Source organism: Callospermophilus lateralis, unplaced genomic scaffold (genome assembly GCF_048772815.1).
Source record: "Callospermophilus lateralis isolate mCalLat2 unplaced genomic scaffold, mCalLat2.hap1 Scaffold_2226, whole genome shotgun sequence".
In the NCBI taxonomy this organism is placed as follows: domain Eukaryota; kingdom Metazoa; phylum Chordata; class Mammalia; order Rodentia; family Sciuridae; genus Callospermophilus; species Callospermophilus lateralis.
Genome location: NW_027513150.1, coordinates 108,348 through 252,526, shown reverse-complemented (window position 1 = coordinate 252,526; position 144,179 = coordinate 108,348). Strand labels below are relative to the sequence as shown.

At 34.9% G+C, this 144,179-nt stretch overlaps 2 protein-coding genes across 2 annotated transcripts; both read left to right on the top strand.

Annotated features, from left to right (window-relative positions):
- Positions 1-30,344: 30,344 nt before the first annotated feature.
- On the top strand, positions 30,345-49,321 carry LOC143389359 (A-kinase anchor protein 13-like; the record flags this gene model as incomplete). Its single annotated transcript, XM_077108231.1, has 6 exons — positions 30,345-30,453; positions 32,483-32,630; positions 34,965-34,971; positions 41,772-41,970; positions 45,501-48,519; positions 49,104-49,321. Coding segments are annotated over 6 exons (3,700 nt in total), but the record flags the coding sequence as incomplete, so codon positions are not given.
- Positions 49,196-121,557, top strand: LOC143389356 (A-kinase anchor protein 9-like). Its single transcript, XM_077108230.1, has 28 exons — positions 49,196-49,496; positions 52,078-52,211; positions 70,979-71,224; positions 71,746-71,790; positions 75,902-76,099; positions 80,511-82,871; positions 90,207-90,417; positions 92,124-92,286; positions 102,313-102,412; positions 103,415-103,507; positions 104,262-104,618; positions 106,291-106,494; positions 107,531-107,671; positions 108,810-108,932; positions 109,031-109,139; positions 110,159-110,214; positions 110,303-110,393; positions 110,565-110,703; positions 115,248-115,349; positions 116,148-116,208; positions 116,323-116,358; positions 116,435-116,502; positions 116,613-116,713; positions 116,897-117,034; positions 117,809-117,877; positions 117,981-118,057; positions 119,665-119,827; positions 120,842-121,557. The coding sequence occupies exons 1-28, from the start codon at positions 49,418-49,420 to the stop codon at positions 121,153-121,155; spliced, it is 5,979 nt and encodes a 1,992-aa protein (XP_076964345.1). The 5' UTR covers positions 49,196-49,417; the 3' UTR covers positions 121,156-121,557.
- The last annotated feature ends 22,622 nt before the right edge of the window (positions 121,558-144,179 follow it).

The following is a 144,179-nucleotide window of genomic DNA, read 5'->3' as shown; positions in this document are numbered from 1 at the left end:
TCTGTTCATTATGTATTTAATTATTTTTAACCATTGCTGTTTACAGTAGTTATTTTTTTCCAACATGAGTCATTCATATAATTCTTATGCTTAGTTGATTTTGTTAATTTTAACATATAAAGAAAAATACATGATCTTAGAAAATATTTTATGTATTTATTTCCTGATTACTTGGGAATGATATATGTTCATCAGTTAGTTTTCGTGTGAATTGAATGCCTTAGATTTTTCTAGAGCATCTTTGTTGATTCACATATCATATATTCTCCCTTTCAAAAGTATAATTAATTGGTTTTTTATATACAGGTAGAGAATCCCTTGTCTGAAATACTTGGGACCAGAAGTGTTTCATGTTTTGAATTTTTTCTGATTTTGAAATATCTGTGTATATATAATGAGCTATCTTAGGATCGAAGTCTAAACATGAAATCTATTTGTTTTATGTACATATTCGACACACAGCCCCAAATTAATTTTAAATAATTTTGTGTGACATTTTCAGGTGTGGAGTTTTCTACTGTGGCATCATATTGGTGCTCAAAAAGTTTTGTGTTTTGGAAAAGCATTTTGGATTTTATTAGATTAGGGATGCTCAGTCTACATTTCAGTTTGTGCCATTATGATAATTATGTAACTTTAGGACATTTTTATCATCCCTAAAGAAATGTCATACTCATTAGCAGTTCACTTCCCACTCCTCCCAGTGCTTGGCAACCACTTATTTACTTATCTTTATAGATTTATCTATTCTACAAACTTCATGTAGTTGGAGTCAAGTATATGTGACCTTTTGTGACTGTCTTTTTGACAGCATGCTTTCAAGTTTTAACTATTTTAGAGCTTGTGTTGATATTTTTTATTGATGAATAATCTGATGTGTATCTATCTATACCACATTTTGTTTATCCATTCTAGTTATTGTTCATTCAAGTCCTTTCCACTTTTTATTGTTATGAATAATGTTGTTGTATAGGAATACGTTTTTATTTTTCTTGGTTATACACACTAAGAGTAAAATTGTTTAGTTATATGATAACTCTGTTTAGTATATTGAGAAATTGCCAAACTGTTTTCCATGGTGGCTATTGTATTTTACATTCTCATCAGCAGTGCATGAGACTTTCCATTTCTATCTTTGCCAATGTTTTTATTGTCTGACTTTTGGATTGTAGCCCTGTTGGTGGGTGTGGAGTGATATCTTATTGTAGTTTTGATTTGCATTACCCAAATGGCTAATGATTTTGATCACTTTTTTCATGTGCTTGCTGGTCATTTATATATCTTTAAAGAAATATCTATTCAGATTCCTTGCCCATTTAAAAATTGGATTGTCTTTTATTATTGAGTTGTAAGGATTCTTTGTATAGTCTGGGCACAAGTTCCTTATCTGGTTTGTGATTTGCAAAATGTGCTGTTCTATGGGCTGAATTTTATTTTCTTAGTGATGTTCTTTGAAGTTCAAAAAGTTTCCATTTTGGCTAGGGCTGTAGCTCAGTGGTAGAGCACCGGCCTTGCACATGTGAGGCACTGGGTTCGATCCTCAGCACCACATAAATAAATATATTGTGTCCATCTAGAACTAAAAAAAACAATTTAAAAAAATTTTCATTTTGATAATGCCCAGATTATTTTTTTATTTATCACTTATACTTTTGGTATCCTATCTAAGAGTTCTTTGCAGAAACCAAGTTCACAGAGATTGACTCCTGTGTCTTCATCTACGAATTTTATAGTCTGCATCTTAATTCCCAGAAACTGAATGTATTTACCTTACGCTGTAAAAGGATCTTCTAATTGATTAAATTATGGATCTTAAGATGGAAGATTATCCTGATGATTCATTGTAATCATTGGGATTCTTATAAGTAAAAGAGGGTGTGAAGAGAATTGGGGTCAGTTTCAGAGATTTGAAGATGTCACACTGCTGAATTTGAAGGTGAAGAAAGGAACCATGAGCCCAGGAATTACAGCCTCTAGAAACTGGAAAAAGCAGATAACACTTTTTCTCTCTAGAAACTTCAGAAGGAACATAGCCCTGCTAATAGTCCAGTAAAAGTCATTTTAGCCATCTGACTTTCAGAATTGTACAATATCTATGTGAGTTCTTTAAAGCTACTGAGTTGGTGGTGTGGTGTTTTTTGTAACAGTAACAGAAAACTATTCTGTAGTAGTTTGGGGAAAATTATTGGTGGTAGTATGAAGGATAATTGGGAAGAAGAGGGTAGAGGCAGAAAGATCAGTTAGAAGCCTCCTGATCTTTTCTTCTTGGAGTCTACTAGAACTATAGAGTTAATAAAAACCTTCGATATTATCTGCTTCAGCCCCATTCCATCTTAGAGATGAGGAGATGAGGTCTGAATGTGTTGTGATAAAAGGCATAGCTCTATGGTGGTAAAATTGTGATTTGAGTCTGTGTTTTCTAAAATTAGTCATAGAAACCAATGTAAACCTTGTTAAGTTTATACAAATTTTATTCTGCTAGGGAAGCAAGGTTCAGCCTTGCTTCGTATATAATTATGTGTTGAAGTGAACTGAACAGACTTTACTGAAGAATCGCTTAAACTTCAGGTTTCAAATACATTTATTATTAGTAATAAGTAGGGTAGTTTGTTATCCTTCTTTTAAAAAGGGAAGTGACAGTGTATTGTATTCTCAATTAACTGAGTCAAATCATAGTGATTTATGCTGTTTTGGTGAAGAAAAATACTAGTTATAGGTGAGTTTGTTGAACTGGAGGTACAGTTCTCTGCACCTGTAAAACCAGACAATGATTATGTTGAAGTTTTTCTTTTAGTTCATATTTGGGATCAACTAGGGATGAGCATCATTGGTAGGAGAGAGAAAACTGCTACTAAATATGAAAAACACATAATCCTGAGAACTTATTTCTACAAGTTAAGAAAAAAATAGGCTGGATTCCAAATAAATATTTTAATAAGTCTTTAAATAAAGATGCATCCGGAATAAGTTGCAGTTGTAAGAAAGTTTCTATACTGTGCAGGTGGAAGTATGTACTGTTGAATTTAAATGAAATTCCTTTAATGACTTTTTTTTTAGTGAAATGTTCACAGTGGGATGGCTTAGAACTTTTTTTCTGGGGTGGGGGAATGTACTAGGAATTGAACCCAGGGACACTTAACCACTGAGTCATATCCCCAGCCCTTTTAAAAACTATTTTATTAGATACAGGGTCTCACTGAGTTGCTAAGTGCCTCATTAAGTTGCTGGGACTGGCTTTGAACTTGCAAACTCGCATGTGTGCCACCATGCCTGGCTGGCTTAGAACTTTTGACAACCAGGAGTGCAAACATGACTATGCCTTTGTTTCTTGTCTTATCAGTTCTTATTCTTTTGAGTACAGCCTTTGTGTTAGGCAGTGTATAGTTACATTACTAGGTCAGGTATTTCTAACAGCCTCCACAGAAATATTGATTATTGCCAGGTGGATTTATAAAGTTCCATTGGGTGGTGGTGGTAAAACCTCTGAAAAGCTTAGTAATATCCCTTTTTTGTGTGATGGTGTCCATAGGTTAATGAGTTGAAAATGGAAAGACAGTGGCAGATGAAAGAAATATTTTTAAAAAAGGACTGAACACTTCATTAGAAATGGGGAGTGAAAGAGAAGACAGATTGAATGACAGTTGACAGAAAATTTTGAATGAGTGACAGCTGATGCCATTATCAGGCATAGGGAGGCAGTGATGAACTTGTTCTTTAAACAAAGAACACATGAGTGTCCTTGATAGCAAGAGATTTGGGCTTGGAATTGTGGGGCAAGAATGTTGGGTTTAAAGTAGGGATAGTACACATCATCTCTAAAAATTGGTACTTCTTACTGTGAGAATAAATAAGCTCTTTAAGATAAAAGAGTAGATGGAATTATAATTAGTGGAGAATGGGAAAGAAGGAAAAGTTAAGTCAGGAGAAGAGGAATTCCAGAAACTTTAGTTGCGTTTGAGCCTTTAATATTTTATTCCTAAGAGTCAATTAATCTCACTCACGTGTAAGGATTAGATGTGAATTTTGGGCTGGAGCTGGGGAATTCTGACATTCAGATGTCCTCTTTATACCAAGTCCTGTTCTTGATGGATGGATTTACCCATGAACAAAACATACAGTCCCTTCTCTTATGGTACTTGCATTACAGTGTGCAGGGGCAGATGACTTAGAAAACCTAACAGGAATAAAAGGTCTATGAAAATAAATAAAACCAGAGGATGTGATGGTGGCTAGAACTATTTTGTTTTAGGTGGATGGTGAGGGGAGGCTTCTGAGGGGAGGGACATGCCGTATAAGGTGAAACCTGAGTGACTGGGAGGAGCTATCATTGTGAAAAAGTTGGCATTATTCTGCCTCAAGGGAATAAAATGCAAAAGCTCTAAAGTGAGTACCAACTTGATGTGTTTGAAGGACAGAAAGAATAGTGACTGGGTCTTAGTGAGGACAAAGGCGGGCTGGGCCTGTTTTCTCCTCCAGAATGAAGTTGGAGACTTAGGAGATAAGGGAAAAGTTATATCTTATAGAATTTCACAGATGGTTGACTCTCCCTTGGGTCCTCCTTTCCTTACATTTGGTGTATGCTTCAAAAGCTTTAATGGCCCTAGCGGCTTGTGGTTAAGTCAGACCTCTTAGAGATATTATTTATCCTAATGTGTATCTGCTGGGCTGCCTGGATTCTTGAGGAACAATAGTTTTAGATCTTTTTAGTAATTTTTAAGCTCCATGTTTCAGATATAAGTAGACATCGTTTAATTGAGAAATATCTTTTAGTGGAGATGGCTTTCACTTACCTGAGTTTGATTAAAAAAAAAAGTTGGCTTTGTTTTTATATTCTTCCTTTGCTAAAAGTATATTTTTGGGGAGGAAAACTCCGCCATATTTTTATAATTTTCTATTGGTCCATTTCACTAATTTGCTCTTGGTTTTCCCTGAATACTTTACCTAATGGTATGTAAACTTCTTTTGCATCTCTATAATCTTTCAGGAGATAACCTGTAATAAGAAGAGCTCATATTTGAATAGTATCTAATAGTTTAAAAAGCTCATTTTCATACTTTATGTCATTTGGGTTTCACAGTAAAGTTGTGAAGGTAGAGGAAGCTGTGTTGTCTTTTGAGGAAACATAAGCTCAAGATGGCTCAGTTAATAAATGACAAGGGGGGCGGGTCTAACCAAAATTGGACCTCTCAAATCTATTTGCCAAACTGTCTCACTGTAAGTTCACAGCAGTTCCATAAAAAATGAAAATGTTAATATCATTTTAGACTTTTTTCTTGTAAGTACCTCAGATTTAATCTTCCATGTTACCTGTTTTTAAAAATCTTAAAAACTTACTTGAAATAAGTTTAGGCTTACAGATAAATGGTAAGAAGAACATAATTTTATCTCTAATCATCCCAGTAACATTTATTGATATTTGCTTATCATTATCTATATTATGTATTTTTATGTTTTTGAGTCATTTGAAAGTTGAATACATTATACACCATTCCCTGTGTTTCAACTTTTATTTTCTAAGAACTAGGGCCTCTTTCACAATCCGTACAGTTAACAAAAACTGGAATTGTAATACTGATGTCATACTCTTGTGGCAGCCTATCTCTGAATTTCTTTATCCCAGTAATATCCTTTATAAAACATCTTTTACATCCAACCCAATCCAGAATTTAATCCAGAATTACACATTGTATTTATATCTCTATAGTTTCTTAATCAGTAACAATTCCTCTCTTTAGACTCTTAATCCATAATAATTTCTGTTTTTCTTTGTCTTTCATGATATAGACACTTGTGAAGAATATAAGCAAGTTATTCTGTAGGAGTTTGGGTTTGCGTGATTTTTTTCCCCTGGTTTTGGCAAAAGTACTGCATAAATTATGTCCTCATTGGTGTATAACCTGAGGACACTTAACATTCTTTTTAAAAATACCTTTATTTTACTCATTTTTATGAGGTTCTAAGGGTTGAATCTAGTGCCTCATGTGCTAGGCAAGTGCTTGACCACTGACCTACAACCCCTGCTCCAACACTTAACATATTCTTGTCTAATTATTGGAGATGTTGACTTTGGTCAATTGGTTGAGTACATAAATTTATCTGTTTGAGAGGAATTGGATATTTTAAGGAGATGGTGTGAGTGCTCATTTTGCCCCTCTAATGTTTTCTCTAGTTTGGAAGCACCTTTTACATATTGGATTATCCTAAAATGGGACACTCTGGTTCTCTGTAAGTTATGTCTTTGAAAATATGTAAAAGGGCTAACTTCAGCAGAGAGCTCATAATGAGTAATGAATTGCTTGAGATTTGAGCAAAACATTGTCTCTACCTTTGTAGCTATACATGCTTTATAAACAAATGTAATTCCCATCTGAACTATCACAACTGTATTTAATATGGATGTAGTGAGCATTCAGTAAGCATTGATATGGTGAGTGAATGAAAAGCAGGATAGATAAAGCTAATATTTTAGTCAATTCACTTTTGGTTAGAACAGTTCCCTTTCAAATTGCTCACTTGTTCTTGGCTTTTATTTATTAATTTACCCTGTGTATGCCCAGAATTTCAGTGATGTCACCGTTGTGATTGAAGATGTTGCTAACAAGGAAAAGTGATTGAAGATGTTGCTAATAAGGAAACACTTAGTTGAAAAACATGCTAGGAACTGTGCCTGTATCTTGACTCCTGAGTCATTATTAACATTAGTCCTTATGGGACTTGGGATCTGAACTACTTGTTTGCAGTAAACCATGTGACTGCTAATATATTTTATGAACAGTATATATATCCTTTGGCTCTAAAATGTTAGGATAGTGTTTTCCCCAAGGAGAGAAGGGATGAGGAGTGCTGTCTGATAAAAGAAAAATTCAGGTACATGAAGGAAAGGTTGGTAGTTAGAAAACAAACTAAATAGGACCTGCCACTACTCCCACACACTAAGCATTTCCGGACCTAGTAACCACACTAGCAGCAGTAAATATATCCTCCCCTAGACTAACAGCTGAAAAGGAAGGAAGATTTTTAGACTTCCAAAGGAGGAGGAAAGGGATTTGATGTCTCTTATGATAGGTTAAAGGTACAAGGAGACAGTAGTTCTCAAGAATTAGAGAAGATTTGGATGAATCCCATACTTTCGATACTAGTGAGTCACTTCTGTCCTACCACCACTTTGCACCCAAGTGAATGTCCTACAGTCAACTCTACAAGTGGGAATGGACTTTCTGAGAGAGGTCAGCCTGGGTGAAAAATTTGATGAGTCATAGGTGTCACTTTGTTTTGGAGATGGGTGAGCCTAATTTTCTGGAAGATTGGGGAAAGTGAGCAACAAGGAAATTGAAGGATTGGTTTATAGTTCCAAAGGGGCTAGGATTATAAGATTAGGTGGCAGAACTTGCGGATAATTAGTCTGCCCAATGTGCAGGAGGTAGGCCAAGACAACTAAAGAATTGGTCTGAATTTAAGATTCAGACTATATGCACAGAGTAGTTACAGTGAAAGTTATGGAATAAATGGCCCAAGAGGAAAAAATGTAGCATGGTGAAGAAGGGAGTAATGTTTGAAAAGAGAGCTCCTTGTTGTACTGGACAGGTAAGGATTAGAATGTCTTTGTAAGCTGTAGACAGACACATAGAGTAGTTTGTGATTATTATTTGAAATTACTCTTAAGTGGGAGAAATAGAATAAAATATGTATTGTAATTTTTGACTTAGGGAAGTCAGTAATAGTTATAAAATATATGATTGGATATTTCATATTTATACTTAGAGCTTCCTCAAGAGGATGGTGAATTGTTAGCTCTGGACCAGTGAGAATCATGTCAAGATCATGGAACAGGAAGGCATTTCTCATATAAAATACAACTTCTGCACAGGTTCTTTGATCCCTTTTCTGTATTAGAATAATATTCTTTACTGGTTTTCAAAGTGTTGCAGTGGTCTACAGATACCTTGTGGTTAACGTCACATGCAACTTGGAGCACTCTAGAGGAGATTACTGGGCCTAACACTGACCCTAATGGTTTATATTAGACATCTATGATCCCCTAACCAAAATGACTGTAAGAACACATTGAAAGAGGAAACATTTGGGGTGCGTTTCTCAGATTCTTCAATTAGAAACTTGCTTTTTTATGTCTATAAAGAATATTTTTTCTACATTAACTTATATCTATGCCTCCCTCAGGAAAACCAAAGGCATTTTCCCCCTGCAAAGTCATGTTTAAAAAGTACTTTAATTTGATAAGACATGCAGATGCAAGATATAAATTTTGTTCTGAGACATGTTCCAATGTAATATATGGGCTAATAGTCATTACCTGCCATATGTTTGGGATAAAACCCATGTTTATTAGATTTTCAAGGGGAAGAGCCATTTCAATTTCAAAACAAATTTCCAGAACCTCAACAGAGCTGGCTTATTATGTTCCTCTTCCTTTCTTCTTTTTTCTCTTAGTACTGAATATTTTGCATGTTACAGCTTTTGGAAGGAGGCAAAAATTTCCTGACAATAGAGGAACATCGTAAGAAAAAAATTCTGGCACTAGATACCTTTCGTTATTTAAAAAGCACAAAACAAAACCATTTCTAATGAATGATTTTAACTGTAGCTGTTAGAATATGGATCAGTCTTTATGGTGTTATTGTTCTCTGTTTTCTAAGGGAATGAAAAAGTATAATAAGATACTTGTATTTCCTGGGAACCTATTTTTGGCAATGTACTATAGCCAGCAACTTAATACACATTGCTTGTTTTAATCTAACAGCAAACAAAGGGCTTGGTTAATATTTCCACTTTACATCCAGAGAAATGAAGATTGAGAGGGTGCCACTAGCAGCTGCAGTGGTGGTAGGATTCAGATGTTGTGAATGGCTAAAAATCCCATTTAAAAAGGAAAATCAGAAAGGCATATCTCTTACACTTGCATTTAGATCTTGGAAAACAGTTTTGTTTTTTTTATTTCTTGATACCACACTGGATTCTTGTCCACTCTGGACTTAAGGTTTCCAGCCTCAGGTAAGACTTAGACTTTGTGTGGTAGATTAATGTGGTCTGCTCATGCTAATTAAAGCAAACCTCAGAACTCAGATGATACTAGAAGATAAGTGTGCCAGTGCAGATATTTGCTCAGAGGGAGGAGGCTGTAAAACTTTAATCAGTTAAAGAAAAAAAATGTTCCTCAGTAAGTACAGTTTGCATTAGTTAGTGTTTTAAAAGAACTGTAGAACTTAGGTTGCCTGAGCTTAATGTTCTCAGTTTCCTGATTGTAGAGAAGAGGACCAGTTTAGTCATCTCACAGTTTTATCATTGTTCTTGGGAAATGTATTATTTCTGTAGCTGTAGTTGAAATAATCTGTGATTCGCATTTGGCTGTTTATTTGCATTGTGGGACTACAAAGTGCATTATCAGCCTTCTGATCTCTTAAATGGATTACCAACCTGGGTTAACAATACATTTCTCATGGGTCTACTCCAATATTTTGTGGACTGGTGGCCCTGTCCAGCCAAATTTAAGACCTGTATTTAAACAACAACACTTTGTCACTAGTGCCAGCAGAAATAAGGAAGTCAAGTGTTCCTCAATCTGGCTTTTGATAGTTTCACAGAGCAAGAATTGCAGAAGGAATTTTGTTGGATGTCTTAATCAGTTTCGGAAACTTGCTTTCAAGTTAATGTGCTTTACATTTGTAAATAGTATTTTCTTTTCTTTTTGATACAGGGGATTGAACCCAAGGGCTATTAACCAGAGTCACAACCCTAATGCCTTTTTATGTTTCATTTTGAGAGGGTCTTGCTAAGTTACATAGGGCCTCACCACATTACTGAGGCTGGCTCTAAACTAGTGATTCCTTTGCTTTAGCCTCCTGAGCCACTGGGATTATAAGGTTTGTGCCATCATGTCCAGCTGTAAGTAGTATTTTCTTACTTTTCCTTGGCACTTGCAGAACAGACAAAGTATGTAGGTCAGAGACTTTTCAGAGCATGTTTACAGCATAATTTTTATAATAATTTGATGTTTTCTAAGCTTTTTAGTGAAAAAAAAGACTTGCTGTTTAATGAAGATTGAAATGTAATGTTCTGTACCTTTAGTTTATTCAGAACAAGTCTTTATTAAGTACCAATTAGGTGAATTAGAGAAAATTGAAGAAATTAAGAAGATACTAAAGAAAAATATTCTTTCATTGAGGAGGCAGGGGCTCTGATGAGTAGTTAATGACAGTGCCAGCAATACTTGTTCAAGTGCTACACAAACTATGCAGGTAGTGAAGCTCATAGAAGGCAGAGGAATGATATATTGACAGAAATGATTGGGAAGCCTTTGGGAAGGATGGTGCTCTGCCAGCCTAGCCAGATAGGCTGTAGAGAGATGGAAGAGCAGAGCCATAAAAGGAAACACAGTCTTTTGAGTTAGATGTAGACATAGTGTTATAGGGTTGCTTAGGGACCTGGCTTGACTGGAGGATACCTGGTGATGTGATTATGTTGAGCTGCTACATTCAATATGGTGGTCACTAGCTACACATGGCTGTTTAATTAAAATGAAGTAAAATTAAAAATTCAGTCCCTTAATTGCAAAGGGCTCAGTTGCCACATGTGGCTCTGTTATGTGCATCTTGAGGGCAGGGACTTTCTTATGGTTTAGATGTGAGTCCCCTGCTCCCAATCTCTTTGTGAGTCAATGCAAAAATTTTAGAGGTGAAATGATTGGGTTATGAGAGGATTCATCTAATCAGTGCATTAATCTCCTGGTAGGGATTAATTTGGTGATAATTATAGTAGTTAGGGTGTGGCTGGAGGAGATGGGTCCCTGGAGGCATGCCTTTGGGTTGAGCAGAGGTCTGTCTCACTTCCTGGTATGACGTCCTGAGCTGCTTTCCTCTATTATACCCTTCTGCCATAATGTTCTGCCTCACCTCAAACCCAGAGAAATAGAGCCAGCTGTCTATGGAATGAGACCTCTGAAACCATGAGTCCCAAAATAAATTTTTTCTCCTTTAAAACTGTTCTTGTCAGGTCTTTTGGTCATAGCAATGAAAAAATTGATTAAAACAGACTTCAGGTTTTAATTATTTTTATTGCTTTTTTTTCATTTAAGTTTGTATCACAGTACCTTGTAGGTACTTAACTATTTTTAATTAAGCAGTCCCAATTAGAACTAAATTTCATCTTCAGTAAGTGGTTTGCCCCATGTGTGGATGCTTATAAATTTCTGATTAGCCAAAGATGAGGTCTTTCTTTGTTTGTGGGCTTATGACCCCCAAAGGGAAGACTTTTTTGGCTCATCACTCCAGAAATGAAAGGACAGTACGTTGTGACCAGAAACCAGCGACAGAGTGCCACTTTGCTTTGACATCTGCTCTGACGTTTTAGGAGACTCTGCTAGTGAAACAGACTGACATTCCATTAAGAAATTTGAATTTTAGTCAAAATAGTCTAATTCTTTTGTATTATGTGTGGGTTATTTACTTGGAATTCTCTGTGTGTGCTTCTTATGATACTAATCTTGTTTTACTGGTTTGATAAATCTATAAATTAGAAATTAGTTTCTTATTTTACTCAAAGGGAAATTGAAATGGTGAGACTTAATAGTTTAACGTTCTAGTATGCTTATTATAAGGTTAAAGATTTTCTTTGCCCTCTTTGAAATTTTGCTCTACCATATAAGATCAGCCTGTTAGCTTAGACTCGTGAAGTTATACTTCAGAAGTATGTTACCGAAGTTATACTTTGGAAGTCCAAAATTAGCTCCATTCATATAGAATGTGGAGAATGCATTTACCTCATCAGGGGCATAGAAATTAATATTTTCTGAAAGGTGTACAAATTTACTTATTGATGAGTGGGCTGGTGATGCACATTTTTAGTACTTTTTCTCATTTGTACACATTTCTGCTCCAGAGATTATTGTTTCCTTTGTATCCTTTTATGTGAGAACATAACTTAGGGTACTTACCCTTAAGTATAAAAGGTATCCACTTAATACTCTCAGAATTTTGTTTGTTTGTTTACTCTTTTAAGCTGTAGGCTCTTGTGCATCCTTGGAGCCCATCACAAAACTCTGGATTAACAGCTGACCCCATGTGATGTACAAAGCATCTGGCAGCTAGGGTGGCATTTTCAGCTCTCTTTGTTTTGTCCACAGAAGGAAATGTGAGTTTTATCTTACTGCTCAGGCGATGGTACATTCCTTTTTTGGTTCATAAGACCCACCAATCTGGTTGTAGGCTTATTTCCTACCATTTCTGTCATCATCTTGAATTTGTTAAAGACAATCTCCAACTACTGTTAGGAACACAGAATTGAGATCAATCTCAACTTACTGTTAGGAACACAGAATCCTTAGTCACCTCTGGCATTCGTAATTTCTACTTTGAGTAGAACTTACTAGGTTTTGCTGACTGCCTAGTTTGTTCTATTCTGTATGGTTAAGGATCCCAGGCAGCGTTATATTAAGAACCTATTACCACAGATATTTTTATAGCAAATGTCTTTTCTCCACAAATCCCCATTTTCTAGATCTCTGTGAAATATAATTTATTTTTGCCACATCTGGTATATTGATATGTTGTCCATGTCTTAATAAATCTCAGAATTAAAAATGGTTTCTTTCCTTGACTATAGGAAAAAAATGGGTATTTTGAGAAATGATATTCTGAGATTTCAGCCCCAGTTCTTATGTTGAGTATTGATTATGGTTGTATTGATTTTTCAGTTGCCATAATGTATGTATGTGCCTGTGTATGTAATAGAAGGTGGCAGAAATATATTTTGTATTAAAATGATAATCATAAGTGTCTCCATATATTTAATACATGATAATACTTATCCACTATGCCATATGTTCTTCCATGTTCTCATTTAATCATACTCACAACCTCATGACATAACTTTTTCCTATATTTTCAAGATGGACAATTTTAGAGAACTTACATCATCTGCTGAGGTCTTGCAACCTACTAAGAGACAGAGCTAGAATTTAAACCAGAAGCCTAGGTTCCTAATGATGTAGTGCTATTATGTGTCTTTTTTTTTTTTAAATAAGAGGAAAGATTTATTTTGGCTTATGGTTTCAGAGATTTCAGTCTCTGATCAGCTCTATTTCTTTGGGCCTGTGGCGAGGCAGAGTATCATGGAAGAATAGTGTTGTAGAGGAAATCGGCTCAGCTCAAGGAAGTCAGAATTAGGGAAAGAAATAGAGTGTGTGTGTGCCTAAGCACTGTCTTATTCTTAACCCTGATGGTGTGAGAAGGAAGTGGGCTATTGCTCAGGATTTGTAAAATAAGGACTTTGATGGTATTATTTAGGCAGAACAAGGTGTTGAAAAGTGGAATCAGTTGGGAGGAAGAGCAACCATTTAGGCCAGATGCTAGACCTTTGTGATAACTGGCACATGGATTGTACTGCTGTAGGATCACTGGTTCTCAAACTGGAGCATGCATTGGAATCATGTGGAGGGTTATTAAAACACAGTTTGTTGGGCTGCACCCCCAGAATTTATGATTTACTATGTTTAAGGCAGAGCTAAGAATTTATATTTCTAGTAAGTTCCCAGGAGACACTACTGGTTCGGGACCACAGTTAGAGAAATCATGCAGAGAAAAGTGCAAGGACCTAGGCTTTAAATTTCTGCAGTACTACTAAAACCAGTTGTAGGAGCCTTGATTTTTCATCTGAAAAGTTTTAACAGAGTAGTACCCATACTGCAGGGTTTTTGTGAGGATTAAACTGGATGTTAAAAAGAAGAACAATGCTCATCTTTATTATATACTTACTACGTATCAGGTACTTTGGGCAGTGCTTCACAGGTATCATTCGGTTTTCAGCAGTTACTCACACATAAAGATCCTAGTACATTGCAGTTGCTCGGTTAATATTCCTGTCCTTAAGAAAGCCTGGAAATGTATAATGTACCTTATATAGATTTTCACAAAGCTTAAAAAATTTCAACTTTCAAAGGGAAACTTCAAAAAACTTCATTATTTATTTAAAACATTTTTTCTTATCATCTTAGATAAAAAAATTGTTATTATCTGAAATGATAGAATTGCCTTCTTTACTACCTTTTTTAAGTACTATGTATTGCTTAATGCCCATATTGTTATAAAGTAGAAAGAGTAACCAGTTTTAAGAAAACACTATACATTTTCTTTTTTTTAATATTTATTTTTTAGAAGTAGTTGGACATAATACCTTTATTTTGTTTATTATGTGGTGCTGAGGATTGAACCCAGGGCCTCTCACATGCTAGATGAGCGCTCTACCGCTGAGCCATAATCCCAGCCCCTATACATTTTCTTTTAAAACTAATGTGATAAGTTATTTACTGTTCCTGTATTCTCTTTTGAGTATAGGGTATAGTTTTTTTTTTCAGAAGAATTTCATAAAGCCAGTTTGCCATCCATTTAAAAATTCTTTTACCCATAATTAAGTAAAACCGAAATATATTAAAATTTGTCATTCCTTATTTGGCTGTATTTGAAAAATGGTACATTTTATTAAAAGAGATTATAAAGAGAGGTATAAAGAAGGAGCTTCTGAAATATAGGTTAATCGAGGATGGAAGGGAATATACTGTATACTAGGTACTCGCCATACCTTGTTACAATGCTAATACTTTATATAGGTGTTAGGGGATTAAATGCTGTGTAAAACAAACATTTTATTGTTTTGTTAGTTTTTAATTTACTTATTTTTGCAGTAGTACTTGTTAAATCAAGGGCCTCATGCTAGGCAAGCTCTCTACCACTGAGCCAGACCCCATCTCTGTGTAAAACATTTAAAACAGTGTTGGCACATTGTAACCATGTGATGAGTAAGTCATTTTGTTTTATGCATTTCAAATATGACTGTCTGTAATAGATAAAATTTTTACCCTCATAGAATTTATAGTCTAGCAGGTTCCCAAAAGAATTTGAAGTACTTGCTTAAAAATTCAGATTCATGTTATTTCAAAGCCTGTGGTTTTCTTCCAGTATTACACCAATCCCACCAAGCAATGCCTCCTTGTTCTGTATTTGTAATTCCTTCCATAATTTTGATGTAGTTGGCTGTTTCCCACTTTCCAACATTGAGTGTCTTTTTTTCCCATACTAATAATAGTATGTTGTATCCTAATGTAGAAATGATATCTGAAGAGAGGTGATTATATATGGCCTGCTTGGTTCCTACTTAAGCATTTTCCATTTCCCAAATCTGATAGGCTCAAAGAATTGGAGGAACCTTGATCTACATGCAGTGGGTCAGGCATAGTATATGTTAAGTCAGGTAAGTAGACTTTTCACCTGAGGAAAGAACCCAGATTTCTACTCAAGATAGAGAGAATTGTGTTGTTTCATGCTTTGCTATCTTGTTCTAACAGGTAGGGGGAAGCATGGCCAACCAATGAGACAAGTAATAAAAGTGAGGCTTAAATATATGTCCTTGCTGGGTGCAGTGGTGCTGACCTGTAATTCCAGTAGCTTGAGAGGGTGAGGCAGGAAGATTGCAAGTTTGAGGCCAGCCTGGGTAACTTACCAAGACTCTATCTCAAAATAAAAAGGGTTGGAAATATAGTTTGGTGGTAAAGCACTGGCAGCAGCATTCAATCCCCAGTATGTGGATTGAAACCTACCTCTCTAAAATCCCCCAAAACAAAAATGTATGACCTTGAACTGTCAGCTGCTTGGTATGATTGTAGCACAGGGTTTGGGTTTTATGAGGGAGATGAAGCTGGAGAGGTAAGGAGGGACTAGGCTAGATTATGGAATATCCTTGTACACTACAAATAGAAGGAGCAGGCTTAGGAGTTAGGATTTTATCCTCTTGACCACCCAAGAGTTTCAGGGGAGTGACTTGATAAAGGTTTTGGAGACTCTTCTGTGCTTTGTAGCACATACATTTTATACCAAATATCCTAGAAGCTGCAGCCCACCCAACTTTATTGATGATTTTAGAGGAAAACCAAGAGAACCAAGAATGATACATAATCAAGGAAGCTGGGAAGTAACTATGAGAGATGGGTGAGAACAGATGTCAGAGCGATATAGTGTGTAATGACAGAATATGTCTCCTTTTCAGTCAGTGAACAAATATCAGAGAATAAGCTTCTAACATCTGCTTTCTGGGAGGGGAGACAAGGAAGAAGGTAGGAATGGGGAGCCAAGAGAGGTTAATGTTATCTAATAATTTCCAGCCTTTCACTAAAAATTTTAGCAAAAATTAATAAAAATCCTATGTTGTCTGCATTTCAACCAAATATCTGGTCCTGTCACAAAAGGTTGAGTGTCTCTTTTTTAATGCTGACTTAATTATTCTAACAGTTCCAGGGAGTTGTGAAACTGTGGTGAGGGGGAGAGACTGGAATTTTTTTTTTAAAGCCACCAGGAAAACCAGCATTCTCCAAAGCTAATTTAGCTTTGCTAAACTGAGGCAGAGTTGTATATTGAAACTAAAAGACCTTACATATTCTATACGCTTAGAACTTTAAACAAATCTCTTCTTTTAAAGAAGCATTTTTAATTGAGGGACCATACATTACATGATTTTTAAACTTTTTGAATTTGCTTTCTTTTCCATCTGAAAAAGTTGTTCCTTGTTAGGGAGAAAATTTTCTTACTAAATAGAGACTTCAACAGAAATCTGTTGAGCGCCATCTGCTGGCTTTGTCATAATGGACCAAATATATGCTTCCTGGAAATGTTAGAATTTGCCTATATATTAGTGTTGCAAAGTTATGATCCTGGAAGTATATGAATTGTGTTTTTAATTATTTTCATTTAAAATAATACCATTATGTGTTAGTACTGAGCAGAGGGATGCTCTGGGCTTTTATTTTCAATCCTGTATATATATTATATTTTATAGGGATTTCATTGGCCAGTATCTTTTACTGGCAAAAGATTAGCTTGTTTGAAATAAAAAGTAACTTTAAACATCAAGTAAATTTGTTTAATATTGTCTAACAGTGAAATCAACCTAAGTCTGTATCTGGAATGACTTTAGTTTGTGGTAAAAGTCAGTAAGTTTCCAAGTCAATTCCTATTTATGCAGCATGAGGTACTTTGAGACATTTTCTAAGAAAAGCTGTGTAAAAGGGCTTTGCCTGCCAGTTTAGAGTGGGCAGGGAGTGTATCTGAATATATATATAATATATATATATATATTTTAATCTCTAAGAGATGGGTAAAGCCCATAGGTTAAATAAAAGGGTTGATTCTATTATGTTCTCTTCTTGTCTGTAGTCCTTTTGACTCTTAGTTATGTTTTAAGTGACCTTTTTTGTTTCTTTTGTACCAGGGATTGAACTCAGAGGCACTAACCACTGAGCAATATCCCCAGCCCTGTTTTGTATTTTATTTAGAGACAGGATCTTACTGAGTTACTAAGTGCTTTGCTAAATTGCTGAGGCTGGCTTTGAACTGACGATCCTCCTCCCTCAGCCTGCTGAGCCACTGGGATTACAGATGCACTGCTTAAGTGACCTTTTAAAGGACTGAGCTACAAATTTGTTACACTTAGCATTAGATTATACATCTTTTGATTTTTCGTCCAGTCATCTTATCTAAGATTCATTGAAGAGAGAGAAGCAGATTGTTTACAGAAAGACTGTAGTTAGTAATTCATTCAGCCAGAGTTTATTGAGTCTTAAAACAACCAGACACTCTTAGGCACTGATATAGCACTGAATGAAACAAATATGGTCGCTGCCCTCAGGAAGTTTACAGAATAGAAAGAGCTGGGTGAGTTCATATATGCTCATGTATGTATAATATATTAAATACATTTATACACATGAATAAATCTGTGTGCCAGATAGTAAAAGATGCTATGGGAAAAAGTAAAGCTTAGCAAGATAAAAGTTAAGAGTTCTTACTTCATTTGGTATAATCAAGGAAGACCTCATTGATAAGGAGATATTTGAAAAATAGTGAAGATTAATGTTAAATAAACAACAGTCGTTTATTTTATTTGATCTTCACCAACTATGTATAGAAGTTCACAGGACAGATAATGTTAATCCTTTCGTGGCTCCCCTTGATCTAGAGCATCAAGGCAGAAGTCCTTATTCTGGTCCTGTCTTTTGCTTATGTGTTCCCTTTGGTCAAACCATGGCACATAACTCCTCGAATATGCTGTATTTATTTGCTTCTATGCCTTTTCATAATTTTTTTCCACCTCCTTTGCGTAACTGATCCTTTATTTCCCTAGTCAGCTTCTATATGGTTTTTTTTTTGAAATTCACCTTAAGTTTTATCCTCTCTGGGTAACCTTTTTAATCTTACCCTGGCTGATTTTATTTTGTCTTGTTCTTTCTTTTGTTATGCCATAGCACTTTAAAAATTATATATATATATATATATTTTATATTCTTTTAGTTATACATGGACACGATATCTTTATTTTATTTATTTATTTTTTGTGGTGCTGAGAATCAAACCCAAGGTCTCACACATGTGAGGCGAGCGCTCTACCGCTGAGCCACAACCCCACCCCTTAATATTTATTTTTTAGTTATAGGTGGGCTCAATATATTTTTATGTGGTGCTGAGGATCGAACTCAGTGCCTCAAACATGGTAGGTGAGTGCTTTACCTTTGAGCCACAACCTCAGCCCTGCCATAGCACTTTTGAAATGCTGTTGTTTGTAGCATTTCTTATGTGACTGTACCTGTGAATTTGCACGAGTTTCTCTTACTTGAATCTTGGGTCTTAATCTGTTTTTTTTTTTTGTTGATGTCTTTTGTGGGTTAGGCTAGTGTGTGAATCTCTGGAATATACCTGCAAATTTATTTTTCTTTTGGTCTGTGTTTCTTTCAAGGAAGAAGGATTAGAGTTTTTATCTGATCCAAGCAATACAGTATATTGAAACTTTGGGCTGGGAGTGTAGCTTAGTTGCACAGCATTTTCCTAGCATTCATAAGGCCCCAAGATCAATCCCCAGTAATGTCCCCTGTCCTCCCCTCAGATAAGTTTATTATTAGGACAGAGGCTTGTACACTACAACTTGTGAGCCACTGGCCCACTGCCTATTTTTGGAAATAAGGTTTTATTGTAACATAGCTATACTTATTTCTCTATGTATGTCTACGGCTGGCTTTTGGACTATGAAAAGCAGAATAGAGTGATTGCAACAGTGATCACATATTTGACAGAAACTAAAATATTTACCATTTGTGTCTTTACAGATGAAATTTGCCAGCTGCTGTATTAAATACATGGTGGAGACCTTGCTCTCACTTTTTTTTTTTTTTTGGTAGCCTTTGTGTAGGTAAAACAATACAGTATGTCTTAGTGAGTCCTTAGGATTAAAAAGTAAACATGTGATGCCATATGACACACAAAACAACTATTTACTCCTTCCTTGGGCCCAGAAACTACAGTGAAGGCAGGACAAGTCACCTAACTTCTGACTTTCCCTTTACCCTAGCACAAAGGACCTGGTATTCTTCTGGTGAATCGGTTTGGATTTCACCAAAGCCTATTGACAGGTGATGGTCTTGTGGCCAAGAATGCAAGCTCTGGAAACAGGTGTCATCAGCCTGCTTCCTCTAGAACTCGGGTCCCCCAAACAGCAGCAAGTTGGAACAGGGTGTGGTAGTAGTCTACTTCCATTCACTGAGAGTTTCAGACTCCTTATATTTTTGGGGTATAAATGGGCATTTGCTATCAGAGAGACTTTGAGTATACATCTAAGACTTGTCCAGGAGGAAATGGCAGGAGAATAAGTGGTCAGGGAACCTGGGATTGGGACTTAGTTAACCTGGAGGTGGAGGCACTTCCTTTATTAGTCTGTAGGGTTTTGCTTTGTCCAGTTGGTATCTTATTATCTTTAGAAATGGATTATATCATAACTCCAAGCATTTCAAGCAGGAACAAGCTGGGAGAAATAGAGATTGATCCTTTCTGTTCATCAGACACTTGATGAAGACTTAGGTAAGGGTTGGAGAGGTGATTTTCCAAGCCTTCTAAGAGAGATGGTGGCACTGCATCACCTCTCAATTCTGTCTACTTTTTGTGTTTTGTCTGAACCACTTTGGCTAGCTTCCTCAATCATCTTCCTGTTTCTGTGATTTCCCTACTGTGGTCAATTCCGTACAGAGGAGTTTTTAAAAAATGTCACTCTTTTTTCCCTCCAACCCACCAGTGTTTTAGCATCACACTTAAAACACACACACACACACACACACACACACACCCCAGTGGTTTAACATCACACTAAAAATCCACACTTGATCCTCACACCCCATATCAGTTATTCACATTATTTACTTGCTCCTGCTGACCTACCTTCTTTGTTATTCCTTGAACATGCTGAATCTGTACTTGCCTTCCCTTGAACACTTTTTTCCTCAAGCTCAAATATGATTCCCTGAGAGGAGTCTTTTATTGAAAATTACCATCTGCCGTAGCTGCTTTCTTTTTTATCAGTCATTTAATTCTTTAGTAAGGTATTGAGGTAAGCATGCTTGCTGTTCTGCCTTATGGCACAGAGAACTTAAATAAGTTGAACAAAAAAATGATGTGTCATACTGTGATTCAAGCCCAGGCAGGCTTGTATCAGAGCCTATCTTTTTAACACCATGGTATGTTAACAAGTTATAAACCAAATTTTAAAAGGTAGAAAACACATTGACTTAAGGTGCTATTACTGGACTGCTCCAAGCACAACTGTGGCAGCATTGTTACCCATAAACTGAGGTACTTTGTTCTTGCCTAGGGTCTTCTCTTACAGCAAGGCCTCCACTCTTACAAGTGGTGAACTCTCTTATATTGGTCTGCGATCGTATCCCTTTGTCTTTCCTATGGAAATTCTCCCCCTTCCCCTCCCTGTCTTCTGCTGGTCTGTTCTTAGCAGTGTTCTGGTTAAAAGCACTGATTCCTAGTGTTTGCCAATTTCATCTGTGCAAATACTCCCAGATGATTGATTTCAAGGCTGGCAGTCTCGTGTTACTAAAGATTGAATTGGCAAGAGATGTTTGCTTGGGAAGACATGTGTAGTAGCACACCATTATACAGAATTTCTATCAGAGTTTCTATCACAAACTTCAACACAGATAAAAGGAAGAAATAGATTAAAAAGTGATGATTTTTACTATTTGTGAAATTTTGTTCTTAATATAATTAACTTAATTGTAAACTTATATATTTAAATTTTATTAATGGCTGTGTTTAACAGTTGGCTTGTAGAATTCCTGAAAGTTTAACAGCTTTCATGCACCTATACATGTCAGCTCCATATACCACTATAGGCATCTTTTTGCTGACTAGGCCTACCTTCAAAACCTGATGACTGGCACTGTTTTACTATCCAAGATGACAGTGCTAGCCCTTCTTTTACCATTCTCCCACAACACTTCCTTTCCTATTCTCCTGACCTTATTTATCATATTTCCTGTTTCAAATCCCCATCTCTTCCCCTCCATTGTTTTCTTAAGAAGTTAATTTCCCCAATTATAGGTAGTATCCTGGGGAATAGAGTCATCCAGCAAGATCTTATGTGGAGAGGAAATCTTTAATCAAGAAAAGGAAGATATTTTGTTAGAATTGCTGGTTAGAAATCTAAGTGAAAAAAATTAAACTTAATAATCACATAAAGGTAATTACAGTGCTATTAATGCAGTAGATATACTATATAAATGAATTTAGGATGGGGTAACTGAGACCAGTGATTACCATTTGGAATAATTTTTATAATCCTTTTATAAAAAGCTATTTGTTATTGATTTTAGTTATACATAACATTGAATCCATTTTGATAATTCTTATACAAGCATGGAATATATCTTATTTTAATTAGATATAATTAATTAGATATAATCAGTCTTTTGGATGTACATGATTTTAAGAGTCACTGAGGTATATTCATATATGAACATAGGAAAGTTTTCTCAGATTCATTCTACCCCCCTTCCTTTCACTCCCCTTTAATCCAGTGAACTTCTATTCTCTCTCCTCCCTTTATTGTGGGTTAGCTTCTGCATATCAGAGAAAACAGTGGGATGTTCAGACCTTTGGTTTTGGGGGATTGGCATACTTCACTTAGCATGATTGTGTTCAGCCACATCCATTTATCAGCAAATATAATAAAGTCATTCTTCTTTATGGCTGAGTAACATTCCAGTGTGTGTGTGTGTGTGTGTGTGTGTGTGTGTATGTATGAGAGAGAGAGAGAGAGAGAGAATATGAAAAAGGTGTAGGGCTTCTACAATGAAAACCACAGAATAATAAAAGAATTAAAAGAAGACCATACAAGATGGCAACATCTCCCATGTTCTTGGATTGGCAGAATTAATATTGACAAAATGCCCTGTACAGATTTAATGTAATTCCTATTAAAATTTCAATGACATCTTTCACAAAAATAGAAAAGGCAATTATACAATTCATTTGGAAAAATAAGAGGTCCAGAATAACCAAGGCAGTCTTTAGTGAGAAAGTGAAGCAGGAGGCATCACAATACTACAGAGTTACACTAACAAAAATGGCATGGTATTGGCATAAAAACAGGCAGGAAGACCAATGGAACAGAAGAAAAAGACACAGAGTCAAACCCATATAAATACAGTTATCTCAAATAGACAAAGGCAACATATGTTGGAGAAAAGATAGCCTCTTCAACAAATGGTGCTGGGAAAACTGGAAATACATATGTAGTAGAATGAAACTGAACCCTATCTCTCACCTTGCACAAAACTCAATTCAAAGTAGATCAAACACCTAGGCATTAGACCAGAAACTCTACAACTACTAGAAGAAAACATAGGCCCAAGACTCCAACATGTCAGTGTCAGTTTGTGAATTCTTTAATAGACTCCTAACAAACAAAAAATAAAATTAAAAATCAATAAATGGGATGGCATCAAAAATAAACAGCCTCTTCACAGCAAAGGAAAGAATCAAGAGCATGAACAGAGAGCCTACAGAATGAGAAAAAAAAAATCTCTGCCATCTGTACCTTAGCTAGGGTGTTAATTTCTTTTTTTTATTTCTTTTTATTTTTATTTTATTTTTTATTTATTTATTTATTTTTATTGGTTGTTCGAAACCCTACAAAGCTCTTGACATATCATATTTCATACATTAGCTTCAAGTGAGTTATGAACTCCCTTTTTTACCCCAAGTACAGATTGCAGAATCACATGCAGAATCACATCCACATTTTTACATAATACCATAACAGTAACTGTTGTATTCTGCTACCTTTCCTATCCTCTACTATCCCCCCTCCCCTCCCCTCCCATCTTCTCTCTCTACCCCTTCTACTGTAATTCATTTCTCACCTTGTTTATTTTCCCATTCCACTTACAACCTCTTATATGTAATATATATGAACATAAAGGGATGCTGTACTTTGTCGAATGCTTTTTCTGCGTCTATTGAGATGATCATATGGTTCTTATCTTTAAGTTTATTGATGTGGTGAATAACATTTATTGATTTCTGTATATTGAACCATCCTTGCATCCCAGGGATGAATCCTACTTGATCATGGTGCACAATTTTTTTGATGTGCCTTTGTATCCGATTCGCCAGAATTTTATTGAGGATTTTTGCATCTAGGTTCACCAGGGATATTGGTCTGTAGTTTTCTTTCTTTGAGGTGTCTTTGTCTGGTTTCGGAATCAACGTGATGTTGGCCTCATAGAATGAATTTGGAAGAGCTCCCTCTTTTTCTATTTCCTGAAATAACTTGAAAAGTATTGGTATTAATTCTTCTTTAAAAGTTTTGTAAAACTCTGCTGTATACCCATCCGGTCCTGGGCTTTTCTTGGTGGGTAGTCTCTTGATTGCTTCTTCAATTTCAACCATTGATATTGGTCTGTTCAAATTGTGTGTATCCTCCTGACTCAGTCTGGGCAAATCATATGTCTTAAGAAATTTATCGATGTCTTCACTATCTTCTATTTTATTGGAATATAGGTTTTCAAAATAATTTCTAATTGTCTTCTGTATTTCTGTAGCATCTGTTGTGATATTGCCTTTTTCATCCCATATGTTAGTAATTTGAGTTCTCTCTCTTCTCTTTGTTAGCATGGCTAAGGGTCTGTCAATCTTGTTTATTTTTTCGAAGAACCAACTTCTAGTTTTGTTGATTTTTTTCAATAGTTTCTTTTGTTTCAATTTCTTGCCTTCTGCTGCATTTGCTGTTGTTTTGTTCTTCCTTTTCTAGGGCTTTGAGATGAAGTGTGAGCTCATTTATTTGTTGGTTTTTCTTTTTTTTTGAGGAATGACCTCCAGGCGATGAATTTCCCTCTTAAAACTGCTTTCATTGTGTCCCATAGATTCCGATAAGTTGTGTCTGTATTTTCATTTATCTCTAAGAATTTTTTGATTTCCTCCTTTATGTCTTCTGTGACCCCTTGATCATTCAGTAACATTGTTCATTTTCCATGTGATATAGGATTTTCCCATCCTTCTTTTATCATTGATTTCCAGTTTCATTCCATTATGATCAGATAAAATGCCTGGTATTATCTCCACCCCTTTATATTTACTGAGGTTTGCCCTATGGCATAATATATGGTCTATTTTTGAGAAGGATCCATGTGCTGCTGAGAAAAAAGTATATCCACTTGATGATGGTTGATATATTCTATATATGTCAGTTAAGTCTAGGTTATTGATTGTGTTATTTAGATCTATAGTTTCTTTATTCAACTTTTGTTTGGAGGATCTGTCCAATGGTGAGAGAGGTGTATTGAAGTCACCCATAATTATTGTGTTGTGGTCTATTTGATTCTTGAACTTGAGGAGAATTTGTTTTATGAATGTCGCAGCACCATTATTTGGTGCATAAATATTGATAATTGTTATGTCTTGTTGGTGAATGGTTCCTTTTAACAGTATATAATGCCCTTCCTTATCCCTTTGGATTAACTTAGTCTTGAAGTCGATTTTGTTGAATATGAGGATGGCCACACCTGCTTGTTTGCCAGGACTGTGTGTGTGGTATATTTTTTCCCCAACCTTTCACCTTCAGCCTGTGTATGTCTTCTCCAGTCAGATGTGTCTCCTGGAGGCAGCATATTGTTGGATTTGTTTTTTTAATCCATGTTACCAGTCTATGTCGCTTTATTGGAGAGTTTAAACCATTAATGTTTAGAGTTACTATTGCTATATGGTTTGTACTTCCATCCATGTTTGATTATTTGTCTCTCTCTCTTTTTTTTTTAAATTTAGTTTATTTCTCCATGATTAGCTTTCCCCCCTCCGTCAGTCTTTACTGGGGCACTTCCCACTTTTGGCTTTGGTTATTGTTTCTCATTTCTTCCTCATGTAGTGTTTTGCTCAAGATGCTTTGCAATGCTGGTTTTCTGGCTGCAAATTCTTTTAACTTTTGTTTATCATGAAAGATTTTTATTTCGTTGTCGTACCTGAAGCTTAATTTTGCTGGATACAGAATTCTTGGTTGGCATTCATTGTCTTTCAGTGTTTGAAATACGTTGTTCCAGGATCTTCTCGCTTTCAGTGTCTTTGATGAAAAATCCGCTGTTAACCTTATTGGTTTACCCCTAAATGTAATCTGCCTCCTTTCTCTTGTAGCTTTTAATATTTTCTCTTTGTTCTGTATATTGGATATCTTCATAACAATGTGTCTTGGCATTGGTCTACTTTGATTTTGTATGCTTGGTGTTCTGTATGCATCTACAATTTGTATATCTGTTCCTTTTTTATTTCTGGAAAGTTTTCTGTAATTATTTCATGTAGTAGATTACACATTCCCTTGGTTTGAATCTCTTTGCCTTCCTCTATCCCGATGACTCTTAAATTTGGTTTTTTAATGTTATCACATATCCCTTGGATGCTTCTCTCGTGATTTTTAACCAGCCTATCAGAGTTGGCTAGACTCTTTTCAAGATGATATATTTTGTCATCATTATCTGATGTTCTGGCTTCTACTTGCTCCACTTTATTAGTGATGCTCTCGTTTGAGTTTCTAATTTGGCTTATAAGTTCCTTCATTTCTAAGATTATTGTCTGATTCTTTTTTATAATCTCTATCTCCTGATAAAGATGCTTAACTTCTTCTTTTATCTGTTTTTGTAATTCGTTCTCAATGTGTTCTTTCGCTGCTTGAATCTGCTGTCTCATATCCTCTTTAAGGTTCCATTCCATCTGTCTAAGTTATTCCTTGAGTTCTTTGTATGACCATTTTTCTGATGAATCTATATCCTCCTGGATATTTAGGCCTTCCTGCATTGTTTGTACTCCTTTCCTTCCTTGCTTTTTCATATTGCTTCTTGTTCTGTTTGACTACTGAGTTGCTGATTACTCCTATAAATTTATTTGCTGCTTGGGAGGAAAGGTACTATAGGGGGAGGGAATAAGTCACCAAAGAGAATGAGAGTAAGCAGGCAGAATTCAAGGAAGGGGGAATATGAGAATTGAAAAGAAATGCAAAGACAGAAGAAAAGAAGAGAGAGAGAAAGGAAACAGAAAATTAAAAAGAATTAAAAAGAAATCATAATCGCAATAATAAAAATGAAAATTAGTATTAAAAAATAAAATAAAATGAATTAAAAAAAATTGGGGGAAAACAACAACAACAACAAAAACAAAACAAAACCAATAAAAAAAAAAGAAAAAATTTTTAATACATGCAGTCTTAGAGTTCGATTCACTGTTCTTCCAGTAGGTGGAGCTGTGCCCACCGGGCCACGCTTGTTCACAGCGCCCAGCAGGCGGGGGGGGAGGGGGTGGTCGTTTGCAGCGCCAAACCGCCTCTGCGCTAGGCTGGCTGGGGCCCAAGCAGGCTGTGGCCGTTTGTAAATACGCTGCAAAGTGTGGGCAGCGGGAGTTCGGCGTTGGCCATGAGTTCGGCGTTGGCCGGCGGGATCCTCGCTGCTGAGATTCACTGGCTGAGATTCACTCGTCTGGGACAAAGTGACCCCTCTAATAGACTTACTAATTCCCGGCAGGTCTCCTTTCAGCGGAATTTTGCTAGAAGTCCCTCAGGAGGCCGCATGCAGGTGAATTAATGGGCCTCTCTGCTCCCGTTACTGCGGAGGCATTGAAAGTGCTGCCTCCTTGCCGGCAGCCATGTTGGGTCCCCCTGGGGTGTTAATTTCTAAACAAACTATTCATAAAAAACTTAACACCAAAAACAGCAACTACAACAAAACACAAAACTACCCATCAATAAATCGGCAAGGAAACTAAAAAGACACTTCCAAAAAGAATATGAACAGTCAACAAATGTATCATAAAAGTGTTCAACATTTCTAGCAGGTGTTGAATTAGAGAACTGCAAATTAAAGCAATGCTGAAATTATCAAGAATATAAGCAAAAATAAACATTGGCGAGGAAGTTGGGAAAAGGGTACACTCACTCAGACATTGCTGGTGGGACAGAAATTGGTGCAACCATTGTGGTAAACAGTATAGAGATTCCTCAAAACACAGAATGGAATCATCTTTTGATCCAGATATCCCACTCCTCAGTATATATCCAAAGAATTTAAAATCAGCATTCTATAGTGATGCAGCCACATCAATGTTTATGTATAGAAGTACAATTCACAATAGCTAAACTATGGGGCCAACCTAGGTGCCCTTCAATAGATGAATGGATGAAGAAAATCTCTCTCTCTGACATTTCCTCTGCTGTGCTGTTAATGGAGACTGTTCTTGAAGCATTTTGGGTTGTTTGGGATTGTTTGTTCCCTTTTTTATATTTTTTTTGTGTGTCTACCCATTTATCAGTATGAATCTGAAGTGGCAGAGTTTTCTACCCCATGAATTTACAGTGTCTCTCTAGGTTTTCAGTACCTCACAGATTAGGGGAAGGAAAATAATGTCAACAACCTATGCAAACAACATACAGCATTAAACTAAATACTTAGTTTCTACTGTGACTTCTACAATGCTAATTAGCACAAGAAACAAATAGTATGGTTAGCAGTTGCCACCAGGAAGAACAGCAAGTTATGTATTATGTGTGGCATAAAAACCAAAGAAGTGACTATGACTATGACTTCCGTAGCATTAATAATTGCTACATCATTAGTGATGGGGGCAGGCATTATATGAACCAATTAGTGCTAAAAGATGTTAAGAATAGAGTTCAGTGCGAGGGAAGAATTTTAGGTAGGTATAAAAGAATTTGAAGTTTCAAAAGGTGAACAGGGAAAATGCAAAAGAGATATAGGATGTGATGGTTATGAGGGAGGAGGAGAGAAAATAGAAGTAAAACCTTAAAGGAAAAGTGAAAGAGCATGATCAAATTTGGCTATTTGCAAGAGCAGTAGAAACAAGGGAAATAGACAAGTGAAAAATAATACAAAATGAAACCAAAATATACTAATCAAAACCCCTAACCCTCAAAAGACAGAGCAAGGAAAATGGCTACCTTCAAGAAATGATAGATAGGAGAAAAAAGAAACATATATAAATGCCTATGAACCATTCAGCATACATACCAGAGAGAGAGAGAGAGAGAGAGAGAGAGATTGATTCTTGGTGAAATAATAAGGAATTGTTTTCATTGTGTGGTCAAAGTCCTCTCTGAGAATATATGGTCACTATCTGTGTCAAAATGACTTTTTTTTCCATTTCTTCTTGAGGTATGTACTGAGCACAAGAGTAGTGGCATGGGCTGTCAAGTCCTTTCTTTTTTGTGTTGCTCACCACGTTGCCAGTTGGAGTTCATAAATTCTCAGCTTCCCTTCTGGGCAGTATGAGGTAGAGTGGGATGGGAAGTACTGTCAGCTTCATCCCAGGGTGGAGTCGCTGCAAGGTTTTGTGAGAGGAGTTTCTATAGATGTTGTTTCCGAAGATGTTGTTTAGGTTCTAGTCAGGCCCCAGGATCTTCACTGAGTGGTGACTGGCCTGGAGATACTAAATCATGGTGCCTCCAGGGCCCAGCAGCTGCCAATCTGTGCTGAGAGACTAAACCCAAGAGTCTCCCCAAGATTCTACTTGTGAGGGGGCAGCTGCTTCTCAAGGATCCAGCCTTTCCTGGCTTCCCAGGCTTAGTCCTGGAGTACAGTCACATCCTTTACACCCACCCCACCCCAGCTGGTCCTCGAGCCAGCCAGACTTCAGAGGTGGGAATCTATACCAATCTATTGTGTAGTCAGCCTCTGGATCAGTCAGACAGTGTTTTTAATCTCAGATTTCTCCACACCTAGATAAGCTGTGGCACTGCCTGAAATGCTACTTCCTCTAGTCCCCCTCCCTTGCTTTGCCCATGGTGGGTTGACTCTGGCAACTGGCAACGGTGGGGTTTGTTCTTCTTTATTTTATTGTATCCAACCTTCTGAATCCCCAAGCTGCTCTGAGTGTCTGGTATCAAATCCCAGTGAACTCCCTCTTTAAACCACCTCATTGAGAGGCTACATATCTGCTTCTTTGGTCTCACACCGTGGAGCAGCTTGGAAAGCAAACCTCCTTTACTCTGCCATCTTCCCTCCTCTCTGAGCAGTGGTTCTTAAACTTGAACTGCCTAAAAAGCAGTTTTTATAGCCAACAGAATGATCAGTTTGGTGACATGTTGAATCCCAATGCATTTATATTTGGGAAATCACCTGCACTTACAAAATAATGCACAGTATAGGGTATTTTTTCCATTAGTTCTTGCATCATCTATCAGGAAAACTAACAAGAAAAATTGTCATACTCCAAGATACATTTCTCATCAATGAAGAAATATGGAAAATATCTTTGTAGGAGCCATGCTCTTTGTTTCTTGAGTTTAGTGTATTGGAAAATTGGTGACATAGATGGGCTCTCTTTCTGTGGTTGGGTAAAACTAAAATTGTAATTGAGACTTTCTTGAAAATTGCCCTTGTTAATAATAACTTCATCTCTTGTACTTTGTTACATAACAGACTTGTTAACTCTGCAACCAGACTGATTTGGTCTGTTTATTCTATAGGTTGGTCCTTTCCTTGACGTAGCAGAGTAATTCATCAGGACATTCCTCAAGGAGGATAGAGGTTAAGCAGCCACTTTGACAGAAAATCTTATTGAGATGTTTTACGTTTTTATATTTTGTCACCATTCTACTTGCTTAATCTTTCCAGGTCATCTCAAGTAATGCTAGGTACCTGGTACTACTTGCTGAAGTGTAACAGGGTCATGTAGTTGAAATGGGAAGTTTGCCTTTTGATCTCAGTGACTATATCAGAATGCAGAGAATTCTCCTTCAAGGAAAACTTCCAAGTGCCTTTGGAATTTAAATTTCAAGTGGCCTCAAAGTGAATGAAGCTTCTTTGTTTCTTTCTTCTTAATATGTTGGGCATGAGGTTTTAAAGGTATGAAGACAATTTAAAACTTGTTTACTTTGTCTTAGGAGAGAAAGAAAGGTTGATATCAAAAGCTTTGTTAAAAGAATTTTTCACTGCCTGTGTTAGCTGTCTCTTCTATTATCAGAAAAAGGCAGGTCCCAGACATCACCAGTAAGGTCACAGAAAGTCTCTCAGAAAGATGTGAAAAGGAAATCCTCCAATTAGAAAAGGAATATAAAGTCTTAGAATTCAAGGTGAGAAATCTAAGTTAAAAAAAATTACAATTAGAAATTTAAGTAATCCCTCCCCTTTAAAGATCCAGTTGGTTAAATACACTCAATTGCTGTGGCCCATTATAGTGCGAAAGTAGCCATGTGCAAATGAATAAGCACTTAATAAATAAAATTTAATAAAATAGGCATATAAACAAAACTATGAACACTGAAATTCAAATTTATATAATTTTTATATTAAAGGTTTCATTTGATTTTTGTTTTTTGTGGACCATTTAAAATGTGAAAACCTTCCTTGTGAGCCCTACAAAAACAAGTGGGAGGCAATATATGGCCCATGGATCATTTTTTTCCAACTTGTGTGGAAAAGGAATGAAACTTTTGAACTTTGGTTTGCATTTTTTCAGGATATAATGATATTTCAATGCCTTGAGAAATTGATTCTTCTTTTGTGCTGTAAACATTTTAATTTGTTGTGTCATGCAAATGATATTAAACATTTTACAAGCTTGAGCTTTTCACAACTGTTTCCAAGAGGAGAACTTACATGTAAGAGAGTATAATTCTGTCAACTGATCTAAGTTAGTGATAATTCTGTTTTACTATACTCCTTGTATTAGGATACTTTGGGAACTCTTTAGTAATCATGTCAACTAAATTTGAGGCATCATAAGTTACAGCTTATTTATGATTGTGGTTTATTCTGACTTCTTACATGTTGTGTTTTTACAAATTTGAACTCTTAAGAGATCCCAGTACTTTGGGAAATAGTTTGAACTCTGTTTTCTGAATTGACCTACAGGAGCACATCTATTAATAGACTGGGTCCTATGTTTGACTTTATAGATTTTTCTGAGGCTTAATGAGATCTGACCACAGGGTGGCATGTTTCTCTTACAAACTTCATTGTTAAAATGGGAAGGAAAGGGGTTTTAATTAATGAAAAGTCTTTCCTCTAATTTTGGTGTTTAAATGACCGGGTTTTCTCTAAATTGTTTTTTCCCCCTGTAGTTCATTATGTAGATTTGCATAATATTAAATTACAGTGCCTTAAACCTTGATGCTTTAAAATCTCCTTACCTTGTGGTTACAACACAAATTATGTAATGTTTATAATTGAGAGAATAGTGATTAGAACTGTTTTTTATAGAATATATTGGATTTAGCCATTGACCCCAGGTTTAAAAATCAGTCTATAAAAACTGCTAAAAGAATATAACGAAAGTATCTTGCCTTTTAGTTGTGAAGGCATGGGCATAAGTTATTGGCATAAGATTTTTATCTGATTACAGAGTCTTCATGGAGGGATGAATGAAAAAGAGCTTGGATGCCAGATGGTCAGGAGACACAAAATAGTTAGAAAAGTGACCTTTTATTCTGTTAGATTAATCTAAGGTGAGAGCTGAATCTCTTCCAAAAGTTTTCATACATGAGCTATAAGGAGAGAAGGATCATCTCTGTGTAGTTTTTAAGGGAAGTGAGTTTAGTGGAGCTAATTAAAGTCTTTGTAGGTGGGACTTCAGTGCAGATTTACCTGGAGTCTAGGCACATGCTCTTTGTATGCTGGTATTTCCAGTTGGGTTCATTATTCGTTGGAGAATGTGTGGACCTGGTGATGATTCTTGAGGTGTAGAGTTTAGAGAATTATTGCTGAAACTAGAAAATGGGCCAAAAGTATTCTGTGAGGGTATAACTATTTAATATACCACTCCATCTTCTTTGTCTAATTTTTTTAAATCTCATTTCGAACCTACATACCAAGTAAATACACTGCTAATAATTTACATGTTTATCTAATCACCTCCACCAAAATGTAAGCTCAAAGAAGTTAGAGATCTTATTTTCAGGCTCATTTTGTATTCCAATGCCTAAATATTGCCTGGCAGGTAAGTGCTTAGTATGTGTTTGTTGTTATAACCTACCAGAATTGGGGTATAGTTTCACAGTTGAGATGATATATGTAATTTTCCTTAACTACAATATTTTATGAAGATAGGCTTCCAAGAGGAGCTTTGCTAACGCAAATTTGCTATATCTTTTCCTTTCCTAGGGTGATTGTGTTGTTACAGTACTGCTTGCTGAAGAGGACAAAGTTGAAGATGATGTAGTTTTTTACCTGGTATTTTCGGGTTCTACCCTCCATCACTGTACAAGTACCCAGAAGGTCAGTTCTGATACTTTGGAGACCATTGCTCCTGGTAAGTATTTGGAATCTTTTTTAGCCTTTACTAGTTCTTGAATATTTTTGTTCTATGTTCTTTACTATAGAGTAATATTAAGAGTGAACCAGAGTGATTCAGATTTTTAAATACATAGGTGCTCTATTTTGTTAATTTGTTTGTTCCAAAGAAGTGTGAACCTAATTAGAAATAAATGAAATAAAAGTGTTACTTTTGAAAAATAAAAATCAGGATCAGCAAAAATATTAATTTATTGTAATGTTGAAATTTTGGAAATACTAAAACGTGGTAGAAGATATGAATTCTCATGGGCATACAGATTTTATTCTGAATTTCATGGTGGTAAAACTAAAAAATAAAACACAAGCAGTTATGCATTTCTCATATCTAGGATGAAAAAACCTGCAAAACTTTTTATGAAGCCAAATTTGCCCCAAATTCATAAGTTATGGTTCATTGTGGAATGAAAGCTTAATCACTATTGTATTTTTAAATTTAATAGAATTAAAAGATGTTTACTTAATAAAAATTTTTATGAAGTTATGAGGACAATGCTACTTCTAACAGAAAGGGGTGATCCGGTAATGCTTATCTCTTGGCCTATTCTAGCCTTTGAAGATATATTGATTTGTATTTGGAGATGAGCTTCTATCCTCAGTTGACCTTGCTTTAAAGTTAACAATAAACCAGTTTTCATCAGAATTCAGAAGAGTGTATAGTTAGAGGGAACCTCTAAAAATACCAACAGCTTAACTATTACCATCTAGAGAATGATTAGACTGTCAATCTTTTTTATGAGTTCCACTTTGTTGGTGTAGGTGTTGTAAGGTTAATTTGTTTGTGAAGCACTTTGAATATCTGTTTTTTGCCAGTATTGGATCAGGTTACCCATTTTCATTCCAGTGACATTTCATATAAATTATCTTTATGTCTGATACCTACCAAATTCTGAAAATTATGCCACAATTAAGAACTAAGATTATGACTACTGAAAGTTTTATTTACCTTCTTGCATTGCAAAAGTTATTTTGAAAAATATGGGATATAAGATTTGAGACAGGAAGATTTCTCCCAAACTGTTAGGGATAAGAAATAAAAAAATAGTGGTCAGCATAGATACTGATTCCCCGCCCCCCAGGAGTATTAGGTATTTTTTATAATTTAGACTGCCAGTCATCTTGTTTGCTGCGATGTGCATTATATTGGAAAAGGTATATCTGGAACTTGAGGTCTGCTGTCTAGCAGGTACCATTCATTATCATTGCTAAAAATGTATTATATGTTGGTGATAGGGAGAAACTGGGTAGAATCAGTCTGTGACTGGGCTCTTAGAAAGGAATGGAGGTAATTTTTATTAACTAATTATTTCTGAATTAGAAAAACTTTAAAGTTAAAGGTGTGTGTCTTTGTATGTATATATGTATACGTATGTACCTAGAAAGGAGCATCTTAATTAGATAGTAGAATAATATGAGTAGTTAGGGAAGGGCAAGTAGGACAGGGATACAATCCTGGGTTTTAGCCATGATAATAATAAACTTCAGCAGAGTCCAGTACTTTGATGGAGAGGGATGTGCTTGGAATCTTCCTTAGAAGGATCCTTAAATTAGGAAGGTAGCAGGCGATTACTTTTCTTGGAAACATAAACCAACTGAACTTACAATGACAGCTGGGGTTCTAAATTTATTCTAGATCCTTGTAACATTTTTTCCAGGATAACTTTCTGAACTTTAGTTTCCATTTCTTCCCTTGACTTTGGTTCTGATACCTCTTTATATGTCTCAGTACCCCCCTTTCCAAACCACACTCCTTTTGAGTGTCCATTTGTACCTGCTGACTGTGGGTGCCCTGCACTGCCATCCCAAGCCAATCAAAATTACTATTGTGTACTCTCCTCTGCAGAATAGAGTTTTTGTCTGAATCAACAGAAATTATTCCTGACCCATTCACTTCTTCAGGCCTGTAGTAATGCCATCTCTTTCATTTTCTACTTATCAGCATTCTTCTTATCCCCTTCCCACATTCTCTATCATGCTTGCCAGCCATGCCCCCCATTCCCCTGAATATTCTGCTACCTACCCACATTCAGTCAGGTAGCTTAATCACAACAGATGTGAAGAAAAGATTAGAGTCCTTGAAGACTCTACTTGTGGAAGGCCAGGGAACATCTAAGTAACTCTTTAGCATGTGAGCCTCTGCTGATTAATATTTGATATTTGATTTGTAAGGATATCAGCGAGACCCCTAGTTGGTGCACTAGAAGCCAACTATTTAAGCAAAGGAGATTGCCAACTGGATCTTTCTGCTCTAGTCATCATGTATATGTTTTCTGTTTTCTTTTTTGTTTTTTAGTTCTCTGGTATGTTTTACTGAAGTGTTTACTGTTAGTGTTTTGAAATGTTTTACTTTCTAAAACCCAGTGATTGATTGACCTTCAAAAGACAGCTACTTCTTGATGTTCATCTGTAAACTTTTATCAAATATTGTCTGAAAATAGGTTGAAATACTAGACATTCTAAGTTTTCTTCTAAAACAAAACTTCGAATCCAGATATTACAATTGTATCCCCAATGTATGTTTTCTAACTTTTTTATGTTTTCTAATAAGAACTTTCCATTTGAATAGAGACTGTAGAGAAGTGGTAAAGGTTTTTTTTTTTGTAATTCTTAATTTTTTTTTTATAGTTGTAGATGGACAGAATGTCTTCATTTTGTTTATTTTTATGTGGTGCTAATGATCAAGCCCAGTGCCTCAAACATGCTAGGCAGACACTCTGCCACTGAGCTACAGCCCCAACCCCAGTAAAAGCATTTTTAAAGTAACCCTTTCTTGCTTGCCTACCATAGATGGCTCTAGATGTGATTCAGTCCCTGCCCCCCGCTAAAAAAGTATGGTAAAAGTAGTAACATATTTAGGGACAGGTGAGTAGAGACATGAACTTCCTACTTTTTTTGCATTTGAATTGTTTGAATTGAAGCATACTACTTATATAATATATAGTGATTTTTAATAAATTTTGAACACTGAAAAGAATACTCTTTTTTTGAAAATAAATGCTTCATTGCATTAATTAACACTAGTCACAGACCGAATTTTATAATAAAATATTATATCCAAAATACTTGTGAGATGGCTGGTTCAAGAATATAATTTGCTATGAAATACAGCTTAAAATGGAAAAACATTTCTAATAATAAAAGACGTTAATTTTGTAATTAAAGAAAACATAAAACACCCGTTATTGTCTCTGAATAGTAAACGGATCCAACCTTAAATCACACTTTATTTAATTAATGATTTTCCTCTCGAGATGAAGCTAAGGTAGTTTTTTTTAAGCCAGTATAGGATTGGTAAATAGTGTAAAGAAATCTGAGTATCCTTAGAAGGTAATTCTTAGGGGGAATTAGAGTACTATTTTATTATATTCACTTTTATCCATGAAACTGAATTTAGACAAAGCATTGATTTCAAATGCAAAATGGAGCAGGATTTTTAGTTGATTCTCCACACTGTTTTGTCAAACATGCTGGTATAGACTGTTTTATAAAATGAAATCTTTTTTCACCTTGTCAATTACTTTTAGAATTCACAGCAAGCATTCTTGTTTGACAGAAAAACTTCAAACCTTCGTTGACCCCAAAATTAGACTCAGCACTTCCATATTTTTCTTTCTCTTTCAAAAGGGAAGGTACTATACAAAGAAATTTGTCATGAAAAGGAAAAACAAAACATTTATCACAATCAGAAGTCTTCTGGATTTAATGAAAAATTGCAGCCTAGATCTCAACAACTGGACCTATAGTTAGTTATAGCATGATGTGTCTTTTATTTCATGTGAACCAAGATTCTTTTTCTAGCAGCGGATGTGCAGAGATAACCAAATTAGATAACATATTTAAAAATAAGTTGTAAGTTTTTAATTGGCCCAATCAGAGAATTCTGATTTCTTCTCCACTATCAAAGCAATCATTTATTTTTTACTGGACATTTTATAAGAGTCTCCCTATTCTGAACTACTACTGTAAGGCTACTAGACAGCTCTGAGTTTATATTTTAAAATACTTAAATTGTTATCTTTAAGTTTGTCAATACATGTAGTGCTTGTACTGCAAAAACAACAACAAACAAACCTGAGAACTACTCAGGAAAGATATGTTTTCTACTGTCCTAGTTATAATGTTATGAAGAAGTTATACATTTTATCACTTTGGAACTGTGAACATGGAACTGGAATATTGGGGCATGCATTACAACAGGATTGATATCCCCCAGGGAGTATAAATTGAATCTTGGGGCTACAAAAATATAATCTTACTCTTTACATATAAAATAAAGATATGTGTATATACAAATATGTGTATATCAATGGTATTAAAATTTCATGAGGTGTGAAGTAGAGAAAAATGTCTAAAAAGGCTACTTGGAGGGATAATAATGAAAAAAAAATGGTTGAGAAGTCTGCCTTAGAGGTATGTAGGATGGAATATAGAAGATCACATTTTTACCATTAATTAGCTCCTTCCTTTTCCAAAATGCACATGATGCAATTCCTTCCCATGCTTGCTTCCCCCAGCCCCCCACTCCCTGCTCAAATACTCCTGTGCATACAGAGATGTTTTGAAAATATACCAAATTTGTACATCTGCAAATAGAACACCAAAAACTAGCAGTGGGTACATACTTTTTCATGCAATCCCAGTTTCTGAAAGAGTGTGGCTCTGAAGAATAAACATTTTCTTTAACTCTGTTATATCTACTTGAAAGATAGAAAAGACTAGATTTTTAAATACTTTGATGCCAAACTGAGTAGTAAAGACATTATTTTATATTTTCCACCTCTGACTACTAATTTCTTAGAAGATGACATCTGTGTGAGACTGGGCTTGTCTGGCCGAGCAAACACTTTCAGGGTTCTTCTTTGGATAACTGGTAAAACAAAGTCCCAATTGTTTCATTCTGAAAAGAGACGGCCCGGATGGGATATGTTCCACTTTTAGCTTAATAGGAAATGAAGTAATTCTTGGGCCGTGCTTTAGTTTTGTGTATCTGTAGCAGTGTTTTGTTTCCATGGATGCAGATGCTCCTTATAGTGATAAGAAGCCTGCAGGAAAGCTCTCTCCTGAACACACACCTCTGACTTAGGAATTTAGAAAAGAAGTGGATTAAATTTTTCTAAGAGGACCTTTGCTTTACATTGCTGCTCCTCACCTACGTGCTTCTTGTATTTTTGTTTATTTTTCTCCTTTCCTTTATTTTTTCAGTTTTACTGTTGTGCCAAAGGCATCAATTGGCTCCAAAGCTTTGTTGGGCCACGGTGATTGAGAAGCTCTTCTTAAAGTTTTAGGGATCCGTTTTTCTTGAGTTACCCGAACAGGAACATTTTAATAGCTAATAGTAACACCAGTTTTAGATGCCTGCTTTATATCCAGTGCTTTGTGCATGGCTGCTTTTCATATTTGTAACAATCCTTGGGTTGGTGGTATTCTCATTTTAGGTATAAAGGAACAGGCTTCAGGGTTGAACAGCTTTCTCATGATAACCAAACCAGTTTGGGGTTCAAACCTAATATTGTTTGACTCTTCAGTCAATAATCAGTATTCTTCAGGATCCCTTTCAGTTCACTCATCTGGGAACAGGTCTCTTCTACCTCAGAAATCTGTGAACAGGCTTGATAGTAGGATAAATTTAGAAAGGATTTTAAAAGATGAAAATATTAGGTGGTCTGGGGATTGAATGTGTGTGTGTGCTTAGTAGTACATGTATGCTCATCTCTTACTGCTGTTTTGGCAGAATTTGTTAGCAGGTGGTCCATCAAATTTAAATTATGATCATTAATGTTTGGGTCTTTAACAATTTATCTTTCTTCGTCATCTCTCTTAATTCCTTTAGGGCTACTTCCTTCATGAGTTCAATAAAAATTTCCAAACTTTCTTTAAAAAAAAAGTACTGTGTTTTTTTTTCCTTATTAACAGGAAATCGAGTGGAAGGAAAAACACCATGGAACTAGCAAAAATCTTGCTACTCTTCTTTAGTGTTTTTATAAAAGAAGTTAAATTGTATTTATTATATCAAATTAGATATGAGTTTTCCTTTGGATGTCTTTATAGTGTAGCTGTAGAGATTGTTAATACCCTGTATTCATCATGTAAAAAGGCAGCCATAAGACTAATAGTCACCAATAAATAGTCATGCCTCTAGAGCTAATTTACAGTAGTAAAAAGTTTTATGTATGCTTATGTAGTGACTTTAGTTTTCTTAGGTTTACATTATAAAACTTTTAATGTAAAAAATTCTGATTTCTTTCCCTATATGCTTTATCCAAAAGTTTATACAAATTAAAAACTAATCTTTAGATCCTCTTGAGCCTAATAGAAAATATCAGTATGAGACAGTAGCCCGTCAACCTTGTGTAACATTAGGTTGAGAAAGTTTGTTCTTGATCAGTAGTAATTCTTCCAGTTACTCTTCAATGAAGAGTTATCCATCAAACCCTCAGTTCTCTACTCTTCTGTTAACCCACAGTGGTTTTTTTTTTTTTAAATAAGCCTTTAATAGACCAAACAAACTTCAGATTTATGGCATGTTTAACTTACAGTGATTTAAGTTCTCCTTCAGATTGTTAAGTTCATCTGACAGGAAAATATTAGGCTAACAATTGGATGACATCTGTTTCATGGTCTTTTAGTGGCCTAAAAGACCATGAAACAACTCAGCTTAATTGAGTTTACAGAGAAATTGTCTCTTTCTCATTTGGTGTAGCTGATTTATTTATTTATTTATTTATTTATTTATTTATTTATTTATTTATTTATTTTTGAGCCATTCCATTGAACTTTTAAGGATCTAACTTATAGGTAGGTACTTTTTATTAGAGGTCATTTTACCCGAAGTAGAGTAGCTTGACAAATTCATAAATATATAAAATACATAAATAAATACATAAAACATTCAGCACAGTATATGCCAGTCTTATTTTAAGCAACTATTAGGTACCCTGTTTTGGGAGATGGGAGAACTAGGCGCAGGGGTGCTTTACCACTGTGGTACATTCGCAGCCCTTTCTTATGTTTTATTTAGAGACAGGGTCTCCTATGTTGCATAGGACTCTGCTAAATTGCTGAGGCTGGCTATGAACTCTCACTCTTCTTCTGCCTCAGCCTCCAGATCTGCTGGAATTACAGGCATGTGCCACTGCACCTGGTTTAGGCAGTCATTCTAAAGTATGGAAATTGCAGTAGTGTTCTTTGCAATAGCCTTCATTGTTACCCTGAAGGGCATGCTTTTATACTTTTTAAAAAGGCATTTCACTCCACCACACTTAAAATTTCACTTGTTCTCAAGTTGAGTTATTAATGACAGGTATGATTTATGAGGTAAAATAGTTTCTGGAGAGACAATTGAATTACTTGTGTCTCTGTCTTGAATTTTTAATTTCTTTCATTTCAAAACATGACATTGATGTCAAATATAACCTTTCTTTTCCCCCATAATCTCTTAAGATACTTTACCAGTGTGTACTGTTTGCTTAGGTGAAATATGAGGAACCTCAAAACACCAGTGTTATAAGAAAAGAAAAAATAAAGAACATTTCAGATAAGGAGGGAAGGATTAATAGCATAATCTTATTGTTGTACCTAATATTTGAGCTACTAGGTATCTACTCAAAATGATGTTTGAGAACTGTTTTCAGTATTTTTAAAGCTTTAAGAAGAAACAGGATTTTCTGATAAATACAGAAAACAAGATGAACAAGGAAGGAAGGCATACTAGGAACTATTTTTAAATGGATGAAAGCAGGAGGAGTAATAGGCAACATCATTTTTTTATTTCTCCATGCCAAATAGTAAAGTCATAGTTCTTTGTATTCTAATTCTTGAAAATCCCTTTGTGTGCATTATGTAATGAAGGCCCAAAGAAATTAAGAGACTTGTATAACATCCTGTAGCTAGGAAATAACAACCCTGAAGTTTGAATACAGAAATCTCCAACTCTGTCATTACACCTTATATCAAACTAACAAAAATGTACAGTGACACCAAGGATCAGAACTTTAGAAATTTTTATACTTCTGTTGAACATCGAAAAGGCTGCTTAACACTTGAAATGTGTGCCAAAATACTGTAATTGGGAATATGAGGTTGTATGGTGTACCATTGTCTGCTTTCATTGCTGGTTTATCTTGTGCCCTGAAATTCCTTCTTCTGCTGTGAAAAACACAATGGACATTTTGGTTTGTATTTCATGCAAGCCTTATGAGTGTGTCTTATAGAAGCAAGGGTAGAATTAGAGGTACTGTTGCCCTTACAAAACAAATTCACTTGCCTTGATCCAAACAACTGACTTTTAATAGTGGAACTATATAGAGACTTCATGCTTTGAGGCCCGTGCCAGAAATGCTTTGTTATATGCCTGTACCCTTGTCAATTTTATTTGTATATATGTTTGTAATGAAATGAATTCAGCACAGTTGTTTGTTTATTGTTGTTTATTTTTAGTGGTGCTGTGAATTGAACCCAGGGCCTTATACATACTAGGCAAGCAATCTACCAATGAGCTACACCCCAGCCCTGTTTCTTCTTTAAATTAAAAATAAATTAATGATTCAAAACAGAATCTTATAATTATATTAATAAGGATAGTATAAGGCATTTCATAGTTTTCTCTGTGGAATTGACTTCAAGAAGTTTGAGGGTGTTTCCTCCACTCATTACAAACGTTAAAGTACCATTAAAGGGGTTGTAGCAACTGGGTATTTCTTCCCACATAATCTGTAATTAGTGTAAGGTATAATCTATTAAAGAGCAATTTTTAATAAATCTTGCTACTATTGGAAACCAGGCTAAAGCCATCTTTCTTAACACATTCTTATTATTTGGTTGTTAGCATAATATTAACTATTTTAATATCCTAAACTTCTCTTAAAGAATATCTTTAGGGAGGAATCCTGTGGTTTCCATTTGCCCAATTTGTAACCTCTTATGAGGAGGAAAGAGAAATTTGTTATATTCCTGTATTATTGGGGAGCTATATAAACCAAAATTTTGCTATAGAGCCTTCCTTAATAACAGTCAGGTTAGAAATATGATGTGATATTTGCCAGGTTAAACCTACACCTGGGAGATTGTGTTTATATATTAACCAGAGTTTACTTGCTTGCAGGGAGAATGCTAGAGAGCCAGACTACTGGAGCAGTTTATCCTATGAAATCCCTTATGGAGACTGTTCTGTGAGGCATCATCGAGAATTGGACATCTATACATTGACCTCTGAGTCTGAATCACATCATGAACCTCCGTTTCCTGGAGACACTTGCTCTGGACATATTTTTAAACTTATGAACATCCAACAGCAACTGATGGTAAGGAAGGTTTTCATTTGCAGGTTTATGTATGCTCCTGTGTGTGTCCCTGCCTATCCCAGTGAAGCTTGCTGTTAAAACATAAAATGCCTCCACCAAAGCCATGAAACCTGTAAAGCAACGTTTTTGGCATTAGATGATATCACTTAAGATACAGAATTAGCATTAGGGTTGTAGCAGTAAGGGACTGAGTGTTTTAAATTGACTTTTGCCAGATTTATAAGCACACATTGTAGATGTAGAAGTAAACAACAACTAGAACTAAATTTTCCTGGCATAAAAGGAAATTTGTCTGTGTTTGGTTTAATTTTATAGAACTAAATGAGGGAAAACAGTTTCTGAGATTGTCGCTAAAGAACAGGAACCCAGTTTGCTCATCAGTGAAGCCTTTTCCCAGCTGTTTTAGTGAGTAATTGCAGTATTGCTATATTTAAATTGATAGTTACATGGTTAAAAAGATCACTAAAAAAATGTTAAATTTTATAATCCATTCAGTCCTTCAAGATAAAGTTGTTACCAGACATAAAAACATTACAGACTCCCTGGTAGCATTTATTATGTGTAGTATAGACGTCATATGGGTACATTTCTCTTGACCACAACATTTGAAAGGCTAAGTTTAATTTTCCATGTTGTTTATTTTAGAGCTGATTGGATTTTGATACAGTTTGTTAATAATTTCATTTAAGGTCATTTAGGTTCAGTTCAATGGCAGAAGCTTCTTTGAGAGCAGACATGATTTCTGAGACCAGCAGGCTAAAAGATTCCATAGTAGGGTTGTATAATGTGCCTGCCTCTGTCTTTTTGAATTGTTTGTTCCAAAGCACTAATTTTATTTTCCTTTGAAGAGACTACTAGAAAATCAGTTTTTTCCCCCTTAGAACTCTTCTTACTAGGTGAATGATTGTCCACTTGAAAATAGCAATTAATAGATGTCAAAGCTACCAGAAAGGTATGGTTGGCAGAAAATATGAGCAGTTAAAATTGTGGAGAATGCATGTATTAGGAGCTTCCAAAATTCTTCAGGTAACATTACTTATTTCTGCAGATCTCTATTTTGTAATGTTTATTAAATGTTGTGACCTGCTTTCATAGTTTTTAGGAGACTGTTGCTTTCAGTCTGAATGGTATCAAGTTAATTTTGAATACTCTTAAATGTAGCCTGCAAGCTTTTAGTGAAAATCCTTTTTTTTTCTTTTGTGGTGTTTTCTAATAGAGATACTTTAATGAGGATGACACATTTTACTCTTTTATATGTAAATTTTTACAGTAGACTCAGGAATTAGGAAGAGTCTCATGATATAGTGTGCAGCATATTTACTGAATGACTAGATGATTGAGAGGACATATGACAGTAGGTATGCATGAGATCATTGTAGTTGTTCAAATAATAACAAATGATAACAAATCACATATTTTAAAGTTATTTTAATGTATCATGCAAATAGTATTCCTATAACAATTGCTGAAGTCAGGATATAAATTTACTAAAGACTCCTGTGTAATTTTTTCCCCTCCATTTTTCCAAAGACTGGTCTGTATACACATGGGAGTTTTACATAATTATAACAGATTAAGGTATATAATTTTTCCCCACATTGTATTATAAATGTTATTTTCTGCTTATACTGTGGTCTTCATAGTTAACATTTATATAATTGTGTAGTATTCATTCCATCAGGGTGATGAACCATGATTATCTTAACCATTCCTTTGTGGGTTCTACTGCTTACATTAAAAAATACTTTAAAGTTGCAAAAAATAGTTTTGAGATTACTTGTAATATCTCAAGTCCTAGTACCCTCTGAGAGTAATTAAGTTAGACATTAGTGCTGTATGTTCTCATATAAGTCAGTATTGACATCAAAATGTCAAAGAATACCTACCATGCCACTTTTTTGTTTTCTTAATTCTCCTGGAATTTGAACCCAGGGCCCCATGCATGCTAGGCAGTCGTTCTTCCCCTGAGCTGTATCCTCAGTCATGTCACTGCTCTTGACATTATGAAACAATATGTAAAAAAGTTAAACTAGATTGGTTGGGCTTCTTTGGGAGATTAAAGGATTCTTTGTAACTCATCAGTGAGTGTTTAGGATACATAGGCATCTGATTGCATCTTGTGGTTAAAAACAGTTTATGAAACTGGTTAGGATTTATTTATACTTGAATATATGAGACAGGATTAAAGTAGACACTTCCCCTTTAATGAATATATTAAAAAGCATCTTTTGAAGGTGCTCACAGTGCTTTTTAAAACTCTTTTATTTGTTCTAATTAGTTATATATAACAGTAGAATGCATTTTGACACATTGTACACAAATGGAGCACAAATTCTCATTCCTCTGGCTATACATGTACTGATACAGAGTCACGTCAGTAGTATAGTCCAGTAGTATAGTCATGCGTGTATATAGGGTAATAATGTTGTCTCTTTCCACCATCTGTCCCACCCTCATACCCCTCCCTTTTCCTCCCTCACTCCCCTCTGCCCAATCCAAAGTTCCCTCATTTTTTTCTTATCCCCTCCCACCAATTGTGGATCAGTATCTGCTTATGAGAGAAAACATTTGCCCTTTGCTTTTTTTTGGGTTTGGCTTATTTCACTTAGCATGATATTCTCCAGCTCCATCTATTTACCTGCAAATGCTATAATTTCATTCTTCTTTAAGGCTGTGTAATATTCCATATCACATATTCTTTATCCATTCATCCCATGAAGGGCATCTATGTTGGTTCCATAGCTTAGCTATTGTGAATTGAGCTGCTACATTGATGTGGCTGTGTCACTGCAGTATGCTAATTTAAAGTTCTTTGATTATATGCCAACGAATGGGATAACTGGGTCAAATGGTGGTTTCATTCCAAGTTTTCTGAGGCATCTCCATACTGCTTTCTATAGTGGTGCACCAATTTGCAGTCCCACCAGCAATATATGAGTGTACCTTTCCCCCCATATCCTCATTAACACTTACTGTTGATTGTATTCTTAATAATTTCCATTCTGACTGGAGTGAGATGAAATCTTAGAGTAGTTTTGGTTTGCATTTCTCTAATTGCTAGAGATGGTGAACATTTTTCCATGTTTGTTGGTAGATTGTATTTCTTCTTGGCTCACAGTGCTTTTTTAAAACAAGATTTTTGAGCCTTAGTTTTAATCTACTTTCTAGCATATTTTTCTATATAGAAAAGAATCAGTGAGTATTTCCTAAGTCATTTTTTACACACCAGTGGAGAGAGGAAAATAATAGCAGAAATGAGAGATAATTAGGGCTGGGGTTGTGGCTCAGCGATAGAGCACTCGCCTGGCACGTGGGAGGCCCTGGGTTCGATCCTCAGCACAACATAAAAAAAATAAAGATATTAAAAAAAGAGAGATAATTAATTTGTATTTGCTTAGATCACCATATCATGTGACCTTGGAAGGGCCAAGAGGGCAGTGAGTTATGTTTAGTAGAGTTGGGCTTATAAGTATCAGTGACATCTTCTCTCGAACAGCTTTTTTAAAAAGTTATCTTTGATTTCCTCCTAGAAAACAAACCTCAAGCAGATGGACAATCTTATGCCCTTAATGATGACAGCACAGGATCCTTCCAGTGTGCCCAGTGTCCCAGAGACAGATGGCCAGTTCCTTCTCAGTCCACCTGTATCCTCCAATAGCCAGCAGCTTTCTCCTCCTCCTAAAGAGACTGTGAGCACTGTATGCTGCCAGGGGAGCCCTGTTGGACCGATTGAGAATTCCTGTGATTTTTCAAGTGTAGTTGAGGGAGAGAAGACAGACCAATCTTACAGTAAAAAAAATAAAGGCGTGGCGAGAAAAGGGGAAGAGGTGGAGCCGGCACCTATTATGGACTCTGGAACTGTGTCCAATCAAGACAGCTACATTCAGAGCATGCCTGACTGTAGAGTAAAGGGCACAGCTGGCCTGCTATCCTGTGGAAACCAAAATGAAGAAACTGGAACAAAGTCTTGTAGAATGGGCACAGACGAGGAGTCTTTGAGCTTTGGAGGCAGTGTGCTGCAGGGTGATGTGGTCACAGAGTTAGGCACAGCCCAGCATTTCTCAGGGGGTGAACTAGCAGACAGTTCAACAACAGAAAGCAGCGCCTCACAAGGTGCAGGGGAAGTGGAACATAGCCTCATGAACATAGCTCCTGCCACCCAGAATAATATGCCTCAAGCAGTAGAAAGTATACAGGAAAGATTTGAGAAGTCGAATATCAACACAACTGGAGCCACTGACGTACCAGTCATAAGTGAGCCTGTGGATAAAATCAGTGTTCCAAACTGTGTCTTTGCCACAAGTGCCCCGAGTAGTGACAGACCTGAGTCTTCATTTGGATTTAGTCTTGGAGAAACCCCCATTGAAAAAACAGCAGAAACTGAAACTTCTGGAAATTGTGAGGAAAGTGCTGATGCTCTAGATCAGAATTCTCTGATAATCCCAACTGCCACAAATAACAAGATTTTAGATGAATTAGAGCCGAGCACTTCCTTAGAAGACAGATGTGAAGCAGTGTTACCTTTGGATTTAATCTTTTCTGAGATAGAAAAAGATGTAATGCCAAACCAGGGATCAGAAATGAATTCATCTCATACTCAAAGCCAAAACAGAAAACTACTGGCTTATTGTGCCACTGGAGATGATAAACTCTGCTCTGACTCGGAAGGTCAACAGAACACAGTGACTTCTAGTGGTGAATTGATTGCAAAACATTGCAGTGACTTGGTTAGACCTGAAAACACCATGAAAGGGCAACCCAAAACACAAGACCCATCCACTGCCGTCTGCCTTGAAGACCAACAAGTAAATACAATCACTTCAGAATGTGTAGATTTGTGTCCTCTCAAAGTTTTGAATAAAAAAGGTCAGGGAAAAGATTCAAAACTAGATACGCTTTTAACAAATGTTCTTGAGGTAGTTTCACCTCTGTATCCAATTGTGCCTAAAACTGAGAAAGAACTGGTTCCAGACCAGGCGGTGCCATCTGACAGCACTTTCTCTCTGGCAGCCAGTCCAGGCAGTGAATCAGTAACCAAAGATGACGCACTTTCTCTTGTCCCCTCCCAGAAAGAAAAGGGAACAGCAACTCCTGAACCACACAGGGCTTCAGCTTGTAGAGATGGCCTGGCTGGAGGAGATTTGAATGATCCTGATGAACAGTTGCCAGTAGACAGGGCAGTAGGCCTGTTCTTGCCGTCTGCTGCTGTGGAGCTTCAGCTAAGCATGGGGAATACCAGCCCTGGAAGACATGATGGGGAGCTTGAAGGTCCTGGCCCCTCATCAGCTCCTGAAGTTCTGACCAACTCTTCTCTACTGAGTGTGGGTAAGGCCACTTTGACTTCTGATTCAGTTTTTATTGAAGAAGGCAAAAATCTGGTGGTTCCAGAAAGCTCTATAGTGCAGAGACAAGATGACAAGGACAAAGCAGTGCCTTGTTCCTCCATTAAGGGAGACAAGCTTTCTTCAGGAACATTTCAGGAAGAGCAGAGAACACTACCTCCCAGACAAGAGACTCCAGAATTCTGTGAAAAACCTACGTTGGTGGCCTGTGCTGAGGACAAAGCACTTCTGCCCAGCAGTTCACTGGGCACACCCTCTGCTTGTCTTAAGACAGAAACTAAACATAACAAGGAAGTGGCCCTACATGTCTCCCTGGTGACTGAAGGTGGGGCTGCACAGAGCCTGGTGCCACCAGGAGCAAATCTGGCTACAGACTCAAGGCAGGAAGCCTTGAGTGCAGAACAGAACAGCTCACCTCTGTTGTCTGGTTTTCTGCCAGATGAATCTGAGGCTCTTGACTGCACTCCACCTTTTGCTCTGGATGTGGGAGTTGATAATACTGAATCCCAGGGAAAAACCAGTGTTCATGAGTTGAGTGGAAATGTGATGGTGGATGTTGCAATGGTTAATGCTCTCCGAGGTACTGCTGGGCCCAGAAGAAAGGACAGATCACCCAACATGCAAAACATCCCAATTTCAGAAGTTTTATTGAGCCAGGAGAAGAATGTGATCCAGAGTTTGCCAGGAGATTTACCAAACAAAGGTATGACTGGACTACAGGGAACTACAAACCTGGGAATGGTACCTCCTGATTGGAAGACAGGGAAGCAGGAGAGACCAGACCATGGCTATTCTATGGGTGACTCCAAAGAGTCACAAATGGATGATGGAGCACTGCAGCTTATTGCTAAGGAGCTCCCCACACAGACAGGGCTCTCAGATCTCGATGACAAGGCTCCTACTGGCATGAGAGAAGTCACACAAATCTTGGCTCCAGGCAGGGAAAGGAGTGATGGCATGGTCTCTGTTGAAGCTGCACATGTCCCTGAGGGAGCAGACTTGCTAGAGGCAACTGCCTGCCTTATAGTGGAAGCTGTCATTGAAGGAGTCAAAGCCTCAGGAGTGCTGATTCCTGAGGGGGAAATCAGTCAGTTATCACCATCTGGTCCTGATCTGGGCCCTAGGACAGAACAGCTGACTGGGAACCCTGCAGGATGTTTTGCTGGAAGGGAGGAGCCAGAGATTGGTCAGCCCGAGCTGGCAACAGGTAAGCAAAGCAAAATACAAAATTAATATTTCAAGAAGCAGATTTCCTTAGAGTCTCTTGGACATGCTGTTTGAAGGTCTTTCTTGCTCATTGAGTAGATTGCCAAGTGAATAGACACCACCATCAAGAGACACATGTCGTCTTGGGGTTGGACAGATTTTGCTTCCTGTATTATAGACTCACAGCTTGATTACTTAAGCCTGTAAGTGCTCTGTCACACTGGAGCAGTTGCAACTTTCCAAACTGGAAGATGGTGCCTAGATCACAAGTACTGTAAAAAGATGAAGGAATTTAGCAGATGTTTTTATTCACACGGCCTAGTTCTTTTCTTTGGAACCATAGAAAACAGTGCTATAAAGGATGTGTTTTATTTACAAGCCTGAAACTCTTCCTCTTTATCATTCTGTCTGTATTCTGAGAAAATTTAGAGTCAGGGTATTTTTATGAACAGCTGTAAATAAGTATCATTTTAAACCCAGCACCCAAAATGGTGGTATGAGGTCAGTGGTTTGACTGAGGAGACTCCCCCCTTTTCCTGCCTGAGGAGCAAAACTCCAGTTCCATTGCTTATTACTTCTGAGCAGAGTCTGAGAATTCAGGACCCTGTACAGCGCAGAGGATAGGATGCAGGATTTCCGCCCAAGCCAGTCGGCTGAGCTTCTGTCACCAGGCAGACCTTGTGTCTGCTTATCTTGGTGAAGCAGCTGCACCGAGCAGATTGCTCATACAGCAGCCTATTCCATCTATGGGTAACCACGTCCAGAGACAGCAAAGAGAAACCACTGTTGCTCAGTGGAAATAAACTATCTGATTAAAACTTCTTATTGGGGGTTGAGACTGAAGCTGAAACTGGAATCTGTCTTGGTCTTGACTTCTGAAGTCTTTAAAGGTCAGTTGGATGCACATTCTTATACTACCATCTGCTACCATCGATAGACAGAAGACCTATCTCCATGCCTGCCCCTATGCTTTTGTAGGTAAGAGATAGCTTGTTTATCCTTATTATTTGATTGTTTTTGTTCTGTTTTTTCCCCTTTTTCAATTTTGACAAGCTTTTATAGTATAGTTCGTGTTAGGAGTATGGGGTGTGGTGTGGTGAGAAACGGAGCAACAAAAACAGTTGCTTAAGAAGAAGTGCAATTTAAACACAATTGTTAATTTCCCTGGTAAAGAACTTTTAGCCATTTTGCACCCTCCACCCTGTCCCAGCTGGGGGATTTAAGTAATCAGAAGTAGAATTTTTGGTGACTAAAGGTTTTTAGATTTATTAATGCTTTAAATTATTAGTGATAGAAATTTGTTGATTGCTGTCTCAGAATTTAAATGAGAAGGTCTCTACTGTTTTAAATAAGGCACAACAAGAAGTCTATTTTGGGGCTCCTGGCAGGTTGGCATTTCAGAAGAATGGGAGTGGCTGTAAGTTGATGCCTGGCTGTGTTCATTTAATTTGGGTGCTGTGTCCTTGGCCACATGGGTGGAATTATTTCTTCTTCTGACTCCATGGTCAGAATTTAACCTGAACAACTTTGTACTATGTAGGGTTTGTGTCTGTAGTGCTCTACGAGAAAAGGTGAAAATGGAGAATTTCAAACTTTAATAGTACATAAGTGTAGTGAATACACTAGGAAGTGTTTTAAGATTGTAAACTCTTTAAGAAGGAAGAAAGCACAAATCAAAATTTAATAAATAAATAAAAGGAAATTAAAAAGGAAAGAAAATAGGAAATTTCAACAGTGTATGTGGTCTTGGGGTTGGTGTATTTTATGTATGTGAATTATTTGTCCTGTTTCCAAAAGGTGAATTATTTGTCCTGTTTCCAAAAGGTGTCTTCATAGGTTTACTGTTCTCATGATCTCAAACTACAGGGAAAAGTATCCAGTGATAAAGAAATCAGTGACTTCTTCAGAAACTAGGGCTGGGAAAAGTCCCTGGTCACAATACCCTAATAAAAATCACCTGAGTCTGATCTCAGAGCCAAAGGGTATTTCCTAGGAAATTTTCATTTCACTTGTAAATTTAACTATGTAGTTTTACCAGAGAGGAAACATAGGTTTAGCTGCCGATTTGGAAAGAGCCAGATAGGATAAAGGGGATGTGATCTCTCACCCATCAAAAGCATTGATTGCAGTGCTTAGGAAGTTGGTGATGCATGACTGAACCATGCCAGTCCCACAGAGTTACCAATACCCCTCACATCTCTGTAATCACTGTTTACCATTGGAACTGGTTGCTATGTGCCAAGATACATATTTTCTGTTTTGGGGTATAGGAAAGTAAGGTTGTGCCAAGAATACCATCCCCAGATGAATAAAAAAAAATCAACACCTATTCCTCCAATTACTCTCACTTAGAAATATTTTGATAAAGGGGTATTTCTAAAGGCATTGCTCAGTGAGATTTTTTTTTAACTTTATAGTTTATAAAACTTAGATTTTGATACTCTGGGCAAAGAAACTTCTTAATCCATTTTTAAGTTGGTAGTAAGATTATATAATTATAAAGGCAAGGACAGAAAAAAGGAGATTTATAAATGTTGATTTATAGGAATCTAACCTTCCCAAATCAAAAGAGAACTTTGGACATGTTGCATGTACTTCTAGAATAAAATCCTAATTAGTATAATTTATTCTTTGGCAAAAGAAACAAGCTTTGTGTTTTTTGGTATTTGTAGGGAGCATTTTTATTTGTCAGAGTAGTGGTATCATGAGATCAATGAAGACCACAGCACATTTTTCACGTGAAAATGAGATGACAGTTCTGTTTGCATTTAGAATACTGAGACAAATTTGTTCAGTCATTTTTCCCTTTATACAAGTGTCAGAAGCCCAGATTTACCTCCAGCATCATTTTTATCACTTCCTTCCTGTATTTGTTTGGCCAAGTAACAAAAGCATCACTGTTCAGTCTGTTGGTGTGACCAGCAAGAAGACAACTACATAATACTAGAGAAAACATGTATAAAGGTTTTTTCTTAATAAAATGAATTGCTGGTCTTTAAAATAAAGAGTTAAAATTAAAAGTAATTTTCTGGATTAGTTCAGTTTTAGTTATTACAGTGATAGGGTGGATCGGGAGTGTGTGTAGTACAGGTTTAGAATAAGTCAGACTTGTTCCAGAGGGTTTGTCTCATTCTCAGTACAAATCCCTCTGACTATTTTAAAAAATATATTTTTGGTATGGTCAGAATGAACTATTTATAGCTGTTAATCTGTTCCCTTACTGTTTATGAATTGACTTTTCCACATGGAAGTCAGCACCATACTCACAGATTTGTCATGAAAAGTCAGGGGTGAAATGGACATTCAGTAGACACTGAACCAGCTCTTGCCTTAGCTCCAAACCCATACAAAGGCTAGAGAAAACCACACAACCATGTGATAAGAGTAGCTCACTCAGCATGGGGTCAGAGTGACACCAGCTCCTGACAGCAAAAGAATACTTTTCCATTTAAGGCAAAACAAACAAAACATGAAACCTGGAGCTTGTTGTGTAAATAGTAAGTCCCAAGAATGAATTTTTTCAAATGCACTCACTTTGTAACCCTCCTTTTCTCTTCAGAAATGCCAGACAGGAAAGCTGAAGATGAAGTGGATTTTCTAAGTAAGAACAGAGCTAGTTCAGTGTCTGAAGAGGTGGCTGTAGGGAATGGAGCTACCACACCTAGGATGAAACAAGGCCCAAAGACCCAGGTGGTAAGTGGCATCAGTAAGTGTATAAGCACAGCATATGTTTATTAGTTTGGTCTTCTGTGTCTGATTTATGGCTGTGGTTTTTGTTTGGGGCATAGGGGCACAACAGTATCCCTGCCCCCTTTTTCTCTAATTCTGATATAGAAATGTGGTTGTTGTTGCAGCTAAGCTTTCATAAAAACTGTGTACCACACAACAAAGGTTGAGATGGGCCTGCCTACATGAATATCTTGGAGAGTACAGTGAAATACATTTCCTCCATGAACACAAGACTAACTTTTGTCATAACGCTTAAAGTGGTCAGACAATAAGAATTACCACAAAAGGGGAATCTGTAAACCTGTCTTAAACCTGACTCCTCTTTTAGTAGCAGCAAAAGTGAGGGTTTTGTTTTTTAGCTGTCTAAAATATGAAGTGTTATCATTTTTAGCAAAGAAAAAGTGTAGTTTTTTTTTTCCATAACACTTTTATTGAGAAACCATAAAAACCCACCCAGTCAAATAAAGGGCATATTCAAATAAACTGCACAGTTAAGTAGCTTTTAATATAGACTTATGCAGCTGCCACCACTAATGTTCTAACTTGACAATATTATCCTCACTCCATAAAGAAAGTCCATGCCTGTTAGCAGTCCACCCTTGCTGCTCTTCCCTCCCATCATCTTCTGGCAGTCACTTACCCACTTTCTGTTTCTACAGATATACCCATTCTGGAACTTCATATAAAAGAATTACCCAATATGTGGTCTTTTGTGACTTACTTTGTTCATTCAGTGTGGTATTCTCAAGGTTCATCCATGTTGCAGCATCAATCATTATTTCAGTTCTTTTTAATTGTCAGTCTGTTGTATGAATTACCACATTTTATTGTGTATTTGAATTGTTTCCACTTTCTGGCTATTAGAAATGTCACTGTGAATATTTTTAGTACAAATTTATGTGGACATATGTTTTCATGTACCTAATCGTGGAATTGCTAGGTCATATAGTGATTCTATACGTAATATTCATTAGATTTTTAAAAACACTTTTCCTTCAAAATCTTGAGATAATTTTTCTCTGGTTTAAGGCTACTAACTTTTAAAATGAGATCTTAAATTTGTTAGGGGAAAATAGTACTCTTTACTTTTAAGATTCCATGCCGGTCAAAGAAAAACCTATAGAAAGTTGTAAACCAAGTTATTGGGCTAAATTATACTGCCCCTTGGAAAGTTAGTATTCCTCTGCTAGACTTAACAGTGCGCTGTTTTTGCTCTTCAGGGAGCTAACTTGAGTTTTGTTTCTTTAAAGTTACCCCAGTAAGTAAACAGAACTGTACTATCCAAACTTTCATTTGTATAACCTGATAAATAAGCCTAATTTTATTGGAGTACAGTGATAGGAGGGTGCTGACTGTTCTAAATGGCCCCTAATTGTTCCAGATAATATTCATGACTAATGCCTGGGTGGCTACTTGTATAGCAGGCATTTTTCAGATAAATGTTGCTTTTGCTCCCGGGAAAAAAAAGAACACACCCAGCATGGGTACATATGTCTTTTGTTACTGAAACCCCTCAGAATGGGAAGGAACAAACTCACATCCTCAAATTCAAATGCCTCTGTTTCTTAGTTCTCCATCCTGATGTAGTGGTTAGTGTCATCTAGCGCCATCTGATGCTTGGCTATAAAGCCACTGCTCTCAGATGAGGGACAGCTCTTTCCTAAGTGTGTATTGTCTACTTTAAAGAAGAAACTTTATGATTTAAAACTGATAACTTTTAAAACAAAGGAACTTTTAAAAAGTTCTTAAGACATTCTTCTTCTTTTAAAGTCCTTTCTCTCCCAGTCCCTTTCCTCTTTTGGTTTTTCCTCTAGTTTAGAAGATGAGAGAGAATTCCTCTGGTAGGTTAGCATGCTACATTAGAGATAAAAGAGTAGACCCTAGGAGAGTCATCTGACTAGTTCAAAGTCAGACCCAGCTGGAAGGAGAATTTGGGGTTTGATTTCTAACCTAGAATTTACATAACAAGGCACATTTCCTCCCTAACTCTTTACCCTGGGCTCTGTCATTGTTGGACACATGTTAAGGAGCCTTGGAATCCTCTTATTTGTTTCTTGCTAAGAGATCTTTCTTTCCCTTATGCTTTGTGTCTGCTTCCACTTGGTGTAGCTGGAGAAAGCAAATGCCAATAGGATTTTCAAGTCTAAATGCTGCAGTTTTTTTGTTCCATCAGCATTGTTACAGTAATGTGAAATCTGCCTCACTCCCTGTCATTGCCTCACTCCCTGTCACTCTGCCAAACTTTCCCTATTAGCTATGAATTGAAGGATAAAGTTTGGATACAAACTTTAATTTTTCCATTGTCTTATTTTCTCTCTTTTCTGATGAAACTCTTATATTTATTATGTAGTTTTCACTGAGTCAGAAAAGAGCAGAGGTCTGTAGTCCTTCTTTGTTAAGGGCAGAAAGTAAATAGGACATTCAGTCGACATCATCACTAGTCACCATTGCTTTTACAAAAGGAGCCATCACAGTATATAAATGAATGAGCCTGACTATGCTTCAGTAAAACCTTATTTGTGGATGCTGCAGTGAGACTCTGTTCTTACAATGTTTAAATGTCATGGAAGAGTTTTCTTCTGAATTTTTTTCCAGTCACTTAAAATGTCGAATCTACTTAGTTTTTTTTTTTTTAAATGGACAGGCAGTGGGCCACTTAATTGCAGTAGTAGCATGTGAGTTCCTGACCCACAAAATACTTGTATATACATGGATGAAAAAGAAAGCAAGCAGATTTCTTCTATTCCTGTTCTTTTTAAAAAATATTTTTGTGGTGAAACTTCTAGTTACTAAGCTGTAAGTTTGGAGCGAGGGTTCCAGTTCTGTCTTTTCTCAACCAGCTTTTTGACATAAAGTCTGTAGAGCTTAATTTCCTTTTCTCTGTTCATCTTCTTAGCCTTACTCTTCTAGAATCTGTTTACATTTGCAAAAGTTAATTGAGCTTATGATTGTAGTTGAGGGTGGAGTGTCCTTTGTTTAATATTATTTAGTTCAGTATGTCTGGCACATGCCTAGTCTATGTGTTAGCCAGTTATTGCTTCATCTACTTATTCTGTCTCAAATGTAAAACAGAACACATACATGTATCTTATGCTTTGTTATTGTCTTGAAAAACTAGAACAGTGATGAATTTGTTGCAGTTTTCTAGTAAATGTAAATAATTCATTATATTCTTATGAGGGAGGATCTTCCCATTTTGTAACCTGCTTTTAACATAATTAATTGTAAAAACAATGGGAATCTCTGTCCAGAGTGGAACTACCAAGGATTTAAAGAAGCAAGCTACTGTTTTCTCTGGTCTAGCTGATTTCTATCATAACTATTAATTAATTTCTTATTCCTTCCTTAACCTATTTGACATGTGTTGTAAGCCCTTACTTTAGAATATAAATGCTTTAAAAATCATAGTTTGTAAAGGAATTAGATATCAAGATTTATGTTTGCTTATATTCTCAAACAACATACATGAAGGGTTAAGTGCTGCTGATTTCTTGATAATTTCAACTGATATTTCTTTACTGAATTGAAAATTATTCACAATCTAGGAGGCAGAGTCATTAATTTGTACCTAGTAAGGTTCTTTTCCATTGATCGTTTTATCATTTTATGATTATGGTTTAATGTTAAGTATTGCCAGAGTTTTAATAGTAATTACAATTTAGTATTCAACATTATTCCCTTTTACATATTTTAGTGGTTTCAGACTACCTTTTGATGTCTTGTTTTCCTCTCAATGACTGAATATCATTTATCAAGTGCTTAGAACAGACTGGCACACAGAAAGTACAGATGCTGCTTAGTTTTGTAACCTCAGATTCCAGTATCCTATTCCAGTATCCAGTATCCTATTGACTGATTTAAATTACCACTGAAATATGATAGCTTTTTGAACGTATGTTATAAAAGCCTAAGGAATAGCATCACATAATAATTTAAGTTGGTACACCGGGATATTATTTTATTTCTGAGATCCTTGAAATTTGAAGATACCTAAAAGATTATCTCTGTCTAGCACCTTTGCTTTATTGAAGAAGAAATGTATTTATGATTAAATGCCTTGCCATTTTCCACAACTAATTGACTTTCAGCTGGACTGTAACCCAACTTCTGTGCTAGTAATATTTCCATTAACTGTATCCTGAGAAGTCATCCTGAGAGTGTACTCTCAGGAAATTCACTTCACTTGGTTTAGGATAGGATTTTGCTTTTTAAACAAGTATCCCTGAATGATGCCTATATATACTGAAATTTGAAATTCATTTTGTTATACTTCCATGCCTTCACTAATAGTGAAGAGAATTTCTTTGGCCATTTAGGATCTAAACTGATTCATTTTAAAATACGTCTTGTGTTTTTATTTACTTTTTGTAGCTACAACTAAATACCACCAAGATGGTATTCATCCTAAGTGCTTGCTTACATGTCAAAATCAATAAGATATTCTCAACCTGGATATTATTTCCTAAAGAAAGACAGGAAGAGGTGTAGAAGTATGTGTTGAATGAGAAGCAGTAGATGATATTGAATTCCTGAGTCCATAAATAAAACTTCTGGGACCATTTACCTTGAGAGTATGTTCCACTGTGGCTAGCAAGGAATTTCAGATTACTATTTTCCTGCCCTAGACCTGTAAACTAACATCTCCATGTGGTGCAAGATGTTACCAAGTTCATTAAAAAGGAAGTTTTTAACCCTCACTCTCATCTCTTTAGGCCCAGGACATGGGGGAGTGAATAAAGCCTTTTGCATTCCTTCCCAAACAAAAGCTCCCGGCCTCAGAGGTGCCTAGTGAAAGCTTCACTTTCCCTTTCATAATCAGACTAGGGGCGCAGGCTGTGGGCCTGAGCTCCCAGCACGGGAAGGAGGACGGGCCCTTGGCGCTACCAGCTCTGGAGCGGGTGTGTGGCGGACTCCACGGCTCCGCCCTGCGCCCCGCTCTGCCCGGGAGCGCTGGCTCGCGCCAGGCCCTTCTGCGCCCTCCCGTGGCCGGGGGCGGGGGCGGCGCGCGGCCGGCTTCCCGAGCTCTGCGGGTGCGCCCGGGAGTGCCTGCGTGGGGGTCTCCGCCCCCTCCTCCGCAGGCGGCTGGGGGCTGCATGGTGGGGCCCGTGGCTCCAAGGGGCGGCGCTGGGCAGGCTGCACTTGGCGCCAGGCTAGGGCCATCCCCACCCCCACAGCAGTGCCGGCGGGGCGGGGCCTGGGCGCACCTGCCAGGCAACATGGAGTTGCCAGGCAGCGCGCGCTGTGAGGTGTCTTGACTCCCGCCTCATTCTGTGTTTACCTGGAGACGAAGATGGCGGTAGCGACCGCTGTACTCGTGTGGACGAGGATGATTCGCCAGTGATTGCAGCGTCTGACTGGTTTTGTTAGGGTGGGGAGGCAGCTCCCGGCTGGGCCCTGCGGCCTGGGTCGCGGAGCTAGCCGTCCCACCTCGATCTGAACCGATTTTTCCTTTCTACCCCTGACCCCCTCCGTGTTCTTTCCCTGCCTACCCCGCAGAAGCCATGGAGGACGAAGAAAGAAGGAGAAAGATAGAAGCTGGTAAAGCGAAGGTAGGAGAGCCGGGGACCGCTGGGCCAGAGGTGGGAGGCGGTGGCTGGGAAAGGGTGGGAGGAGGCCTGGGGAACGAGTTTGCGGCAGCTGAGTGCGCTGCCCTTGGAAGGAGGTACTGCAGGGTCTGGGTTTCCTCCCCTCCCTCCTGTCCCTTTTCCTAGGACGTGTAAAGCCACCGTGTAAAGACTTCAATGGTGACTGAATGGTGTGGCTCTTTTCTCACGACTGCCCCAATAAAACACCTCTCTTTCTCTTTTCTTTAAACCGTATTGATAATTAGGTGGTAATTAATAGCCTTTAAACCTTCAGCCCTTCACTTTTAAAGGGAGTTTTATGGGTGGTGCAGGCATTGTGTTTTCCAGGGCAGGGATTTAGAGCTTTCCTTTTATTCAGTGGGGAATTTGTGCGCTGATCATCAGCTTGTCTTCTTTAGGTGGCACGCTGGCACTCGAGGACGTGTGTGAGATTGGCCTGTGACAGCTGCCTCAGCAGTGGCCTGAGTGTGCCACAAGTGACAGCTGTGAACTTGGCTTTAGGGACATTTTTAAAAGCGTGTCTTTGTAGGTTCCTGTTTGGAGGTCTTTGTCATGACAGTTGGTTTTGTATCCTGTGGATTGGACGTTCTGAAGACGGAAAGATTCCACAGAACAAAGCTTTAGAATTCCTGCTTTAAATAATTTGTTTTACGTGTGTGTGTGTGTGTGTGTGTGTGTGTAGTGAAGTTCTGATTTTATGTGTGTGTGCGTGTGTATATGTATGGAAATTGTAACGCAAACATTTGAAAATTGTATTATGCATAGATATCCTTCTTGGGGCATCATGAAAAATTTAACGTAGACAAACTATAAATTGAATAGAATTTTTTTAAAATACATATTTGAGCAGCTCTTTAGGCTTGCCTGAAAGGCCCCCTTCCTCCCTACAATGAGTTACTTTTTATAGGTGATATTCTTTTTAGAGCTAATGGATAACAATCATACTTGAAACACAATTAACTATTTTTCCTCTCTTCCTTTCTTTCTTCATTCTTCCACATAAACAAAGGAAACCAGGTCAATAATTTCAGTAATCAATGAAAGAAAGGCCTTACTGCAGAGATGCAGTAGTAGATGTTCATCAGAAGTGTGTTAAAGGAATGTGTAGGTTAACCAGCTTTGCATTTCTAAAATATAATTGACTTTTTTATAATCTCCCCCTTTTAATGTTAAGACTTAAATGCTTGTATGTAAACAGGTAGATTTTGTTTTTTACTCTAGTATATATAAATGAAGGAACATTGGCATTTTTAGAAGCCCAAAATTGCTTACAGTTGTGCAACCCAAGGGACTAAGCAAACACTCTGCATCTAAGGAATTGAAAGTAATTTTGTGTACCTTTTCAAAAGCATGGAAGTTCTGGTTAGATATCTTATTTGTTATCTAAGAATGTTTACTGCCTTCTGCCAAATGTATCTTTCTTAAATGTATGTAAAGCAGTTCTACTAAACATAGTTAACTTTGAACAGTCACATTTCATAATAATTAAATTGCTTGCTCAAAGTAGATTTGGCAAAGTAGAATTTTGATTTCTTTATGTATATGTTTCTTTATCTGTCTACCTATGGGGTAAAAATTTTTTAAGTTAGTTTTTATTGTAGTTTATTTTCCCCTAGAAATGAACCCAGTTTCCAGTAAGAGATCCTTGCGGCCTTTAAGGCAACATATGTTTGCTGTAACATTAGCTATCTGGTATAAAATACTTTACTGAGGTCATGATTCCTCCGCCATGTAAGTGCAATGGAATATTATACAATCATTAAAAGAATTAAGGCTGAGAGGGACATGGTAAATAGAGTGAAAACAAAATTATCAGAAATAGTTTAGATGTTGCTGTGGTATACACCTGTAATCCCAGCTACTCAGGAGGCTGAGGCAAGATCCTGTCTGAGGGGAAAAAAAAGAGGGGAGCTTACATTATAGCTCAAAGGTAGAGCACTACTGCCCTTTATCTCCACTACTGCAAGAACAAAACTAAACAAAGTATGTACATTATTTCATTTGTATAAACATGTGCTTTTAGAATGGGATTGAAAAACTATTATAAATATAGTTATTCTTGGGCTAGGATATAGCTCAATGGTAGAGCAAAAGTTCCTAGGTTTAGTCCCCAACACCAAACAAAATTTATAAAGCAGTTCTACTAAACATAGTTGACTTTGAACAGACACATAATCAGCAAACTTAGATCAAGAGGTGGAAATAGAGAAATGGCAACAGTCTCTGCTTTCCAAAGTAGGAGAGACAGATGCTCCTGGGTAATAAGTACAGTGAGAGGTTGGATTTTGGATCTTACCCCCCCCACAACATTTTGTTAAAATAGTTAAAATGCTACTGACTCATTTTCTAGAATATTTTATAAGGAAAACTCTCAATATCAATTAAATGCAACCTAGCATAGTGCTTTTCAAATAGCAGGTATTCAATAAGTGTTTGCTTCTCTCCAGCTGTGCATGCTGGCAAGATGAGCTGGTCAAAAGAGCTGGCTGCAATGTTAAAGTAAGGAAACAGCTAAGAATCATGCAACCCATGGACACCAGTTTCTCAGGTGGAGGGTGGGCCTGCTCTGCCACCTCAAGGGTCCTCTTCCACGCTGGAAGGCAAGAGGGCAAGAGAGCAAGTGCACTTGGAACCCATCTGTTTATTAGGGAAAAGACATTTGATAGAATGTTCCACCCCAATAAGGCAGGGGATAGTGTTTCAGCAGGGGTTGCCCAATCCTGTTGGGTACTGCTCAAGCCCAGAGCTGAGGCTCTTCCTTGATGAGTGGGGGTAAAGGCCACTTGCTTGGTATAACACATGGCTTGGCGTATGTTGCCAGTCCAATATCCCCTTTACTCAAGGCTTTTGGAGGGGCTTAGCTCATGCACAGGGCAGTCCCTGACATTTTTTAGTTGTAAATGGACACAGTACCTTTATTTTATTTATTTATTTTATGTGGTGCTGAGGATTGAAACCAGAGCTGCACATGTTGCTAGACAAGTGCTCCACCATTGAGCCACAACCCCAACCCCTACAGTATAGAAGTGTACTTTGTAAAGTATTTTATATTAACCCAAATCTGCAGTAATAGGAGAATGAGTTATTTTATGTAGACATTAAAATAATTCTACAAACACTTTTCAAGTTGGGAAAATGCCCACAGAAAATGTCAGGTTAAAAAAAAAAGGTACGTGTAAGTATTTATATATGAAGACATCTGAAAAAACATGCACCAAGATGTCAGTTGTGGTTATCTCTGGGTAGTGGGTTATAGGTATTTTAATTTTTTTATACTTTATTTTACAAATTCTCTACAACATTATTCTTTTATGATCAGGCACAATGTTCAGGTATCATTTTTTTTTCTTTTTTCTTTTTTTATTTGGTGGGGTTCTTTTTTTTTTTTTTTTTTTTTTTTTGTCTTTTTTGGAACTGGGGGTCGAACCCAGGGCTTTGCAAATGCAAGGCAGACGCTTTGCCACTGAGCTGCATCCCAGCCCCAGGTATCATTTTTAAGAAAAAGATATTACATGCAGTATGATAAACAGGTTAATGTTGTATGACTCTCATACCGAACAAGAATATGAAATGCAAAATAACTAGGTCTCCTACATTAGGAGGACTTTGTCATGGCAGTTGGTTTTGTATCCTGTGGATTGGACGTTCTGAAGACAGAAAGATTCCACAGAACAAAGCTTTAGAATTTCTGCTTTAAATAATTTGTTTTACGTGTGTGTGTGTGTGTGTAGTGAAGTTCTGATTTTATGTGTGTGTGCGTGTGTATATGTATGGAAATTGTAACTGTAATTCTTTCTCCAGTACCACTTGTATTATGTAGTCAGAATTCTATATTATTGGACATTTATGGATCGCCTTTTTGTTTTTGTCATTCTTATCCATTTTCCTTGCTGTCAGTTTTTTGTTTTTTCCTATGAACTTGCTTGTCCAGCTTTGTATTTTCTCATTTGCCTTTTTCCCTAACTTGCTGCTTTAGATTTGTTGTAACAAAAGAACCCAGAAACTGAGGTTAATGGAATGATTTGTAAGAATGAAGGGCTAATGGAACTTAGTAGAAAGGATTTCGCAGCAATTCAGTTTTTCTGATGCTAGGTAGTTCTTTGGTTTGCTGTTGGGTCCTCAACTATCTCCTCAGTATTGATGTTGCAAGAAGCCCAATACTTGGAGATGTTAACTACATTATTAAATATTTTCAGAGCTGGGCTTGACCTCATTTACAAGTTCCTGACAGAGATGGTCCCACATAGGCTATCCTTATAGTGAATCAACCAAACTATTTCAACTCCATTTTAAATGACTTCATTTTTTCCAAGTAAAATTATTTATGATTATATAAATAAAGTAGTTAATTATTAGTGAACAAAATTAAAGGACAGTTGTGTATTTAGAATGAAATTAGTCCTATAAATCACTTTTGCTATATTTTTAAAAAGTTCTTCAAATGTATTAGAATTCAGCAAAACCAAAGTATTATACTTCTATAGCATTTTATATAATTGTCATTATTTATTGAATAATTAAAATTTTTACTACATTCAGTAACTTGGAATTATATGAGTTTTGTTGTTGTTGTTGTTGTTTAACAAGCATTTTTAGGTTGTAGAGTAATGCCAGTGTTGTGTACAATGTTCTGTGTAAGCTCTCTTATTAGGTGATTGATAGGATTTTTCAATTACTGTGCTGCTCTGATAGGCAAGCTAGTTATGGTATAAAATTGTTCCTTGCATTTTCAGATATTCTGTTCCACAGTGAAGAAAGCTATTCTCCCTCTCTGATTTCTTTTAAACTTTCTATGACTATTAAACATTTAATTTAGGCTGCTGATGATTGAAATGTGAATTAATTTCTTCTAATATGACAAATAGAAAAAAGTTCTGGTAAATTGTGAAACATTAGTGATAAGGGACATTATTTTTATTTCTTAGTAAGATTTTTATAAAATTAAAATTAGGCATTCTATTTAATTGGTTAGCATCCGTTTAATTGGGAGCCAGGCATGGTGATGCATGCCTGTAATCCAGTGATTCAGGAGACTGCGGAAGGAAGATCACAAGTTCTAGGCCAATCTCAGCAATTTAGTGAGACCCTAGGCCAGGTAGTGAGACCCTGTCTCAAAATAATAAATAAAAAGGGCCACGTGCAGTGGTGTTTACATGTTTGGCTGTTTTCACTTAGTGTAATGTTTTGAGGTTCAGCCATGGTGTAGCATGTGTCCATGCCTCATTCCCTTTTATGACTGAATAATATTCCAGTGTGTGTATATACAGCAATGTGTTCACACTTTAATTCATTGATCGGCATTTAGATTGTTTCTATGTATTGTCTATTGTGAATAGTGCTGCTTTGAACATTTGTATACAATCATTTGAATACCTGTTTTCATTTCTCTTGGGCATATATTTAGGATTAAGAATTCTGGGTCCTATAGTAATTCCATTTAACATTTTGAAGAATCTCCAAATTGCTTACCATAGTGGCTTTACCATTTTACTGTACCATTTCATTTTACATACCCACTGATAATGCATGATAATTCTAGTTTCTCTGTATCTCAACAAATTTGTTGTCTTTTTTAAAAATCATAGCCATTCTAGTGTGCAAAAAGGGATTTCCCACTGTGGTTTTAATTCTTGTTTTCTTGATGACTAATGACACTGAGTGTCTTTTTTGTATGCTTTTTGGCCATTTGTAGATCTTCAGACTATTCAAGTCCTTTACCTATCTTGTAATTTGGTTGTTAGGAATTTGTTTTACATATTATATATATATATATATATATATATATATATATATATATATATATGCATCAAGCAAGACAGCATGTATGATCATGTACAAGAGAGGAGGAGACAGCAATACACATTTCCAGTGGGATATCTTCCATCTTGTTTTTTTTTTTTTTTTTTTTTTTTAAAGCTTGTTTGGCTCACCAAAATTTAAACTGGAACTTCCTTTGAATAAGCTGTTGGTGAGTTGATTACAGCGTGATGGTGAAGTTTGAGTTTTTTTGTGGTGCAGTGAGTCATTCCATTCTTTGACCAGCTGGTCAAATGGGCACCTGTTGGCCTTTTGGCTTGATCATTACCAATACATATCAGTTTTGGGGGAAAAATGACTTAGTCTTCCATAACAAAAAGCCGTGTCATTTTTCTGTGTGAACACAATAGACATGTGTATGTATTCTACCTAGTAGAAAAGATTTTTATTGTCATATTGACTTCCCTTTTACTTTTTGTGGTAGTTTTCACCAAAATAGAACTTAGGATATTTAATGCCCATTTAGGTACACCTCCTAAAGCTTGGTTAATTTGTTCATGGGTTTTACACTGTTCAAAAGTGCTAAACGTTAAGACTGTTCATAAATTTAGCATTGTTCCAGGGGTAGTTTTTCCTAGGTTGTTTATTTAAATCTATATTCTTTTGTTCTATGTAAAATTCCTTTATCTTACACGAACAATGTAATGCTTGTTTGCAGTTGCTTTCCTCTTTCGGGTTACTGTTTGCTCTGATTTTTATGTAATCTAAATTTTTTTTGTGTAATTATAAGATTTTTTTGTGTGTGTTGATGTGTTTCCCCTTTTAGAGATCATTTTTTAGAGCCTCAAGTTATTTTGATGATTTAGAACTACTCTATATATTATACAAAGTCCTATTTAAAAATTTGACTTTATAAATTGTATTGATTGATTAGATTTTCTGACTTAGAGATTTCTGAAAAACTAACAAGATCTACAGTTTCTTTCTCTAGCCACTCCCTAGCCCCTCAGCAACCCTGGGATTGAGCCCAGAGGCTCATGCATGCTAGGTCTTCTATTTCTTGATATTGCATATACTATAAAATTCCTTGTTGTTTTCTAAGGATTGTTCATTGTGGGGGCTCAGTAATTAGGTTTTATTTATTCCTCAGAGGTCTCAGTTTTATTCAAGTCGGTCTTTCTTTACTAGTTGTTTTCCCCAGGGAAGATAGAAAAAGGAACCAATTATAAATAAAATACTAGTTCAAGAATCAAATTTAATGTGTGAAAAGTGTGTGAGGGAGATGTGGTGGTTGTTGCCATAGGTGTGGTCAATGATCTCAGTTAACTTCCCGCATCATTGATATTTTATTGAGTGCATGTGTATATGTTGATTCCTTGAAAGTTGAATAAATTAGTAGGTGCTCTGAAGATCAAGGTATTAGAAAAGTTGTAAAAACTGCATTAACAAATGTGCACTAGGAGGACATTTTATTTTCTACTAATAGATAAATATTTTTGGTGTGAAATCTTTTATATTTGTCAAACTAATGTTTACTTTTGACTTGCATAAATTCCTTTTTAGTGAACTACATGTCTGAGTATTTCTAATGACTTTCATTTTTCTGCTTCAAACAACCAATACCAATTTTTAAAATAAAGTTTGACAGAAAAAGTTTAATTTGAGATTTATTTTTGTATATGATATTTATTTTTTTGTAAATTAAAAGGATGAAATAATATTTTATATAGGCCTCAAGATTTTAATTTTATGAAAGAAGAGTCTATACTTATTTTTTTTCCTAGGATATGAACTTAAATTGTTTTAATGTTTTAGTTTTCTCTGTCTCACACACCATCATATTTTCTATGCACAGTAGTATTTATTTCGGGATGCATCTTGGTTGAAAAATCCTTTGAACATTATGGGATTATTTTTTTATACTCATAGCCAAATCCCAAACCTAATTTTTTTTTTAAATTCAAAATCTGCTTCATTCTATTCCTATCTCACACCCTAAAAAAATCAGGCCTAACTCTCCTTTAAAGCACTGAGGTGTGGAACAGTTTGACTTCCTTGGGGGAAGTTGTACAAGAGCTTGGTATTATTGGAGTATAAAGGTATAAGCAAGATAGGGCAAGAGATGAAGCTAAAGAAGGTAGGTCTGGGCTCTATCCTGAGGGTCTTGAATTTCATGTTAAGGAGATTTTTATCCTGAAAGTTGTGGGATATGTTGATGGGTTTTAAGACAATGAGTAATATGGTTACATATACATTCATTCATTTAAATTTTTGCATTTAAAAAATTATTTTGAACTGATACTTAAAAAGATTGAGTTTCAGATTGATCCATTTTGCAGCTGTATCGAGGATAGACTTGACGGTAAAACTATTTAGAGGCTGTTGAACTACATTTGAGACAGTGAAATAGTGAAAGTGTGGGGATAATCAAGAAATATAGAGAGGATAAAATCAGAATGTGATTGGTTGGTAAAAGAGAGAACATGGATAGAAGGTTGGTGTTATCACTAAGAGAAAAAGAAGAACAGTCTCAGTTGTTGACTTCAGGCAAGATTGGGAAATCAGTTTGGGATATTTTGTATTAGAAGTTCCTTATGAGACATCTGAGTGGAATTTTTCAAAAATTTTGTGGAGAAAAGTATAACCTATAGTGGCTAACTCAGATTGTAACTCAGTAACTCATCTGTAAATGTTGGTACTGGGGTTGATGTGAAGATTTAGCCTTTTAGTATAAAATACTTTAGAATTTTGTCAGGCTGTAAAAAGTCTTAAAGAATAATTAGCCATTCTTAAAATCATTGTCATGTTGGAATTTAGAAGATTAAAGCTATATAGCAGAAAACTAGAGTAGAGAAATATGCTGGGATCAGATAATGAGGGGCTGTATGTATCACTTAAAAGTAGTATGAATTTTAACCTAAATATAGCAGAAAACTTTTTTTTTTAAGTGTGATATATCTTAACCTCTGAAAGGGTTCTTTCCAAATAATTTATTATTTTTAGGTAGGTATGTGTTACTGTTGTACAAATGAAGCAATAAAACTATCATTTCTTTTAAATGAAGTATTGATTTGATTAAGATTGCTGAATATAAACAGTCTAATTATGGTAGGACTTCTTTGTTTCAAAACAAAAACTAAGATTAGTTAAGATGAGGTAAGAGAGGGTTGTTGTAAAAATGCAGAGATTTCAGAGGAAGGACAGAGAAGTGTAGTAGGGCCTCAGAGAATCTGAAAAGCCATGGGAAATTGATGCCATTCTTTCCACCATTTCTTATCTCATTTCCAATCTCATTTCCATAGTTTTGTATATTAACTTCCTTTATTTACACATCAGTTTGTGTATGAACAAAAATTATAGGATGAATTTTCAAACCTATGCTATATAGTGGAATGGTTTCCCATTAAATACATTTTTTAAAATTTTTTTAAAAGGCAAAAAAAAACCTAATATATAAACAGTGGAAGCAAATCTCATAAAATAAACCACTATCCGGTGGTTCCCAAATTTTGCTGTACACTTGAAGCTCCTGGTAAGCTTTTTAAAAGTTCTTTTTACTGTTCAGAACACACCCCATGCCAAAATCAGAAAGTTTCACTATTTTAAAAAGATTTTCAAAGAGCAGAAAAGTTTAAAACCCATTGATAGAGCCACTTTGCATGATTTTGCAATACTTGAGTGATTATATATTATCATTTCTTATAAGCCAGGTACTTTACTTGGTGTGCTTCTATAAGGATTATTTAATGCCAGAAGGAAAACTGGCTGTATTGGATATAGAGAAAAGTGTCTTGGGCTGCAATTTATCTTGTAGGATGATCATGTGTACTGTAATTTAGAGGTCATTTTAGTGGTGTGGCTGTAATTACATGAGGATCAAATTATGCACTAATTTTAGAATCCTTCATACAAGATATCTCTTCTCTATAACCTTTCTGGACAGCTCTGCTACTTCCTTGTTCCCTACTTTCAAGAGAAGAATCTAATTGATTCACTCCTCTTATCAAAAGAGGGTGAAAACAGATGTCATGGATGGTAGAAGTTGTAAGTACTGGCCAGTTCCCTCAGAAGGAAGTTCTACATACTTTAAAAGTACTTCAGTGTTTCACCTACAGAAGAATGCATGGTAAATATATATATATAATATTAAAACAAGTGAAAAAAAGACCTCTACACCTATCACTTAGATTAAAAACATTCATGTACCAATGCATTAAAATCTTTATCTAATTCCACCCCTAGCACCTGAGCTAACTATAGTTCTGAATTTATCATCACCTTGCTTTTTATACCACATATGTGTACATAAACTATACTTAGTTTTCTGTTTTTGAACTTAGTGGTGTCATTATGTGAAGTCTTCAGTGATTTTCCTTTTGTTCAATATCATTAGAGCATTTTCACTCCTGTGATAGTATTCCCTTATAGAAATTTATCTCAGTGTCCATTCTCATCAGTGAGCATTTAGGTCATTTCCAGTTTTGTTACTGTTACAAATACTTCTACTGTGTTAGGTTTTGTCTGCAAGTGCCAAGGGTTTAGAGTTGGATAGAAATCATGAATCCTGTGTTCCCTTAGTCCTTGAGTACTAGAGAGTGTCTTTGAAAATGAGGTAGAAAGAGGGAGTGAAATCAAAAGCAACCTGGTGAGGCTGGGGTTGTAGCTCATTAGTACAGCAGTTGGCTAGCAGGTATGAGGCACTGGGTTTATAAAAATAACTTAATAAAATGGGAATTGTTTATCTACAACTAAAAAATAAAAAAAATGAAAATAGCAAAACTTGTATTTGTTAATATTATCTACATGGTTTCATTATTTAAATCATCAAACAGACATCCCTGGGAACTATTGATGAACACTGGATACCCATTGACCATTAACATGGATCACTGAACTGAACAGAGGTAGCAGTTCCTTTATTTTTTTTCTATTTTTTTTAGTTGTAGATGAACATAATATCTTTATTTATTTCCTGTGGTGCTGAGGATTAAACCCAGTGCCTCACAACGTGCAAGGCAAGTGCTCTACCACTGAGCCAACCCCAGCCCAGTTCTTGTAATTTTGAGTTGATATTTCCTGCCAAAACTATATGCTTACCAGAAGGAATCACTTATAACCTAGACTTAAAAATTAATAAATAATAAAATAACCTGCATGACAGTGACAGTAGGTGGTATCTGATACCACCTACCTCTGCTTCATTTCACTGTCATGCAGGTTATTTTATTATTCTTTTGGATGTGATTTTTAGTAGGTATATAGTTTTATTATTCTTTTAGAAAATAGTTATTATTGGTGGTGGAATGGCAGTGGCGGGAGAAGACAGCCTGAGACATAAGCATACAAAGACTGAGTACACTATCCCAAGCAGCAATTGTAAATGATATTCTTGCTAGACATTTTCTATCAAGCATCTGAAATGAAACTCTCACATTGATTTGGATTGCTCTAGAGCCAGGAGTACTGGATTCAGTTGACTTCAGGCTAAAAAGAAAACACTCTTGGTTTTCATCATAAACATAGGAACCAATGTGATAGTAAAATGAAATGAGACTCCAATATGAAACTGTAGCCACTGCTTTAGCATTTATCACTTTGTTCCTCACTCTGTCTTGGTATTCTAGTGCTAATATCATTGTATTGATTCATGGAAGAAACTAAAAAGATTGTTTCATGACCTAAGTTTTTTGTTGTATATGTTTATATGTGCATATTAGATACAGAGATCTCTCTCTGCATGCATATATACTTACATGCATCTATATGTATAAAATAAGCAGATGTAAATGGAAAACATAGGCACCATAAAAAATAGTTATAGTAACATATGGAGCCATGATAATATTATCAGTGAATATTCCTTAAAGATATGTAGGGGTAGAAGGCAGTAAAGATCTTTCAAAGAAGAAAAAAATTACCTGTAGTCTCATAATCTACAAGTAATTATTTTTAATAATTTGTTTTAATTTTTAATAGTTTGTTTATATGCACAAATATATTTAAAAACTCCACTTGATTCATTTTATGCAGTTTTGTGCTCTTATTTTACCCAGCTTTATACTGAGAACATTTTCCCACATTAGAATTTTTTGAAAATATTTTTTGACAGCTGCATAACATTACATTGCATTAAGTAATTATAGCCATGTGTAGCCATGGACCTGAATATATCATCTTAGGGTTTTTTTTTTGTTTGTTTGTTTGTTTTTGATTAAAGAAACTATGTAGGAGTTCTGAAGTTCTGAGAAATAATGCCTATAATTAATGCCTAGAGGTGAGACTTGCCTTATCTTTTAAAAAATGAAGTGTAATTTTCCTTTCATGAAAAGAAATAGATATGCTACAATACTACTTTATACTTGCTATTATATCACAAAGTCTTTAATAGCAAATGCTTGCATTGGCATTTTTAATATAAGTTCACCATAATTAGTTCTAGTGTTACCTGGTATATAATGTGTACTTCTGATTTTAGGTGGTAAGAAAATATTTTAGGGCTTAAAAAACTTTGGATAGTATAGTAAGAAAGTTTTTACCTTTTTCAGTTTTCTTTCTACTTATGATAATGAAAATCTGTTTGATGCTTGTCTCTCTTTAACAGTCTTTTACTTTGTCCATTTTTTTTCATAGCCTTCAGCAACCTCTTACTAAAATTTCAATAATAGATTTATCATTTCTTTTATTTTCAACTTATCTCTTAAAAGAAATAACAAGTGATATTAACTTTCAATTAATGCCAGAGATTACATCTCCTTTTAAAATAAATTTAAAGAAAATACACTGTTTAAAATATGTTAAGTAAATGATAATGTATCGTTGACTAGGGTTTGGTACAAATTCTGATGATGACAGACAAATGATAAAAGGTAGAAAACACTGCTGTTTAAAATTTTAAGTTACTTGTAAGTTTTTCCCACTATAAATATGGTTGCAGTGAGCATTTGTATAGCTAATAGGCTAATTATCTTTTTTGTATAAAAGATAATTTTAGACAATATCTTTTGTATAAAGTAGTAGAACAGAACAAGTATGTTTGGAGCTCCTTGTTTTTGTGTGTATTTTCATATAATCTTAAATCTAGAGATTATACTGTGAATCCTCTATTCCCCTATTCTAGTTATAGAATAGTTATTCCCCTAACTCAGCTAATTTCCTCTTCTTTAGACTTGACATGTTCATTTCTTACCCCTCAATATTTAATAAGTTCATTCACAAAGTACCTAGTTTTACAATCTTTACAACCTGAATATTCAATCCAATAGTTATTCTGAAACTGTGAAGTCATCTATATTATTATCATCGTTTTACTTTGGTGATAGTTTAATTTTTTAAAGAAAGTGATCCCAAAGAAAAATTATCATTGATGTTAATGATACTTTTTTCCTGTAGCTTGCCCAGTTTCGACAAAGAAGAGCTCGATTGGATGGACAAAACCCTCATAAGAAGCCAAAAAAGAAGAAAACCTCAAGCAGTAAAAATGATGTTCATGGCTTGAATATTGATCAATCAAAGAGTGAGGAGATGTTCATAAATAGTTCTCAGGGTGTTGGATCAGCCGCAATGCCTGAATCCACAATAATGAGAACTCTAAACAATGAAGAAATGCTTAAGCATGAGCAGGTCTTTTGTGTTGATGTAAGTATTCATCCAGATTTTAAAACATTCTACCTCTAACTAGAAAGTAGTGGCAGTGAAAAGTCATTAACATCCACCTGAGGGAAGCTTGACAAAGTCATTGACTTTTTAGCATCAAGAACTGATGATTCTTTTAAAGAACTTGAACTTTTCTGATGGCATGTTAAGGATTTACTTTTATTTAAAAGAGTTACATCAATTAGAGGAATGGTGTCTTTGATGCTTTTGGCTTACAGATGACATCTACTATATATGTAAAAGTTCTTGGTACTTTTGTATTTATAACAATGCCTTGTGATAAATTTTATATGCATTATTATAAGTCATTATAATTCATAATGAAATGAAATTTTTAAAGATTTGGATAATTTTTACTCGTTTTTTAATAGTATTTTTGTGAATTTTCTATCATTGTTACTAACAGCAATGTCTTAGTAAAGCAGATTTTATTTTTTTGTAAAGTATGATATTTAGCAGGGGAAAAATGTCATAATTGTAATCATGTTTTACTTTTGTTGTAGACAGAAAGTGAGATTTCAACCACAGCAGATGATTGCACTTCGGAGGTAAGACTAACATATCCCAATTAAAAATGTCATAAATAAAATTGATATTTTTTTGAAATTATTGATTGTTTGTGCTTTATTTCTTATAAATTTATATGCTTCTGTATATATTTAATATAATTTAAGGTAACATAATATAATATAAATAGATTGAAAAACTGAAAATTATATTTTACTGCTGTATCTTTTTCCAGTGGTTAGCTAAAGTCTTAACTGTTTGAATTGCTTAATCCTTAATTATATAGCAGCCCTAATTTGGTTTTTAGGAAAGTGAGTCTGAATTTCTAGGATCCATGACCATTTTAAGATAGCCATTTAGCACAGTAAAAATTTTATAATTTGTATGATTTTTATAGTAATGCTTTTTACAAATGTTTGAATACTAGTGTGTGTGTGTGTGTGTGTGTGTATATACACACACACACATACATTTATATATATAAATGTTTATTGGAATTAATGTTGCTGTAGTGTTGTGCGTGTGTGTGTGTGTGCATGTGTGTTACTGGGCATTGAACTCAGGGCCTTGTACATGCTAGGAAAGCACTTTGTCACCAAGCTACATTCCCAGCCATTTTTAAGTTTTTTTTAAGATAGATTCTCACTAAGTTGCCCAGGCTGTCTTTGAACTTGTGATCCTCCTGTCTCAGCTTCCTGAGAAGATGGGATTAATGGTGTGCATCACCATGCCTGACAATGATGATTTTTATTTTAGGTGATAAACTATAAAATAGGCATTGGTCTCTTAAGAAATACCTGCCTTCTTTATATGTTTGCAATAAGTATCACTTTGTTATCTTATTCTTTTTAGATATGATTGTCATTTCTTTGCTCCCAGATTTAGAGTACATGGAAAATTATTCTTTACTCTGAATGTTTAAGCAACTTAGTATATTTCATAAGTCTGAATTTATTGTAGGCTTCTAATAGAAAAACTATGTCCTTTTTTTAAGAGAGAGAGAGAGAGAGAGAGAGAGAGAGAGAGAGAGAGAGAGAATGAATATGATTTTTTTTGTAGATGGACACAACATGATGCCTTTATTTTATTATTATTTTTTAATGTGGTGCTGAAAATCAAACCCAGGTCCTACCCATGCTAGGCAAGCACTCTACCGCTGAGCCACAATCCCAGCTCGAAAAACTATGTTCTTAAATTAACATATTACAGTTTTTATTTTTGTTGTTTGAGTGTGGGTGTGTGTTTGTTACTGGGGATTGAACCCAGGGGCGCTCTACCACTGAGCTACATTCCCAGCTGTTTTTATTTGAAACTGACTTGCTAAGTTGCTCAGGCTAGCCTTGTACTTGCAAACCAGAATTATCTCAACTTTATCCATGGTGTGGTTCTCTGAGGACCTGCCTCTGAACATCTGCCAAGAAAATGCTCCAGCAGAGCAAAATCTTGAAAGTCATTCACAAAGACATTTTTAAAATTTGCCTTGAGCTTTTTTCTGAGCTGGCACAAAATAAAGAAAACTACAGGGAAAAAAGTCAGAGGCGTTCTCTTAAAATCTCTAAAACCTGGAAGCTCTGAGGACTCCCAATAACTACTGATGCCTTTCTGAGCTGTTTGACTATCATACCTCCCAGTCTGGAGGTAAGATCACTTTTCTGTCAAAAATGTCTTTTGCCTGAAGGAGACTCAGGTCTCATCACTGATGAGAGCAAAGATCAGATATCAACTCTGCTTTTGTGGAGTGGAGAAACAGGGCTTTCAGGTTGTATATTGATGAGTATTGTATGCTGTAGCTTGGGGAATTTGGTGGGAAGGCCTGCAACTAACTAAAGATGAGGATGAGAAGAATGAAATGGAGGAGAGTGAGGTGAAGTTTGAGAACTCTTCTGCAAACTTATGAAAAAAATCTTAGATAAGAAGTTGAGAATCTTAGTTATGAAGGTTTTGACAATCCTCCAGTAGGCTGTCTTCAACCTGCTGCATTGTGACTAGCACTCAGGGCTGAACAGCGAACTCAGAGCAGATCATAACAGTCCAGGCACTTCAAGACAACTACAATCGGCAACATGATGGCCAGAAAGTACTTGGAGATAGATCCTAACCAACTCATTGTGGGGCATTATAAATATGTTTAAACTGAATTAGAGGAGAACTAACTGAATATTTGCTATAGAGGTATTAGATATAACTATTATACTGGATAAATAATTTATGTAATACTGATAACATGATATTTGACATGATCTTTGATGATATTTACAAATATTCATTTTATTACACTGTTACTTCAAAATAGAAATTTTAGTGTGTACTACAATCAGAATGTGTCATTTCTGAGTCATGAAAAAGTAATTGAAATTTAGAAGTATTATAATTTGAAAATTATCACAAGTGACTTTATATCTAGAATTAGTATTCCTACAATCTTGTGGTTTTTCACCAATTACAATAATGTGTTAACAAAAGTTGTTTTTTTGCCTTCCATTTAGCTTTATTTCTCAGAGATTATTCTTAGAATAAAAGTAGAGCAATCAAACTGATTTTTTAAAAGTCTCTTAGTTAGGACCCTCCCCCCCCTTTTTTTTATTTGGCAGTTGTGGGTATTGGGCCTTGCACATGCTAGGCAGATGCTCTACAACTGGGCTACATCTTCAGTCCTAGTATTTTTACTTTTTAATGTGTCATGCCTCATACAGACTTAATCCTAACATTCTGACTAGACATTCTGACTAGTCTGTCCTACATATTTCAATGTTAACAATTTCATTCTCCTGGGTTCTATTAACATAGAATTGTGAAGGCTTAAGATATGGGCAGGAATGTGGGCAGGAATGAAGTTGGTTTTTGTACTCTTAGTGGTAAAAAGGCAACTAAATGATTAATTGATAAGAAATTAATTTCCCACTCCTTAAACCCTATGTACATATTCTATCATCCTCCTTTCTCTTACTACAAAATATCTGTTCTACAGACAAGTGGTGATATGTTAAAGAAAGCCCCCACATCTGTCTGGATTGGCATGACTAGCAGTAGTACTATCCCCAGAGGAAAGTTCTTAGGGGAGTGTTCTTTACCTCTTTATTTCCCTTTGCTTGCTTACTAGCCTTTAATTAAATTTATACCAGTAAATGGTTTTATTTGAAAATAAATAAGGCTTAATTTAAAAAATATTTTTAGGTAATTTTAAGGAAGCATTTTGTAAAAGAAGATCTAGTAACTTGAAGCTTTTAGTTATCTTTCTAAAGACTAAATAGGAACTGCACTTAGAACTTCAGTTAACTTAAATGAAAGTGTCTTTTGCATTGTAAGAACTTAGATGTTTGAGGAATGATTGACATTTGATATGCCTCTTAGATACTTCAGTTAAATATAATTACCATATTTGTTTTGCTATTAAGGCATTTTTCCTAGATGTAAAAGATACACAGTTAGTAGAAATATTATTGTTAGGTAAATAAAATTTGGTCTATCATAATATATCAGGAAATTGTTTTTATACAGGTAAATGATTGCTGTAATGTGGTGAAAACAGGAAAGCCTACCAATTTATTAATGGTACAGTTTTCTTTGTACTTCTTCCCTGTGTCTATTTAAAAATTCTACAAAGTCTTATCATGTGTATTTTTGCAGAAATTTAACCTGCAGTTACACCCTACTTTTTTTAACCCTGGTATGGTTTTATGTTAATTAGATTCTCAATTATAACTAGACTGACAACTGGATACATTCCATTTATCTTTAGTTGGAACTATAATCTAATTGCATTAAACAAAAGGGAGGAATTTAAGGTATGAATACAGGCTTGTTTATAGAACTTAAGGGCAGAAATAGAATCAGAACTCTGAGAGAAATTGAAACTAGAGTTTGAAAAGTCATCAAGAATCCAGGAAGAACTTTCAGTCCACATTTTTCTCTGCCTGTCTGCCTGTCTTATTTCTCCTATTTTCTCAGCTTTATAATGTGAAAGGTAAATTCTTTGGCTCATTACCAAAAGTGCACATGACCTATCAGCATGTTGACAGCATGGAAACATGTTGACTGAGATTGTAAGCCTATGAAGTGAGCATAGTTTCCAGAGAACCCCTGTGGGCTGAGGGTACAATAAAGTGTCACTTCAAAATTTAATATTTTAAATATTTTCTTTCTATTTTCAAGTTACAGGCTAGTGAAACTCTACGAAACAGCACTCACAGTAACACAGCTGCAGATTTACTGCAAGCCAAACAACAGATTCTCACTCATCAACAACAGGTTGAAGAACAAGACCATCTATTAGAAGATTATCAAAAAAAGAAAGAAGACTTCAAAATGCAAATTAATTTCTTACAGGAGAAAATTAAAGTATATGAAATGGTATGTGTATCTTAAGGAAGTCAACCTACTTGTAGCAGCTTTGTAATTAACTTTAAAGTTTTTAATGAAGGTGTTTATCTTTTTTTATGCATATGCACCCAAAATTTCATAATTCAGACAAACTCTTTGAGTATATAAAATAATATATTTCAAAAACATTGAGAATTTCATAGTAATAGTTTTAAAGATGATACTACTCATTACTCTGCTCCTTAAAAGTGATCTGCCTATGCTAAACTAAAGTCTCAGGAGAATCTATTTTTATAACTAGGATCTTTATCCTTTTTCCTCCAACTAAATGTATTTCTTCTTATTTTAGCCATGATTATAAAATTCTGAACAAGAAATTTTGTAAATTTAAATTAGAAAAAAATGTGGTTGATTCTTTTTATTCACTTGAGTTATATTCCAGTTTGGGGGAATTATTTAGTCAATAAGTGCTCCTGGTAGGAAATGTATCACATGGATTGTAATCTTTAATCTTAAAAGCAATTCATGCTAGCAGATTCCATTTTTTTTGTTTGTTTTTTTGAGAAGTTAAAGTTTAGATGTGATTATCCTGAAGCTGCCCCATTAACAGGTGCCAGAGTTGAAATTCTGAGCTCCTTGCACTACATTGCACTCTGATCCTTGCCATCTCTGTCCTCTTTTTTGCTCTGTGAGAGCTGAAACAAGGCAGTGTGATCACCGTGTTTGAATGTAGCTGAACATGATTTTACAGTAACTCAAATTTCTTGCCATCACTCTGTGTGTGTCTACAAATGTCTATGAAAGCACCATTGGTATGGATTTGTGGGTTTCAAATAAATTTGAGCAAGTAGGCAAATACAGAATCTGGGAATAATGAAGATGGAGAATACATATAATACAGCATATTTTATAAATTTAGCAGATTCTACAGGAAGTTGAGAAATTACCAAGACAAGAATATTGTTTGGATAACAAAAGCATTAACTAGCACTTATTAAGTACTTACTCTATAACAGGCAGTATTCAAAGCCTCTTACACATATTAATGCATTGAATCATCACTACAACCCCATGAGATAAGGGTACTTTTATCATTTACAAATGATGGTACCAAGACAATGCAAGATGAAGGAACTAATCCAGGTGCAGAAGTGATGTATTGATAGAGCCAAATTTCAAAGCTCAGTTATCTGACTCCAGAGACTCCTCTTTGAAAAATAGGAAATGTACAAATTAAAATTATGAGAAGGGCATGCTTTTCAACTAAGGTAATTTAAAGATTATGCAAGTGTTTACAGAATACCTATTCTGTAGTAACCCTTGCAAAAGATATATGACGGACCTTAAGATGTCCCCTTTCTTCACTGAACCCATGGAGAGGTGTGGCATGTACACAAGTTACCACAAAATAAAAAGTAAGTGCAGGTAACAAGTGTTATGAATGTTTTGACGAGGTCTGATTTATGAGGAAAAGATTCAGGGTAGACATCAGCAGGGAGGTAATATTTGAGATAGATCTATAAATTGGAATAATGTGTTATTTATATTTTGTTTACCCATAAATTGGCATAATATATGGAACATAATATATGGAACAGCTATTCAATACCTATTTGGTAATCAAGAGAATTGTTTATGAATTCATGACAAATAGAGATAGGCAGGATATTCTTTGTGGGGTGTGGAGTGGGCATAAAGACCCAGGCTGAAATGTTGAAAATGTATAGGGAGCAAAAAGTAATTTACTTAGAAAGCAATAGGCTTTGGAAGTGTCTTTCTGGAGGGTAAGAGTAGAAAGACAATCGAGGCCTAAGTTGAAAGTGCCCGGATCTAGGATTTTATTATTTCTTATTGTCACTAGGCAGTATAATTTCAGATAATCTAAAATTTCTGTAATTCATTTTAGTAATGAAAATAAACTGTTTATTTGAATGTTAGCAATAATACTTTTATTGTTCTTATTATTATATTTTAATTTCTCAGTTTTCAAAAAATTTAATCCCTTTGAGAAGTAGTTCTGTCAGAGCAGCTGAAGTAACTATATTGATAGTCAAAGGATCATTATCCTAATCCTCCAAACCTCCTGTGTTATAGTAGTGACAAACAGGAAGTATATTATTCCCCACTCTTTCAGGTGTAGTTCTAAAAATAGAGGTTTCCTTGACTGAAGGGCTCTCAGTTTTGTAACATAGAACAAGTGATTTAAAACCATGTAATTTGAAAAAAGCTAAACAAAGAAAACTGTGAATTTGTGGTGTTTAATAGTTGAATGAAGAATTATGGTTATCATATTAGGTGTTGGACAGTATTGAATTAAGTTATTTTCTTTTATGAGGAGTGTTCCTTTCATCTTATAGAAAATCAGGAAATAAAATTATAACAGATTTTTATATCAATGTTAACATTTTTCAAAACTAGTTATTATTTAACAGTTTAGCTAAAATTGACCATCATGAACTGATTTTACTTTTTTAAAAAATTTGTTAGTTGTAGATGGACAAGATATCTTTATGTATTCATTTATTTTTATGTGGTGCTGAGAATTGAACCCAGTGCCTCATGTGTGTGAGGCAAACACTCTACCTCTGAGACCCAGCCTCAGTCCTGATTTTACATTTTATATAGGTTCCAAATGATTTATAAATTTCTTTCTAGTATATGAATATATTTGTATAAAGCTCAGTAAAAATAAAATACCTTAATTATTTTATTTTAACCTCAAACACATTCTGGGAGATAGAGGAAATTTATCTTTATTGTACAGATAGAAATACCAGGATTAATAGATTACACTAATTTACTAATGTTGCATTCTAGTGTAGAAATTAAGAAGGCTCAGCACTTGATAATAGCATATGATGTAATTGGAAAAGGAATATGTGACACTCAGACAACAGCTCATAGTCTCACTCAAGAGGCTGCACAAGATAACCTTGGTTTATGTAGTGCAAAATTTGGCCTTTATTTGTTAGGCTCAGAAGTCATATTTTTTTTTTCTTGAGCTATATCAGAGGTTAATTAGTTCAAGAGGTTAATGTTTAAGTCTAAATATAAGACTGTGAATTTACAATGAGAAATAATTATCACAAACTTCAGATTTTAAGCTCATTGGATTTTATATTCTTTCTATGGACAGATGAATTTTAAAAGCCAGGTAATAATTTAAAAAGTTGTTTATTAAGTATTAGATGAAAGGGTGTTGGAGGAATCAGATGTTCAGTGGCATGAGGTTGAGATAACTTGTTACATCCATCTCAGAGTAGTAATGTTCATGTCTGTAGACTAAACTTCTTAAATGCTCCTTGCTGTAACTCCCAATATTGTTTTCTGCATTCAGTATGGTTTTTCGAGAGGGATCAGACTTCTCAAAGGTTGATGGTGTGTTGGTCTTCTTCCAAGAACTATACTCAATTGATCAATGCCTACATTTTCTTTGTACATTCATTCAAGGCACCCAGAAGTCCTTGTTTGGCAAGGACTCGTGTCTCCTTAACATAACTTTACTTCCTTACCTATATTTTCATCAGTTATATGGATTTCACTTATTTCCTTGGCTTTGGGACTATAGCTCTTAACTGTTTAATGAATATGCGTTAATATGTCTTGTCTTAGCCTAATCTCCAGTTCCAAAGATAGGAACTGGGGAAAATTATCTGATGGTCTTTTATCTTTCTGTTTGAACTGTGGGTCTAAGCCCAAGTTGGTATGCTGTAAATATACAGTAGTGGTCTTAGGTGTCACTTGATGTTCAGTCACTTAAGCATTGCATATCCCTAAATTTCTGATTCACTTAAAACCCCAGGAATGAAGTTAAGGAAGACTTAAAGGAATCCACTTTAGTTCTTGTTGTTGTTCTCATTTTATAGCACTTGTCCATGAAATACCTTCAAATCACTAGAATCCAGGGGAGGACCGGTATTTATTTATTTTTTGTTTCTTATGAGAATCCAGGGGAGGACCGGTTTTTATATTTTTGTGTCTTCTGAGAGTGTCTAGATAGTATGTAGTACTATAACTAGCCATCAGAAATACTTATATTTAGAATATTGACCAGTTAATAAGAAAAATGAAAATGTGATAGTTTATATAGATATTTTAATCAGACTGGATTTTGTTTTGTTTTGCTTTTTTGGTGGTGCTAGAGATCAAACCCAAGGCCTCACACATGCTAGGCAAATTAGATTGCATTTTTAAATTTAAATATTTAATCACAGCACAATGTAAGATAAATTTCTTCCCAAGAAGGGTAAAACTGTTATATTGTTTGCTCATATGTACTGTCAGGTAGATAAGTCCTAGGTCTTCTTGTACTGGGAAAAATTGGGGGGGGCAGGCCCAACAGTTGTTTTTTATAGAATTTTATAAAAAGGAGACACCCATAAGAAGTTGCCAGAAGCTAAAAATGTCATTCTTATATTTTCATTTTCTTTTCTTTCTAAAGGAACAAGATGAAGTAGAAAAGTCAAATAAAAAAGAATTACAAGAAAAGGAGGCGATCATCCAGGCATTAAATATAAGAATAATAGAAGAAGAAAAAAAGAATCTTGAGCTAAAGGATCAAGTCACAGCCACTGAAAAATTAATGAGAGAATTACAAGAACAAATTGCAAGTATGAAATTAGAGCTGGCTAATTCTAAGCAAAAAGAAAGACAATGTTCTGAAGAAATAAAACAATTAATGGGTACAGTTGAAGACCTTCAGAAAAGACGTCATTACACAGATAGCCAGTTTGAATCTGATGTGGTACAGAAAATGGTGGAACAAGAAATGCAGAAAAGATTAGAACAACTCCGAGCAGAGATGGATGAAATGTATGGGCAGCAGATAGTACAGATGAAACAAGAGTTAATAAAGCAACACATGTCACAGATAGAGGAACTTAAAGCACAACATAAGGAAGAAATTGAGAGTGTCTTAAAATCACATTTAAATATTACAATTAATGAAGATCAAATAAAGTTAATGAACGTGGCAATAAATGAACTGAATATGAAATTACAAGATGCTAATGCGCAAAAGGAAAAACTCCAAGAAGAACTAGGAATAATTTCAGGAGAAAAATCTACTCTGCAGAGACAACTTGATGACCTTTTTGAAGAATTGAACTTTTTAAGGGACCAAATTCAGAGAGCTAGAATGATAATAGCTGAACAAGAAAGTCAACTGAATGAAGCACATAAGTCCCTTAGTACAGTGGAAGCTTTAAAAGCTGAGATAGTTCTGGCATCTGAATCTAGGAAAGAACTAGAGTTAAAACATGAAGCAGAAGTTACAGATTACAAGATAAAACTTGAAATGTTGGAAAAAGGAAAAAATGCTGCATTAGACAGAATGGCTGAATCACAAGAAGCTGAATTAGAGAGGCTGAGAACACAGCTCCTATTTAGTCATGAAGAAGAACTTTCGAAACTAAAAGATGATTTAGAAGTTGAACATCGAATAAATATTGAAAAACTTAAAGATAGCTTAGGCATTCACTATAAACAGAAGATAGATGACTTACAAAATGAAATGAGTCAAAAGATGGAAACAATGCAATTTGAAAAAGATAATTTGATAACTAAGCAGAATCAGTTGGTTTTGGAAATTTCAAAACTAAAAGATTTACAGAAGTCCATCATGGATTCAAAATCAGAAGAAATGACCCTTCAGGTGCATGAACTCCAAAAGGAAATTGAAATATTAAGACAAGAAAAAAAAGAAAAAGGTACGCTTGAACAAGAAGTTCAGGAATTACAACTTAAAATTGGATTATTGGAGAAACAAATAAAGGAAAAAGAGGATGACCTTAAAGAAAAATTTTCACAACTTGAAGCAGAAAATAACATTCTTAATAATGAGAAAAAAGCTTTTGAGGACATGTTGAAAATTTATGTTCCTGCTGAACAAGAAGAAAAATTGATTTTCATTGACTCCAGCAAGTCCATATCCAAAGATTGCAGCTGGCAAAAAGAAATGGAAATGCTTACAAAAGAGAATGAGGCCCTCAAGCAACAGTGTATTCAGCTAAATAAAGAAATTGAAAAGCAAAGAAGTACATTTTCATTTGCTGAAAAAAAATTTGAAGCTAACTATCAAGAGTTACAGGAGGAGTATACTTGCCTTCTCAAGGTAAAAGATGATTTAGAAGACAGTAAAAACAAACAAGAATTAGAGTATAAAAGTAAACTTAAAGCACTTAACGGAGAGCTTCATTTACAAAGAATAAATCCAGCTACAATCAAAGTGAAAAGTGCCATGCTTGATACTGACAAAGCTTTTGTTGCAGAGACATTAGAAATCTGTGAAGTTGTTGAGAAAGATACAACAGAACTTATGGAAAAACTTGAGGTAACCAAGCGAGAAAAGCTAGAATTGTCAGAGAAACTGTCTGATCTCTCTGAACAATTAAAACAGAAACATGGTGAGGTTAATTTTCTCAGTGAAGAAGTCAAATCTTTAAAGCAAGAAAAAGAGAAAATTCTATTGAGGTTTCAAGAGCTAGAACTCCTAATTAACCATCATAGAGCAGAAAATATAAACATGTGTGATGTTCATTTAAGTTCTTTACAAGACGGAATAGTAACTATTATAAACAAGGATTCTCAAGGATCATTATCTAATGTAGATGAAGATTTTGGAGAAGAATCAAAAACAGTAGTGGAAGAGAAAATTTCTTTTGAAAATGTGGCTGTTAGAAGAGAAAGCAAGCAAGAACAGTTATTTTCACCATCAGTAACAAATGAGTCCTCACCTGGGACAGATCAATCAAGTGAAAACGATAAACTCCATCAGGAACTTTATGTACTTAAATCAGAACAGGTATGTTTATTTATTTACATTTGGTATAGCACAGTGAAAATGTATATTTCATGCTAAAAAGAGTTTTCACCTTCTTAAAACAAATTTATAAAAGAAAATGAAAGTGAATCATGTAATTCTCATTTGGATCTATCATTTATCATTTAATTTTCCTATTTTTTTCTTAAACTGCTTTTCTTTTAGCTAATCTACTATATATTCTGCTCAGGAAATAAAGCAATATTTTCTTTGTAAAGACAATAATTTAAATAATATTGTTTAGAATCTCAACTTTACAAAAGTTATTGATTTTATAACTTAGTATTTTGTTGCAATTTCAAAGACTTTTAGAGTTTTTATTTCATACTGGTCTTTTTCAAGGTTCCACAATTGTAAACAAACTCTTGAGTGTTTTAGAACCTTATGCAATTGTTCAATAGTTATAAATTCTTTTTCCTTTTTGCAAGAAAAACACTTAAGCCCTAGAGTTTTTTGAGTCTTATACCTGAGGAGGAAAAAAATAGTATTAATTCTATTAATATTATTAATTCTCTGTACAGCTAAAGAAATAAAACACATAAAATAATAGGTTATTTCCTTTTATGTCAGCTATTCATATTAGAAATAACAGAAAAGTCTGATGTGTATCTTCAGTATGATAATGCTAAATAAACTTTTTATAATTAAAAACATCTTTTAGCTGTAGATGGACATTTTACCTTTATTTTATTTATTTATAATATGGTGCTGAGAATTTAACCCAGTGCTTCACACATGCTAGTCAAGCTCTCTACCACTGAGCCACAACTGTAGCCTGCTAAATAAACTTATGTGCTTCTAAAACTTAGGTAATAAATATCTTTTGCAGATATAAGAGTTTAGTGTTGAAAGAGAGAAGAAGTTAAGGAGTATATATTTCAGTGAGGAAGACAGGTAATAAATGAGAAAATAAGACAGAAATATTGTTAACAGTCTATGAAGAAATAAAACATGGTATTGTGATAAAATAAAACAGGGAAGCTCACAAAAGAAATTGAGAATGATGGGTGGAGGTGGGTGGTGGTCTGGAGCTTGGAGGAATTAACACTTGAACTGAGATTCGAATGAGAGGGAAGAGGCTGCATTATGGAAATTAGAGCAGTTGTACCATGAGTAAATTTGAGGAACCGAATTAAAGGCCTATGTAGTTGAGTTTGAGAAGAGTTTGAAGAAGGAAGAAACTCAATCATAGGGAGCCTTATAGACTTTGTAAGTTTAGATTTTTATCCCTAAGTACAATAGGAAGTAATCGGAAAGTTTTCTGTTTTTATTTCTAATGACAGGTTCATGTTGATGATCTTATCAAATGTGGTCATACTTTACGTTTTTAATAACTTGAATAGACCCAAGAAATTCAAATTGCTTAACTACTATTGCTATGTTAAATATTGCAAATTGTTTTTAAAACTATAAATGGTGGTAATTACTCCTAAAAAATGTCAGACATAATTTAAATTTTATTAAAAAGCATTATTCGAAGAAGACCTGAATTTGAAGCACAATTGTCAAATTGGTGAAATTTTCTTAATAGGAATTTTGTATCTGTATTGAAGATACTTGCAATGGTATTTAGATACTCTCTCCTTTAAATTAAGTAAACAAAGTGAAGAAAAGCAAGTCTGTAAATTGCTCCCATTTATCATTACTAAAATAAACCCCATCATTGATACAGAGGGGGGAGTAAGGTATGTATGCAGGTGGAGGGAAGCTCACAGAAGAAATTGAGCGGTGACTTACATAGTGATACTGTTTACTTGTCTGAAATACTGCAGAGGCAACAAAATACTCCTACTCTCAGTATTAAACTTAGTAATTAGAGCAGATATATCTCACTGAAACCAAAATAAATGTGGCTGTTAAGAATTTTTAACTGGCCAGCTGCAGTGGCAAACGCCTATAATCCCAGCTGAGGGAGGCTGAGGCAGGAGGCTAGTGAGTTCAAAGCCATCCTCAGCAACAGTGCGGCAGTAAGCAACTCAGTGAGACCCTCTCTCTAAATAAAACACAAAATAAGGATGAGATGTGGTTCAGTGGTCGAGTGCCCTGAGTTCAATCCCCAGTACCAAAAAAGAAAAAAGAAAAAGAAAAAAAATAATTTTTAAACTGAAAAGAAAGAAATGAATAGTTTTGGAGTATAATTCCAGATTATCAAAGAGTCTTTTCAACATTGGGGTGCAAGGAATAACGAGTGGCAGGAACATTATAGATATTGGCTAGTTATTGATGCTGAGAGAAGCCATAAATTCAAGTGTGTGTGTTTAAAATTGGAGGTAATTATTGGTATTGGAAGAGATACTGAGCTTAGAAACATCTACTGGAGCTTAGAAACCTCAAGAGAAACCATAATATCAGTTCTGTGAGTGAAGAGACACTACTATATAGGCTAAATAGACAGCTACTATATCCCTAGTACCTAGAATAATGTTTTGCACATGATCAGCAGTTAATAATGTTTTACGAATGGATGAATGAGGGGTGAATAGGGGAAATAAACAAAGCCGCTTTATCAAGAATCAGCTGTGAATCAGGATAGGCCTTCATGTTAGAATGAAAATCAGAATAGCTTGTCACTTGCTATTTAGCATTGTTCTATAAGCCCTAACCATTCCAAAGATAAAAAGATACATGGCATAAATAGAAGTAGATAATTCACAGGTGTAATTAAGAAATTGAGAAAAATAATCTAAGCAAATAAACCAAAAAACCTAATGTAAAATAAATGTCAAAATTAGCCAAAAATATGTAAGACCAATATAAATAAAATTAGAATACTTTAATGAAAAATATTTGAATAAAGGAAAAGTCTCATTTCTGAGTGGGCAATTTTTTATATTATAGAATGTCAGTTATCTCTAGATTTATCCAACTTAAAAAGTTACAGAAATTTGACTTAATTGGTTTATAGTTCATCTGGAAGAGTAAATGCACAAGGAGAGACATGAATATTTTTTTTTAAAAAAGTAGAACGTATGTAACATGATATGTAAAAAATAATTTTTAGGTTTAAATATTATCAATTTAATAAATGAGATATTGAAATGAGTTAAGTATTCAACAGCATAGAAAAGTGTCAAGAATATCTACATTCAAAGGAAGTAGAAGGAAGGAAATAAAGAGCAAAAATAAGAGAACTTGTAATAAACAAGTGGGAAAATTTTTCAAGAACTTTGGAGGTTTATTATTTGAAAAGATTATTTACAGGTATTAGATCTCCGAAAATATGACCAAGGGGGGAAAAACACATAAGCAAAATCAAGAATGAAATAAGGACATAAGTACAGGTACCACAAGAAATTTTAAAAGTCATAAACAATGCTACAAATAATCTCTGCCAATAGATTTGAAAATATAAGCAAACTCTAGATGGTGTTCTGGAAGAATATAAACTACCAGAACTAATGCAAATAGAAATGAATAAGTTCAAATAACCATTAAATAGAAATGAATAAGTCAGTAATCATTAAAGAGTTGAAGTAGTGGTCAGAAGTTTTCCCTTTTGCCTCATCTCAAACCAAAATGCTAGACTTAAGACCATTTTACAAGTAATTCTTATTAACTCTCCAAGAACAAAAGTGTAATTGTTCACTAAAGTAGGATTAAAGAGAGAATGGAAAAAGAAAGGAAAGAAGAAAAACGGAAGAAAGAAAAACCACCCAGTTCACCTTAGAAGGTCAATATTAATATGAAGTCCTGATAGGAATTGTAAAGAAAATAAAATTGTAGAGTAATCTAACTTGTAAGTGTAGTTGCAGAAATTCCAAATAAAATATTAGCAAGTTATACCAAGAGTGGACAAATAGTTAAACATTTGAAAAAAAAATCTGTGACTGTAATCTCTACATTTTTATGTAGCAAGACAAAATCCATGATTATTTTAGTGCATATCAGAAAAAAATACATAAAAAATTTGACAACCCATTTATAAGTTAAAAAAAAGCTTTAGGAAATCAGGATTAGCAGGGAAATTTTCTAGTCATGATGCTGATTTTCATCAAAATGTTGACAGATTATATTTCTGATGGTGAAATTTAGAAGCATTTCCATTAGAATCAAGTATAGGACTAGGATACATACCCATTGTCAACATTACTATTGCAACATGGTTTTGTAGTTCTTAGTGAATGCTTCTCCAGTTCTTGTAATATGACAAGAATAGGAAATGAGAAAAAATATGAACAGATCAGGCAAAACTTTAAACCCAAGATAATAAGATGTTTTGAGTTTTTGTTAAGAAAATTATAAAATATTGAAGGACACAAAGACCTGACTGTGTGCTAATGCATATCATATCCATAATGGAAAGATACAAAGAAAAATATCAGTTCTCTCCTAATTAATCATTCTAGTCAAAATTACAATAAGGTTTCTTAATGAATGTGGAATACTGATTCTAAAATTGATATAGAAGAGTAAATAGCCAAGAATACTCAAGACAATCTTAAAAAGTATGTATTTGTTATCAGAACTTATTACAAAATCATTATAAACAATATGGTTTAATGCCAGGATGGTTAAGTAGATCAGTAGAATATAATGAAAAGCCCAGAACAGATCTGTATCTTGTAAAAATTTAGCAAGAAGGCCCTACAAATCAATGAATCACTTAGTGAATCTCTACTACATTCCAGGCACTGTTCAAGTCATTCATAATTTAACAGTGAATAAAAATGGTCAAGGAAGAATAAAGTTTACTTTTTAGGGTTTAAATGAACATTAGAAAATACAGACAAGTATTTCTGGTGGTCTTAAGTGCTATGAATAAAATTACAGTATGATAAGAAGAATAAGATCTCCCTAAGTGTAGGGCTTTTTTTGCATAGGGTAGGTCAAGGAAGACTACTTTGGTGAGATGATATTTGAGCAGAGACAGAGGAAATCAAAAAATAAACCAAAATAGCAGAAGAAGCTTAGAGTATTCAAAATTGTTTGGGAGGATAAAAAACAAAATTTTTTTGAGCACAATTGATTTTTGATACTAGAGGTTAGAAGTTAGGGAACTAGATCATTGTCGCTTTAGGGAAAAAAATCAGGTTGGTTAAAAATGTACACATAAGAAGAAAATAGAATCTTAAGATAGGGAAAACTTTTAATAAAGACAAAGCATGGGAAAAGATTTAAAATTTTTATTCTATCTTTTAAAAACAATAATGTAAAACAGATTTGAGGACTGGGACTAGATATTTGCCATGAATGTAAGTTGCAAACAAAAGCTATCAAGAATATAGTAAGAACAATTAATGTAACAAGAGGTCCAAAAACAAAATAATAATGGGCAAAAGATGTGAAAGACATGTGCCTGAATAGGAAATCAAAGTATCTAATAAACATGAAAATATTCTTTCAACCTTACTATTCAGTGTAAAAATAAAATAACATTTTATACCCATTAGATTGGTGAAGTTAGTCTGATATAAAGAATGGTGAGGATGTGAGTATATAAGTACTCAACCTTCTGGTAGCATTGTAAATTAGTACTGTAATATAAAAATAATTTGATCAAATCTAGCACAGTTAAAAATGCACTATCTGTGACCTAGCAGTTATATTTCTAAGTAGTTCTCAAAGTGGGGTTCCTGACCAGAAGCACAGCATTACTTGGTAACGGGTTAGAATTCAAAGCTCTTTGACCTCTCCTGGATCAGAAACTGTGGGGATGGGGTTAGGTTCCTAAAGTAACCTGTTTGTGTAAGTCCATAAAAAAACAAAATATACAGTGCATTGAGAATGCAAAATGTATTGTAATGAGAAGTGATAATGTAAGAATTGGACTGGATTTGTACCAAACTATGATTATGGTTGCCTGTGAGAAAGGAGTGATGAGAACATAGAAGTTTATGGGGAGTACAGGGAATGAAAAAAATAGAGAAAATGTTATAGTACTTGTTAATTTGGGTTTTGAGTTTATTGCTTGCATTTTTCTATATTTAAAATAGTATTTTAAATCCAGGCATGGTGGTGCATGCCTGTAATTCCAGCTATTTGGGAGGCTAAGGCAGAGGAGGGTTCTAAGTTCAAGACCAACCTTGGCAACTTGTTGAGACCTTGCCTCAAAAAGGGCTGGGGTTGGGATTGTGGGTCAGTGGCAGAGCGTTTGTCTCACATATGTGAAGCACTGGGTTCAATCCTCAGTACCACATAAAAATGAAAATATTGAAAAAAAGGGGCTGGAAATGTAGCTCACAGGTAGAGAGCACCCCTGGGTTCAATTCCCAGTGCCATGAAAATAAAATATTATTTGAAAATAAAAAGAAAGATAAGGAAGAGCCAAGGCAACATGAGAGAAATTGGTATGAAAATTTGTTCTCCTGGTCTCCTTGGCTAACTACTCTTACACAGCTGTAGCCGATCCATTGCTGTTAGTCCTCTTAGGGTTTTTAATTGGACCCTGCATCTTTAACTGTTTATTTAATAAGATATATAAAACAAAAAAAATACATTCTGTAAAACTGATGGTCCTCCATACTCACTACAGTAGCTGTAAACCAATGATGATTAATTAATGATTTGATTAGTTCCATAAAACCAGTGGGGAAAGTTATAGGCCAGGCTATATAAGCAATGACCAAACAGACTTCATTTTACCCTGAGACTCCATAGAAGAGCTTCTCCCATAGGAAAGTCCCATGACTGTACCACATTACTAATTGCCTAGCATAGCCTACTTGCAATACAGAATAGCAATTCTTACACAATGTAAAATTGTTCTCTTTGGTTCCCACTTTCCTTGGGCAGTGTACCTTTCTGGGGAATAACTGATTAGATGTTAGTGGCCATTCTTTAATTTGTATTCAACTAGGGTCACTTTGATCCATTTCTCTTTTGATTATGATTATGAAAAAATCCCAGGAGAAATGAATGAGATGAAAATTTGATTAAGACATTGCATTGTTTTGCTAATGGATTTATTCAGCTTCTACTACTTCTTGCTTGCTTGCTTGCTGGTTGCCAAGTCAATCTGGATGTGGTTTTTGCCTTTAAATATCCTAAAATGTTGAGGCTCTAGGCTGTTTCCTGCAGAGACAACTTGTTCCTGTAGGGAGCATTCCCGGACAGTCAGAATAAAGACTCTCCAATATGGACAAATCATAAGCTATACCAAATATCAGAATTTGCTCTAAAATTGAGGTAATGATACTACTCTCCTTGAAAAAAGAAGTAGCTAAGTATAATTGAATGAAGAATGAAGAAAAAATGTCATTGGTTCTCTTATGAAGTTTTAAACTATAATTTATTTCTCCTCTTGTTTTAGTATATGCAAAAAGCAAATTATTTTATAGTAAATTATTTTAAATTTTTCTAATTTATATTCACTTTCAGAATGATTTAAGGCTACAGATGGAAGCTCAATGCATATGCCTTTCACTGGTTTATTCAGCTCACGTGGATCAGGTTCGTGAATATATGGAAAATGAAAAAGATAAAGCTCTTTGCAATCTTAAAGAGGAGCTTATTTCTACTCAAGAGGAAAAGATCAAGGAACTTCAGAAAATATACCAGTTAGAACTACAGAATGTAAAAACACAAACAGGTAAATAGTTTCTGACTTATAATTACCATGAAGCATCACTTTGAGTCCACCATTTCATAATTCTGTCCTTAGAACTCACAGGGGAAGGTGACTTGTGTATCTAAGCCCTAGTCTTATTTGTTCATATAATCATTGGATATTCATTCAAGTGCTAGAGAAAACTAAAATTACCGAGTCATTTTCCCATAGGAAATTATAATCCATTGGGAAAGCATATATAAAATACACTGAAATTTTCTGAAATGTAAAGAATGGAGGGAAATAAAAGAGTTTTGTCTTTCCTGGGGAGATGAGTAGGATGAGGGTATGGATAGGAGTAACTGGGTTGGAAATTTGGGGAAGGCTATGGAGTCTTAAGCATTGAGCTCTATCTAAGATTGCATCCATTTGGGAGAACTGGGAGTTCAAGTTGTGTTAGCTAGATAAAACTGGAGAGATTGGAAGGAGCTTGATCAGGAAAGGTTTTATGTACTCTAATGAAACATGTTTATGTTTTATGCTATTGGTGATAAGACCTACAGCAGGATTTTAAATAGTGGGAGTAATAATAAGATTTTTATTTTAAGTTGATACCATTAGGATCAGTTGGAAGGGATGAAATTATTGATGGGAAGACCAGCAGGATGAATTGAGTATGATAGAAAGTTAAGTTCAACACTTAGAGTTAGGTTCTAGTTTGTCGTTAATGTTAGCAGAAATTAAGAATGATACCCAAGTTTCTAGCATAAGAAACTAGAGTATGGTTCTAGTCATAGAAAGGAACCAATTTGTGAAAAAAAATAATAATTCAGTTTTAAATATATTGAGTTAAGAATAGAATACTTACTGACTTTGAAAAAAAATATATAGGAGTTAGTTGAAAATAGAAGTCTGAAACCTGGGAGAAAAATTTAATTATGAGGTAAAGATTTATAATCAGTATGAATGTCAAGGACAAGAATGAGTTATCAGGGGAAACTAGAGAGTGAGTTAAAAGACCAAGATGGCATAATAGGAAGTAACAATGTTAAGGGACCATACAATGAACCATAAACAATTAGTCACAGTTAATGTTTTTCTTTCATGATTATTTGGCCAGTTAACTAGACTTCTTGTGTTCAAGGTATCTCTAGGCCTTCACTTTTGCTTTTAGGAATGGAGTTTTATTATTGGAATTGCTTTGGTGAACAGAATAGAATTTCAAGCATATCAGATAATACCATGCTTTTTCACTTCAGGGGTTCTTTGAATATAGTAATATTTTAAGTTTGTATTTTTTTTAAATTGATATCTTCTTGAGGTAGTCTGTCCACTATTTCCCAAATTGCATGTTAACTAATGGCTCATTTAATTGGCAAAAAAGTTAGTTTAGTGATTAATTATCAGCATTTTTAAGAAATAAAAATAAAAGAGGAAAGTAAAAGGTGTTAACTACTCTCCTGTGGTCCCTTTTCAAAACTTCTTTTGTTTTATGTTTCTGAATTGTTTTAAAGATATAAAATTGTTGAATTTAGAGATACTATACCATAAGGATAGGAGAAATGATCTTGAATCACACTGTTTTCTTGTTTTCATCAGTCAGAATGAGTCAAATTAAAACCTGAGTTTCACTCAAAACATTTTTCAAAGAATAAATATTTTTATACATTGAAATAAAATGGTTATTTCACTGAGAAGTTTGTATTGAAATGTGTATTGTCTTCTCTTCCTGTTATCTTCTCTGAAAGATATCAAAAAAATTAAACAACTTGAAGAACAAATTCAAGAATTAGAAAACTTCATATGCTTTTTGCACAAACAATTGAAAGAAACTGAAGAAAATCATATGACAGAAATTTATTCTCTACAGGAGAAGCTTCAAGCCATTAGTGACACCACGGTGGACCCAAGGTATAACTTCATTCAGCAGTATTTGTAGCTTAGTAACAATGATAGTATCATCTGGAATGATTATTTTAAGAATAAAATATAACTTTAACAAAGAGATAGGATGTAACATTTTTAAGAAATAAGAGCAGGAGATAATTCTGTATCTTTGAAATGTGTGAAATAAATGTTGGTATAAACCAAAGACATTTTATTATAGGAATTTTACTTATACTTTTATAAAGATGTTATTATTAATCTATTTTCTGAATTAAAATAGGTCAGGTAGTAGACATTTACTTGTTTATTCTATGCCTCGGCTTTGATATGTTGATGTGGTGAATACTTAAATAGTCTAAGTATGATCATTCCACTATGACTTGAATATACTCCATTTGATTGTCTAATGCTCAAATTCATCATGTCCCAAATAGAACCCTGATCTATGAGGAGAGAAGAAATGATCTTCAATTACCACTATGTATGTTTTCTTGGATCAGGATCTTCTAAAATTTGCTCCTTCTGTAGCCATCTTCATCCATCATGACTCCTTTCTGTCATAACTCTCTGCCATTCTATGAAAAAATCTTGTTTTTTTTTTTTTTTAACCTTCAAAGTACATCAAAACTGTGCCACTCCTTACTGCTCTACTGGTCCCTGCCATTGTTTTGTGTTTCACCTGGATTACTCAACTTTTGTTTACAGTCTATTCTCTATATAGTCAACACAAGTGCCAGAACCTTTGCTTTTATAATTTCAGTTACATCATGTTACTCTAATCCTCTTCTGCTCTTTACAGTCTCACTAGTCCTGAGGACCATGATATCTTTGACTTTCATTTCCTACTGACTTTCTTATCACTTACTGTTCTCAAACCATATAATCCCATGGGGTTGGGGTTGGAGCTCAGCGGTAAAGCGCTCGCCTGGCTTGTGTGAGGTCCTGGGTTTGATTCTCAGCACCACATATAAATAAATAAAGTAAAGGTCCATTGACAACTAAAAACAATTTTAAAAGATTAAAAAAAAACCCTCATACATCCCCACTGTGATCCTCAAATATATCACATATCAGTACGCTTCTGCTTTAGGGATTCATTGGCCTTTTCTTCTACCTAGAATGATTATTCTCCAGGTATTTGTATACCCACACCCTCATCTCCTTTGGATCTTTACTTAGATGTCATGTTCTTACATAAATTAAAATCGTCCCCAAAGAGTCTGTCTTACTTTTCTACTTCATTTTTTCTTAAAATTATTTGTTTTATATGTACGCATACATTATAATCATTGTGTGTGTGCATGTATATGTGTATATAAATAATGTATGTATGTAATTTATGTATCCAAATATATATAAATTTAGAGGAAGTATTGTTTCATTTTGTTTGTGTTCAATTAAGGAATTTAAGCCTTTTTAGAAAACATTTTTATTAGTTGTTATTTTATTTATTTATTTATTTACATGCAGTGCTAAGAATTGAACCCAGTGCCTCATACACACTAGGCAAGTACTTTACCACTGAGCCACAACCCCAGCCTAGGAATTTAAGCTTATCTTTGTCTATTTAAGTGACTGATGCATTCTAAATCCACGTGATTTCTAAATACTAATCTTACCTTATTGTTATAAGATTAGACATTTTAAGAAAACATTGTTACAAAGTAGTGAATGCTTATATAACGATACAGAATTCAGACATACATACCAAAAGATATGTGGGTAGATAAAATTAAAATTAAACTGATTGTAAGTTAAAATTAAACTAACTGTAAGTTAAGAACCTTCTCTTTCCTGTTGCCACACTTCATTTCCAATATAAGCAATCATTGTTACTTTTGATATGTATTCTTTCAGACATTTTCCTATTTATATAGACATATATGTTAAAACAGGCTTTTAATGCAAGTGAGCATTTACAAGCATTTTTAACTCAGTAATACATCTTAGATATATCTTTATATACATACATACATACATACATGCACACACATGTATTTATATATATGTTTATATACATTTATATATATATATATAATTTTTTTTGTATCAGGGATTGAATTCAGGGGCTCTTTTCCACCAAGCCACATCCTCACCCCTCTTCTTTTTTTTCAGAAACTACTGTTTTTATTTAAAATAACTCATGTTCAGATCTTCCACATACCAGTTGGGTAATGTTAGACAAATCAAATTTAATGAACTATTATTTCTATATATATATAGTTTCAATAACTAATTATTTTTTTTTAGTCCTAACGATTTTTTTTCTTCTAACTAGTTATCTAAGACAGTAGGATGCAGTTTGACATATCATACATAAATGAAGTATAACTTCTCATTCTTTCTTGTGCATGATGTAGAATATGTGATGTAATCATATATGTACCTGGGATAATAATATCTGATTCATTCTACTATCCTTTCTTCCCTCATAACCCTCCCCTCCCCTCATTGCCCTTTGTCTAATCCAAAATATGTTTATTCTTCCCTACCCCCCCAACCCATTGTGAATTTGTATCTGCATATCAGACAAAATATTCAGTCTTTGGTTCTTTGGGATTGGCTTATTTAGCTTAACATGATATTCTCCAGGTCCATCCATTTGCCACCAAATGCCATAATTTCATTCTTCTTTAAAGGTGAGTAATACTCCATTGGGAAGATATATATCACACTTTCTTTATCCATTCATCTGTTGAAGGACACCTGGGTTGGTTCCGTAGTTTAGCTATTGTGAATTTAGCTGCTATAAACATGATGTGGCTGCATCACTGTATTATGCTGATTTAAAGCCCTTTGAGTATAAACCTAGGAGTGGGATAACTGGGTCAAATGGTGGTTCCATTCCACGTTTTCTTAGGAATCTCCATGCTGCTTTCTATAGTAGTTGCATCAATTTGCAGTCCCACCAGCAATGTATGAGTGTACCTTTACCCCCATATGCTTGCCAACATTTATTGTTGCATATTTTTTCTTTTTCTTTTTTTGTGGTGCTTAGTATTCAACTAGGGCCTTGGTCATGTGAGGCAAGCAGTCTACCAAGTGAGCTATGTCCCTAGGCCTGTTGCTCGTATTCTTGATAGTTGCCATTCTAACTGGAGTGAGATAGAATCTCATTGGAGTTTTGATTTGCATTTCTCTAATTGCTAGAGATGTTGAATGTATTTTCACATATTTGTTGATCGATTGTATGTCTTCTGTGAAGTGTCTGTTCAGTTCCTTAGCCCATTTATTGATTGGTTTGTTTTTCTGGTGTTTTTATTTTTTTTAATTTTTTTTTAGTTGTTGATGAATCTTTATTTTTTAAATTTATTTATATGTGGTGCTGAGAATCAAACCCTAGGTCCCTCACACATGCCAGGCAAGCACTCTACCACTGAGCCACAACCCCAGCCCCTGGTGTTAAGTTTCTTGAGTTTTTTATATATCCTGGGGATTAATGCTCTGAGGTGTATATGTGGTAAATATTTTCTCCCATTCGGTAGGCACTCTTCATGTTATTGATTGTTTGATGTGAAGAACCATTTTAGTTTGAATCTTTTTATTGATTCTTGCTTATAGTTCTTGTGCTCTAGAAATCTTGTTAAGGAGGTCAGTTCCTAAGCTGAGATGGTAGAGTTTGGACCTACTTTTTCTTCTGTTAAATGTGTGGTCTCTGTTCTAGTGCCTAAATCTTTGATCCACTTTGAATTGAGTTTTGTGCAAGATTAGAGATAGAGGTTTAATTTCATTTTGCTTCATGTGGATTTTCAGTTTTCCCAGCACCATTTGTTGAATAGGCTATCTTTTCTCCAGTGAGTATTTTTGTCACCTTTGTCTAGTATGAGATAACTGTATTTATATGGGTTTGTCTCTATGTCTTCTATTCTGTATCATTGGTCTATGTGTCTGTTTTGGTGCCAGTGTCATCCCATTGTTTTTTGTTGTTGCTGTTATGGCTCTGTAGTATAATTTAATTTCTGGTATTATGATGCCTCTTGCTTCACTTTTCTTCCTAAGGATTGCTTTGGCTATTCTGGGTCTCTTTTTTCCAAATGAATTTCATGATTGCTTTTTCTAGTTTTACAAAGAATGTCATTGGAATTTTAATAGGAATTGCATTAAATCTATATAATGCTTTTGGTAGTATGGCCATTTTGACAATGTTAATTCTGCCTATCCAAGAACATGGGAGATATTTCCATCTTCTAAGGTCTTCAATTTTTTTCTTTAGTTTTCTGTAGTTTTCCCTGTAGAGGTCTTTCACCTCTTTTGTTAGATTGATTCCAAATATTCTATTTTATTTTTTGACGCTGTTGTGAATGGGGTAGTTTTCTTAATTTCTTTTTCAGTGGCTTTATTACTGATATATAGGAATGCATTTGATGTATGGTTGTTAATTTTATATCCTGCTACTTTGCTGAATTTCATTCATTAATTCTAGAAGTTTTCTGGTGGATTTTTTAGGTCTTCTAAATATAGAATCGTATTGTCAGCAAATAGTAATAATTTGCGTTCTTTTTCTATTCGTATCCCTTTAATTTCTTTCTTCTGTCTCCTTGCCCTGGCTAGTTTCCAGGATTATATCTAATAAAAGTGGTTAAAAAAAAAAAGGATATTCTTGTCTTACTACAGTTCGTAGATGGAATGCCTTCAGTTTTTCTCCATTTAGAATGATTTTGGTCTTGGGTTTAGCATGTATAGCTTTTTCAGTGTTGAGATTTGTTTCTACTATCCCTAGTTTTTCTAGTGTTTTAAACATTAAAGGGTGCTTTATTTTGTCAAATGCTTTTTGTGCTCCAATTGAAATGATCATATGATTCTTCTTGAAGTCTATTGATGTGATGAATTACATTTATTTATTTCTGTATGTTGAACCAACCTTGAATCCCACTTGAATATGATGCACTATTGTTTTAGTCAGCTTTTTTATTTCTGTTACTAAAAGATCTGACCAGAACAATTTTAAGAGAGGAAAAGGACTCATGGTGTTATTTGAGGGCTCATGGTGTTTAGACGTCTTAGTCCATAGAAGGCCAGCTCCATCCCTTGGGCTTTGAGGTAAGGCAGAACATCTGGAAGAAGAGTGTGACAGAGGGAAGGAGTTCACATAGTGATCAGGAAACAGAGACAGCGACTTCACTCTCCAGATACAAAATATATACCCCATATAGAGACTCCACTCTCCAGATTAAAAAAATGTGTACTCCATAGCCATCCCCCCAATTCCCATCTCCTCCACCCATACCCTGCCACTTCATTTAATTCCTATCGGGGATTAATTCACTGATTAGGTTAGTCATTTCTCTTCTGAATCTTCTTGCATAGTCTTATGTGAACTTTTGGGGGATACTTCACAACCAAACCATAACAACTATATTTTTAATGTTTTTATATGTGAGTTGCCAGAATTGTATACAGAAGTTTTGCATCTGTGTTCATTAGGGATATTGGTCTGAAGTTATCTTTCCTTGATGTGTCTTTGTCTGATTTTGATATCAGGTGATACTAGCTTCATAGAATGAGTTCCCTCCTTTTCTGTTTCATGAAATAGTTTGAGGCTTATTGGTATTAATTCATCAAAGGTCTTGTAGTACTGGGTAAGAATCTGTTTCGTCCTGGGCGTTACTTAAATGGTTGGCTTTTGATGACTTCTTCTATTTTATTGCTTGAAATTGATCTGTTTAAATTGTGTATGTCCTCCTAATTCCATTTGGGTAGCTCATTTGTCTCTAGAAATTTGTTGATGTCTTTAAATTTTTCATTTTTATTGGAGTATAAATTTTCAAAATAGCTTCTGATTCTCTACTGTATTTCAACAGTATCTGTTGTAATATTTTAGTGATTTGAGTTTTCTGTCTTCATTAGCACGATTGAGTTTATCAATTTTATTTATTTTTTCAAAGACACAACTTTTTGTTTTGTTAATTTTTTAATTGTTTCGATTATTTCAATTTCATTTATTTCAGCTCTGATTTTAATTATTCTGTCTTCTACTGCTTTTGATGTTGATTTGTTTTTATTTTTCTAGGGCTTTGAGATCTTATGTTAGGTCATTTACTCATTGACTTTCCATTCTTTTAATGAATTTAGCTTAATAGTGCCCCAGAGATTTTGACAAGTTGTATCAGTTCTCATTTATCTCTGGTAAGTATTTTAAAAATTTCATCCCTGACTTCTTCTCATATCCATTGGTTAGTCAATAGCATATTATTTAGTCTCTAGGTGTTGGAGTTTTTATTTTTTATTGTATCAATGATTTCTAATTTCATTCCATTATGATCTGATAGAATGCAGGGTATAATCTCTTTTGTTATTTCATAATTGTTGCTTTGTGGCATATTTTAGAGAAGAGTCTGTGTGCTGCTGAGAAGAACATGTATTCGTTGATGGATATAATACTCTTCATATGTCTGTTCAGTATAAATTATTGATTATATTATTAAGTTCTATAGTTGTTTTGTTTAGTTTTTGTTTGATGATCTATCCAGTAGTGTGAAAGGTTTGTTAAAGTCACTCAGTATTATTGTATTATGGTCTATTTAATTCTTGAAATTGAATTATGTTTGATATATGTAGATGCTCCGTTGTTTGGGGCATAAATATTTAACGTATTATGTCTTGTTGATGTATAATTCCCTTAAGCAGTATGAAATGTCTTCTTTGTCCCTTCTGATTAACTTTTGGCTTGAAGTACACTTTATCTGACATGGGGATAGAAACCCCTGTTTGTTTACTCAGTCCATGTGAGTGATATGTTTTTTCCCGTCCTTTCATTTTCACTCTGTGGATGTCTTTGCTTATGAGGTGAGTCTCTTGGAGACAACAGATCTTTGGGTTTTGTTTTTTTAATCCAATCTGCCAATCTATGTCTTTTGGGTTTATTAGTTTAGACCATTAACATTATTTTTGAGATATGATTTGTGTTCCCAGTCATTTTAGGTTATATCTACTTTTTACTTTGAATTAATTTCTCCTTTGATTGATTATTCCTTTTGTATGGCTCCTCCCTTTGTTGATTTTGACTTTTTTTTCCATCTTCATGGAATATTTTGTTGATAATGTTTTATAGCACAGATTTTCTAGTTATGAATTCTTTTAACTTTTGGGTATTATGGAAGGTTTTTATTTCATCTTTAAATCTGAAGTTTTATTTTGTTAGATATAAAATTCTTGGTTGGCATCCATCTTCTTCAGAACTAGGTATATATTATTCCAGGACCTCCTGGCTTTGAGGGTCTGGGTTGAAAAATCACGTGAGATCCTAATTAGTTTCCCTCTATATATAATCTGATATTTTTTCTCTCATAGCCTTTAAAATTCAATCCTTATTTTCTATATTTGACCTTTTTTTTTTTTATGATGTGTCTTGATGTGGGTCTGTTGTGATCTTGTACATTTGAGGTCCTCTTGTATTTGATTTTCCATTTCATTCTTCAGATTTTGGAAATTTTTTCATATTATTTCATTGAAAAACTGAGCATTCCTTTGGTTTATATCTCTAAGCCTTCACCTATTCTGATAAATCTTAATTTGGTCTTTTCTTGTTATTTCATCATTCTTGGAAGTTCTGTTCATGGTTTCTTACAATCTTCCCTGTGTAGTCAACTTTATTTTCAAAATTATATATTTTGTCTTCATTGCCTGAGGTTCTATCTTCCAAATGGTCCAGTCTATTGATAATAATTTCCATTGAATTTTTAATTGGTTTATTGATTGTTTCATTTTGAGGATTTCTGGGGTGGTTGTTGTTTGTTGTTGTTGTCATTTTCTGAGAATCTCTGCCTCTGCAATGATCTTTCACCTCCTCAAATTTATCTCTGATTTTATTCCCTATATCATTCTTTATGTACCAGGTCAGTCTAATATGTACTTTCTAAATTCCTTTTCTACATTTCTTTTACTGTGTTGTCTATGGGTTTAATTATTGGATCATCTTGGTTTGTTTGGGCCACTTTGTTCCATTGTTTTCTCATGTTGTTCTTAAGTCTGTCCTTCTAGCAGTGTGGATTTCAAGCAGTACAGTGTCTACCCTGTAGATTCATAGTGTCCCTGAAGATTTCTAGTACCTCACCTTTAAGGAAGACACAAATAATAACTGCACCCAATACAAACAATATACAGCCTTAAACCAAATAGCTCCTATTAAGGCATCCACAGTTTTGTTCCATTAAACTGAAATGATGTGTTCAATTATTGTCTACAATATAAACAGTAAGTTTGCAAAAAAGTTTACAGTTTCCATTGGTGGACAAAGAGAGAACAAAAGTCATGTAGGGTGTGATGTTTATGAGGAAGGATCAGAAAAGATAGAAGTTAAAAAATTATAGGAAGAATGAAGGGAGGACTTAATTGAGGTTGGGTGTTAGCAAGAGAAAAGTGAGAAAGAGAATACAAGGAAACAGATAAATGAGAGGGGAATATATAATTTTTTCAAAGAAAATAGTAAACAACAAAACTGTAATGTACTATTCAGATATCCCAGTCCTCAATAAAATGATCCATGAAAAATACTTGGTTTTAAAAATGGTAGACGTGAGAGAAGAAAAAAAAGGAATCTGGATGAAAAATTGAACACTTTTTTCCATTGCAGTTCAAGTTTCTCAGCTTCTCTTCTGAGCAGTTAGGTATGTTGTCTGGAATTTGATGCTAGCTCTACCCTCAGGTTAGTTAGGGTTGCTAGGGTGAGAGTGTTAGTCCTGGAAGCGGAACTACTAGAGCCAAGGTTTAGGCTTAGCTACTTTCCAATCTCTTCACTGCGTGCCTATTGGTCTGAAGATTTTAAGTCATCACACCTCCAAGGCTCAGCAATTGTCTGTCCACATTGGAAGACCATACCTCGGGAATCTCCTTTAGGTTCTACACATGTGATGTAGGAATCTGTTCTTAGCCCACTACTTTGCCTGCAGACCCCATGAACCCTGGTCGTCATTTGCTCTCCAAACTTGATCTCTTCCTTTGCCTATCCTTTCAAATTCACAGTCAGGCACTTCTCTTCCAGCCAGTACTGCAAGCAGCTGATTGGATGGGGAGGGGAAAGCCAGGTGGGTTTCCTTGATCAGTATTCTCCTGTGTAAATGTCCCTCCATGCTTGATTTTCTCCTGGTCACTTTGGAACACTCTCTATCACACAGCATGGGTTTGCCTTGCACATTTTTGGGGCCAGACTTCGATCTGCCAATAATTGACTCACCTAGCTGCAGGCCCCCCAGCCACTGCTTTACAAGGGTTCTTTCTGCTTTCCTCCATGCATGCCGCCAAGAAAGCTGGTGGCTTCCCTCCTGTACACAGATGCTGTGCAGCACAGCTTACTGGTTTTTGTTGTTGTTGTTGTTGTTTGTTTGATGTTTTTTGAGCAGTATCTCTGAGCTCTTAAGCTCTCCATACCGCAAAACACCTCTGTTTTCCTAGGAATGGAAAACATTCACATAGGGATTATTCTGGTTTGTACTTCCAGCTATTTTACTGCTCTGGAGCTGGGGATCTTTCCCCCTTATTTTATTATAGAAGATCTCTTGAGTCCATGATCTGTTTTGAGTATCCAGTATTAAATTCCAGTTAAGTCCTTCCTAGTTCTGGACCATTCACCCATCTTGTTGAAAAAAGTGACCTTTTTGCTTTTCTTGGTTCACTCCACAGATCTGTCAGGGACGCAAATACTTTATTCAGCCATCTTCCTGCATTTCCAACCCTTTTTTTTTTTTGAAAGAGAGTCTCATAAATTGCTAAGGCTCATCCTGAATTTTTGATCCTCCTGCCTCAACCTCCCAAATTTCTGGAGTTGCAAGCACACACCACTGTACCTGTTATTTTTAAAAAACTTATAAAAATGTTTTTTTACATAATAAACTTTTTATCATACATTTATACTGAAATTCATTAAATGACATAATATTCATTGTTACTTTTAAATGGAAAACTTAGTCAAAAATGTTTTAAGTTACAATACTTGTAACCCTGGGGAACTATCATTTTTGTCTCCCCACTGCCTCAGTACACGTTATGCATGGTAAAAAACTTTTGATAAAACACACAACACTAATTTTTTTATACTTTTTTATTTATATTTAGCTTCTCTGTTGATTCAGTGGTAATTAAAGAATCTGATGTACAGAAATCAGTAGTACATCCTGGAAGTTGTCTAAAAAAGAATATTGATCATGCAATAGAGGTATGTTATTTTTAATCTTCATTTTTAAACAGTTATGTACACTGATACTTTTTCTTACTATCAATTTTACATCTTCAGTTTTGTAATTATGTAGTAAATATTTGGCTAAGATAATTATGTAGTAAATATTTGGCTAAGATTAAGCATAAATCATGAGGATAATACCTTATGTAAAAGATCCAGAATGTCTATAGAAATATTTTTCATAGCATAGGAAAAACACAGAGAAAGTTAAATTTGAGAATTTTCCTCCCCTGTTACAGTTTAAATTTTTTCTTTATAACATTTCTTTATGAACTGTGTAACAAATCAGCTTCAGTACCATGGCCAACATAGTCTTTTCTTCCCCTTATGGATGCAGAGGGTATCTTCAGAACGGTGTATAGGATTCCCTAAAATCCAAGGTGCTAGGGCTGGAGTAATGGATCAGGCCATCTTCCAACAGAAGTAATGATAGAAAAACGCTTTTTTTACCGTGCTTGCCACTGAACCACTCTCTGCCTGTCCTCAACATTGTATTATTCAAAACTTTTTTCAAACCCCCAACTGCATCTTCATCTTCACTAAATAATTCTAAATTCTAGTAAAAATTAAAATCACTGACTATTGCCCATTCTCATTCTGGATATTAAGAAGAGATATGAGCCACACTCATCCCTTATTAAATGTCTGTTGGATGAAATTCAAATAATCGGTAAATAAACAAATACTTTCATGTTGACAGTTATCTACATTATATTTAAGTATCCTTAACCCACCCTAGAATTTATGTTAATAATTACAGTTATGTAAATATATTTCTCTCTTTGCATCTTTAAGTTTATAGTAAGTGTAATTATTTCGTAGGATTATTAGATTAAATGTTTTTAGTTAAAAGATAACTGAAATTTATTTTTATTTGAAAGTGTCCAAAAATAGTGATATTTTTGGAATATTGACTACATCCTTAAAATTAATGGTATAAAATCAGTGTAAATTGTCATATTTCACCCTTCAATTTAGTTTTCTAAGGAATGTGGAATGAAACAAGAAACAAATATGGTTAAAGTTTTGGAAAAACAATACCAAGAAAGATTAGAAGAAGAAATAGCTAAGGTAAGTTTATAGTTTATCTGCAAGGTTTTCTTGGTTTATAGATTTTCTTGATCTTTGAACTGTCAAAAAAGCATGGATTTTATTGATGGTATGTACTTTGTTTTTATTTGTAAGTTTCATATATAGTCCATCAAACAGTTGTGTAACAGCATCAACTATAATTGCTGCTTCATAGAATGTTTTGCGGTGCTTTTCATTGAAAAGAACATTTTTTCTTGATATAGAATAGTAATTACAATTTTTCAGAATGCCACAAGTTTTTATATATGTGTTACATTGTAAATAGTTACCTTGTGAAGGAGTTTGGCATTCTAAAAATGAGGCAAAAGTTATGAAGAGAAAAAGTAGTTGTATTACCCTGATAAATTATTGTAATGTTAGATAATAACTATAGATACTGATGGAGGATTGTCACAGAACATTATCACTCATGGCCAAGTGAATTTTCTTGGAAGGAAGAAATATAAAGACTTTTATTTTTTTTTATTTTTGTACTGAGCATTTATTGATGTTATAGTTAGAAAAGTTTTGCTTGTTTTATTGTAAAAGGCAGGCAGTAAAACACTTTGTTGTTAAATTTATTGAAAAATAGCCTATCTCTGTATCACTTTATCAGAGGATTTATTTTTGTTTTTAAAACTATGAGGCCAGGCTTTTTTCTAATTCATATAATTTTGAGTAATTACCCACTTTTTAAATCCAGCTGGTATTTATAAATCTAATCCTTTTTTGTTTGTTTGATTGATTTCTTTAGGTCATTGTGTCAATGAGCGTTGCATTTGCTCAACAAACTGAACTATCTAGACTATCAAAGGGAAAAGAAAATACTATGTCATCAAAACAAGCACTTGCTTTCTGTCAGCAAAATGAAAAACATTATTTTAATGAAATGAAATTATCTCAGGATCAAATTGATCTTCAGACCTCTGATGCATTGGACATGAAATTTAAAGAAGAATTTAAGCCACTTAGTAAAGAGTTAGGAGAAGATGGAGAAGTTCTATTACCAAACAGTGATCATCTTGATGATATAATAGAATCAGAGGTCCACCAACTAACTATTTCAGAAGAAATGTTCTCCAAAGACAAAACATTTATAGTTAGCGAATCTGTAAGTATGCTTCTTTGAATATAAAAAAGAAAAACTTATAATAATATCTTCAGTTTAAAACAGTAGCAATAATGCTGATTAATAGAGAATGAAAGTATGAAGTCCAGTCTTGACTTTAATGTATTTTATTAATTATAAGGTATTTGATTAAGTGAAACAATATTGGTGTGAAGTATAAAATAAGTCAGGTCATAGTATTCTTGGTTGTCTTATGGACATAATACATGTTAAGTTCTCATTGTAAATTATACCTGTGTTAATTTTATTTAAACTAATTGAAGATTAATTGTATTATAACTAGGTAATACCTGTGGCCAAATGATTTGCTCAATTAAAATGTAAGAACATAAAAGGAAATTGCTACGAATTCAAGAAGACAATTCAAAGTATCTTATTATCTATATACTAATTCTTTTTTCTTGTTAGTTGAGGATTTGTTACCCCAACGAATTGCAGCCTTTATTAGAAAACAATAAGTTCTACTTCTTTTAAAATTATCTGAATTTCAAATTTATTTTATGTGTTCACGATAGATGTATCTTGTTCAGAGGAGTATTCAAATAAAACTGTCAGTTTTTTATGTAATGCAAAACTTGTGAAATGTTTATGAAAACTAATTTAGCTGTAGCTGTTCAAGGCAGAATGATTTTAATTAGTATCTTAAGGGATTGAAGTATTCATAGAACCTATTGACTTGTCATGAGTGTGAGAAACTCATAAATGTAAAGCATTTATTTCCAAATAAAATTTATTATAATTTTTCTTTGAATAAGCAGTTTTCTATAATACGGTGATGGCCAATGAATAAAAATTAAATAGACAAAATTGCTTATATTTTGTGAACTTAATTTTTAAAAATATTTTTCTAGTTGTATATGGACATAATACCTTTATTTTATTTGTTTATTTTTATGTGGTTCCCAGGATTGAACCCAGTGCCTCATGCATGCTAGGCAAGCGCTCTACTACTGAGGCACAACCCTGGCCCTATAAACTTTGCATGTGTGTGTGTATATTTGTTGTTGTTGTTTATATTATTTCCCTATTATAAAATATCAAGAGATATAAAGGAGTTATAACTTCACTAAGAGAAGGGGCTGGAGATGTAGCTTGGTGGTAGAGCACTTGCCCAGCATGTGTGAGGCCCTGGGATCAATCTCTAGTATGGGCGGAAAAAAAAGTGGATGGGGTGGGGGTTGGAGGGGGTGGATAAAGAATCTTGAGTATTTTGTTTTTCTCTGTTAGTTTAGCTAAAATCTAATTCTATCTTGTAAGTAGCTGTTTCCTTTTGGAAAATAACATATATGGTGGTAATAAATTAACTTCATGTTGTTTTGGAATTATAAATAAGAAAAATACTTTTTTAAAAAAAGTGATTTATGGGCTGGGGTTGTGGCTCAGTGGTAGAGTGCTTGCCTTGCATGGGTGAGGCACTAGGTTCGATCCTCAGCACCAAATAAAATAAATGAAAAAAGGTATTATGTTCATCTACAACTAAAAAATAATTTTTTTAAAAAGTGATTTATGCTTTTGTTTAATAATAAAACTAAAACTCAGATGCTTTATGTTGTTAATAGAATTGTTTTCATATTCAGTTAAAGTATCAATGCTGACTAATTGCCACAAAATATGTTATGATTGAGTTTTTTGCTTGTGTTTTTTCCTATCAAAGATTCATGGTAAGATGTTGACATCAAGCATGGATGCTTCCAGACAAATGATGTCAAACGAAGAACAGTTAGAAGATATGAGGCAAGAACTTGTACGACAGTATGAAGAACATCAACAGGCCACAGAACTGTTGAGGCAGGCACACATGAGACACATGGAGCAGCTACAAGAAGAGATTAAGAGACTTAATAGACAGTTAGCCCAGGTATGGAACTTTAGAGTCTCTTTTCTCCTCAATTGAAATAATGGTATTTTTTATGTGGCTTTTTTTTTAAGTCAAAATTATTTTTCCTAGATACAAATAAATTACAAATACTTAACATCAGGAAGTTCCTGGGATCAACTTTACACCTTGTTAGGCACACCTAACTCAACTGATATAATGTGCATTTTCATTTTATTTAACTGCCTTTCAGGCACTGGAAATGTGACTACAATATAAATTTAAAAATTCTAGCTAAAGCACTTTGAGAGTTTTGGAAATATTATACTGAGGTACTTGAGTATACAGTTGCTGTCATTCACTTTTTCAATGTTCCTTTATAGTTCTGTGAGTCTACCAATTACCATCTCCAAGGTTTATCTTTATCTATCTTTAATCCATCTTTTTAATCATGAATGGAAATCTTCTGAAATAATCTGTTTCTAGAACTCTCTCCAAGGACACATCTCTTGTTGATTAGAGAAATTCAAATTTATATTACATTCTTTTCTAAATTTAAATTCTCATGGTATTTGGGAGCTATATTCTTATCAACTGCTATATAAAATATACTCACAAAATTATTGCAGAAAAGCAAGAAATATTTACATGAAAGTTCTTATGAAAACAAATTTATTGAATTTAATTTTGAAAACTAAAATGTGTATTTTTTAAATATAAAATAATAGGGAAATTGATATTTGAGAATAAAATATATCATTTGAAAAATCAGTTTTGCTTTTCTTCATTGCATTTTGTGAATTTATTCTTCTAAAATTTCAATGCAAAAATTGACAGAGAAAATATTACTCGAACTATACAAATTCCTGAATATTTAAGTTTAAATAACTTTTTTTCTAAAGTTGCAAATTTTGCATTGAACTTCATATGTGCCTTTTAATCCCTAATAATGAAATATGAATCATAAGGTAGAACCAAGGTCTCTTGGTCCCAAGGGGTTAAAAGAAATCTGCTTGATGTTTCTGCTTTTTACCTCTATCGCAATCAATATTCTTCCATGACCTCTTTTTTTATTTAGAGATCCTCATTAAATAACGAAAACCTGGTTTCAGAAAGAGAAAGGGTGCTTTTAGAGGAGTTGGAAGCACTAAAGAAGCTGTCTTTAGCTGGAAGAGAGAAGCTGTGTTGTGAGCTGCGCAGCAGCAGTTCGCAAACACAGGTAGTATTGACTTTGGTGCATTTAGGAACAGTAGATCAACAATGCAGTAGGATTTGTTTGTCTTTATTGTTGGTAGGTTACGTATTTTTATAGTTACTGAGCTTAACATATTGGTGATCACTTAGATGTAAGGTAGGTGGAGTCAAAATGTCTTGCTTTCTGTTTAAGATAATTTGAATCTGGTATTGCTGTAGGAGAAACTGCTGTTCTACCAAGGAGCAACCTTTATTGACAACCCTTATTGCCACACTATATAGAGTATATTAGTTTGAAGCCATTAAAACATTTTTCATCTCTACACTTGAATGTTTTATCCTTTTCTTGATACTGCGGATCTCTTGATAAATTGTAGTTAAATATTATTTCAAGCACTTTCTGGTTCACATCATACCAGTACAGAAGAATGATATGCTGTTTTTAAGATGACAGGTTTTCTTTCTGTCTTGTCCTCTCTGCCGTTGCACAAACTTAAACAGAATGAAAATGAAAACCAAAGGGAAATTGAGGAACAGACATTGAAAGAAAAGGAAATGGACAGAAAACCTGAAGATGTACCTCCTGATAGTCTGTCCAGTGAAAGGTATACAAAATGTGTATACAAAATGTGTATTTTTTCAGTGCAAAGTCAATTAAAATGGTTGTTCAAATGTAGTAAACTTTATTCATCCTGATTTTTATCTTGTACATGTGTATTTTCTTAAAATGTCAATCAGTTATTAACTTGCATAGCCTCAAAGAAACTTTTTAAACCAGAAAATTAAGTATTTTATGATCCTCTTTTGAGTAGTTACTGATTCACCGGCCAAGGGCAGATTACATGATAAGGAGTCTAAATTTAGGAGAGAGTCATATGTGCCCAGCCATTCCTGCTGGAGGTAAATTATTTGAATTGGCAGCAATTTTCTGGGGAATGCAATAAACAGGGTCAACTTCCTGAGAGCTCTGATGTTCTTACTGCAGCTGTGAGAGTTGGGGCCACTCTGCCCTCTTCCTTAACCAAGGTCTCAACCCCCTCAATTGATGCAGGCCACGGAGGAGTATGGTTCTCTATTTATTTGTCTAAGTCTTGTAGTCCTGATGTATCCAGTGCAGAAACCCCTCCCTTACCCATAGGAATTCATGTGTTTTGACTTTTCAGTTGCAGCAGGAAGTCAAAGACTGGAGTGCATCACACGCTGAGCTCAGTGAACAAATCAAATCATTTGAGAAGTTCCAGAAAGATTTACTTGTAGCTCTTAATCATAAAGATGATACTATTAATGTAAGTTTATACTCCAAATACATGTTTCATCTCATGAATTCTCCTGAAATCTTCTGAATTAAAATCGAGAGTCTTCCAACCTTTTGCTTCTTTTCTAGGCTTTGACTAATTATATCACACAGTTGAATCGGTTACAGTGTGAATCTGAATCTGAGGATCAAAATAGAGAAGATAAGTCAGTTGAATTAACCAACGGAGAGGTAGCAGGTAAGATCAGTCTCAGGGAAGTTGAATCCTTTTTTTTGCTTTCCTGTCTTTAATTAAGTATTTATACAGATGCCACTTTTCAGCTGGCTGATTTTCTTCTTAAGCTTCAGGGTTGTAGACACATCACTGGATCTATAGATATGTCTGTTGCATTGGCAGAGGTGGGTTGCTGGGGTATAATGTAGCAATAGGCATGTGAAGAACACTGACTTTTTCTATCCCATTGAAAACTAGTAAGTACACTGCAGCTACAATAGTCACATCCTATACATTGTACAGTAAGAGAAATTTATTTCTTAACTTATGCAGATGATAGTTGATTTTGATACTCATCATCTCTATGGCTCTGTGGTTTTAAGGTCCACAGTCAGTCTTAAGAGTCCGGAGGTAGTTGGAACCATAAACTAAGGCTGTGAGAACAGAGGCTAGAGACTATCAGAAAGCTAGAGAGAGGGAGTGTAACAGTGTTTACTGATGAGGAAAATATTTCCAGATGTTTTTTCCCAAGTTGGATATTGCTTACATAGCAAGTATTTCAAACCACACCTGGTAGTAGATTCAGGGAGAAAATAGAGGATTGAATCTTTCTAAATAAGACACTTACTTGCCCAAGTGAAGATAGATCTGAGAGAGAAGAAAAGCTTTTATCTTACAAGAATAGCATAGATAACATTTTAGTTGTGCAAACTAGAAATTCACCTTTTTTTGGTTTTGTTTTTAAGACAGACACAGTACTTTTATTTATTTTGATGCTGAGGATCAAACTCAGTGCCTCACACATGCTAGGTGAGCACTCTACCACTGAGCCACAATCCCAGCCTGAAATTCACCTCTCTCTTTTTTTTTTTTTAAATCTAAGCTTGCAATTCTCTTAAAAGTCATTAGTCTAATCAGTTTAGTTATTTAATTGATTTTTTTCTTCTGGTGTTTGAACACAATCATTATTTAGTTTGGGGGAAGTTAGGAGAATATAGAGTTAAAAGTAAGGAAAGAAAAAGCTAAAGTCTTTTGTTTTTTAGGTGACCGGAATGAGAAGATCAAAGATCAAATTAAGCAGATGATGGATATCTCTCGGGTATAGTTCTTTGTAAGAGTCGCATCGTGCCTGTCAATTCTTCCTGTGCCTCACTTTTAAGAATACCTCTCTTTTCTGCAATTTTTAGACACAAACTACAATATCAGTAGTTGAAGAGGATCTAAAACTCTTACAACTTAAGCTAAGAGCCTCGATGTCCACAAAATGTAATCTAGAAGGTGGGTTCTTCTTGAGAAGAAATTGCCATGTTGGAAAGACTTAAAATTTTATTGGAAAGATAAAGAATGGCTTCTTGCTTTCATGCTTTTTACTTTTCTTGGCACTACTCCCTCAAACAAGTTCTTAAGTCCTTGTACACATATAGAGATAAGCTGTTTTATCCTTTACAGACCAAATAAAGAAATTAGAAGGTGACTGCAATTCACTACAGTCTTCTAAAGTTGGACTGGAAGAGGAATGCAAAACTCTAAGGCAGAAAGTGGAGATTTTAAATGAACTCTACCAGAAAAATGAGATGGCACTACAAAAGTAAGATTTTCATTGTTTGTTATTATTATCACTGTGTGAACTAATAGATAATTTTATCTTTTCTTAAGATTATTTACAATTTTTCTAGTTGTAATAAGTAGAGATTTGTCTTTTTTCCTTTGTGTTTTGTTTCATATAAGTTACATTTTTCTTTCCATCGTCAGTCTTAATAGTCCTGAGGTAGTTGGAACCATAAACTAAGGCTGTGAGGACATCGTAATCAATTGTCAAATTCATATGAAGGCAGGAAGTGGTAAAATGGTATTAACAGTCACTGATGTGGAAATACCTCTCAAAGTTCTAGACCCTTTCTATGATCCCTCTATTTAATTACCTTTCATTGTGATCAGTTATGTAATTCTAATGTTTTGAACTTGTATCTCTAACTCTGGACCTTTAAAAATACTGAGTGATTTGGAATGACATGTTTTAGTAGAATAAGAACTTCAAAAAGGAATAATATTTACTTATTGATGGTACAAGTTTTGGACTTGAATATCTCAGATGTTCACACAAAATGGAACTGTGGAAAGGACCTTAGGAGTTATGATTACAGAAGTACTTGTTTGGAGTATATATTTATGTATTAATCTTCTTAGTGTGGAGCTAGTTATTTTTTGAAAGTTCATTTGAAGATTTTAATCCACAAAAATACTTGAATTCTCTAAAAATAGGTTGTGTCAGATTTTATTTGTTTACACCTGATTTTACTCTTCAGTATATATATATTTATATATATATTTATATAAATATAAATATAAATATATAATCTTGTAAAGCAAAGACAGTCCTTTTTACAGACCTAACTATTTTTAGGTATTTTGACTTCTGTTGCCTAATTAATGCATTAAATATTGAAACCTTTCCATTAACTTTTCTAAAATTCTGTGATCTCCAAGCGACATTTTTAGAATCTCAAATTTTTGTTTAGGCCAGTTCTAAATTCCTGGCCTGTTTCAAAGAAACATTTCTTATTTTATCACTTTTTTTTTTAAAAGAACACTTGTTTTCTCTGTCCCTATTAGTAATCTGAATGACCTAAATGGCAATTAATTTTCTTTGTAATGCAATTAAATTGTAGCACTATTTTTCTCAACTCCTCCAAAATTTATTCAGTCATCATCTGTGGTTTGTACTCTTTTTACTCATCCCCAGGTACTATGTTAGTTCATGCCTGTGTCATCTTTTCTGTTTCTAACCTAGATCATCTGTCTTCATTCTCCATTTTTTATATTTGTATATAACTTATTTCAAATTCTTAGTAGTTTTCTCTATAGCCGCTTGAGTGGACTTTCTAAAATATAAGTCTGTCCATGTGAATATGTGCCTGTGGTTTATGAAGAATTTGCTTTCTATTTGATGACCTGTTCTTTTTTCTTCCTTGTATCTTTTTAATAGTTTAAATATTTTTAATTATTTTCCTCATCCCCTGTATAAGCTTGATGTAATCATAAATTATAATGGAATTATAATGATATAATAATAATTTTATTTATCTTCTCATAATTTAAAGGCCATGGTATATATTCTGGATTTAATAAAAACCTGACATAGATGAATAGGTTTATTATTTTTTTTATGGGCTTTAAGTAGCTCCTGAATCAGATAACTGTTGTGGCATTGTATGTTAGTACTTCATATACTGTGAACTCCACAAGACATTCATTCAATTTATACACATATTTAAAGTTTCTGTAGTTCTGCATTCTACACTGTTGGTTTCTTATTTGAAATTATTTTCATTCTATTTGAACATTGTCCTTTAATGATAGATTTGATTAGTGTATCAAAGGTAGTACAAGGATAAACAGAGAATAGAATTTTATCCACTAAATATTGCTACCTTTATAATCTGTATTAGGTTGACATGAACTTCATGATTAGAGTTAAAACCAGTTTCCATTTTTAAAGGATCTTTCTTTTGGCTACTGAATTTTGACTATTACTTAGTTTTAGCAATTTTAAAATATCCAATTAATTACCATCTGTTTTAAAATTTTTCTTTAAGGAGTCCATTATCATTGTTGTTTGGTCTTATCCCTCCCCTAGTTTCTGTAGTCCTTTCTCTGTTTTTTTAACAGTTGTATTGGGAAGTGCCTAGGTGTAGTTTTCCCCACCCCACCCAATTTTCCTCTTGCAGTTATGTTGCTTGGGACCATTAAACACTTCTTGAATTTTCGAGTCTTTTTCTAAATGTTGATTTTACCTCATTCTCTCTTCTGATTATAATAATGCATATTAGAATTTGATTTCCCCTGCCTCCTACATTCTGGATTTACTTCTTCTGGATATTTTCTTCTGACCTGTCTTAAAAGCGCTAGGATTTATTTTACTTCCCAAATCTGCTGCTAAAATCATTCATTGAGTTTAGGATTTTAAAAAATTCAGGGTTTAAAATATTATTTTAGTTGTAGATGGACACAATATTTTATTTTTTTATAGGATTTTTTTAAGAGAGAGAGAAAGAGAATTTTCTTTCTCTCTTTTTTCACCACTTTTTTCACCACTGAGCCACAACTCCAGTCCTATTTCAGTACTACAGCTCAAACCCAGGACCTTGAGCCACGTGCTCCACTATTGAGCTACCTCCCCAGACTCCTTGCTCTTTCTCATAAAGGGACTAGGGTCTTACTGCTTTCCAAGCTATCTTTAATCTCATAATTCTGCCTCTGCCTCCTGAGTATCTTAGGTCACCACACCCAACTATTTCTTGGTTTTATAGTTTCTAATCCTTTGACAAAATTCGTAATTTTTTTTTCCTCTTTTGTGGTGCTGGTGTTTGAACCCAGAGCCTTGTGCATGCAAGGCAGCACTCTACCAACTAAACTATATTCCCAGCCCTGAAATTCATAATCTTGACTTTACTTTTTTGACTATATAATGCACAATGATTTTAAAACATGTGCAGTTAACCCCATTAGGTGGTTTCCTTTTCTGTGGGATTTTTTCTCACAGAATTTTGTCTTATGGAGTGCCTGGTCAGTTTTGATTGGCCAACATTGTTGTGATAATTATAGATGAAATTTGAGGACTAAGACGAAGTTATCTTCTTATAGAAAAGTGTTGAGGTTACTTGAGTAAGATTGTCACTTTAAACTTAGTCAGCAATTAAGATAATTCAAAAATGAGTTGTCTTTTCAATGTTTCAGTATTGTTCCTTTTGGATTTTTTGCCTGTTCATCACTTAAGTGTGCAGTACTTTCTAATCTAAACTCAAAGGCTAGGGCTTTTATTAAGGGTCCCTTTATTGGTAGCCTCTTTTTTCCTCTAAGTCCAGGAATTTAATGAAGGCTTGGTTCAGACTCATATCTTTGTGTTATCTTCAATAGGAGAAAAGTACCTTAAAGTGCCAGCCTTACTTGTAATTCTGAGATTCCTTTTTCTAATGGATCTTGGCCACATACATATATCTTCACTGACTTTTTAGCTTGGATCCCTTCAAACACAATTTTATATTCTTATAAAGATGTTTTGATTGTTCTTAGTGCTCTCAGACTAACTCTTTGATAATTGGAAACAAAATTCTCTCTTTTCTTCAAGATTCAGTTTTCTCCATATTCCTTCTTAAGCCAGTGGGGAAAATTATTATATTCCTTTAGGCATCATTTATACCTGAAACAGTGAGCTCTTTTATTCTTTAGCATCTTACCAAGGTAACTAGTATATTATAGCCACTCATAAGATACTTGCTGAAGAATTAAATGAGAAGCTGTATAAGAATATATAATCCCCTTTTTCTATTTGGTATCAGTAATCCTTTTTTACTGTAGTTCTTCTGATTTATGGAAAATTAAGTTTCAAGTTAATTATCTTTTGAATTGAACTATGGCTAAAGTAGTACAAGGATAGCAGAAAATAGTATTTTTTAAATCATTAAATGTGGCTACCTTTGTGTCAGTAGATGAACATCTTGAGTTTCATGATCAGAGTTAAAACTTGTCAGTAGATAATACTCTGATAGTGGGTCAGTTTGGCTTCTTTTTCTGGTTGATAGACATTATCAAAACTCAGATTTGTCTTTTTGCTTAATTTACAATTCTTTTGAAATAGATATCTAAAGTGTGAAAAATGTTCTGTGGTTAATTGCATAGCTAAAAGACATATTCTAGAAGATTTTTTCTTTGACTGACTATATCTTTATTATGGTACCAGTCTTGGATTGAGAAAAGAGTTCCTCCATGACAAAGATATACTTAGTGTCCTACCCATGGCAGAAATGAGAAAAGAATTATCCCCTGCTTTATCCTAATATGTTTAATTATGTTAGGTTGATCAGTTCTGATCTTCCACATTGAAGTAAAGTGAGTTTTTATCATCTTACACACAGGAGACTTGCCCTTGGGACACATGTTGTTTTCACATTTATTTTATTTACTGGTAAGTAGAGAATTAAGAGGAGAAGTTAGAAAATGTGATTTGCCAGAGTTTGATTTATGAAATTGCAGGTTTGAATTCCTATTTTATGTGCCTAAGCATTTTATAGAATTGTGGGAAGTGATATTCACAAAGAGAAACTTTTGATTTGATAACTGGCTTTATTTTAGGAAACGGAGTCAAGAAGAATGTGAGAGACTAGAAAAAGAGCAGCAGCTGTCAGCTGCAGATGAAAAGGTGGTTTCCGCTGTACAGGAAGTTAAAAATTACAAGTGAGTTCAGTTTCTAAAGGAGGGTGTCAATGTCTAATGAATTAGTGTTAGCTTTCTTTTTAATCTTTTTTTTACATTATGTAGATAGAAGAAAATAGCATGGAAGTATAAATAACGAGAGGATATGAACACATTCAATTCACACAGGAGAAAAAATAAATTTCAACTTAACAAATGAAAAATGTTAACAAAAATTTACTTGTACCCAATGGGCAAGACCATAGGGAACTTGGTCAATGCAAACAGTTCTGGGGGTTTTGTATGTTGTAGTAATTCTTTAAGAAATCAGTTTGCTGTGTGTTATATCAAGACCCACAAAAGTGTGGCATTTGATAGACCTTGGAAATCTTCTATGGATATAATTTGAAAAAAAGTTTTAAGGAGGAAGATATTTCTAGCAGAATTACTTGAGAACACACTGATGAACAGTTAAGGAAATTATAATTTATCAATTCAGAATCTCTAGCAATTAAATGAATAAAAAGTTATTAGTATTAGGTCTACATCCTTAGACCTTTTTTTTTACTTTGAGACAGGGTCTCAGTTGCACAGGTTCCCACTTAATTGCTGAGACTGACCTCGAACTTGAGATCCTCCTACCTCAGCTTCCCAATCATTGGGATTACTGGCATGTGGCATTGCACGTGGTCTGTAGTATTAGTTTTGATCACACTGGATTCATATAACTATAGAAATGTTTTTCTTATGTATGATAAAAGTCTTTAAAAGTATAGCTGATGGAATAAACGGAAAATGGTCAGAATGTTTCAAATTTTATTCAATTGTTGTAATTCTTAGGCGGAGAATTGAAGAGATGGAAGAAGAATTACAGAAAACCAAGCGCTCATTTAAAAACCAGGTAGTAATTAATACTGTCCTGTAGTTGCAGGATTCTTTGATATCTAATACAGACAATTATAGGCTATTATAATGAGTCCCTAAAAACATTTTTTTAATGTGTTGTCTTTTTCAGATTGCTATGCATGAGAAGAAAGCTCATGATAATTGGGTAAGATTTTTTCCCCCTTTTCTTTATTTTTTGCATAGCCTACCGCAACTGAATTTGAATATTTTCTCTTTAATAGCGCAAAGCTTGTTCTGCAGAAAGAGCTATAGCTGAAGAGAAAAGGGAATCTGCTAATTTGAGACAGAAGTATGTGATTTTTGTGTCTTACTGTATGTTTTATAGTGTTTTAAGGTTATGCTAGATATTATCTATGATTGCTGTTTCATAATTCAGCCCATTCTTTCTCAATATTCAAGGCTACTGGAAATGACCCAAAAGATGGCAATGCGGCAAGACGAACCTGTGATTGTAAAACCAATGCCGGGGAGACCAAATTTACAAAATCCTCCTCGGAGAGGTAGGGGGCACTTTGTAAAAGGAGCTATTTTATTTCTTGGTGCAGAATGTATGTAAATTACTTTTTATTTCTGTGTGTAATGGTTATGAAATAATCTGAATGATTTGCTAAAGCGGGAGGTGTGGGGGTTGGTATCAGGGAGAAGGCTGCCTTAAAGTAGTAACACGGCATTGCTGTCTTTAGGTTCACTGAGCCATAATGGCTCTTTTGGTCCATCCCCTGTGAGTGGTGGAGAATGTTCCCCTCCACTGACAGCAGAGCCAGCTGGGAGACCTCCTTCTGCTACTCTTAATCAAAGAGATATGCCTAGAAATGGATTTGGTGAGCATTCACATGTTGCTTTATAGTAAACTGCTTCAAGGTTTTGGTTTTTTTTCCCTTTTGAATATTCTAATGAAAACATAGAATTTGGGCCTGTAAAATATATAGAAGATAATTTCTTACTTTATCTTAGTGAATGTTTTCTGTAAAATCTGTTCTAGAATAGAAAACATTTTTTTTTTCCTGGAGGTCCCTGTATTGTTTTTTCCTTTTAAATTTTACACTGTGAAGTGTAAACCTTTATCTTTAAATTAAATCTCTATGGTGTTCATTTCCCAAATATTATAAAAGTAGCCTTAAACTTTATGTAGCATACATATTTCCAATATGAAATACTGAATCTTATTCCCAATTCTAAATAGGACTGTAGTCTTGGTAAGATTGGAAGTCAGGTTATACAGACTAAAGAAAAGCCAACCTACACATACTTCAAGTCTATAGCTTAAAGTTTAGGACCAGTACATATTAATTTGCTGTTCTATCAACCCAAGGCAGTTCTTTATTTTACTTAAGTCTCTTCATAAATTGTGATTTTCGTATTGGGCAACCCATTTTTTTAAAAAATATTTTTAATTGTAGATGGTGTGGTGCTGAGAATCAAACCCAGTGCCTCACACATGCTAGGCAAAGACTCTACAACTGAGCTACGACCCCAACCCCTGGGCAACCCATTTTTAATGTTGCTTTCTAGTTATTGTTGAACCCTGACCTGTCCACCAGTGGTTTATTTCTTCTGAAAAATACATACAAGGGCTCTGATCTTTCTTTCCCAAGGGTCAATGGATGGACCTTTACCTCGTACTCAATGGTCTTCTGAGGCATCTGGGAAACCCGTTGCCTCTGGTAAAGAGACCAAGTAATTTCAAAGAATCTGTAATTGTGGATGCAGGATTTTTATTCTTTTCATGTTAGAATAAGTCTGAATCCATTCTTTGATCTCTAACAGACCCAGGATGTGTTCCAGCTCACATGAAGAGCAGCTCCAGAAGTTCTTCTCCAGCTAAGGTGACGGATGAGGGCAAGGTAAGTTCTGTAGTTACTGTGAATCACGTGGTCGTGCAGGAACATGTAACTTTCCTACAGTACTTTCTCTTTGCTTTATCCTTCTTTGTGTTCTATTTGTACTATCCCATTTGTTTTTTAAAAAGCAAACTCTTCCCCAAGAACCTGAGACCCCCTCAGTTTCTACCATTACTTCTTTGACTGAGCATCCAGTTGGAGTAAGTACTTAGAGGTTGAGAACTGAATTGGGTTTTATTCTGTGCATTTCTGGGAAGGATATTCAGAGCATGACACTGATCTTGTTTGCTTTAAACTGCATGCAATATTGAGCTTACTTTTCTCCTTAACTTGGAAATGTGGCTTAAATGTGTACAACTATAATGAACTACAGAATGTGAAAAGTTATCACTCTAACTTTATATGGTGTTTTGTGTTGAATGTTCTAAGGCAAAGTAAATTCATTATAAATTATATAATTCATCATTTTTATTTTTGTTTGGAAGAATGCTATTTAAGAATTCCTCCATTTGAGCAAACCCTATTTTGAGTTATTTGAATTAGATTGGTATCAGATTTTATGAAAGTGAAATACTGTTTCAGTGCAACAATGATAATGTGAAATGACCTCTTGAGCCAGTTCCAAGCAATGGTCTCATTTGTTCACATAAGTGCATTCTCTTGTAACTGTGTTGCTATTATATGTGGTAGGTCTTCTGCAGCTCTATAATAAAATAAATTTTTAATTGTTTAGTTTCAAACCCACTACTCATAGGAAATGATAAATCAATATCTCAAATGGTGTACAGTAAATGAAAGTAAATATTAAAGCCTTGTCTTCCTAATTTGTGTATATAGCATTGTGTTGGAAAATACTTCTCAAGTTCCAGTGTATACATATTCCAGGAATATACATCTCTGGAGCAATCTAAGGGCAGCTTAGATAAGACCCCCAAACCCCTTTGTAGTAGAAGATTTAAAAGAGAGCAAAGATCTGTTGTTAGAGAGGAGTAGAGGTGGAAAAAGCATGGCTTGGAGGCAAACCTGGGATTGAGATCCTTTAATATGCAGTGTGGCCTTCAACAAATGATGATAATCCATTTGCTTTTATTCCCTCTTATTTAAAACAAGACAGTCTACTTAAAGATCTCAGAGGTTGAATAATATATGAAAGACTTCCTGAAGATACTCTGAATAGTAGCTATTATTACATGGGTAGAGAATGGATTTTTCATTTTATTCTGTTCATTCTTAATATGGAAGTAATGAGCTATTGTGATGAAAGGGAAGTGATGGGTAGGGGGGGGACTCCCTTTGAAATAGGTTGTAGTGAATACAGCATGACACACTGGTCAGAAATCACCTCTGTTAATAACCTCTGCCAGTCCTCTTGCCTTTCCCTTTCCTGTGCAGATATAATCAGTAACAAACTGCTCCCTCTTGTGGAATCCTTCTAACTTCTGTAAGCTGTCAGTGGAAATAAACAGGAGGGGTGGGTAGAGTTTTGTTGCACTGATGGTGTTCTCTGGACAGGTGCCTGTTTTGGGTTTTAGCTTTTATCGGTGTTGGTACTTTGTCTTAATACATAGGAATTTTAAAACTTTTAACTGCTTTCAAATCTTAAATTGCAGGTTAATATGGCTATGAAAGGGCCCCCTCCTTTCTCAGGGGCACCCTTCATGGGCCCCCCTATGGGACCCCCGATGGGACGGCCTCCACCACCTCCCTTTTGGTATGGACCGCCATTTCAGCTCGGTGGGCCTTTTGGGCCTCGGCCAATTCCTCCACAATTTGGTATGATGATCTGAACAGTAGTGATTGACTTATAAATCACATTCATCTTTCATTTCTATTGCTTGCTAAAACAGTTTGTTGCTATCTCAGGTCTTAACAATGAAAGGATACAGCTGAGTACATTTTAACTTTTCCTCCAGTTTTCTGGGACATATGGGACACTACATAATCTTATACTGAGATAGGCAATAGCTATCTCATAGAGAAGGATTAGGGGCTATATAGAGAAAAGCCAGAAATATTACTTCTGCAGATGTTTGTTGAAAATATGTTGATATGATATGCATTGCAATAGATGGAAAGGTGGATGAGACACATGCATAACTTAAAATTTTGTCACAGATATGAAAATCCTATAGCATAAAGTTTGTAATCACCCATAATGGAAGCATAAGCAGTAGGTTATAGAATATAGAAAAGGAAAAGTCAAACCCTCCTTACCTTGAGAAAAGTCAGAGGGAAGTGTTAAAGAGGAGGATTTAACAGTGACCTAATAAATGTTGCTGGTTTAATTAGGTGGCTGTGGAAGGCCTTTTCCAGGAGGGCATGCACCTTGATTCTGATGGCATGTGTAAAGTCCATGCTGAAATATTTCATGAATTTTTAATGGATACAGTAATAAATAGTGGTATTTCCTTTTATCAAAATTTCTTTGATGTAGTAAAGTTCTTATTTCATAATCTATCATCTTGTCATGGTAATATAGTACTTCCAAATATAAATGGAGCTCTTGTGAGATAGAAATAATTCTGCAATTATATAGTAGGGAAAGAAAAAAGATAAGCCTGGAGCTAGGTAGAGCCATGTTTAAATCCTTAATATGTTGCTTCATGGCTGGTTGGCCAGGCTATAACCTAAACTTGTTCCATTTCAGTTTGCCTCATCTGGCAAGTCAGGATGTTCACCAGTTGATGTTCTAGGCTTGGGAGAATTTAAAGACTATATTAACATACTTGAAATCACCCAAGTTCAGAAATTTCTGGGTATTTACATAACTTCCTTTTTATTTTCCAGGTCCTGGTATGCATCCACCAATAGGCTTCAGAGAATATGCACCAGGTGTTCCACCTGGACAACGGGATTTGCCTTTTGACCCTCGTGATTTTTTTCCAGGACCTGCACCATTTAGACCTTTAGGCTCATTTGACCCAAGAGAGTACTTCATTCCTGGTGCCCCATTAACACCTCCAACTCATGGTCCCCAAGACTATGGGCCACCACCTGCTGCAAAAGACTTAATGTCTTCAGGCTTTAAAGATGAACCTCCACCTACACCCGATTCTCAGAGTAGTGAGGGCTGTTCATTGGCCTTAAAACAGGGCCCATAAAATTAACCTCTGACACTTAGTCAGAAAGTGGACTATGAACTATTCATTGTGTTGAAGGATTATTGGCTTCAAAATATAAAAGTTTATTTTAAATGGTTTATGTTTTTAGAATGAAGCTGCCTTGGCGCAGTATACATTTGGAGCCAAAATATTTTCCCCCTAAATATCCCCCACTTAAACTAGAGTATCCTTCCAACTTTAAAATGTGCAATAAGGAGTACCTTTGTTTTAGTTAATGTAGCATATACAATTGCTAAATGATTTAGAATGTCATAATTATGGACATTTCCTGTGGAAATGCTTTAAGAACATGTATTTCCAGTATCCTATTTTTAGTGTATTCCAGTTGATAACAGAGAAATGGTGTTTTATAAGCTTGAGTTTTCTCTTTAAATATCTGGTCACAGAGACTGTTACGCTAAAAATGTTTACTCAAAAATCATAAACTTCATTTTCCTTCTTGCTGAAGTTCTTTGTTGTAATAGTTCATAAAAAATTGTTTATTAATATTTCCCAAGTGTCTGTTGATTCATTGGATCGTCATGAGACTTTGTGCCATTGGGGAAGCATGTAAACTCACTCTCAGAACTGAAGATGGTGACTTGGCAGCATATTTCCTGTTGCTCACTGTTAAGGAGGCTGGACCCTGGTCAACTGTGGACTTATACAGAGGAATTTCTTTTACTTGTGAGAAGTCTTGTGGCTCTATTTTTGTAGCACATTCATGTACTTTTTTCTAACCACTGTCCATGTGAGAATGGTTTTCTGAGAATGAGTTTACATTAGTAGCAAGAGTTGTTTGACCTGAAGTTCTACTGCTTTTGCCATTATTGCATTATAACAGTAAAATATATGGTGGTATGTTGTGTCTATAAAAAATAAGGAAATTTCTTTTAAAAAATGTACACACACACTCTTCTCTTTCCCATACCTTGCCACTGATTTTCAAGAAATATGATAAAAAAAATTAGAAAAGTATAATCCTCTGAGAAAGAATGAATGAAACTCTAAGGCTTATAATGTCTTTAATCAGCAACTATGAGCTGAATTAAATTCTTTTTTTTTACAGATACTCAAATATATTTTATTTAAAAATCAATTAAAGCAAGTCCTGAATCTGTAACTACTGTCTTTAAAACAATGTTTCTAAGAACTAGCTCTCCAGAGCTGTAATTTTAATTACAGCAATTTTAACAGTACATTTTAAGAGGTTTAAGATTTAAATAAAATTATAAAAGCCTGGTACTTTTGTTTACTGCTAGACCATATTCTTCCATTCTTTAAAGTTCTAGAAAGTAATAGGATTGTTGAAATCTAGAACATATCATTGTTCTTTTTATGTCCCCTAAGTATTCTCAAAATAGGGGCAAAAGCTTCAGTGTGAAACAAAATCTCTGTGAAACAAAATCTCTAAACTACTGAAGATGACTCAGAATCAAAAGGAATTTGAGTCCGTTAGGAAGAATTCAATCTACATAGCCTCCATTTAATATCAGAAGCAGAAGCTGTGTGTAAGAGGAAAACCATATAATAGCTTATGCCATTTTTAACCATGTAAAATAAAATTTAAGTCACAAACACCAATTTTGAATGTATCTTTCAACCTCTACAGGACACAAGGCAATGCTGAAGTTACTATAACTTCTAATTTTAAAATAGCATTTAAATAAAGGTGATGTCAGCTAGGAAGATAGATTTTCAAGGGAAGGCAGATTTATTTTTTTATTCGAAGCAACAGTAGTTTTCCCTCTAAAGCCTTTTTTGTATTTATTCTATTAGTAAGCTATAATGATTTCTACGTAGTTTATCTGAGCAGTTTTGAACCCACCCATAGTTGCCTCTCCTTACATCCATCTGATTGTACCACTTCTGTAGCAAAGCCCAAGGTAGCTGCCCATATACTGGTTGTGAGAGAATACTGTCCCTTGATTCAATTATACTTTTGTATCTCAAAAGTTTTAGAAGTCCTCTCCAGCAAATTGTGTTTGAGTTTAGTTACTAAAATCATTTCATTTGTGAAGCAGTAGTGTTTCAACCTGAATGTACTACTGCTATAGTTGTAATTATTGTCCAGTGACTCATCCCCTCCCACACTAGAAAGTAAATTTAAACAACTAATTTGTGAGATACAGATTGTTTTGTGTTAATTGCTTCAAGATAAAACCACCTTTTTTGGCGAGGGAGGTTTGGTCATTCAGGTCTGAATTAAAGCTAAGCTGATGACAATGTTCAATTTAAGTTTGTTTAATGCTAATGAAAGACATTCATACAAAGCATCCTCTTTTTTTTCACATAACCCCATTCTTTGGTGGCAGCTGGGGTTGTGGCTCAGGGGTAGAGTACTTGCCTAGCGCAGGCAAGGCCCTAGGTTTAATCCTCAGCATCGCATAAATAAATAGAGGTTAAAAAAAGCATTCTTATGTGAAGGATGCTAAATGTTTCTTCATATAAATTATCACTTTGAGGGGCTGGGGTTGCGTGTGAGGCACTGGGTTTGATCCTCAGCACCACATATAAATATAAAGGTACTGTGTCCATCTACAACCAAAAAAAAAGGTTTGTTTTTTTTTTAAATTATCACTTTGATATACATGTTTTATAGTCTATGAAAAAACAGAAAGAACAATGTATCAGTTTTGCTACATTTTAATAGTAGATTTTAAGGGAGCAACTTCAAACATCAGTAACATCAAACAAAAAGGTACTGAGTACTCCACAGGGTACAGAGTGCTGCCAAGCACCTTGGAAAGTTTACATGACATGGAGAAGATGAGGCCCTTCTCTTGAGAAGTTTACAGTCTGGAAATTTTGACTACTCACGAGTTTCAGTTGAGTGAATATTTTATTAAGGCAAATTCTTCATTTCCTAGAACTACTGTAGACTGAACTATTTTTGCACTTGTGAAATTAACCCAATCCAGATGAAAGAAAAGACTAAATTTGGTTGAGAATTCTTTCAGGCTCATATAGTTTTATTAACTTTCATCTAGTAAACAAAATTGACCTAACGGACAACTGAAAAATTAAAGACTAGATCTCTTGAAGTGCAAGGGCTAAAAAACTGTTATTCGTTTTAAAAAGCAAACACATGGTATGATTAGGGTTTACACTAGTTTAAAAATAGGCCAAGTATTGCATTCCCTTCATGCATTGTTCTTTTAAAATAGTGAATATTAAAATACATGGGTTCTACATGTAACCCACAAAAAAGCTCCTCACAAATCTTTATGTTCTGTGTATCAAATATCCACCTTGTGTACTATGAAAGTTTTATTTATGTCTCATCATTAAGTTAAAAGTAATGTAAATGGTGAAATTATAATAGGCTAATGACCTGCATATTTTCATATGAATGTCAATATATCTAAATAGGAAATAAATGGCAGTTGTATCTACCTATATTAAAAAAATAGAATATCTTTCCAGATTTTGCATACTCATCACTTTATAAAGACAAGGTATGCAGGTTTTAAGGTTTCACAATCAGTTGTCAGAAAAACAGCAGTTGTTCCTGCAGTATCTCATTAGCATCTGACTCAATTATTTTTAGATGACATGACTTAAACCCACCCAAAAATTTGTAATTATTCTGAGAGAGATGGTTTTAATGTTAACCCTAGAATCATTAATGTTAACCCTAGAAACAATAGCAATGTGATGTAGAACAACTAATCAACATGACTAAAAATATGCTCACTTTCAGAAAAACAATCTGGTCATCTGGAAAAAAATCATAGCTACAATCTGGGGGGCACTCCCATATAAGATATTGATCTGGTCAAGGCACACTATTTCTAAGTAGAACTATCAGATGAGGGTGAATTTAGGCCAGCTCTAAGGAACAGCCTATAAGACAGACCATAACTGATCCAATTTCCTTTCAAAGCAATCTGGTACTATCCTACCCACTTCAATTCAAAAGTTTGAAGTTAATTCAAATCAAAAGACCATATTGGAGCAAAAGTGAGCAAATGTGTAAACTCTAGCACATTCTTATTGCTGTATTTTAAAGTTTGAAGATGAGCATACCTACCACAGCAGTATTGTTCCAGGAAGCAGGGTAGGAACAGTGGTAAATTAGGAAAAAGACTATTAATTGCACAATTAATAGAAAAGTAAAAACATGTTTCAAAATCTACAATAAACCTTGTATCCAAAGGAGTCATAACAATGAGGTGCTGGACTTTAGTTCTGTGGTACAGCTTTGCAAGGGACTCACTGGCCTATAGGTACGGCTCACTTCCTGCCTCCTGAAGGATGAATATGCTACCCAGAGCTATGATGGTTTCTACTGAGTGGTAAAATTCACAGAAATTCCACATTACTCATGTCAGAATCATTCCTTGTGCAAAGTTTGAGGTAGATGAAGATAAAGTGGTTTCTTGGTCAATAACTGCAATTTCTTTCTTTTAAAGTCAGTGGGTTTCTTGTATCTGTAACCACAATAGAAAGATGATTGTTTAAAATACTTTGATGATTGATTTACTCCAATGTTACATTCTCGATAAGAGGGACTAAGAAGAAACATGAACCAGTAACCATTAGAACAGTATGAATCCTATATGTATATCACTTACAGTTCTATTACAATTGTCCCAGGTTTAAATCTCATCCATCTCCATGAAAGCAAAACACTTGGTGCTGGTAAACCTTTTTTTAGGCTTGTAGTGTTTGAATTCAAAGAAGATAGCTGCACCTAAGGAATTAAAACAAACCACATAAGCCAGAGACCACATATTTCTTATGTGTCACCAGAAGCCTATGATTTTACAAAGTAACGTGTCAAACAGTCTGACACAACTGTTGATAACTCACTGTGGCTGTCACTCCAAGCTCTTCTACCATGTCTGAGTGACATTTCTCCATATCATTTAATTCTACAAAGTACAATAAAATTGTATAGCAAGAATATAAGTTATGTACACAGGTAGAATCATAAACTACCAAAGAATATAAAATATTAAATACCACAAGAAAAACAGAAGTTACTTAAGTATCAGTAGTACCTATAGAAATGGTTTCAATAAGCACCTATATTAGATAGAATAGAAATTTAAAAGAGTTCCTTTGATATTTTATTTCTCTCCCTCCTGAAACCACCATGCCCAGATTGTCCTTTCCATATTCTTACAAACTAACTGCCAGTTATAGTACCTTTTTACCCAATGCATCTTATTGAAAGAAAAAATAATAATTCTTTAACTGTTAGAAAGTAATCATTAGGTTCCTAAAAGGACTTAAGGTAATTATTAGAGAACCTGCTTCCTTAACTCTGTATTATGAGAAAAACTTCCCTGTCAAATAATATTTAACCACATTATTACACAACTAGATAATGCAACTGCTAATTCTCATATTTTTAAGAAAATTGTTGATTTGACTTTCTTTAAGTCAATATTCATAACTATGTGACATAAGATCTTGTGTTAAGTACACTATCAACACAAACCCAGATAAGTACTGTCCTTAAGAAGTCAGTAACTGATAATTACAAACCTTTGGTTAATTTTTCAATATGCTTCTGGAGCTCAATGTCCACATTAAAATGAACATATGTATCTTCTTTTCTTGAAGCCACAGGAGTATCTGGCACAGGAGTTAAATCTATGCCATTCAGATCTGGAGAAACAAATAAGTTTCTGCTTATGAGCATTCACATATACAGACGGAAAATCTAGAAACTGCAAAGGTTACAGTTCCTAAAGAGGCATGGAAAGAGCTGAGAGGAGATTCTCAGGCTAAGAGATTCCTATTTGGTGTGACCAAGTATGTGAGAGTTGTTGAAGTTCATGGGGTATGTGAAGAGAAATGAATATAGACTGGATAGGAGACCTCATGAAGGGGACAAGGAAGCCTTTACATGGCCAAGTGGACAAAACTTGATCTTCATAGTGAAGTGGTAAAAAGAACAAACATGTTTTCCTTAGGGAATAGCCCACTATATTTTTCTATGCAAAAAAAAAATCTGGAGTATATAATTTGTCACAATGGAGCTCTGCCACCAATTTCTAACTTTGATCAAGTATATGGCTTATTTAGAAAAGTCTTTAAACCTAACCTTATCATAATTTCCCTGTTAAGAACCCAAAATGGATGAGAACAGCCAACAAAAACCCTTTTGTTAATGAATAATTTTTCATATATATTATCTAAATTCTGGTTATACTGTTTACAACATACCCTGAATTTACAACAACCAGATGGTACGTTATATATAGTTTTAATTTTCTGGGTTTTAAAATCTCAGTTTAATCAAATTCAACATGGACTCATTTAATAACTCCTCAGTGTTTATGTGTTATTCATTTATGTGTCTCAAAAAGCTCAAAAACAATTTAGTACATTTAATAATTAAAAAATATTTACATAAAAATATTTCAGTTTAACATATGCAAAGGTAACTTAACATTTACAACATCATTAAATATTTTTGTGTTTTAAGTATACTTTCTGAATGAGTATGCAGTTTTACAAATGGTCTATCAAACAATGTAAATATTTTCCAGTACACTATATATTTGATAACTGGTAACATCGGAATTTAAAATTGTACCAGTATTAGTGCTGTGGATTATGTTCTTTAAATAAATCTTTTTCTTTGTGGTCATATTTTTCTTTTAATTAGGACTAATGAACCTATGGATCTGACTTTATTTCTGCAATTGATAAAAGTTCCTCCATTTAATTTCAGCACCAATCTGTTCCTTTGGTGCAAAACTACAGATTAAAATAAGCCATTTGTACTAACTATAGTTATTTCTGTAAAATGGTATAATTTATTCCTTAATCACGTCATCATCCCATGGGATTGCTTTCAGGGCATGGATGTTATGGATGCACCCTACTTCCCTGTCCCCTGATTTTCATCTGCCTCTGTAGGACTCACCTATGTAGGTACCTCAATAGCACAGGAAGAAGAGGGGCTGAAGCAGGAGAGATGGGAAAACAGGAAATGGGGCTTTGTGTAGAAAACTACACACCCATGGAAGGTGAGGAGTGCTATTGTTAATCTACATCCTGAAGGCTGTAGCTGCTGTTAAGGACAATGTGTATGTTTAGTCCGCACGTTAGCTGGAATCTGAAGAGCAAAAATCTATACAAACTCAAAAGCAAGTAGGAAATATATTTTGTAAGTCTTTCATAACTATGTTCTGTTATGATCTCTTCTAGGATTTTGCCTCATTATAGAATGCATTAAAGTAAGTTGTCACATACAAGACCATCCCCTGTCAAAAACTTTGTCCCATATGAGAAAAAACATAATGCAATTTGCCCTTTACACTAACTGTAATATAGGGATCGATGCACTGTCCAGCGTCTTTCAGACCAATTTTCTCAATTCTGATAGTGAGTAATGTCATTCCCGGTTCTGATGGCAACCTTGGTAATAAAGTGCCTAGCAACAGAGAAACCTCAATAAAAGTTAGCTCCACCAATAATTCAGAGTAAATACTTTGACAAACAGAAGATATAGCCTACCTCTTAAGAACTAGCTAGGCATTATGTATTTTTATTTCCAAAATTCATGAACATCTGATTTATACTTTTTTAGAAAAATATTTAATTTTACACATAATATATCTGCATTTCCCAACCATACAATCACCTTTAAGCAGAAATAATAATTTCTATAATAATAATGTATAGTATGTATAATAAAAGTTTGTTAAAAACATCACTTGAGGAAGCCCAATTATACATAATAGTATAATATGCTCACATAATATTTATATTCCATATGTACTTCTATATTATTCTCAGCATCTTAATATGAAGTGGTAGAACAAAGACAAGAAAAGCTTTTAAAATACTTGTTATTCTGTTCTAAAGTCTGAGACATTTAATATCAGAGTTGATCAATACATTCTTTCCTTTAGTTACTCCTAATAAAGAATAATTTACAATTTGATATTTATGTTTTAATTTAACTTTATAGTCTAACTTCTATTCTTCATTCTATTTTGTATGATTTATTCTCAGAAATTAGTACTATACAGACTGCCATATAAAAGGGCCATTTGTATAACTGAACATTTCCCCCAAAACCAACTAAAATTTTTAAAACTAAAAACCCACCCAGAACAACATGACAACATTCACCCACCAAGAACATATGAAGGAAGAAATCAACTGTTCAGTATGTTCCCTTTTTTGAAACTACCAATAGAGAACAGATGCAAATAAGCTGATTTTAATCAAGTATGTATACAGAACCTCAAAATACATTTAACAAAAGATTTTGGTTGATGTTTTTCAAGTTTCTATTCATCAATGTGTTATGCTACTTTTAATGATGAGTTATTTGAAATACATGAAGCAATTAACACACTATATTTGAAAATACACATTTGATTGATGGCAAATGTGGATTGAGGAAATTTTGGGAGGTGATGGGAATGTTCTGGACTTGTATAGTGATGACAGATGCAAAACTCTATAGAGGTGTCAAAAATCAATGAATTTTATTCTTACAGAGGGAAATGTTATGATATACAAATTATACCTCAACAATGCTGTTAAAAATGTATTACTTTCTAATTTAAACAAATATGAAGACAATACAGACAAATGCAAGAATGGGAAGGCCTGGAGGCTGCATTCCACTGTTGCATTAACAAACCTAAATGGGCTCAGGCTGATATCATTAAATATATTCATAATACCTTTCATGCATCTTCTTTGATTGACAAATGAGGGTACTTTTAGAAGAGGGGCTTGTACCTGGACATCTGGGATGAACTTAAGAGAGCTAAGAAACACCTCTGAAATTTTATGAAAAATGTGAATACATATACATTTATATTTATATACATACATATTCACATGTATGTATATCATATATGAATTTTTCTGCAGAAAAGTTCATTCTATCATGTAGTACATGGCTGTATAAATATGCTACAGTTTATGTACAAATTCTTGTGTTGATAGATATTTGAATTAATTCAAGTGTTTGGATATAGTTAACAAGGCTATTATAAATACTCTTCTGAACATTTTCTGGTGCCCATAAGCACCCATTTCTGAAACAGAGAAATCACTAAGTCACCTGGCATATTACCTCCATACCTACTATGTAACGACAATCCATTTCCCAAGGTGGTTGTGCCAATTTTTATTCCTAGCCCAAGTGCAGTAGTGTTCCCATTGCTCCACATACTCACTAGGTACTGTTTTCTCAGATTCTTCATGTTAGCCAATTTTGGTATCAAGAGATCAATCATTTTAATTAGCATTCCTCTGAAGATTAATAAGGTTGAGCACCTTTTCGAATAAATCAAATAAATGATTTCTTCTTTTCTGAAGTGTGTTAAAATATTTTGCTCGATTTTTTATTGAGATGTCTATCTTATTGAGCTGTAGGAGGTCTCTATTATTTTGCTGGACAAATGTTTTACAAATAGCTTCTTAGTAGTTTTCTTTTATAAAGACTTTTTGTTGAAGTAGAGCATATACATTTTAAAATGTACAAATTGTTAGCACAGTTTGCTGAACTTTCACAAAGTGAATACACCTGTATAACTAGCATCAGATCTAAGATATGATCAGCCTCCTGGGAGTGTCCTTCCCCACACCCTATTCAATTCACTCTTTCAAAAGATAGCAACCGTTGCTAACTTCTAACACCAAGTATTAGTTTTGAATGTTAAGAATGACTTTTGTCTGCCATGGTGTCTTCGGATTATGATAAATACTTATGACTAGTAATATCAAATTTCTTAATATCTTCCTTCACAATCAGTGCTTTCTATGTTATATTTAAGAAAACTTACCCCACTCCAAAATCATAAAGGTATTATCTTGAAAGCATTTTATTGTTTTGCCATTCACACTTAATTCTATATGTCACACAGAATTATTGTCTATGGTGCATAGTAGGAGCTTTAATTTCATTCAATTTCACATAAATACTCAATTGTCTCAGCACTACTCATTAAAAAGACTGACATTTTCCACCACTGATCTGCAGTCCCACCTCAATCATAAATCATGTGGCAATCACTTTCTGAGTTTTCTGTCTTACCGGACTGTTTATCCTCTTATCACTAATACAGTATCTTAATTCTGTAGCTGTATAAAAGGTCCAGGAACTGCAATAAAAATTCAGATGAGTTTCAGAAAGAGTCTATCTTTATAAATTGCTTCTTCTAATTTATGAACTAGTATATATCTTTACATTTTAAAAATCATAACATTTATTTAATAGAACTTTATTTGACCTAAAAGCCTTCAGAAATAAAGACCTACAGATCCAGGGAAAACTCCTGTTTCTATGTTTATGTTCCATGAAGAATGAATGGCCATGTAGAAATGACTGGAAAGGGGGTGTGAGCTAATGGTAAAAGCCTGCCGGGGTCCTAGCAAGCCCTGTCTGATCAGATTCTTCTTGGTCTCTTTGTATAGCCTTCTTTCCTTCTGGACCTAAGGCAGGTCCTGTCTGGAATGAGGGTTTTTAAGGGAGGGGGGAAGGGAGGGTAAGGGGACAGGAAGGGAATAGCAGGGAGGGTAGGGGAGAGAGAGGAGAGAGAGAGAGAGAGAGAGAGAGAGAACTTTCTAGGTTTTATGAGAGAAGGCTTTGGGAGAGAAGGGTGAAGGACAGGAGGGCAGGAGGAGGGCAGAGGCTTTGCTGCTGAGGTTGCTTTCGGGATTCCAATCTCCTTCAGTTAGAAGTTCTCAGCAGGCCAAAACCCCACCCTTTGGGATATCATATTCTGATCTGACCCTGCCCACCTTCCCCCTCTCCCTCCCTCCTCCTCCCTTTCTCCTTTTAAAAAGGGAATGTGTAGATCTTTCCATCTTCTAAGATCTTCTTTGATTTCTCTGTTTAGAGTTCTGTAGTTTTCATTGTATAGATCTTTGATTTCTTTCGTTGATTCTCAAGTATCTTATTTTTTTTTAGGTTACTGTAAATGGGGCAGTTTTCCTCATTTCCTTCTCAGAGGCTTTGTCACTGATATACAGAAATGCCTTTGATTTATGGGTGTTGATTTATATCCTGCTTCTTTGCTGAATTCATTTAATATTTCTGGAAAGATCTACCTTGCTCTTGGGATAGGCAGAATTAATATTATCAAAATGACCATACTACCAAAAGCACTATATAGATTTAATTCAATTCCAATCAAAATCTCAATGGCATTCCTCATAAAAATAGAAAAAGCAATCATGAAATTCATCTAAAAAAATAAGAGACCAAGAATAGCTAAAGAAATCCTTAGCAAGAAGAGTGAAGCAGGGAGTATCGCTATATGAGACCTTAAACTATACTACAGAGCAATAGTAACAAAAACAGCATGGTTTTGGCACTAAAACAGACTGGTAGACCAATGGTACAGAATAGAGGACACAGAGACTAACCCACAAAATTACAATCATCTTATTTTAGACAAAGGTGCCAAAAACATGCACTGGAGAAAAGATAGCATTTTCAACAAATGGTGCTGGGAAAACTGGAAATCCATATGCAACAAAATGAAATTAAACTCATAACTCTCACCATGCACAAAACTTAACTTAAAATGGATCAAGGACCTAGGAATTAAGCCAGAGACTCTGTGTCTAACAGAAGAAAAAGGTAGGCCCTAATCTTCATCATATGGGTTAGGCCCCAACTTCCTTAATAATACTCCTATGGCACAAGAATTAAAACCAGGAATCAATAAATGGGATGGATTCAAACTAAAAAGTTTTTTCTCAGCAAAAGAAACAATCTGTGAGGTGAACAGAGAGCCTACATCCTGGGAGAAAATCTTTACCCCTCACACATCAGATAGAGCACTAATCTCTAGGGTATATAAAGAACTCAGAAAGCTAATCACTGAAAAAACAAGTAACCCAATCAAAAAATGGGCCAAGGACTTGAACAAACACTTCTCAGAAGAGGATATACAATCAATCAACAAACATATGAAAAAATTTTCAACATCTCTTGCAATCAGAGAAATGCAAATCAAAACTAAGATACAACTCTAATCAGAATGGCAGCTATTATGAAGACAAACAACAATAAGTGTTGGCAAGGATGAGGGGAAATAGGCATACTCATACATTGCTGGTGGGACTGCAAATTGGTGTAGCCAATCTGGAAAGCAGTATGGAGATTCTTTGGAAATCTGGGAATGGAACCACCATTTGACTGAGCTATTGCTCTCCTTGGACTATACTCAAAGGACTTAAAAACAACATACTACAGGGACACAGCCACATCAATGTTTATAGCAGCACAATTCACAATAGCTAAACTGTGGAGCCAACCTACATGCCCTTCAGTGGATGAATGGATTTTTAAAAATGTGGCATATATACACAATGAACTTTTGAAAAAGAGAATAAAATCATGGCATTTGCAGGTAAATGGATGGCATTGGAGAAGATAATGCTAAGTGAAGTTAGCCAATCCCCAAAAAACAAATGCCAAATGTTTTCTCTGATATAAGAAGGCTGACTCATAATAGGGTAGGGAGGAGGAACATGGGATGAATAGATGGATTCTAGATAGGGAAGAGGGGAGTGAGGGAAAGGGAGGAGGCAGGGGATTAGCCTCCTAATGAATGTGGAATGAATGTGATGGACATCATTATCCAAAGTACATGTCTGAAGACACAAATTGGCTGTCAACCTACTTTATATAGAAACAGAGATATGAAAAATTGTGGTATATATGTGTAATAAGAATTGTAATGCAAAAAAAAAACCAAGTACATGTATAACGTGAATTGGCGTGAATATGCTTTATACAAAGATATAAAAAATTGTGCTCTATATGTGTAATAAGAATTGTAATACACTCCATTGTCATGTATTTAAAAAAAATAAAATCAATAAAAGAAAAAGAAGGGAATGGGGAGTGGGTAGGGAAAAACTGTGGAATGAACCCAAACTAACTTTCCAATGCACATATGTGAATATACTATATTGAAACTCATCATTTTGAATATCTATAAGATGCTAATTTTAAAAAATGTAAATAAATAGATCAGTAAAGTGGATCAAAGGGAACAGTGGGAGGGATGATGGGGAAGGTGAAGGGACTGAATTGGAGCAAATTATATTCCATGCATTTATAATTAGTCCAAATGAATCTAATGTCAAGAATAACTATTATGAACAAATGAAAAAAAGAATAATGACTTCACTGTTTTTATAAAATGCATTCTCATAAACAATTCAATCAAGAGAAATGAAAAAAGTAAAAGAGAACGTACAATTCAACATCTCACCAACCATAACAATTATTAAGTCACTCTTCCATCTTTTTCCCTAATTTCAAGATTACTCCAGTTTCCTTTTCCTTTTGATATTCTTTTCTTTCTTTCAACAAAGGTTTATTTTCTACATAAAATTCTTATATTTCTTTTGTTGAATTTATAATAAGGTCCTTGGTATTATTTAATACTACTATAAATATTATAATAGTTCATTTTCTAAGCAACTATTACTTGTTTGAGATAGAATTGATTTGTCTGTACAAATTTTATATCCAGAAACCGCATTATCTTATTAATGAGTTATGAATAGGTTTTTTTGCATATTCTCTATATATTCATAAATATGCAAATAAAGAGCATCCCCCCTTTTATATTTCATTTTTCTTATCCTAGTGCAGTAGCTAGGGCTTCCAAAACAATTCTGATGAAAAAAAGTAATAGACACTCTTGTTTTGTTCAAATTTATCATTAAATGATTTTGGGCTGTAAATGTCATGTAGCCATGTTTTATCAAGTTAAGGATGTTTTTCTGTTCTTTGCCAAGAATTGTTTAAAATCAAGGCTCTATTTCAAACTTAACTGAGAACTTTTTCTGCATTGTTGACAACATTATGAAATCTTTCCCCTTAATCTGCTAATGTGAACTACCTTGATAAATTCTGCTAATAATATATTTTGAAAAACCACTCATTAGTTCATGGAGATTTTCTGAATTATTTTCTACAGCATCCTATGTATCATAGTTTATTCAGTCAATCTTCATATAGCAGTTACATTATTTCTAACTTTTTATCATTATAAAAAACACCTCAACAGAGAATCTGGTATATATGCAAGTGTTTCCCCCTCTTTTTCCTGTATTTTGCGGGTGCATCTTCAGAGTAAATTCTCAGGAATGGGATTGCTAAGGAAAAAATATGTACTTATATATTGTTAGAGAATGCTCAATTTCCGTCCAAAGGAACTGTACCATTTTTCTATTCCCCTATTCCCACCAGTGATTAATAAGTACCTATTTCCCCTAAGACTCACCAACAGTAGCTTAAATTTATGTTTTTCATTAAAAATAAAGTTGAGTATCTTTTTATATGTTTAACGGGTATTTTTAAATGTGTGTGTGTGTGTGTGTGTATGTGTGTGTGTGTGTGTGTGTGCGCGCACGTGCGCACACTCGCTCATGTTGTCTGTTCCTCTCATGTATTCTGCTTTGGTTATTACAATTAAAATTTTTCTTTATATATTAAGAATGTTGGGTTGGGATGTAGCTCAGTGGCAAAGTGTCTGCCTTGCATTTGCAAAATCCTGGATTAGACGCCTAGTTCCAAAAAAGACAAAAAAAGAACCCACCCTACCCCACCCCCCAAAACCCCCAAGAATGTTACCTCTTTTTATGTCTTACCTCTTTACTACCCTTTTTTTGACAGTCAAAAGATGATTGCTTTACAACTTTCAAAGTCTTTTTGATGTTAAGATTATTTTTTTCCAAGTTGATATTAAACTTGTTGTTACTTTGGGGTGAGTCAATTTTATAACCTGTCATCATCTAGATCTTTCAGTTGAAATGGTAGGGCTGATGCTACATTCCTTACCAACAATCTTTTTGCCTGAGACTACACAGTAAGGTTTAATGTAATCATTATGCTTCGAATAATTTAATATGGAGGCAGTGATTGCAAGTCTGAATTTCTTGTTTAATTCAAGGTAGAATGTCAAACATTGTGCTCCATGATGAAGGAAGCTGACTGTAATTAAGATCATAGATTACATAGAAAGATGCCTATTTAAGGTGTTTCAGAATGATCTATGTGTTCTCTCTCTCTGCATGGTCAACTCCTACATACTCAGTGAGTCCTAAATCTGGCTAGATTTATTGAACTCCCTCAGCCCTTCTTTTTTCCAACCTATGACATTGGTGCACATCTCTAATCATAATCATGTGCTTTTGGCTCTGTCTTGCTGACTACACAATAAGCATCCTGAAAGGTGTGGGAACGGTTCATTTTGTAGTATGCACAAGGAATAAACAGATCTTTGTTGAAGAAATATTTTATTGAATGAATGACTGAATTTCCAGTTCTAGAGGTTATCATGCTCTAGTAAACAAATGGCTAGAGAATCTATATCAATGAGTGAAGAAATAATAAACATAAAAGAAGATCGAATACTAAAATAATACCATACCATCTATAGCTCCCAGGTTAGATGAAAAAGGGTGCATGTTTTTGAATGAAAGATAAAACCATGATAGTTGTAAATTGAGCGATTGCATTAAAAGGAAGATTTCTAAGTGAATAATTAACATATCCAATTTCATAGTGTAATATGAGAACACGTCAAGTACATTCATAAAATCTGAAGACTAACAAGGATAAGAAAGAAATCACTACACACAATCCAGTGTAAACTGTGCTATTCCAGCTAGATCATCTGCTCTCAGATCTAGAGCAAAGATCAGAAGAAATGTTCTTCCACATGGAATTGCTATGTAAATAAGAAATAGTTAACACTTGTGAGTATTTGTGATGTGCCATGTACTGTCCTAATATCATTTTCAAAGCAAAACTCAAACACAGTTTGTTGTAATTAGTAACCCTAATATTACCACTAGATGTATGACTACTTGGATTGAATGTATGTGAATATCAGATTTCATGTATTTTTTAAAATCTCATTTCAATCCATTATTTAAAATAGTAAACTATTTTACTTTTTATTCACTGTATGGTCTATTCATGCATCATCTCTATATACGTAGACCCAGGATACACCTATTTTTATCCCCAAACTCTAAATGATAGGGTTTCAAAACATGCTCCCAGAAATGGTGGAAGAAATACGCATGTCACCTGCTCCATGTATTCTTTTCATCACATCATCTTCTGGACACAAAATGCAAAACTCACACTTATCTTATTCTTCTACCAAAGCCTCATTTTAAAGAGAGCATGGATTACTAAAATCATCTGTGTCTGCATTGCCTATTTTCAAATTTCAATCCCATGGTGAGTATACACTTGTTTCTTCCTAGAATAGTGTATTCAACCATCCCCCTGTTGAAAATATCCCTGACCCTATCACTCATTTTATACCTTGCCCGATCTCCTAACATCCCTATTGATATCTATTTCCCCAAGTGCCTTGTTGTGACTGACTCTTCTTGTGTGCTGACATTCCTATTTACACTCTAATAGAAATTCATTGGATTGCAAAAAGGGCCTTTGGTCCAAATCCTAAACTCACTCTTCTTTCTTACCCTAGTCTGGAATCCTGCCTACTCTCTCTATTTCACTGGAAGTTCTCTTTTACATTCAGTAGTGCCAGGTACAAGATCTCATGCCATTGTATATGGATTTAGAGGATTCATCTCTGCAGAACATAATTCGAAACTATGTATCCAAATCAAGGGCCCAACACCCTTGTGTGCTTCAGATCTTACCTAGTTTTCTATTTTCATACTTACATTTCACCTTACATTCTTATAAATATCCCAGTTGCCCAATACCCGTATTCATCCAGCAGAATGACTCCTAACCCAAATCGAACATGATATGACTCTTAACCATACTCTGTTCCCTCAATCTATTTTCACATAACAGCAGGTCCTGAGTTGATCTTGTCATACAGGTATGTAGGGAATCCTACAGCTGCTGAGAAGCTCAAAGGTAGATGCAGAAATGATCCCTGGAGCAAATGAAGGCAGCTAGGTAGGACCTGTGAGGTCTGAAGTCATCTTCCATGGCCAATAACCCAGTCAGGATGAAGGGATGTTGCTGAATCAGCCTCTCTCTTCTCAATGCAGGGAAGATGAACACAATCAGGCCTGTGTGGATTGCTGAACCCGGGCTCCTACGGTATATAGACCTTTATGTCTTGTGAAAATATCACAGGAAGGTGGGGCAGCCTCCATCTCATGGGACCCTTGGAAACAATTGTTAGGACAAAATGGTTGCCAAGGCAGTGATCTCATTCACTTCCCTGAAGGAAGTGACCTCACGTCACTTCCTTGGTGATGGAACTCTCTGAACTTGAGATCCAGGAGGCAAGGCACCCAGAGGCAGTTCCAGTCTCAGTGGGCTCATTTGTTTGTCTGTACCAAGGCCAGCGTCATCCTTTCTTGGCACCTAGTGATGTGTGGAGAGCCAAATGCCTTAAATGGTCTGAACAGGGACCTTTCCTGAGAAAGAAGTGTTGGCTCATTGCTGGCTCCTGACAACTACACAGAGATGGCCAAGGAGACCAGAGCTAAGAAAGGGCAGGCCACAGCTGGGGAACATATTTTCACCCACCACTCAGAGGACAGAGTGGATAGATGCAGACCAAATACAGGGGCGGTTTGTGGGTCTTAGTGGGTGTGTGTTGCAATTTGTCATTTTATGTCATGTTCTGAGAACATGAAGGAAAAAAGTTTTTCTGTTGTTGTTGGTGGTGGTTTGAAATGGACTGTAGACTAGTGAGTCTTTCTATGTCAGTGGATCCCACTGGGTTTGTGTTTACAGAGAGTAGAGAGAAGAATGCAGCCATGAATGTGTCCTGTCTAGTGGAAATCTTTGCAGGACTTCTCATGGCCAGTTTATGAATGGACTGCTGCTTGCTTTGCAGATGGGCAACACCTACCAAGATCCGAAGTTCCTGTTTTCTTCCTGAATTTTGGCCACTCTCTGAAGGGGTTCGTGGTTTTGTGTCCAAGATATGTACCACCTTCAAGCTGTGTGACATGCCCATGGACTGGATTGCTGAAGGGAATGCCAAGCATCTCAGAAAACTCAAAAATTAGCATGACTGGTAAGGATCTCTCTGGAGAATCCCTGCTTGGATAGATGGCAACCCAAGTTGCATGATTAGGAGCTGTCAGTGCCACAGTGTTCAATTAAAGCCAAGTTTTTCTCCAGGCTTCTTTCTTCCCTATTGTTCTGTTCCCCTGAATGTCAGGGAGGTGTTTGCCTTGGGGCATTCCTTGGGGAATCCTCAGGAAAACAGTTTCAAATGGAAATGAAGAGGCCTAATCTGTGCCTTTGAGGTAAAGTGCTTTGTAAAAGCTGTGTCTGAATCAGACTCTTGGCCCTGTGTGTGGCTGTGAATTACATTCTCAGCACCTCAGGAAACTCAAGAAAAATCCCATGTGTCCATCCTAATTTAAAAGGGTGAAAAAGAAGTGTACTATTGGATGAAGTCTCTTGCCTTCCTCTGGTCAGGCTCCTGACCCGTATGAAGTAAGAACAGGGATCCTCTGGGTCAAATGAATTGTTGCAAGTCATCCAGTAACTAGCACACAGGTATTTGGGTTTTTTCATGAGTCCAGTACACATAAAGAATCTACCCCTGGCAGGCATGAGGCCTCTAATTTGAGAAGCAGAGCAGTTTTAACTACAGGCCCATTTTATCTCTCCTATTTCTCATGAAGGGTGTCCAGGCCACCAAGACATTTGGCATATGATTGGCATGAGAGCTTACTTTGCACACCATCTTAGACTGCTCCCCCTATGCAAACCCCCAGCCAGAATGTTATGATGAGTGTCTGTATGGAAGAAGATGAGGGCCATGTGGGAGTGTTTTTGTTAGAATAGCGGTCTTTTGTGTGGGGGTTGGAAAAGATGACTGGGTCCACATCAGCTTGAACTCTGGTGTGATGCCATTAGAGACTGAGTTCTGGAATGAATCTCAGAAAACTATTGCCATGAATTGAGTTGGGATTTTACAAGGCCAGGCATTAGAGGAGCCTTTGAAAACTGAGATCTAGGCTGTTAGACCAGGACGCAAGAAAAGACCACCGACTCCAATTAAAATCAAATTAAAGCAAGCTTATTATTTTGACCTGCCGGGCTGCTTCTCCCTCCCAAAATGGCAGGAACAAGACAGCAGCCCCACCTTTCCTACAGCCCAGCTTTATAGCCCAGAAAGTTACACAAAGGGGGGTTACAGATAACAGAACTCTGACAAGCATCACACTAATGGCCAGCAAAGCTCCCATGTTTGGGGAACGTTTACCCTGTCCCCTACTTTTGGGATCTCTTCTGCCACACCCAAGTTTGTGAGCTCCTCAGAATTTCCAATTCCAGATATGTATTCACAGATTTTTTTCCTCTTCTCCTCTCATTGTGTCTTATTTGGGGGTGATGGTAATGTCAAGGCATTGTGGTGGATGACAGTGGAAGACTTTTATGTGCCACATGTTCGCATATATATTAGACTCATTTTCCATTTTGCCATTTGAAATATTGAATCTCTGACACTAACCCATAACCTACTAGACTCTGACTCCTTATCCTAACGGGAAAATGTTATGGTTTAGATATGAGATGTCCCTAAAAGCTCATGAGTGAGACAATGCAGGAATATTCAGGGTGAAATGATTGGATGGTGAGAGTTGTAACCTAATCAGTGGATTAATTCATTGCTATGGATTAACTGGTGGTACCTTATCAGGTGGAGTGTGACTGTTGGAGGTGGGTCACTAAAGGTATCTTTGGCATTTATATTTTATTTCTGGTGACAAGCAGAGATCTCTCTACTTTCTGATTGCCATATCCTTTAGCTTTCTGCCAAAATGTTCTGCCTCACCTTGGACCCAGAGCTATGGAGTCAGCTGACCATGTACTGAACCTCTGAAAGTGTGAACCAAAATAAACTTTCCCTCCTTCAAGTTGTCCTTGTCAGGTCTTTTGGTGACAGCAAAACAAAAATGATTAAAACAAGAATCTTCTATAAATGATTTTAGAGATTGTTAGGACATCCAGTGACTTAGTTTCCAGTTCTTCCTGAGAGGTGAAGGATACTGGGAGAAACTAAGTTTTTTGGTTTACATTTCATAAAAAGGCTCAGAGTATTCTTTTTCTCATTTCCTTTGGGCATCAATGTTTCCTTCATATTACTTTATTCTTAATTTTTAATAAATGTACTTCACAGGTATTTTGACTAAGGGGCTGGTAGACTAATAATAACATAAACTCAATTTGAGCTAGAAGGGAATGTGAGGGATATTGTGGATCTTTCTCTTTTATGAATGAGAAAATTGTGGCAGGTAGAAGTTGGATTATTTGGCTAGGATCACTCACCTGATGGCAGGTGTGACTCTTGAGAGCAAAGTTTTTATTTAAGGACCAGAAACATAGTAAATATATTGGGGTTTGCTGGCAGCTATTTAATTATGCTGTTGTACAAGGAAGCAGTCATAAATAATATGTAAATGAATGGACACTGGGAAAATTTGGGCTGCTGATGGATTTGACCTGGACACATAGAGTGATGGAAACCTACACAAGGATAGATACTTTGGAGTAGCTGGGTCATATGTCAAGTATATGTTTAAATTCATAAGAAATTGTCAAACTGTTTTCCAGGGTGGTTATACTATTTTGTATTCCTACCATCAGTGTGTGAGAGTTCTAATTCTTTAAAGTCTTGGAAGTACTCCATATAAGTGGTACTTCTAATTTATGCCATACTAATAAGTGTGGAGTAACATCACAGTTTTGTTTGTATTTTCTTAGTGAATAGGGAATGATGTAAAGCACATTTTCAAGTGCTTATTTGCCATCTATATATTTTCTTTAGTGAAGTGGGTTTCCAAGTCTTTTGTCCATATTTTAAAAATTGGATTGTTGTTTACTTATAGTTGAGTTCTGACAGGTTATAAAATATATTCTGGGTACAACTCCTTTGTCAGATATGTGGCTTGAAAATATTACCTCCAAGTCTTTACCCTTTTTTGCATGCTCTTTGTAGTATCTTTTACAGAAAAAAAATGTTTTAAATTTTAATAAATTCAATTTTCTAGTTTTTTCTTCTGGGGAGCATGTCTTTGGTGTTATATCTAAGAACTCTTTGCTCAACTTCAGGTCCTAAAGAATTGCCCCTATTTTTTTCCCTAAAACTTTGATTGTTTTATGCTTTACATTTAGATCTATGATCTTTTTTAGTGTGTGTTTTAGTTTTTGTATGACATGTGAGTATAGATTAGAGCTCTTCTTTTTGCATATGAATGTCCAATTATTGTAACATCATTTGTTGAAGAGATCACCTTTTTATTACTGAATTGTTTTGGTACATTTGTAAGAAGTCATATGGCCATATTTGTGTTGTTTCATTTCTGGACTTTTTTTCTGTTCCATTGATACACAAGTCTACACTTTTGCCTTATGTCTTTATTACTATAGTTTTATAATACCTCTGCAAATGGAATAGTGTATATCTTTAACATTATTTTTCTTTTTCAAAAATGCTTTCGCTATTCTAGTTCCTTCACATTTCTATATAAATTTTAGAATCAACTTGTATATATCTAGAAGAATCCCACCAGAATTTGATTGGAGTTAAGTCTATGGATTTTTTTTGCAGGGACTGACAGATTTATTATGTTTGGTCTTTCAGTCTCTAAACACAGTATGTCTTGTCATTTATTTAGGCCTTCAACTTTTTTGATCAGCACTTTAGAGTTTTTAGCACACTGTTGTTGTACATATTTTATTAAATTTCCCTGTATTTAATTGTTAGAAGTATTTCAAGTGATTTTATTTTTTTTCACTGTATACTTATTAATGTATAGAATCATGGTTGATTTTTGTGTATTGATCTTGTATTCTGCACACTTATTAATAATTGTACATACTAATTCTAGTATTATTTTGTGGATTTCTTGAGATTTTTCTGTATAAACAATTACATAATCTGCAAATAGGAACAGTTATATTTCTTCCTTTCCAAGCTGTATATAGCCTTTTATTTTCTTTTTCTTGCTGCATCAGCTGAAATTTTGTATAATGTCGAATAAGAGTTACAACAGCAAACATCCATTTTAGTGGCAAGGTCCCCTTTTATTTGTAGTTTGTTAAGAGTTTTTAACATTAATAGATGTTGAGTTTTGAGAATTGTTATTTGATGCAAATGTGTAGTTTTTATTTTTTACACCATTAATATGTTGGATTATACTGGTTGATTTTTGAACATTGAACCAGCTTTCCATTCCTGGAATAAACTCCACTTGTCCACTTGTTTATGGCATATTATTCTTTTATATTTAGAGCTGGATTCCTTTTACTAATATATATTGAACATTTTGCATCTATGTTCATGAAGAATATTGGATTACAATTTTCTCTTTTTATACTTTCACTGGTTTTGGTGAATCAGGATACTGTTGATCTCATGAAATAATTTGAAGTGTGTTCCCTCTTTTTTTGTTTTTGTGTTTGTTTGTTTGTTTTGTTTTGTTTTGCTTTGCTTTCTGTAAGGTTTTGTGTGGAACTGAAATTATTTCTTTTTTAAACGTGTGGCAAAATTTTCCAGTAAAAAAATTCTGGAACTGGAGATTTATGTTTCAGAAGGATTATTATGAATTCTGTTTCTATGATCTATTAGTATTCAGTTTATCATTTTTCATTTTTTAGTTTCATTTTGAGTGACATTTGGTAGTTTAAGATTTGGGGGGAATTGATCAATTTTATCTGAATCAAAAAGTTCTATGTACATGAATTGCCGCAGTCTCTGGCTGGGCACAAATCACGAGTCTCCACACAGCTTGTAGATTCAAACAGCAATTCTTTATTCCCGAACTCACACCGGCCGTCTACAAACACGCTCTGGGGGAATCCACGTTCTCTGCCCAAATCCACACCGCATGGGCTTCTGTCTCCCAAAATATACTGTCTAACCCTAAGCACTCAAGAGGAACTCAGCAGCAGGATATGCCCTATTCTAAAGGGGAACACCCTAATCTCCTATTATGCTAAACTGCCCTATTCTAAAGGGGGAACACCCTAATCTCCTATTATGCTAAACTGCCCTATTCTAAAGGGGGAACACCCTAAACACGGATCCTGC

Coding starts and splice junctions, on each gene's coding strand:
- LOC143389356 (XM_077108230.1), top strand. CDS start 49,418: ATGCACATTCTTATACTACCATCTGCTACCATCGATAGACAGAAGACC. Junction 76,100..80,510: donor AAATTAAAGTATATGAAATG/GTATGTGTATCT, acceptor TTCTTTCTAAAG/GAACAAGATGAAGTAGAAAA. Junction 116,503..116,612: donor TCTGCTAATTTGAGACAGAA/GTATGTGATTTT, acceptor TCAATATTCAAG/GCTACTGGAAATGACCCAAA.